Source organism: Plectropomus leopardus, chromosome 14 (assembly GCF_008729295.1).
Source record: "Plectropomus leopardus isolate mb chromosome 14, YSFRI_Pleo_2.0, whole genome shotgun sequence".
Lineage (NCBI taxonomy): Eukaryota > Metazoa > Chordata > Actinopteri > Perciformes > Serranidae > Plectropomus > Plectropomus leopardus.
The window spans coordinates 21,827,623-21,971,801 of NC_056476.1; the positions used below are offsets into that span (position 1 = coordinate 21,827,623).

Consider the following 144,179-nt stretch of genomic DNA (forward strand, 5'->3'; position numbering starts at 1 on the left):
AAATAATTATGTGATGACTAACAGGATGCCTAAGGTAAATGTTTTAAAGAAAACCTAACTGGAAATAAGTGAGGAAGATAAGCACAATAAAAGCCAAAAAAAGGAGCAAAGTTATATCTATAAAACACAGTGGGTCTCTTAGGTTTTACCATCAGAACATTAATTAAAACACACAGCTTTCTCAACTTTCTGGTGTGGAAAATATAACCGATAACAGTGTCTGATGATTAATGCCTTTTGAAGCACTTACTTTTAATCTCCTTCAAGACAAGATATGCAGTATGTTTGTGTACGTTGTTGCCAGGCATCACAAACATGTCTGACTTCAGCAAACGGGGGAGTCAGTTCTCATGGGAGTGGGCTGGATTGAAGGGGATCTGGGTAGTGTGGAATTAAGGGGAAGTCCTCCCTGATAGGATTAAGTGAATCAAGGGATTGTTGTGGAGATGAGGGAGGAGAGGATAGCGGTGGTGTTTGAGGGCCCAGGCTTTCAGGCCCGGAGAAAAACCTGAGCGCCAGATGCACATCTGTTAGAACAACATTCTCGTTGTTTTAGGTTCAAATTACAGAAAAAAGTTAACACTTCCTCAAATAAAAGGTCGCCTCAGATAATGACAATGGCCAAACAAAAGAGCAACTTCTTCATTCACAGATCCTAACAGTAAAACAAAACACTCACAAAGATAAGCAAACTCTGTATTCTGAATCAATGTTTATTTCAGCCTCAAAAGGATGTCCAGTTTTGGCTTTGTGTATTATTCTGGGATCTACATTGAGATTGGGCTAATAATGTCAAATAAACAAATGCAGGCACATGAAACATCAACACAGGAAGTTATCAACTTCACTATCTAAGATGAGGGGATATGAGAAGATTGTTGTTGTAATACAAATAAACCCACTTCCTGCCCCTGACAGGTTCGCTCTGAACAGATTTACTGTGCGAAAGGAAATGTCACATAAAGTATCTTGTCGCTAAAATACAAACTGTGTGTCTATTTCATGCACGTCGCCGTATATGTATTTTGGCAGCATCACGTGAGTGGCCATGTTGTATATATTTATCACACAACATCAAGGATCTGGATGTTATTTGTTATGACTATATGCATGGGTGTAGATTTAATTTCAGGAGTATGCTGGAGGACATTTTTGAACATCAAACACTGAATTTCTTGCATTTTATGCACCAATTTGTGCATTTTCTGCATCAACTTACGGTGCAAATATCTTTTTTGTACTCTGGTACTTTCATATTTTTTACTGGGAGAGACAAATGCACATGTTCTAAACATTAAAGAGGACATGTCCCCTGTGTTTCCCCCAGAAATTTACACCTATGATTATAACCAAGAGTTTTCAGGGCACAGCTGTCCTAAAAGCAATTCATAATGAAATTATCACCAATTTTGGACTTTTTTTGGGTCAAATTTGTCAAATAAATGGTGTCATAGCACTGCTGTGTCCCCTTTTCTTCGAGGCATCAGATCATAGACATTAGCACTGACACTAAGATGCCTCCTCACAGTGTAAAAGGGGGGTTAGGCTGGTATAAAGAGTGCAGTGTAGTAAGAAAACACACAGAAGATCCTGTGTACTGATCTTGTTGCTGGGGACTTGAAGGGAAGATGTAGCTTCCAAAAGCCAAGATATGTTCGAACATTAAAAAAAAAAAGTCCATGTGACCATATTGATGACATCAAGCTTCACTCAACAAATTCTATATGTAAAATGTTTTTTTCTGCAGCTGGAGCCCATATGATGTGCAGGGTTGAGTCTCAACCTCACATCTCAGTTATAAGCTCAAGGAATGCATATTGTTGCATTAAATACAGTGTAAACTTTCAGTCCATAAATAAGCGGCTGAAGATCTTTACTACGGTGAAACATCAAAAGAAAGAAACTTTTTTAGTTGTTGTTTTTTTTATGGGGCATTTTGTGGGTTTGAAGTGACAGCAGGGATGGCGGGTCTGGCATTGAGGTATTCCAGAACAAAAATCTGCAGGATCTTGTTGAGGTTCTGGATGGTGGAGCGATCCAAGTTCTGCTCGTTGTCGTCAAACGTGTGCCAAACGGACGGGAATGGGGAGGGGATAAGGTGGAGCACGCGCACACCTGACACAGAGGGGCAGGATGAGGATCAACCAACAAAACTGCACAATATGTGTAATTGTATTTGCTGTAGTTGTGTTAGTTGATGTATTTACCTCTGTTCAGGAATGGTAAATGATCATCTTGTATGTGGCCAATAGGGATGTTGGGCCAGAAATACTGCACGCTGTTAGGATGATCCACCAGCTGATTCATAGAGTGTAAACGCTTTTCTGAGGATATAGGATTTAAGACAGAGTAAAAAGTGCAGCTGTTAGTTCAGTTTAAAGAAAAAAAAACATCCTTATGACTTATAAATAAATCAAGAATTCAATAATGAGCTGATTTGCTTCATCAGTTCAGACTGACAGTTCTGGAAACACAAGTAAACACACCCTACAAGCGTCATCATATTCAAAAGTTAGTAAATCCTGATTGGTGCAAAGAAGGATGTGACATTATTGTATTCATGTGTGAATCAGCGGATAGTTTTTTTTGAGCATCAGAACCCCCATAAAATGACTTATTTCACTGTCATGATTTGATCTATTCAGTCCGATAGTATTTCGAAAGGCTAGAATAGCAGCAGCCTGCTCTGCATTTAATGCTGTGTCCAGTTCTCTTGATAATTACATGATATGTTCATGCTGCAGTTGTGTAAACTAAGAGTCGACAGATTATTGACCTAGTTGATTACCGGGCCAATATTTGGCATTTTGCCATTTATCTTTATTGGCATTTTATCGCAGATAAAATATAATTAATGAAAAAGTGTGTGTATTAATACATGTAAAGAATATGTCAGCATGAAGGAACTTTGACTTTTTTTTCTTTTTCTTTACCTCAGGGAGCTTTTTTTATTCATCCAGTTCTTTAAATTCAATTTTTATTGAACTTTATAAAAAAAAAAAGTTGCTGGAAACTTGCTGTATGTGACATTGAAAGGTTCCGTTTTTATTAAACATTTGCTAAAGGCATTTAAACAACAAGTTTTGCTTTGGAGTTTGTTATATTCCAAAGTCTAAATTTCAACAGAAATATTTTCATTATTGTAAATGCATATCGTTTCCAAATATTGGTTATCGGTTCCATTATTACTAATAATCGGTATCGGCCCTGAAAAAACAATATAGGTTGCCCCCTTGTGCGCATCCTCCACTGCTCCATCACCGCTAAGTCTTCACAAATTCATCGGCCTTTCATTCTCAGTAAAGTCATCAGCCACTGCCACCAGTGTCTGCACTCTATGCAGGGATTTATTTTGATGCTGCTCACAAGAAAAAAAATCTCCTTATAGAGTCTGAGCGTGTTTCTGCCGAATCTTAATCATCACGTATCATCCATTAATCTGTACATCTTTAATCTTTATGAAACAGTTATCTTCATTCACCTGTCTCTCCTGATTGAAACGACTCATAGTTTTAAGTGACAAAAGTTTGTGGCACACCTTCATTAAAGTAAACAGACCTACATGGTGTTTACCATCAGAGTAGTAAAACATTTACTTATTCACCAATGTTCTGCAGTCTGGACAGCCAGTGCATTGTGCTGGGGAACTGGTTGCCGAAGCGTGGACTGGGAGCCCCAATCAGGTCCAGCAACACAAACAGATCCTATTGGAGACGAAACAGACAGGGATGAGGGGGGAAAACGATGCTGGTGAGCTCTCATGAGAAACTCTCCACACATCCTGACGATAAGTTCCTGACAAGAAGCCAGTTCCCACAGTGATCACACCTCAGAGCTGCTGCAACACACTGACATCAATGCTCCATGTGCACGCTATCTCAGCACCACACACAAATCACACCCATCTGTCTTTTCTTGAAAGATACTGTCTGCTTTATCTCGGTGCATCCACACAGGGATGTCTACATTTGTTGATAAACACTTTCACTATCTCTCCGCAGCTGCGATACAGAAACTATATACCAATTACCTTGACATTGTGTTATCAGAGACTGTATAATAAATGATATTTATATTGAGACACCAAAGCCTCCTTGATGATTAAATGTCTGGCTGTGTGATTTGAGATTTCTTCAAAAATATAAAACTATTTAAGAAATGCACCTCCCTTGTTGGGGTGTGTGTGGGTGTGTATGTCAGGGATCAGGACTCAGCAGATCATTCTGAAATTGATGAGGACTAACAAAGGGATGATTTTGAGTGTGATTAAGTGACTGATAATCTCGGATGATTTGGGCAGAAAAGATTGAGTAAAGAACTGTGGCGTACCATGCCGTGCAGCTGGTTGGTGTCCGTGGATCCAGCAGGGTGCGGGGTGGCCTCCATCTTCTGGGCGAGGTGGCGAGAGCCATAAAGGGAGTCTGTGGGGGTCCACTGGAAAAGGGCCTCCTCTCCATCAAAGAAAATCAACTGCAGAGTGAGATCAGGACTGGAGCTCTGCATGAGAGGTAAAAAGTTAAGGACATCATCAGAGCTCTGCTGCCCTCCAGTGGTTTTAAATTGCACTGACACAAAAACAAAAACAAGGTTTTCATAGGTATTTTTAAGTGAAAAATCCCTAATAATGTTGTAACAGCCCCCAAAATACACTTCTGTTTACAATTTCTTCTATGTTATTCATCAACTACGCTATTGATGATGTGTCCACCTCCTCGTTACTCGTATTTGTATTCAACGTGATTCCTATTCCTGCAGTGACCTTTGTGACAGACAGCTGAGTCTGATAAACACGTCCCTTGGCTGACCTCTCCCTGTCACCGGCCCTGTCACTGTCCGCCCAGTAGACAGGGGTCTGAGCTCAACTGTGAAACAGGGAAAGGGCAGAGGAGCAAGCTGCATGAATACTAAGTGTTGTCAGTATGAATCACTTGTTTGTGGAGCAATTAAGCATTGTTGGTGTCAAATTTGTATCAGTCCGCATAAAACGGAGACGGCAGTTGCAGCTTCTGAGCTTGAAATGTCATTGCTGCTGACGATGTTGTGTTTGAGCAGAGGTATGTTTACACACAAAGGTCTATAAATTAGACCTAAGACAAAAAGTCAATTTAGATGTAAAAATTTTAGTGACAGTCTCAATGAAAATGCATAATGGATAAGGCTGGCAAAATTTAACATCTTTCTTATTGTGAACAAATTACAGGAAAAGGCCAACAATAAACTGATCCTAGGTCTGTCACAATAATTACATTATCGATTTATCAAAGTCATGCATATATATTGTATGATATTGTTTGTTGTGTTTACATGGCTGATTTTTTTACCTAAGAATGTCAGCATGGAGGAACTTTTTTTTCTTTTACTTTACATCAGGGAGCTATTTTTATTCATTCAGTTTTTTTTAATTCAATTTTTATTGAACTTTATAAAAAAGTTGCTGGGACCTTAGTGTATGTGAGATTGAAAAGTTCAGTTTTGATTAAACATTTTCTAAAGGCATTTAAATAAAGTTACAATAAATATAATATATAAAGTAATAAAGTACATAAGAATTTCACCAACATTTTAGCCAACATAGTGCCATAATGAACAGCAGGGCTTTCCGGAGAAAACAAGAAAAATAAGACTTGGACGCAGTGCCCAACTTTTCACAGTGCCTAAGCTTAATGACTAGAAAAAAACTATGCTGAGAGACATGGTGCTTCTGGCTGCGCTGTATATTTTAATATTTTGTTCGCATTTGAATTTCACATTCTGAAGAATCAAAAGTTCTTTGCTCTTTAAATGGGTGTACATGCCTTATTATGCTGATCAATATAATAGTGGCATTAAATGATCTTAAAATGACAATAATATCATTTATTTCAATTATTTTGGGGACAATATATTCTCCAACAAAAGCTGTTACTGTGGTAGCCCAAACTGATCCTACTAACAAGTGTTTTCCGTGGAGCTGAAGCCTGATTTGAAATATTTGTGTCACACTGAATTGAAGTTTTGTTTGTTGAGAACACATCAGGGAACCACCCATTAACTTGGGCACTTTAGTTCATTTTAAAGTAAACCGAGCAGGTATTAATCTGCTGCTGAAAATAGTCCCTAACAAAGTTCACTATTTTCCCCGGTTTTAGTTGCGTTTGCTTAAAACGACATTGCCCAGTTGTTAAAGGAAATTACACGTTTAAATAAAATGAAACTACAATATATTCATGAACAGTTTTTAAGGATTTACTCCTTCTCTGCGAGAGAAAGGTAGGAAAGCTGGAAAGTAGTGAAACTGACTAAAGCATGATTGTTTTCTGGTCTTTTCAACAACAGCCTTATCTTTAAAATAAGACTATTTTGCCTTGAAGCCTTTGAAATGTATTGTTAGTACCTATCTTTCCTTTTTCTCCACTCCAACATTAATTGTTTGTCATGTTTGACTGACATAATAGAAAAATATACAGTGATGTATATACCCAGTCAGGAAGTGTTATTTTTCCCTGCACTTACTGCAGTTGGTGTTGTTGTTGTTGTTGTTGTATGACTTGCCTGTGATTCACCACCACAACTCAAGTCAGGGCTGGCCACAACCACAAAACTAATACACACCCCCAAACAGCCCGAGTATCACTGAAAAGCCGATTTAACGCACACAGGAGGGATTTGTGGCGTCTACACAGACAGTCTCAAACAGACAGACAGACCAGTAATATATAGTATACCCTTTAACTTATTATATGTTGCAGCTTTAAGTCGCATGCTAGGACCACCACCTTTTGAGCTTTCAGATCCTCATCCAGGGCTCGTGCCAGCTCCAACATCATGGCGCAGGGAACGGCAGAATCAGTGGCGCCTTGGAACTCCCTCCCGTGCCATTGTGGTGGGTAGTACTTGGAGTCGTAATGACAGGCCAGGACCAGGCGGCGCTTAGCTGATGAGTTTAGGGTGGCAACAAGATTAGTGAAGGACAGGGGACCGTATGGGGTTTGTGACACAAACGTATCCTCCGTCACCTCCCAGCCTGCTCCGAGGGACGCGAGGGTAGTTTTGATATGCTGTGAACACACACAGAGGTTTCCTTTTTTAGTTATGAGTATTCAACCCGCACCTCAACTCATCAGCACCTTACTGATTAGCTGACCAAAGTCTGTGGCAAATAAACTTGTGAAAAACAAACATCTCTGATTAAGACCTGTTGGCTCTTATTTTTTCAGGAATAAAACATAATTATGATAACTTCCTGAACTGGTTGTACTGGTTGTATATTTATACATTTAGTCACCACGACGTTGCCAATAATATAATGTTCACCGACAACTATTGTAAAATGTGTGTATCATGAGGGGACTGCTAATTGTTTCAACTGCCCATTATTTTGAAACCCCAACAGCCAGAAAAATGTTCCATTGGATCAAAAGCCCATTTGTCCGACTGCCCTTTATCCATGGATGGACCATTGAGCGGGTCCGCTGGCACAGGCCCTGGGGCCAAAGTGTCAGGGGCCTCCTGGCCTTCACCTGCCAAATGTCGTCCAAAGAGCAGGGGTGGATAGTATCGTATTACAAGTAATGCACATGAGTAAAAAATGTGTTTATTCATTTTTTTTAATGAAAGAGTACTTATAATGTTACTTTAAAAAAAAAAACTGAAATTCTACTCTTTGCACATTTTTGAGCCAGTAATCTGCTTTTTACGTCACTATGTTTGCCATTTATAGAGCGATGTATGCGAGATAATTTAGGCTGTCAGTTTGAGTTGCACTGATTCATACATATGTCATACTTCATTCTCCATGAGCCATCGAAAAAACACACCCTCCCAATTTGGCAGCCTATTTAAGCAGTAAAAATTTCCCAGATATACCTCTGCCTTACCCGTATGCTTCTGCCCTACAGCCTGCTATTTCAGCGCTATTTCCACCACAAGGAGTAACTGTACTTTTACTTAAGTATAGATTTTCAGTTCTCTACCCACCACTGCAAAAGAGACAAGTACTGACCGCGAAAAGACTCAAAATTGTGGCAAAGACACATAAAACAACTATAGAAACAAAAAAAAACTGCAACAGGGGGCAAAGCAAGACAGAGACACAAAAAAAGTTGAGGGTATAGAAGCTTTGCCATCATGGTGAAAATAATAAATAAAAAAGCACCTGGATCTCTCTGGAGAGAGAGTGTATTTTTGGAGTATTGGGGATAATGTGCTGTTGGACAAGCAGGATTTCTGTCCAGTGGTGCATTTTGCATCTTACTAAGGCTTCAGAATAAGGGTCCCGTGACAATGACATGGCACAGTGCATGTTTCACAGTTTATAGTTGGAAATTACATGTTTTGTGTCCAAGCTTGTCTGTATCTGAAAGTGATCCAGCCATGATATGTTAGCCTGTAATTACACTCACCTCCTGCACAGCTTGGCTGCCTGCAGAGCCCGGATACCTGGTAACCAGCAGCGGCCTAAGGTCCCTCTGCCACATCTGCTCCAGATCAGTATGAGACAGGGCAGTACTGATCTCTTCTTGCGTTAGAGTGAGAGCTCTGTGATGGAGCTGAACAGAGGAAACAAACCAGATTAAAAAAAATGTGTAAAAAAAAGAGGTTCAACTGATATTTAGGATGCCGTTCCGTGTGATCAAAGAGATCAGATTGTTGTGACCTCTCTATTAATACAGTTTTGCTTAAGGATCATAGAATATTTTTTTTAAAAAAGCAGTCTTTACTTTAGTCTCACATCAACTTTTTCGCATAAAAATAGGGAAGTCTTTTATGATGCATTTCAGTTGAGCAATAATGTGGATGACAGACGTAAAGAATCAGATTTCAGTGTTTCACAACACTAGCATTGATGGAAACCACTCCCAAAGTGTGCCAACAGTCAATTTTTTTAAATTCCCGCATTTACATTGCGAATCGAAAGACAATTTTTTCAATACATATAACCGACCTAACAATCGGCTCATTTACATGGACACGAATAACCCGTTAATGATCGTGTTTTTTGGAGTATCCTGTTTGTCTTTGAGCATGTAAACACCATATTCTATTTATGAGAAACCCAAATATGCAGACTGTGAATAACCTGATTTCTCTGTGCTCATGTAAACATCATAAACCGAATATGATCATAACCTGGATAAGCCTCATAAAAAGATCATTCATGTGCATGTTACCTCACTCAGTGTCTGAAAGAGTCATACATGTTAACATAAAAAAAAACATAAAGAAGAAACAATTTGATCTGGAGGTCAGGTTGATCTAACTATTGTGTTTTACATGAGCTGTGAAGTTAACACCTCCTCAGAGAGACACACGTGAATAGCTTTTGATTGATGGGCTTTGAAATACACTCGAGGGCTAATTTCGAAAAGCAGAAAAGTGGACGGTGCTTGTTAAGGAACGCACAACATGGATTTAGAATCAGGTTTTAAGTTCAATGCCTTTTCAGTTCAATGCCTGCTTGACTACAGCCATAGGTTAAAAAAACATATTGATTCTTCAATCCTGTAGATTCGGTTTCATTTGGTCTCAAAGTTCACCTGCCGAGCACCGTGGTTGTCCTGGTAACAAACTGAACGGGGAGAAAAGGACAGAGAGCGGGAGGGAAAGAGCTGATGGTGAATGCTGGCGCACAGTCAAAGCCTGCTTGTGTAATTTACACTACTACACACTTGTTTTAATGGTCAGTTATTTAGTTGATTATCTTTTTTTGATTAATGGTTTAATCTTTAAACTGTCTTAAAATAGTGAAAAAATGTGCATCACATCAGCGTGACTGTCTAACCAACACGCCTAAACTCAGACATTTTCAACTCACGTTGTCATAAATCAGCAAATCATCTCATCTGAGAAGCTGGAAGCAGCACATTTTTGTCATTTTTTGTGTGATATGTAATAAAAGTTTTCAGACTTGTCTGGGAAATTAGAGTGGACATTTGTTTTTCCTCCTAACTTTGTCATCACACACAAGTAACAGAAGGCACAACATGTCCATTACAATCACAGCATAAACATTCACACAACAAAACCTGTTCAGGGTACGAGTTGGGCCCTAACTGACTGACTCTAATTACAGAGTGGCACACGCTGCAAAATATGTAATTATGTGGTCACAGAGAGTGAACATAGTGATTCACAGTGCTAGGACTCACTGAGTTCAGAGAAGGGTTAAAAGGGGGTCCACTTAAGGTCTATAAATACCAAGACCTGCAATTGGAGGATCAATGACGATGACTGTGCTGCCATAGCAACTCGGCGAAGAGGAGAGGAGAAGAAGAGCATAAATGAGGGGACATGAATGGCCATGCATACCCAGGTGCATCTCAGGAGAATTACACAACAGTGCTGAGAAACACTGCAGAGGCTTGTTAGAATATCATGAATAAATACATACCTGTATTATGTGTATCAAATGTGAATATGGGATTTTTTTTCCTCCTTTCTCACATTACATAGTCTTGGAGATAACCACTTCAAAATGAAACATGCACACACACACAAAGACAATATAAAAAAAAATTGAGTGTTTTTTAAATTCATGTAATTCAGACAAAGCAATTCAAAATATTGGGTTGAGATTTTTCAAAAGTTACAAAAAAGTAAAGATCTGGAGTTGATCAGTAATTGCAAACATGCATTTGAACCTCATAAAAAGTGGGCTAGATAATAATAAAATTGTAAAAAATACATGATATGGCAAGTTTTTTAAAACTGTTTCACTTCTTTGACTTTCTACATATACAGTTATGAAAGACTGTCAATGTGTTATGTTTCAAATATGTGAATAAATTACATTTACCTTTTCTTGTGTCCAAGGAATTCCATTGGTGCAGTGGATGAATGCCACCCAGATGACCACAGAGTGAAATAAACGCATTTTGGAGGCACTGTGCCTCTTCTCAGCCATCGTTGTTGTCGCTCCTCTCCACATTCCTGTCTCTCCTCTGTGAAAGCTTACAGATCATGTGAAAGGCAGGAGGGAGGACTCGAGGCTCCCTCAACCACAGCGCGTCACTGTACTGCTATGTGTGAATGTGTGTGCGCGCGCTTCATCCACGCCAGCAGCCGCACGGGTATGACACAGTGACCCCATATTTTCCTTTGATAGTTACTCATTTTGAACAACAGATCAACACATCTACACAGGTCTCAAGACAGAACCCAACTGGATCCTTTATGTCTTCTAATTAATGGTAAGCGTCTAAATATTTAGATTATAACAAATAAAACATATAGGAACTAGTACTTTACTCAGATGAATGTATATTAAAAATAATTTAAATTAGTACAAATTTTGTTATTTTTCTCCCCCCAAGAGTAAATCACAGCATTAAATATTTGCTTACTTGTTTAATTATTTCTGACAGACCCAAGCTTCCCACGTCACTTACCACATGGTTTTATGCTGCGTTCAATTGAAGTCGGAAGGTCGGATTTTCCGACTTCGTTGTGTTCAGATGCTTTGAGGTTGTAAAGTGGGAACATGGGAGCTACAAAGGAGCTACATGGATATTTTTTTTTACATATTTTATTTTCTATATACACATTTATTTTATATATTTATTTTTAAATTTAATCTCGTCACTGTACATGGACAGCAGTTAACATTAATACCACATTTTACTTTACATGTGATTTAAAAAAGGTAGTATTTACTAGGCGTACTTGAATTAAATTTTAAAAAGTTTCAAACCCTGACCAAACGCTGACTTTTGACCGCCATGTTTATGCATTTAAGACGTCAAGTTATAAAATAACGTTGTTATCAAGTATTTAAAAGGTTTAAAATTGATATGAACACTCCTGCGATTTCTGTAGACTTCAAGAAGAAACAATCCATCATGTATTTTATCAATGTACTTATAATAAAATATTTTTGGATTTATGTTGACCATTACATAAAGAGAACAGCGGGACAAAGTATTAATTTACCGGAAAAATACATTTTTATTTGTTTTGAGGGCAATGTGGAGGACCAGGACACTACTATCTTTGGCCCGCTGATTTTGATGATGGGAAAATTCCACATACATAAGAAAAAATAGACTCCGAATCGAATTTTAAACATTTCCTAAAATAAGTGTACCAATATGCTACAATAAAAAATAAAAAAAGCTGTTAAAACGAACCTCATTTTCAAAACGTTTCATATGAACTCAGATTAATGTGCTGTGTAATATTTGTTTTATATTTATACTGTGAACAATATATCCCTGGCATTAACGTTTAGTGTGTATTTTTCTGTTCTGTATAAAAAGTATTAGTACTATTAGTACGAGAACCACCTGGTTGGTCTTGATTTGTATTAGTACTACTCGCCTAACATGCTTTAGAGTTAAAAGTTTGCTTTGCTTGCTACAGCTAATAGAGGCATACTCTAAAACTTGCAACTACTAAAAGTAAATGATAGCTACTTGGAACAAAGCAATAAAATATATCTTTTTACCGTAAATTGTTAACACTGTTTTCATGCTTTCCGCCATTTCTGCTGCCCTGCAACGTCACGCAAACGCAACAACTTGTAGGTACGCTCGGGTATCATCGAAATTTCTCGATTTCTTCTTCTTTTATGATGGCGACTTTCAACCAGGTGGATCATTATCACCACCTACTGTTGTGTGACGGTGTTCTTACGATTTGTCCAGTATGTTTTAGATAATTTCCCAATTCCCACTTATAGTTACGACTTTTGAGCGTCGTTGATGTGTTTGTAACTCGTAAATACACAGCTTCCGATGAGCACATGAAGGCAGCATTGCAGTCACGTGTTAAACCCGGAAATTTATGCACTATGTTTCATGCTTATACCGAATGTATTGCACTCACGGTTTGATTTCATGTTAACATGTCCCTGTCACACACTTAGCAAGCTAAACCAGAATAGTAGCGCTGATATTTGTAAGTGTACGTGTTGTGTTTGTGCCTGCAGCCATGGCCGCAGAGGTGCGCTGCCTGAAGGCGCAGCTGGAGGAGAAAGAGAAAGAGATCACTGCTCTGAAGAACAAGCTGGCACTACTGGAGAAGGTAGGAAAGTCTTACTGAAAGCTAAAGTTTATTACAACAGGCAAACAATCTGTTGGTCTTATAGAAATGTGTTTTTATATTCTCCAGGCATCGTTTGTTATCGAGCAGCATTTATGCTATAAACTAGCTATAACCGCAGTATAGCCTGTATAATATAATATTAGCAAACACCGATAATAACCTTTCACGGGACAAAACAACACACTCGTATCTTAAAAATTCACCTGGGCACTTGTATAGCAAACTAGCTTTTAAAATAGCCAGTGACCGACCTAAATGTCCCAAAGATGATGTGTAGCTTCAGGATATGGAATATAAAATGAATCAGAGCTTCATGACAGGACACCAGAAAAACACAGAATATATAAAGTACAGTACGTTTACTCAAAATGTTTTTTTTAAATTCTCAAATAGAATTACTTCCTGAATTGTATCTTTTCTCCTAGAATTTCTTCTCAAATCACTCTGTTTAAAGAAACAAAATATGTCAACCTTTTTGGAAAATTATGCACTTTCTTTCCTAAATTCCCCTTAGTTTCTTTTTCCCCCTTTGTATGCTTGTACCCCCATTTAGCCTTTTTTTTGTCTATTATTCATTTTTATGTAATTGTCTTGAATTACTGTTATTTATACTCTTCACATATACTTATGTCATACCTATTTGATTTTATTTTTACGTTATGTTATAAATTGCCTGATGTTTTGTTTTGTCAGTAATACACACATAATAATGCACATTTACAGGTGCTGCAGGGTAAAAAATTATCAGCACTGGGTAATTGAATAATTGGGCATATTGTGCTCAGATGTATATAATCACTTACTGAGTGTGATCACAAAATACCCACATAATATCATGCGAACATTGCATTCAAAGTACAAGATTACAGCGTGTAGTATATGTAATCCTAGATTGCAGTGCTACATATTCCTAAATTCAGATGCTTTTGATTGAACAAATAAGCAAATTCCAAATGTGCATAAATGCATAAAGGCCTCCTTATCACAAAAAATGTAAAGTTTTTAAAAAGTCCCAAAAATTTCAAGAGACTGAGCACACTTACCTCATTTAATCTCCAATGCCAAATAGAATATAAATAAGCACACTATAAGCCGTATAAATCCCTCCCGATGAAGAGCTTTTCCCAAATAGCTCCTTATGTCAGACATATGGGCTGTAAAGAGAGACATAAATGTAGCTCATTATATTGTAGAGACAGGCTGTTGAGGACTGTGATGCCACATGGCTTAAAGCTCCTGTTTAAACTTGTTATAATTCCTCCCTGGTGTGATTCCAGAGCCATACGTCAGCACTGGAGCTGTATGAAAAAGTGACACCCCTAACCCCCCTGACAGCCAAACCAGCGCTCAGCAACGAGGACATCATGCGGTACAGCCGACAGCTCCTTCTGCCTGAGCTGGGCGTACAAGGTATGGCCGGCTACAGACAGCGTTGTTGTGATTTACAGTACAGTAAGCATGAGTGAACACAGCAGAGTAAATCTTGATTGTCCGCAGGTCAGCTAAACTTAGCCAAGACCTCAGTGCTGATTGTGGGCTGTGGAGGACTGGGCTGCCCTGTGGCACAGTATCTTGCGGCTGCAGGCGTCGGTAGGTAATCTAGTCGACTGATGATCAGCATGACCTTGTGCCAAATAAATTAACCTTGAAATAAATGTGCTATATAGGTGTGAGTGATTGTGGAGCTATCAGTGGTTTGACTTTTCTTTTAGGCAACGTTTCAAATTAGCAACCTGTCTCACCTTCCAGTGGTGGTACACTAAATAAATGTACCTGCGGAGCCGTAATTATTCATTTCCAAAAGGAAAAATATAATGAAAGCGCTGTTTCATGATTAAAATCAGGAGCACTGGGAACATTTAGGTAAAGAGACAAGACTATATTCACAGCTTATAATTTAAGACTTACTATTAATATGATTATGCTTGTCTTTTGGGGTCAAAATTATGCTACCTGTTGCCTCAGGTGAAGTTTCAACCACACTTTGGCTGTATCTAACTTGGGAAAACCAGAAAAAATGAAGGAAAGCAGATGCAGAATTTGAGAAAAGGCAACAAACACTAACGAAAGTTAAATAAGGCACACTTTGTTCAATTCTTACTTTAGTTATCGAGTTTAATCTTCATGATTTGCCACTGTCATCCAAGTTTGACGTTATTCCTCACGCCTTTCTCACTGCCTTGTTGGTCTTTGTGTCTCTGCAGGACGCCTGGGCCTGCTGGACTACGACACGGTGGAGCTCAGTAACCTGCACAGGCAGGTGCTCCATGGAGAGGAGAACCAGGACCGAGCCAAGGCTCTATCGGCTGCCAGCGCAGTTAAAAGGTATCCATTCAGAGATCTATTCCTGCAAACTTGTGCCAAAACTGCGCAAACAGAACTGCAACAGACAAATTAGTATGTTCTGATTTTATTAGTAAATGTTCTCTTACCATGATCGTTGGTGTGTTTCTATGTGTTTTGTGACCGTTTGGTTGCAGCGTAAGGCGTGCTGGCGCTCTCCAGTCTCGCCACAGGTTATATTTGGTTGTGTATTTCTCCCCAGTCTGCAAATATTGTGTAAACATGTTATTTTAGAGACAGCTGTTTTTGGTGCCCTTCTCCCTCACAGTGGGCCTACTGTGGTTAGCGCACACACTTTACAGCAACGACCACATGAGGGCGCCATTTCTTTGACTAGTAGATATTGTGGATAGTGTTCTTGGTGCTGTGGTATACATACACCCTCTTAATTTGATTGTATATTATTAATAACTTACTGTTTGCATCTTATAATACAAAAGTCTTGAGTGTTAATGTGTGTCTTTAAGATAACGTGTTTGTTTTTGCACCCTTTTTTGAGAGCTGAGACAGAGATTATCAGGGAGAAAGAAGAACGGGGGCGGACATGTGACCAAGGTCCCATGTCAGATTTAAAACTCACATGTTGCTGTTAGTTGTTTCTTTCTTGGTTTAATTGAATCACCATTGTGGTTCTTATATGATTGATTGAATATATGGTTGATTGAAATACTGATCTGTTTGAATTAAAGCTGCTAATTATGGAGAACCCAATTTGAACTCTTAGATAGATAGATAGTTAGTTAGTAGTGTGTATATTCTGTATATACACATAATACAATAATTAAAAACAAAACAAACAGTATGAACAAAATCAACACAAAAACCATTCTTTTGAAAATCAAAATTGAAATACATGTTTTTTTTTTCATTTAGATTAGCACTGTTCTAAAATGTAACACCAGCAATAGAAATACATTTATTTTCTTCTCTATTTTTTTGAGTAAACTTACAATTATCTCTCAAATTGCATTTGCTCTCCGGTACACATTCTGGGAGTGACTTTTAGAAAATGAATTAATTTTTTCAAATATGACTTTCTGTCTTCAGGTTGAACTCAACAGTTGAGTGTGTTCCCTACCACCTGCAACTCACATCGGAGAACGCCTTGCAACTCATTCAGCAGTATCCTGCAGCAAAAACCTTCCACCTACATCTGCTACACAGACCTGCTGATTCTTTGTCATGAAACTATCCTGCAGCTGCCATGCACTCATTCAGGCTTATGATTGCTTGAACAGTATTTTAGATAATCTTTTGGGAAATGTGTACATGTGACTAACCAGTAATATGAACTCTGGATAACACCTTGACTTCACTGATCTCATGTATGACATTGTGGCTGATTGTTCAGACAACGTCCCCACTCGTTATCTGGTGAACGACGCCTGCGTGCTCAGTGGCAAGCCTCTGGTGTCAGCAAGTGCTCTGAGAATGGAGGGACAGGTAAAGTAGAGTCCATCAGCCCCAGTACATTTGTTATGTCACTTCACCAGCAAAAAATGTCACTTCACCAGCAAAATGTGTGTGTGTGTGTGTGTGTGTGTGTGTGTGTGTGTGTAGCTGACAGTATATAATTACTGTGGAGGCCCCTGCTACAGATGTCTGTACCCAGTACCCCCACCCCCAGAGACAGTGACCAATTGTTCTGATGGAGGGGTGTTAGGAGTGGGTAAGTCTTGTCCACTTACTTGCCCAGGAGCCATTAACTTCATACAGAGTGCAGTCTGTGTAAATGATAGCTGTTAGTAAAACTTTCCACTTTTCTTTAAGTTCCAGGGATAATGGGCTGCTTCCAAGCTTTGGAAGTCCTTAAGATTGCCTCTGGACAAGGCTGTATCCTTTGATTTTCCAGTCTGAACTCCCACATTACATACAGTACCTTCCTTGGGCAGTTTGTTGCTTTATATCACAGTTCTGGATAGTCATCTGCATAAATCAGCTGCTGAAAGGGCTTTTATTGTAGCAAAGTAAGGGGTAGGAAGGGTGTTTTTGTGCCTGTCTGATAAAATATAGCAAAAACAGGCTGCTGACTTTGCATTTGCCATTCCTATGAGAAATCTCTGTGGTTAAAGTGCTAATATTTGAGAGTCACATCAGAGAATGCCCTATCGTGCCCTCTGTCTTGCATTGTGATGCTCATGCTAACACCTGGACCTTATGCGTCAGCCAGGGAAGTACTGCACTGTTTTCCTACTCGGAACGGCTGAATGTTGTTATGATTCTCATACACAAAAGCGGAGATGTGCCAGCTGATTTTCTGAATCAAGCAGCGCGCTGATATTTTTCACAAAGTAACTTTTTCCTTCACCTGGCATGCCAGCTTCCTGTGGACAGCAGCTGGTGATGTTTGACGCTCAAGACGCCAGATTCAGGTCCATCAAGTTACGGCCCAAACAGGCCGGCTGTGCAGTGTGCGGGGAGAACCCCAGTGTTACCCAACTGGTGGACTATGAGGCTTTCTGTGGGTCTGCTGCCACTGATAAGGTTGGTCATAAGTGGCACATTGTAAGAGGAATGTTTGTTTTTGAAGTTATATGAAACAGTGTTTCTTACATCAACTGCATGTTGCCGTGTGTATTACATACAGTAGATGTCAGATGGCACGCCCTCAGTTTGGAGAAGCAGGCTGGAGTTCGACACAGAAGTTAAACAATGCACTTTTAGTCATTGGGGCCAGCAACAAAATATATTTACGCAACCTTAAAAAAAAAGTCCCACCTAAAAAAAAGTTAACCACTTCAGTTCCCCATCTATGCTCTCTTCAAAGCCACCAGACTACATTCAGAAAAACTGTTATTTTAGCTTGCTGAACAGGGGAGCTGCTGGTCTGCTGTTGCCTCAATAAGATGGTTAGTTTGTGTTATTGTTTGACTTTGATTAATCCGAACTAACTATTTTAAACACCAAAATCAGACAACAACACACACTAAAAAACTGTTAGAGAAAGTGGTGAACTATCAGCTCTTGTGCTCAGCCATGTTAAGTTACTGTTTTTCATAATAGAGTGTGGCTCTGAAGAAAGCGATACTATGGCTTAATCTTCTGATTGAAAATCACTCTCTGACATTAAGGTGAAGCAGTGAAAATACTCTCAGAATAGCATACACTAGATTTTTTTAAAAAACTTTTTTTAGATGGCTAAAAAACATTTGTTGCTGGCCCCCATCTACAGCAGTACATTGCTTAGCTTCCGTGTCAGACTACAGCCTGCTTCTCCAAAATTGGAGTGTGCTGACTGACCTCTAATGTTTTTAATATACTATCTATGGGTACGACCCCACTTAAAAAAATCTGAACTGTCTCTTTAATAAGACACAGTACAAGTCATTATTCTTGAGTCACTGGAAAAATCTTTCATTGCCCGATTTTCCATGTGTTTCAGTGCCGCAGACTCAACCTCCTTTCCAGAGATCAGCGGATCACAGTACAGGTAGTGAATATATAGTCCAGAACAGTTGGCCGTTGCGTGACTCCCTGTATTTAGTGCTGTTTATTGTATGATTACTCACAATTTTCTCAGTTTTCATGCACATTCATAAACTGATTACATCTCAGCGCTGACCCAGCCCCAAATGGGAAATGACTTAAAATGTGCCAGTAGATTTTCTATGGGAAAGAATAACATGTTCTATTTGGCAGCGAGAGCAGTGGTGGTGGATTGCATCTGTTTCTGGAGAGCTGGTGCTTTCAAAACCCGCTGAGTCATTAGGCGCAGAGATTGGGATCATGATTGATTGGGCTGTAATCCAGATTGTGCAGGGGGGCTCCAGTTATAAAGCAGTTTTGTTTCCTGTGATTTAAGGAAAAGCAGTTAAAATGTTCACGTTACTCCACAAATACAAATCCAAGAAACATTTGCTGTGAATAATATTGTTTTCCCTGTTTAGCTTTTGATGTAAATCAATGTTTTTCCCCAACAGATACAGCCACACCTCTCCTTAATTATAAAGTTTTTGTGCATTAATGACTGTTTTAATGTCATTCTAGGATTATAAATCAATAATAGACAAGGCAGAGCCCCATCTCTTGCTGGATGTGCGCCCTCTTGTGGAGGTCGATATATGCCACCTACCTTTCTCTCTCAGTATCCTTTTCGAGATGGAGACACAAAATCAATCTCCTATTCCCACTGCTGTGTGATTATTGACCTTATATTGGTACCAGACATTCCCCTCTCAAGTTTAGAGGAGAGGAAGAGTGAACATATCCAATTACTTCAGGAGAGAATCAGCCAATTGAAGCAGCAGATGGAGGGCGATCGCCAGCCTCCAGGTAACGTGTCAAAACACCGTTCAGGGTCCGTATGTGTTGTTTGAAATGAACAGGCACGTAGAGCCACTTGTGCATATTCACCCTCACTGTGTGGTCTCGTACTGCAGGGCCGCAGGCTTATTTTGGACGGCTAGTAACAGGTTGTAATGGGGTTGCTAGGTGACCCCTTTTCCAAAACATGTACAGTCAGCCTGAGCAGCTGGCCTGCTTTAGAGAAATTAATATTCAGAATGTTATTTTGGTGACGTTCTGGATATTCACTGTTGTGGAGCTCTCTTATCAATGAACTAAATTTAGCCTTTATACAGTCTTGGTTTTTTATGATTTGCACACCTCTGTTCATTTAATGTTATATTTGTAATATGTGTGCAGCCTTTTGTCCCTTGCAGTGTTTCTCTTTTTTTATCATACAGAGAAGTAAAGGTTGATTGTACTGAAGATAATCAATACTGTGAATCTGATGCATATTAAGTCTTTAAAGGTATACTGTGCAGAATTATCGGTTTCTGTTTGTCAACATGCTTGCAAGCAAAACTGAAAGATGAAGCCAACCCTAGATTCACTCTGGTTCAGCGTTTCACCTCGATGATATTGTGTTATTTCGTCACTTGGTCACTACCTTTTTGTAAAGCTCTGACCTCACTTGAGCACTGCGGGGGTACATGCCCATAAGCACAAAAAAACAACTAAATACAGGCAGAGGGCAGAGTCTCTGCAGAAAAATACACTGCCACACACTTCTGATGGCTCATAAGTGATGATTGACATGAATAACTTCTATATGAGTTTTTCTTTTTTTTAAAGAAAAATCCTGCATAGTATTCTTTTACAATCCAGTAACCAAACTAACCGCAGTGTTTTCTCTCCGCTCTTTCCTCCAGTGTTTGTGATCTGTAAGCTGGGTAACGACTCTCAGAAGGCGGTGCAGGTTATTGAGAAGATGAGCGGATCAGAACTGGACAGTATCACAGTGAAAGACATCAGCGGAGGCCTCATGGCTTGGGCAAAGAGAATAGACCCATCATTTCCACAGTATTGATTTGTTTTTGAATGATTTTTTTGTTGTCAATAAACTGCATTATGTTTGCTATCATTGCTGATTTTTTTATGTTTAGATTAGTTTATTCTGGTCATTGTCTTACTTACACAATTCAAATACAAGAAAAAAAAAATATAATAAGAATAACATGACTTTTGAAACAGAGACAAACTAAAGCATGTTAATGTTGACAGAGAAGGCTGAATTAGGGACTGTACTCAGACCGTATCAGAGTAGGGAGGTGGCAGGTGTGTGACTTTATTTGTTTATTTATTTTTATATCATGACTCTCCCTGGAGATACATTTTCCCTTGAGGCTCCCTGTGTGACTGGGGGAAAATGCATGGCCCTCCATCCACCATAAATAATATATTTTACAGTTTCCGGCTGTGATTAATGATACGATTTGGTGATTTTTAAAGAAAAAATGCCTGTAAAACTTACTTGCAGGTTTTGGGGTTCAGATGATATTCCAAATAAATACAAAAAAAAGAAATTAACCATTTAAAGTTGTATCACCCTCTGCTAAATCATGAAACATAACTCCCTCCCCAGTGCTAACAAAAATTATTTGAAGTGCCTACCTTGTTTTGCAACCCCCCAGAACAGTCACCTGACCTTTTTACATTAACTTTTTTTTACTGTTCTCCTCATATATTATGAAAATTAAAGAAACAAGAAAAACACAGTGTATGTATATTCTATATATCCCAAAGTCTCAGACAAGTATTCATATGCGCACTCTGGCATTCATAGCTCTGTTTTATATTTGTCAGTTTCATTATTAATTTCCATAAATTAACTCCCTTGACTGTTACACATCTTTATTTTTTGTAAACATACAAGTTTCTCTGAGTTCACACTGACTCTGAATTGAACAATGTTTGGATACAGTCTGAAAGCATCATATATTTTTACTTTATAGATTAATTGTGCAAGTCCATCAAATCTAAATTTGAGAGCATGTAAGCAGTGGCATTGTTAGGCTTTGACATTTTTTTTTTTTTAGGTTTCAGTCCCAAACGTTTCTTAAAAAGCCCTGAATCAAAATATGTTGACAGAAATAAGAATAGGCCTAATAATAATAAAACACCCCGGGTTTAATAATCTATCATTCCATTCATACTTTCTTAGTTTCATTCCACCACTGTTAACATAAATTGATAGATTTAACGATTTTTCCAACTCTAGTTAAAACATTTTAATTAGAGCAATCATAAAGTATACTGTTTTTACTCAATGCTAATATATACTGAGATTTTTAACAGCAAAATTTGTAACTATTTTGGAAATAAAGGGGAGTATTAAGTGTAAAAAAGGGGCCAGAGTGCATTAAAAAAATCATGTTAAAAGAAAAACTTGTTCAACAGAATTTCTTGTGGGATCCCTCTGGACCCCCCTACTGAGGTCCTGGCTATGCCCCTAATGTCCTCCACTCCTAGAAATGCTCCTGCGTGTGAGTTCATAAATACTCATAATACATATTTCACTGAGTTTCAGGTAGCATGTCTTTACTGAATAGCAGAATCTCACATATCAAGTGTAACAATGGACCAGTTCCTAAAATGTGTTGTGTAACCTACTGTGTTGATCAGTTCATCAACATGAGCTGGCAGTTAGATAACACGTAAGCATCCTTGCAAAATCCAAGTCTCCCTTCCTGTTTTTTCTTTCAATTTCAAACAGATAGCTTCCTCATAAGTATGAAATCAAACCTACACTTTCCATTTCAGGGTCTTTCAACATACAAAATGGGCCACAACATACAATATTTCCATTTAAACTTCTTAAGAATTTTGAGACAGCACACAAATTCTATTTTTTTTTGTGTTTATTAAGGTTAAGTGAGATCAATCCACTCCTCATCTTGCTGGGGGCATAGGGGCACCCCTTTATGGGCCCCTGAGGACCCCACTTTGGAAACCAGTGTATTTCAAACCGATCCGGGTCGTGTAGAACAGAGTTTTTTTTCTCTTGGCATGGCCAAGTTGAAATAACGGAAAAGAAAAGCACATGCGCATTGACTCGGGCTCCATCGGAGGCGCCATTGCTTCACTGGGACTGTAGTTCAACTTTTCCTTCCCACACATGGAAAGTCAGTTATGCGGAGATGATAAAAAGACTCCAAGCCCCAACGGCGGTCGCTGCTCTTTTTCCTCGTCAAGCAGGGGGAGTAGACACACAGCTGGAAGGATAATAAGATACGCATGAATTTACAATCTGGAATAAAAGATAAGAGAAAATAAATGGACGGCTCGGTCAGTCTCAGCGCGCCTGTATGTGAAACTTATGTAGGTATTATTTACGCGTAAGTTGCGACGCTGCGCTTTTGTGTGTGAAGTGCAGACTTTGAAACTTCAGGCTCCGCTTTCCTCAGTTGATGGAGTTACAAAGTTTCTTCAGCAAACTCACAATGGAAAGAAAAGCGCCCTTCGCTGACTGTGAAGGTAAAGTATCATTTCGGAACTATTCGAGGCGACGTTTGGCCTTAAACTGGGCTTTATGTGAAGAGATCAGTTTCCACAAAGTCCCGTGAATGTGTAAATTCAAGTCTTGTATAACTTGTTTTGCTGGCATTCTCCACTCGGGTTTAGTTCTGCCAGCAAGCCAATCGAAAGTGGGAGGGGTGCAGATGTTAAGAAGCCTTGGCTCCAGATGTTTGTAGAGTTTGAATTCTTGTAAACACAGAAATGATACGCTTTATCAACTTTTACACGTCTCCAGGGCTATTATTTAATTGTTTTGCGCACGGGCATAAAGGCGTGTTGTTGTAATAGTTTTGTTGAGTTTACCAAAGTCAACAAAGGTCGACAGTAGCTCAGAGTTAAAACAAATGAAATGCAACATGAACAAATTAAACGCAATAGCCTGTACAGTATGTTATCTTAAAGCAAACCCTGGTAAGCATCATTTGGGAGATAATCTAGGAGAAAAAACTTTTAATGAAACAATTCTAGCAGAGGCAAATGAGAATTTTGTTATCTTTAAAAAAGGTTAACCTGGAAAATCACAATTAATGAAAAAAAAATCTAAGTGATAACTTAGGACTTAATATTGGAGAAAGTTTAAGAAACAATATTGTTTATTGTTTATTCAAGGATCACACTAGAAGCATATGAATGGGCCCCCAGTCTTCCTGGAGTGCTGCAATTCTAGTAAAAGCAAATGAAATTTTTGTTGTATTTAAAAAAAATGCTGAGCCTGTATGACTCTGTAATACAAGCTTTTTGAAATCCATTTCCCAAATGTATTAATCAAGAAGGCAGACTGGCTGCAACATGTTTTTTCAACATGAATTCAACTAAAATGTGTCTACAAAGGGAAGAAAAGTAGCAGTTTCATTCATACGGTGGTGCAGATTTGCCCCACAGCACAACAGAATGAGAGGCTCTAATGTGCACCCATCCTTTACTGTCTCCACTGTAGTCAAATAGGTGAATACTTTTTTTCATCATAAAAATAGCACAATGTGTGTTTGTCTGTGTATGTGTATGTTTGTGGTGACAGGCTTCCTGTGGTCAGAGTGGATTACTGACTTCAGTAAGGAGAAGGAGCACCACTCCAGGATATGAAGCTTGCTGCAGTGATTTTACTGCGGGTTGTTCACAGACTTTTTCCCCATCACCTGCCCAGCTAGATTGTGTGTTGTGCAGGTGGGCGGACCGCCTATTACCCTCTTAATTTATGAAAAAACAATGTCACTCTGATGAAAACACAGTCACAGTGCTGACTCACCACCACTGATGAGGACCAAAGATTCCCCCTACCAAGAGTCAACTGTGCTTTTCCTTGCCAGCCTTCACTAAAACCTCCACTATTCAGCGTTCCACGTTGCCATTGGAAGAAACCCAATGTCTGCCTCCTCTCCCCCATCCTTACCTCGAGCCTTCCTCCACTCTCTCCATCCGCACCACCCATCCTCGTCGTCCTCCCCGTCGCCGAGCCCACCCGGGCCGCTCTACACGCGGCTGTCCAACGGTGGTCACAGCGTCCCCAGCCCCACCAACTCCCGCAGCTCTTTCCATGGGGTGTCCTTCCTGCTGCAGATAGGGCTGACCAGAGAGACGGTGAACCTGGAGGCTAGTGACCTGTCGCTGTCTGCTGTTAAGGACCTGGTGTGCTCCATAGTGGACCAGAAGGTAAGCATTTAAGTGCCCTTTCCTGTGATTTAAACTCAGCTTTCAGTTCTCGTCAAACATGTTTTCTCTAATGTACTCTGAAGTAAATGGTTTTCCACAAACACATGCAAATCTTCAACAATTAGCTTGTTGTCAAACTTAAGCAGCAGCACCAAAGGCAGTGGAGGACTAACATGATGCGCCGACATGTGTTTTGCCATCTTCTACCATATTCATCTGTTTAGGTTTTGTTTTCCAAAGCAGACATCTGGGCCTCGTGCCCCAAAATGAGTCAATCACCGCAGAAGCATGCACACAACAGCACCACGGATGCTCCTCCAGTTACAGGACACAGTGTAGTAGCGCCAGTTATTTACATTGTGGTATTATGTTACTGGACTTACATGGTGCAAGTGCACACATATATACAGAGCCAGTCGGTGGTTTTGCTCCGTCTGTGTGATGTTGGACCTGTTTTATTTTCCACGACAATGGTAATGTGTTGTAATGACACTGGAGTGGAGCCTCAGCAGAAGAAGTGGCTTTAAATACAAGTATGGGCTTCATCAGTTGCCATCACATATTTGGTTGTGCGAAAATGATCCAAAGTGCAAATCAGCGGCGCCAGCTTTAATTTAGCCTGTTCTTGTTCATTTGGGCTTAAAGTGGTCAGGCCGGTCCTGATCATGGTTTGTGTCTGCCTGTTTATAACGTGCAAAGTAAGAATGAGGTTAAAACAGTTTAATTTTTGCTTCTAATTTGAAGTGGCTCGACATAATAATAAGCATTGTAAAACTGCGACACCACAGATGTTGTGCCTTTTATATGAAGTGGTTTTGTCTGTCAGGAAAAAAATATATAATCATTGCTCTACAAACACCAAATAAAATCAAAAAAGTATTTCACATAACCCAGTACATTAAAGGAAAACTTCACCCAAAAAGTGATCATTTGTCTATCAATAACTTACTCTCTGTTACCTTGAATTCGAGAAGAAAAATTTATTTTTCTTGCATCCACTACCATGACTAAACAAGCAAAACATCCGTTTGCATACCGTCACAGTAAAGTATAGTATAATCCAAATCTTATTTATGTATATTCACAGAAATATACTTTGTATTGGAGTTTGGCTTCAAAGAAAGCACAGATAAGTTTCACTTTCAGTTCAGTTTTTAACAGTAGGGATGCATAGATTCATTGGCTAGACATCAAACAGGACGATATTCACCTTGTTTACTGCCATCGGCCTATCAGCAAATAAGATGACATTCACCACTGTGGTTGATATTTTTCTGTTGCATCATATCAGTTTTGTGCTGCTTAAAAAAGCAGGGCTTGAGAACAACAGCATCATGTCATCTAGGGACAATAAAAACATGTTTGGGACAAACAGAGATCTTCCCAGGGACACCTTTAGGATGAAAGGACACAATAAACTCACTATCAACACATCGGGGGATGCACTATATTTTCTTTTGATAATGTTATGTTTTGAATAATGAAGTTGTGTTGAAATTAGCAGGAGGAGCTCTGGTTAATGTTAGCTGTTAGCAGTCAATAGCTGTATCTAACAGTTCACTGGGGTTAGATTGAGTTACATTGTGATGCGTTCAAGTTCTGTTCAGTAAAAATGTCTGTTGAGTGAAAGTGAATCACAATGTTATTATGATGTGTTCAAATGCATTCTTGTAAAATGTAGCGAGAAACTTGAATAAATAGAGTTTTTCGAAGGGGAAATTTGTCGGTGTTTTCCCAGCAATATAATAAAGTAACAGAGAGGGACACAAAATGAATATGTGAATGAATAAATGATGAATAAATTCCAACTAAAACAATAGCCTATAGCCTATGGGTTTGCCATGGGCCGTATTGTTGTTTTTAGCATTGGTAGCAGTATTAGCCAAGAATTTCACAATCAGTGCATCAACCACTGAGGTTTTAGCAAAATTGTATGTGCATACAACATAGTTTTGCTATTTTTAAATGTGGTCCCCAATCAATCAATAAACCAATGTGTTTTCTGTTTTCCGAGGACGCATGCGAGAAAAAAAAAGTTTTCTTCAAGAAATTCACAGCATGACTAATTGATATAGAAATTGTTATTTTGTTCGTGTAGTATTCTTATTAAGCTAGCAGTACGTATGGTATTATTATAATTAATTATTGCAAATTAAAACTGAACGCTGATAAGATTGGTTATTATTGGTGCAGCTTTTCTAAGCATATGTGCAGTAGGTGCTCTAAACCTCTTATCAGTCTTTGTCTTCTCTGGGCCAGTGCTTCACAGTTGTGTGGGATTAAAGGTGTGCAAAGCCTTTTGGAATAATGAAATGGCTCCTGTGTGCATCCACACGTTGCTGTTTTTCTAACCTCTTGTGTAGCCTAGAACAATGATTACTCCCTTTGTGTTCGTAATTATCACCGACTGAATAAAAAGAGGGTGATTAAGCAAAGCACTTTCATCAGCCACCAGGATCTGAACATTTAGGCCGGTCCGAGCTATATTTGTGTTTGAGATGATGATAATGGAAATAATGGGGAGTGAAAAAAAAGAATGAGGAACAGACTTGTGTTTAACAACAAGTGGAGGATAGTGAAGGAGCTATCTGTGTTGAGCCTGTGTGTCCTTTGGTTCCATGTTGTCCAAGTTGACATTCCAGAGGAGCAGGGTAATGTTGTTGTTCTTTACGAGGTCTGCTGATTCTCACTAGCTAGTTATGAACAGTTCTGGTCCGCAGAGCAGAAAATCTCATCACTGCGCATATTTACATGGATCCTGTAACATATTGGCGTCGCTGCAAGAATCTGTAACAGGAAAAGGATGGGAAATATGATGCTTTGCCAAGACAACCTGCATAAGAAAATCAGTGCAGTGCATTTGTGGCGAATGGGTGCTGATAATCTGCCAACATGAGATCAGGATCATCTTTTGCTCATGTGCAGTTTTATATCACTTCGTATCACATGCGTTTGTTTAAAGATGCCATGCACTCTTGTAAAAACATGGCAGGAAATGATCCAAATTATAGCCGACAGTCATGGGAACTTCGAAAAGGCCATATATGCAGTTAACATCTGAACATACTGTACATAATTTTCATCATAATATACTGTACATCATCACAGCAGAACATATCCAGCCCGTTCATCCACATTTCTTCTATTAAACACTGCCAAATGCAGTGTACTGCCTCAACTATTTCATGAAATCCAGCCACATGGCTTTGATATCAATGGAAAATATGACTGTAGGCCTTCTTGCGCTCTCCAGTCCATCCCTGCCTGACTTCGTGTTCTAAAATATGCATGACAATGGTGAGCCTTTGACAAAGTCTGCTCATCCTGGCCAACTTTTCCAGCTGAGGATCTCTGACCCTGGCTTTGCCGCTGACAGTCGTCCCAGGATGTCTCCAGTCAGCAGAAACCTCAGGTGTCTGTCAGCGGAGGCAAGACAGGAAAAAGCTTTAGACTTCACGCGGTAATATCTGCATGGAGATAGAGTCTGGATGGAAGCATGTTCCCCCCTCCGTGCCGCTGTTTCCTCCGCTGAGAGCTGGCCTGCTTCACAAAGTGACTCACCACTCAGCCATGCAACAAACAGCAATGCTTATCCAGACTTAAATCTGTCCATTCAGTGTCAGGTTTTCTGCTGTGTCAGCTGTTGTGAACTTTCAGGGTGAGATGTAGTCAGATGTAAACCATGATCTTAACCATATCTTGGTAGCTTTCAATGTTGTAGCTGAGCATTTTTTTCATCTACCGGGTCACTGTGCCAGCAGGTCAGACTTTCTCAGTAGCTCTTTTTATGGCATTCCAGTGTGCAAATTCAGTCATACTGGAAGGTGTAACCCAGTTCCTCCACTGTGTCCTGTCTCTGCAGCATCTGGGTTTTTCCTAAAATGCAGCTACCTTAACTCCTCATTGACATGTTGTAAATCTTGATTTATAGGAAACTCAAGAGGTCAATTGGTGTCCCTCTGTAGATTCCTACAATGTAGGTTTTGATTTACAGTCCAGCTTCTGTTGATCTCACAACTACATCGTTAGATGTGATGTGTCATGATCATGCCACATTGTGCTAGCCTGACATTGTCACACCAATTACAACTGCAAATACCTTGCAATAGAATTTTGATTTCCAATGGGTGCTATTAACAGCCATAGACCAAAATACCTCTGGACACAATATGGATAGACCTACAAGCAATCAAAAATATGTGATGTGGTGCTGAGCTTTGGACGAATGTCAACAAACTACAGCATGCAGAGATGAACTTTGATAGCATATAGCATCAATATGTGAACGAATGTTGCTTTTTTTTGCCATCAGACTTTGAAAAAAGTACTTCAACAGAAAGTTTCACATCAACTGTAGCCATCTTGGTTATTTTCAGAAATGCCTTAATGGTGCTCAGTTTTACTAAGCTAAGTTTGTGCTCACAGTAGTCTCCATGGATGTGTAAAGAGAACTGGATACAATGCTGGAGGCTGGATCCCATTCATTCCTATGAAAGCCCCCAAAATGTTCAACTCGACTTTGTTAGTGTGTCTCGAATGAAGGAGCACAAGCCAAAAACTCAAAACTCAAAAAAGTCATTACTTATTTTCCGTAAAGTGTGAAGGCTCTGCAGGTTAACAATCATCGTCTAAAACTCCCCTGTACAGTAACTTTGCATGCTTTCACTTTGTGATGCACTCACACTTGGCTACACTCATACTTCCATAGAAGTGGAGTTGCATCATTTGTTATGTTATTTAGCCCCGTCTCATTACTGAAGAAGGACCCAGATACCATGTAATCAATGAGTCAGAGTCTTTTTTCCCTCTTCCTGTTGTTGTCTTCACTCTCAACAATCTCCAACAGCATCAGAAATTTAGAAGAAAAGCAGCTCAAGCTGATCAGTCACAGTGCTTAAAGTCCCAATGTGGTCTGTTTGTCACTGACTTAACCTTGATGTGTAGTGAGACTTTTCAGGAGGCAGAAGTCAGTGATGATGTAACCTTGTAGCATACAAACACAGCCACTGTAGGTATGCTGTAACCACTTAATGCATTAGAATAAATCCAACATTCATACCTTTCTCTTTTTTTAAACTTACACTGACAATGACCAACAAATAGCATTGACATACCAAAATAAAATTAATCATGGTTTATATGCTATACATTGACCTCACACAGACATATTCATTTCATTGCATTTAATTGTTATCACTTTATAAGCCATCTTAATGTTATTTCTGTCTTTGCTGCTGTTCATAATATCTATAAGATACGCATCCTTTTCCTACTATGAGCTACATTTGGTTTTAACCTAAGAACTGCTATCAGAGGGTCCCTTATCAATTTCAAAACTTTACATTAATTTTAGACAATGGGTTCAGCCATTCTACACAGAATCATCATTAAGAGGCCAAGTCCACCAAAGTGTAATTTCCCAGATGAAAGCGCCAGGCGCTCCTTTGGAAACTTTCGTCTAGGAGCGTTTGAGAGCAGGTTCACGAGAGGAAACATAATGCATATACAGTATATTAACACATTTCTCCTCCATTGTTGTTGTTGTTCAGCACTTAAAATATGTGCATATAACATGTAACTCCTCGTCTTCGCAGCAGGCTGTTTATCCCTTCTCCACTGTGATTCAGCAGCTGAAGTGACAGTGACAAACAGCATTTCTACCCAAAGTTGAACATTTTCCAATTCTGGGCGCTCAGAAAAAAAACAAACAAACAAAACATCCAACCAGCAGCACTCAGTGCAAAATCCACACCCAGCGTGTCATGGACACAGCCCTTAAGGCTGCTTGTATCTGCCATCTCATTCTTTTTCTATGGTCTCAAAGCTTGTGACTATAGCTTTAGGACAGAGAGTCAAAGCGAGTGCTTTACTTTGTTGTACTCTTGCCGTTGTTAGCAGTTTTTTTTAGTGTTCTTTGCAGTGTTCCTCTTTGGGGCCTGTCCCTTCACCAGCTTAACAAACTATATCAAATGGAGGTCTTTTGGTGTACTAGACAGCAACATCATGACAAGCTACAGTAACTTATGTCCAATTTTCAATGAGCCTTTGTATAAAAGATGCTTGCAGAGAATTCACTCTACAAACAAGGCTGTATGCTATAGCAGATGCACTCAGCTGGACAGCTGTAAAATGTCCAGATGTTTGCATGCACGCTCTCTAACTGTATATATTGTGTCATGGCTTCAAGGTTGACATTTCATATCTTTCCTGAACCCTTTAGTTTTGAATCGGTCTCATTGTGTGACAGGGAGTCATGCAGCCTGTTATAATAGCTGTGTATTGTATAGATTACGATGGCTCATGCCTCTTCCTGCTAAAGACTCAACCACATGACTTGGCCAGCGTCCACAGAGCAGATTTGCTTCTCTTTACTCTCTATGCTGATCTGAGATTGGTTTTGATAGTAGTGGTTTTGGATCACATTCACCGACTTCAGTGGTTAAGGTCTGCCTCAGTCCGGGGCAACCTGATCTTGATAGGTTCAGTTTCTTATAGCAGCTTTTGCGGTTACAGCTCCTGCAATCTACTGAATACTTTCTAATATGACTGTTGTAGTGTCACCACATGGCACAAGGGTATCAACTCAAAGCCAGGCTCCTTGAGGACTGTGAGAAAGGATGAAAGGAGCCAGCTAGTGGGTGGCGGAGACCCTCCCAGTCGGATACCTATCTAATGGCGTATTGACAGCCCCCCAGTGGCTGCATGCAACTCCATGTCTGGACAGCCTTGATTTTCTTGTTGGGGTCCTGACTTCTCTGTCTGGTTTTTGGGGCTTGATGAATGGCGCGAGATAAACATCCATAGCTTCCACTTGTTGAGCGCTTCCTGTTTGGTGTCGCCCAAGTCCTCTCGTGCAGCCAGCAAGGGAGCAGTGGCGGGACAAAAGTTCATGACTCCCTGAGAATGACTCCCAGTTAGCCAGCTGGTCAGCCCAGACAGCCAGCCAGTGACAGAACATTCCTCTTCACCCAGGCATTTTTGGAGGATGATGTGATGTTGCTCGGGATGGGTAGGATTAGACTGCTAGGAAACTGAAATATTTGTAGCTAAATACTTGCTCTGGTAGTGCTGAACATCTGACACATTTGGACGGATGCTGAAATGGTGATTGTCCGATTGACCCAGTTTAGTTCTCAGTCTTTATGGGTCTGTGTTTAATACCCTACAAATTTGAATTTTCAATGGAGATGCTTTCTGGTGAATGTTGGCAGCAAACAGGCTTTATATAAATTTACAGTGAAGCTTGGCGTCAGTTAAAAGCTTCCCTTGCTATCAAAGGGGATGATAGAGCTCAGCAGGATGAAGGAAGTTTTTTTGGCATAGGTAATGGAAAAAAACATTAAACCTCTGCCTCAAATGTTACTTTTACGAATACTTTAATTTTAGCGCTTGTCCTTAGGATGTTGCTGCGTTTTCACTCCAGCTGGAAACGCTGTGGAAGGCAGCTGCCTCAGCCACAGGTTTCCCTACTGGTTTTGTCAGCGCTGTAACTCCCAGTCTCTGGTTGAGGGCTGTACAGCTGCCTCTGTAATTAGCGAGACAAAGGGCCTTTTTGAGTCAGGAACAGGCTATGTTGGACAACGTACAGTAAAATAGCAGAGTTTTATAAAAACTGAAGGATTTGGATTGTTCTAAAGCTTTGAGCAACATCACTGGGATGATGCAAGGTAACACTTGGCGGAGAAAACAAGATTGGCTAAACATTCCTTTTTCAAGATTAATTAGAATGAGTTGCACCAGTAGAGATGGCTTTCCTTGGTTTGCATTTACACTATTGAGTCCAATAGTTATCAGAAGCTAAATAATATAGAATGTCTGCAATGTCACTCTTGAGGTCTGTCATAAAGAGAGACCTGATCTGGGAAACAGCATGTAGAGAAAGAAACAGGAGAAGACAAAAAATGGTCATAATGAGAAGAAAATGAGAAGAGAAAATAGCAAGAAAGAAGCTTGCAGATGGAAAATGGAGAGACTGCAGTTCACATCGACCAAAACTAACTGAAACACACGGGAAATAAATCACCGCCATCTCCCTCCCTCCCTCTCTCCCTCCCTCCGACAGTATAAGCCCACATCTGCATGTTCCTATGGAGCTGGCAGCTATATTTCACCCCAGAGGACGTCCCAACAGCACAGGGCTTTATGTGTGATATACATGAGGCCAGACGTTTCCTGGAAAGCACATTCAGCTCCTTCTCAAGAAAAAACAGGTTGCAGTTGAGTCAAAATATTCACTGTTGGTGTTGGTTCTCGGTTATGGCCCCAGCCTTTTTCCAACTTAAGACGGTTTTCAGTGTTCATTTGCAGGATGTACTCCAAAGCCGTGGAGTCGATTGAATCGATATCACAATTGGGATTGCTGGAAAAAAAAAACCTTCCATGTACAACTCAAAAAGGCCCACTTGCACAAGGAATCTATCAATTTCCCCAGTCTTGGAGTAATTTGTGGAAAAGGGAGAGAGAGAAGAAAAAGGGGGAAAAAAATATCTCTGAAGTTAAGTGAGCTAAGTAATTTCTACCATCTGTAGTGCACATTTCTGCCGCCTCGCTCCCCTCTAAATGTAAAGTGGCCAGGCAGAACACAGGGCCCGGCCACAAGAGTTAGAGAGAATGACAGAGTGGAGAAGAGTGGTCCTCTCTGGGGACGGGGGGGACAGCCCTGCTGGCAGGACTTATGTGGGGCACAGAGGGGGTTGCGGCCACCGTACGGCTGATGTCCTGCCGTGCAGTCGGTGCCATAACCATCAAAAAACTCCTGCCACCAAGTGTGGCTTGCTTTGGATTTTTTGCCCAAACGCCCTTCACCATACTTGACTTTTGCCAGTAGTGGGAGATAATCTTGCATCACTCCAATCTCTGTTAATGCCAGCTGAATGGGCTTGGATTGTGATTATATTGAAGTGGTAGGCAGCGCTAATGTTTAGCCATTTAATATGCAGAGGAATCCTGGTGACTTTGTCCTTGTGAAGCCAACCACGTGTGGCGATTTAGAAGCACTTCCTGAGACACTCCACTAGTTTCCATTCATAAATTTGTAACCGTAGCATAACGCACTTCGCTGAAAAAGGATGTCTCATATCCCCTATTAATTTACTCATTAACATCTTCAGTTTCTCCCGGAGTCCTTCGCTACACTTGCTGTCAACCTCAGCACACTCAGAGGACCTCAACCATGACAAAAGCTGAAGAAAAGGGCTTGAATAACATGCTCGCTTCAAGATATTAACCTGCGCTTATTTGACCTGGTTAATTGCTAATGTCACTTTTTTGACTTCTTGACTCAAAAGGCTGGAGCAAACAGATGTTATAATCATGATCTCAGCAGATGTGTTAACAAAAATGTTTCCAGCATCCTGCAATGAGGACCACATGTTGTAGCTGCATATCAGCGTTGCATTATTGATCCCCGCAGTCAGAGCAGGTTGCAGAATGTCTTTTTCTGTGTTGTTTTCTCAGCACTGTTTGCCTTTCCTGTCTTTCAGCAGAGTGGGTGATCTGTCAAACTGATAGGAAGGTGGCGAGGGGAAGTGCAATTACATGTTGATACAACAAGAAAGCTACTGTGTTATTATGAAGAGAAAGGGTCTTATGAAAAGCCCCACAGGCCAAAAAAAGTGCTTCAATTCCACTTTTGTTTGATTGGCTTGTTTGAGCGTTTTTGAAACCCTAAGGGAAACAGTCAGCACGGCTCCTTTTGTCGCTGTGTCTCTTTCCCCAGCCGCACTCGCCGTTGGGTTAGTTCCCCTCAGAGCCGCTCCCTGTTTCCATATTCTCTCTGCCTCCTCGCTCTCCAATCTGCTGTGGTCGGCGGAGCAGCACAGCCTGTTCAGTCTGCGTTCAAATGGCTTTTCTCCACACTGCACTTGCCATTATTCTTGTCTGTGTGTTTAAATGTTCGGAGAAATTGCCTTTTGGCGTCTGTGTTTTGAAGAAGGGGACAGCTCGAGTGTTGGAATTTGGCTCCGCTGAGTGTTTGGTTTAGTTTTGTTAAGTGTGGTTCTTTCGCATAGGTGCAATCCTGCAAAACTTGCTAATTCAACAAAAGGACATCTGTAAAAGTGAGTCCTCATTATTAATCATGAAGAAAGAGAAAACCTCAAGCAGTTAGATCCTGCCCGCTTTCTGGAACACACAACCCACAGCAATTAATAATGTTTCTGTTGAGCAACAGCAGCGTGTTCCTACATCCTGCTATTACCGCTCACCTTATGACCCCCCTGCTCTGCCAGAACAAGAGAAAGTGCAGTCGCCATCAATCTCACATAAGCTCCCTCCCAGCTTCACCTGTTTATTTGCCCCGTGCGGAGGTGAATCTGGCGGCTGTCCCCTGTTACTCCAGTACAGGGAGGGTGAGATGGAGTGTGTGTTGCAGTATATCTGTGAGGCGGAGGCGCTGGTGGAGAATCGCAGTGGGGCTATAACTCATCAGCAGTGTGCGGGGGCCTGGCCAAGCATGTCTTAGATCACACTGCTCTCTTCCTGAGAGGCCTTAGATCCTGTGACTCAGCCTTCCTCTTCTCTGCTAGGCCCCTGGACACTGTTAAAGGGATACTTCGCCAATTTTCAAACAACTTTGTATCAAGGCAATGTGGGTAATATGTGTAGATTAACAGTGGTAGACTTTCCTGCATCTAACCATTCCCTAGATATCCTTCCTCAACCCCCGTAAATGATTTATATTACATCATTTGGAGGCGTTTCATTGGCTCTTGGGGCTGTTGCTCCAACTACAGGCTGTACTTCAGCAGTTTCTTATTGTCAGCGGTTCTTGTTTCTTATTGCCATTGTTTCACATGGACCAGTCCACGTTACGTCACCCACCAGAGGGAGTGTCTGCATGATGCCTTCTGGTAGTTGTAGGTTTTCTAGCTCTAGAGATAAAATGTTCTTTTCCTGTGTTTTCTTTGGTCATGTGGAACCAATTTCAAAAGTATTTGCATCTTTGTAATGCAGAGTTTTATCACAATGTGCAATTATGTCCATGTGCAATTGGTGTTTTAACTGCAGAGTTTGGCATCTTGTTTTTTTTTTTTACCATTTATCTTGTACACACCTCGCTGCTGTAACAATGCAAATTTCGGCAAGTTTGGTGACTGCAATAGAAATAAACCTACAAATGTTTTTCATCGCCTTGCTTCTTGAAATATTATCATGAGAGGAGGAGTCACATAACATCACTCAGTGAAAACGCAGTCATCCTGCAATTATGTTTTATCGTCATTTGGAAAATAAATCGCTTAAGTTTTGCACAAATCTGTAATGGAAACCCTTTACAGTGAGGACCATGTGTGAATATTTCTTATATGTATGCAACACACACACACACAAACACACACACACACACACACACACACACACACACACACACACACAGACAATGCATATGCACCCATGCATGTGCATTGTCATCAAAGAGAGATGTCATGTATGTAAAAAAAAAAAAAAAAAACAACCAATGCTGCTATTCGGCCAAAAGCCACCTGGCTCTCATTGGGGATACAGTGGCGAGCAACCAAACACTGACCTCATCACCATTATCTCCACTCCACTCCACTCCATTTTTTTTTTTACCTCAGGCCAAATGACCACAGAGGAGTATTGTTTCTCTGGATTCAGCTCATCAAAAGCTTGGTGAAATAATTGCGGGATTTTCTTTGGAAAGGAACGTTTTGTAAAACCAGGAAAAGATTTGGCTGGAAACCATCAGCCACTGTGGTTGATGTAAATTGGGTAAGCGGTATAGCTTTGTTAGCGTCTCTTGATGATTGAGAGAGGTCTAGGATGACAGGTGGAGAGTCTCCTACTATACGCTGTGGTCTGGACAAGGCCCTGGACCTGAGCTCGGCGGTTAAGAGTTGTGATTCCACCTTGTCTGCACCAGAAATGGAGATACACACACAATCACACACATATGCAGCTCTCAGCTTTCAGTAAGAAGGAAACCAGAAGTGAATTAATTGTATATGAACACTTGGCACTTTTTCAAACCCATGTGTCTCTCATCTTATGAGTCAGCTATACCTCAGCCAGGCTGCAGTGTTCACACTATTCTGAAACACGCAGGACAAAGACAAAATGGTGAGATTTTGCTCAAACAATAAGTTGTAAATTAAGCTGCTGCATCTTGTCTGCAAAGCAGCTGCATGAAGTTGAGTGATGGTGTCAATTTTCAGCTTGTGTGGTGTGTCACAGTTTTGAAAGTGCATTGCTACGGTGAGATGCACATTGAAATTGACTGTAGCGCCAGATGTATTTCAAGTAAAGCCTTTATTGCACGCTCGGCTTAAACTTTAAGAAGATGTCATTCGGTCTGGATCTGATGTTTTGAAGACACACACCACCGCGTTCCACGATGACACAGCCTCATGCAGTAAAAACCCATGAATGAACCATGAGCCATGCTCTGCCACATGGAAGGAAACAAGTTAGTCAGCCCGTAGAGTGAGAAAGTCACAGCTTTTCTTGCCGCTCTCCCACCAAATGAGTTTCCTTTCCGCTGCATGTGGCGGCTTCAGTCGGTTGCACTGAGCAGAGTCTTCCTTTTGCAGTGGAAAAGACGCTGACTTGACTTCGGAGAGTGATGGGATGAGTTTGCATGATCCTGGAAGTGTACAAAGATGCCTGCTGGAATATAAACCATATGAGGGTAATGCTTTGTCAGTGAGCTACACAAAGCCCCCCCTCCTGCTCTTTCTTTCTGCCTCCAGCTGTAGTCTGTTTTTCTTGGCCTGCTCCTGCAAACGGAGGAGCAAATAGTTTTATATAATGTACCATTGAAATGAAGCATGCATCTTGGCCTTTCTTTTCATGCCCTGGCTGCAGAGCAGAAGGGAAGACGATATGCAGTTGCTTGACTCATCATGGATAGTGGTCAGTAGATCTGCAGTATATTGTAACACGCTGCAAAATCATTTAAAATACCTAAGTGAATAGAGCAGTGTATGGTGTGGTAGATGCTGTCCGTTTGCATCACAAAGCTCTCTAATTTTTTTTAAAGTTTCACCTGTAGGAAGTAAAGCTCTCATGTTTTCCAAGGATAAGTTCATTAAAATCAGAACTGGACCAATGATTTAGAGGCATTGGCTTATATATTGGCTGACAAAAAGAAGTTGAAGTACATACGTTGCAAAGGATTGTTTGACATACGTTAGAAATTTAGTGTTTCCATTACAGAGCTTTTCCCCTAGAAAGAGGTAACAAGTATTATTCAAATAAAAAATGCCCCATTTAGTACACAACATAGTAACAACCCCATATTCACCTTAACTCAAGGGATCCTTATTGTTGTTTGTTTTTGGTTATATGTTCATGTAAAAATAAAATAAGCATTGTCATTTATTCATGCTGCTAAACAGAGTGGTTGCTGCCCACCAAATATCATTATGTTTCAATATGCAATGACAATAAAGTATCAGTCTATCTAAATTTGTTTTCTTTCCAAGTCAGTCAGTTTCTGTTACTGTGTGTTTTTTGTTTCTGAAACCAATTTTATTGCCATCTTTCCTCAAGTCATAGAGCCCGTTTACACCTGGTATTAACATGCGCTTTGGGTGATTGCATCAAGGGTGGACAGCGCAAAACGCAAGTACCACAATGTTGCGCTGTGGTCCGATTGCTCAAACCCCTTTCTGAGGTGCTCTGGGACAAATAAACCACATATCTAATACCTCCTGATGCATCCTCAACAAGCACGTTAACAGGAAAATACGTCACCAGTGCAGGATGTGGTGATTGTTTTGGTGGCAGCGTGCTAACGCTCTAGAACATGCCCATTTTAGGAGGCAAAAGTGATGCATGGCTGTCTCACATTTTGCGATATCTCCAGCTGTGCCTACATAACCACTAACATGATGAACAAGCATGCTAGTGAAGCAAGTAGTGAGAGTGTGGATGTAATATGTGGACGCAGGTGTGAATTGCAGTTTGTCTTAGCTGTCCGCTTGCGTTTGGATCACGAAAATGCACATTAATACCAGACGTAAACAGGCGTAAAATGTGTGTTGCATCCCAAAATGTTTCTCTTGTATGTTTTAATTCAAACAGCACCGTTATTCCTTGCTTCATATGAGGTTATAGAAGCTTTAATTTAGGGTTGCAACTAACTTCTTTTCTTTGTAGATTTTTTTCTGTTGAATATTTTCTAGATTAATCGATTAGCTGTGTGTTCCGAGAAGGTTGAAAAATGTTGATCAGTGTTTCCCAGATCCCAAGATGGCATCCTGAAATGTCTTGTTTTCTCCACAAGTTATTTTTTCATAGAGTAATAAAGAAACCTGAAAATATCTGTATCTAAGAGGCTGCAATCAGAGAATTTGGACTATTTTTTTGGAAAAGTTATTAAATAATGAATTGATTATCAAGTTACTTAATTTAAAAGTTGAAAACTAATCGATAAGTCAGTCAGTTGTTGCAGCTCTACTTTTATTTTCTTATTAGCAATCATTTTTTGTCTCTAAAGGTCACAGCAGGTTAAATAGTAATCTGGTCTTTGTGTGCTCTTGTGGTTGTTGTAGCACCGTGTAAGATTTTCTGTTTACTGCTGATTCCAGTCAGGTCATTCGGTTTGGAGCATTGACCCTCCTGGTAGAGTAGATGTTTACATTGAATTTACTTCATACATACATTACAACAAAGACATCTGTGCCATCAAAGTAAATTATTTATAAATCATGGAGCCAAATTGTATGGAAACTGTTAATGGAGGACCAAAAACACTTAACGCTGAGCAAGAGAATGGAAAAGCAGTGTTTCCAGTGTGCCCTTCTTTTGATGCCTCACTCCAAGTGACAAATGAATTACGTTTTTGCCCACTTCTAGTCATTGTGTAATTTGCTGTGCATGTGTCTCTTGTACCATGCTGGGTGGAAAACTTAGTTTGGTATTACATTAATAATATGTCATGAAAACAAACACAGTTCCACTGTTGACTTTAATAAATTAACACAGTTTTCCACACCGTGTTTGATGTGACTCGAACAAAGTAATTACACAGTTTCCCCCTCGAAGGTCCGTGTGAGCACGTAATTGGATTTTCCAATGCATTCATTTGACGACTTCTTGAAGTATATTTTCCTCTATTGTGGGCATTTACATACACCTCAAAGTCAAACAATGGTTTCCCCATTGTTTTGACATAAAAAAGTGTTTTCCTATTTGTGAAGGCCTCGCTATGGCTGAGTGGAACTTATGGTTTCATGACTTACTGTGGAGCATTCACCACATGTTGTCTATTAAATGTGCTGTACATCTAAACTCATCAAGTCAGGCTTGCAGTTATTTACCAAGTTTGAATGTATATGTAATTAAAGCCAACTTTCCTCTTATTTGTCTTGTTTTAAGGAGTTTGGAAGGGCTCTCCTCCAACAGAAACAAAGAGAAATTAGCATTTTGTCTCTTCGGTGGAGTGTGATCTATGTCATGGCACCATTAAAAAGTTGCAGGATTATCAGTCAATGGACTTATTTATCTAGTGAGAAAAAGCACCTTTTATCCTGCTGACCTTGTGACGGTCTTTATCTCGCCACCTCAAGCTAAAGGAACAACGGCCCCATGCCTCCTGACTCTGGTTCAGTGTTTCACGAGAACTTGTCACCTTGATGAAAATCTTGAATGTTTGCCATTTGCAGAGAGGTTAGATAATCCTCTGCTCTGCACTCTTAACACTGTAAAAGTACATTTTTACAGGCACCTCAGAATCAGGTGCTGAGTGAGAGACTTATTGACTTCAACACAGTTTCTCAGCTGAACTTTTGGATTCAAGGGTGAAAACTTGCCTTATGGTTTCCGTAACATTTTGTAGGTTTATTTCTCCCGGTGCACTGGAGAAATAAACGCCAAAGCAATAGATAAGTGCAAAACATTTACTATACCGGGTAAAAAAAGAGCTGTATGTTCAGTAATGTCTCATAGCATGACACCTAGATCATAAGTGTTTGGGAAAAATCAGGTCAACAAACTGAAATAGTGAAAACCTTTGGTTGGTGTTTTTAATGTAAATTCAAATTGACAGCTTACTATGTTTTCCCTTTTCTAAACTAATAGTTGTGCTGATTTGCTCTCTTAAGGTTTATACACTGTGCATCTGGCTGTGTTACATTAGTTTCTCACTGGGTAAAAATGAAGAATGGCATACTTCAGGCCAGTGAATCAGGATTATCAAAAACAAATCACATAACACTGTGATGCCAGAGATCACATGACAATCACACGGAATTACAAAACTGGCGTTTTCAAGTGCGTTCGCTTTGAAGAGTGTTTATGAAACGATCCATTGTTGGCACCCTAAAACGCTGTGTTGCTGTGGGTGAAAGGCTAACTTTGAAAACTGAGAAGAAAAAGACGCCGTTTAAATTCATCAGTGCAGAGTTGAAAGGAATAGTGGATTAATCAAATAAAATCCACAGAAAACAAGTATTTTGATAATCTATTTATTGTTTAAGTTGTTTTGTATAGGGCTGTCCCGAACAAGGGTGTCAGTTTTGTCAAATGACATGACAAATAGAGACTTTGTCAGCATCCAGGTTGCAATAACATTAGATTGATTTTCCAAGGAACTTGGCCTGTCACCAAGTTTATTTGTCCTTGTCCTTTATTTGTCCAGAATGACTAATAATTAATGTTGATGCATAATGAATTCTGTTGGATTTCTGTTTCTTTATTTATGGTTATTTGGGATTTTTGGAGTAATGGAAAAATAGAGCATTGGAATATTGATTTGGACATTGATTACCATGGCAACAATTGAAGCTTAGAAGTACTGAAGCTTTTGGCTTGTAAGGGCTGACCTGAACGCTTCAAACAACATTTTCCAGTTCCAGCCTCTCAAATGTGAAATTTCTGCTTTTCCTCGTTATGAAATGATGTACTGAATTTCTTTTTGGATTGTTGGTTGAAAAACAAAGCAAGCTACGTCATTTTGAGCTTTATGAAACCGTTGCAGCATTTGTTTATTACTTTCAGAAGAATTTCGATTCCATTTTTTCCCTTCCAAATACCAATTCCAGTACCTGAATGTGCGAGTGCCATACCGAGTACTGATCTGAAAGCATTGCATTAAAAAAAAACCAAAATCAACAGCTGTATACTACTAACCCTGAAAGGACTTAAAGTGATTGCTATCATTGTTGTGTGGCTTTTGACTTGATTTGATTCAGCTTTATTGAAAAAAAATCTGATACTTGTGTTGCGTCCCAGGACGTCATCTGTTTCACATAAATACACATAAATACAAAAATACAAAACAACATGGCATACAGATAATGAAAGCACAACTTGCTTTGTAGAATACAGTTTTAGGGTGGCAAAGAATAATTGATTTACAGGAGAGCAGACGTTTTATTCCGGTATGAAGTAATAAATAATGTGGTATTAGATTGGTGCATTGACTTGTGTACTTGCCAATACTGATGCAGCATCTTTGGCAGTATCGGAGACATTCCCATTACTGGTATGGGAATTGGAGCAACACTACTTTTTTCTGATATTTTATAGACCCAAGTGATGAAAAGATTAATCCGCATATGTGTACATGACCCTAAAAAGCATTTTCACTTCTTTTCTAATAAGAAAGATATCAAAGCAAAAAAAATCAAAACAAGTTTTTTCAGGTTTCAAATGGTTAAACAGCTTGTGAAAGGCATCTAAATGCAGCACAAGAAAACTGGGGTCAGTTCAGGTTTCAAAGGGTTAACGAATATCATTGTTTACTTAACTGCACATGCATGTACAACCTTTAGCTCTTGCAGACTGATGTGGAGCAGGAAGATTTACTGTTACTGTCCTCCACATCTGTCTGGCCTGTTGCCAGACTAATAAAGGTGTGAGGCAGCCTGAGGTCAGGCAGCATACTTTTCCTTACAGTAATCACATGGCCATCTGTCAGAGCCTTTGCACCGCTCTCAACACTGCTTCCCTTTTGCCACCCACCTCAGCTACACATCACACATGCACAGAAACACAAATGTCTAACCGCAGGATCATGTGAGCGCTGTTCTGTTCCGACAAAAGCCTTTTATTGTCCCCCGTGTCTGAGTGCCTTCACACGTTGGTTTTGTGTTATTTTCCTGAAGAAATTCAGCAGAACATTCAGAACAAGACACAGCTTTTTTTCACTTGGTTTTAATGTCACATTGTCACATTTCCCTAATTTATCATTTTGAGCCTCACAATGCAGCCGATAGGACGAGCTATACAAGAGAAAGCATCAATATTTTTCAATGCCAAATGGCACACTCTGTTATTCAAACTAGACCATTTTTTCGTGGCTGTCTTAAGGTAATTTGTTTTTGGCTCCCAATGAAATAGGACCATATTTCAGATCTGTCCTTCTTACTGGCCCTCTCTCCCCCCGCATCACGTCCCCTCTTTCCTCTTCTCTCCTGCCTCTCACTCTCTTCCTTATAACAGGATTTAGCATATCAATGACGGATTAGTTCGTTTAACAAAAGCTTACTACTGCAAAGCCCCTTTCCACTCGTCTTTCCAGCCTGACTTGTGGACCTCACACACAGCTCCTCAGCGCTGGGGTCTTTGGTGTGCGTGTGTGGTCGCGGCTGCTCGGCTGAATGGATTTGCGTTTGAAGATGACAAAAGACATGCTTAGTCACTATGGGCTTCTGAGATGTATGCAGTAGCATGTGTGGCTGATGGTGTGTGAGGGTGCATATGTGCAAAGGAACATATGTGGAGGTTTGTTTTTACATGTGTGCATGCTGGGAGCTTGTGCGAAAAGGCTTTAAGCGCGCATGCACCCACAGGTTAGCCATCAATTATCACTTTATCAGTGTGATCTGAACAACATACTGTTTAAATGTGTCCTAAACCAGCCAAACTATTGTTCTTGTACCTCTGGCTTCCTCTTGCTTTACTGGGGCATGGAAAAAAGTAGTGTCCTCTGCCCTCGCAGCCATTACGTGCGGGCCTGCAGATGCTCCTGCTCTGGAATGGGACCCATTCTGTACAGTGGAAAGTGTTGCAGAAGGGTGCCAAGAGGAGTTGACTCCAGCTGGCTCGATATGGGCATCGACCCATGTGCGTGCAGGGTTCGAGAGCAGACAAGTGGAGGAAAACCTCACTGTGACACTGCAGCCGGCTCAGGAAGGATGCCCCCCCCCAGCGTGGTGTTGGTTTGAGCCATATAATATTAATCACCTTAGAGGGTGATAGGGTCTAGGAAATAGGTATGTCAGGCGGAGGGGGTGAGTTGGAAATGTTCCACTTTACAGGCACGTGCCATGTGTTGCAATCAGAGCAAATATTTCTGCTGTTAGCTTCTCATGTTTGGGTTTGCTATAGTTCTGATGCAGCGGAGATCATCTCCACACAGATTGATTGATGGTAGACTCCTATTTAACACATGGAAGGATGAGGGTGTCTCTATACGATGAGTTGTTGTCACAAAATATCCTCATTTGGCAAAAACACATGAACACTCAAACACACCACAGGCCCACAGTGTTTGCGAAGGCTTACTTCGAGTCTGCATCACAGCATTATCAACTCATCAGCATCATGGTGGTGAGGCATCTGTGTGACTGAGAGTATGCAGTGGCGCTACCAGAAATTTATCATGGGGTGGCCAGATGAGGCCACTGTAGATCTCGGGGTGGCACACTTAAACCAAAAGCCATAACTGAATTATTACTATGTCAATGTTAGAGTTAAGTAATTGCATACTGATATTACATGTTTTCTTATTTTACAATTAATTACTTATTATCTGATGTGTATAGACTAATACGTAAATTGTAAATTGGGTTAAACATTCATGCTCAAAGTTAAGTATTGAATAAATGCAGAATTCATAATAAGATGGCAGAACTATATCTATATCTATTAACCTTATGTAATAAAAGAGAAAAATATATAAACTTAAACAAAATAATAAATTTCTACGTACACACATGCACCCATACATTTATACTCAGTGCACACCATACACCATACGCTTGCATACAGCCGTGCATACATTTAAAATGGCATTAAAACAACATTATATGACACTAAAACATAAAGGAAGGAACAAACAAGAACCAAAACTTTTACTGAGAACAAGGCATCAAGTTTAGGGGAGACTATAGTTGCTACCCATAAAACACATTTTCATTCAGATATCGTGAAGTGAGTTAAGTTGTTCCTCAACAAAATTTCGCCTAACTTTGGAGAATTATTTAGCTCCCTTCCCGCCGACATGGTTAGTACCAGCAGATACCTTTAAGGCCAGATCAAAGGCCTAGTGTGTAGGATTTCATGACCTCTAGCTGTAATGTTTTAACGTCACGTCACGACCAAATGAAACTTATCCCCTGTGCCAAGCAAGTAGATATTAGATATAGATTGGTGGCCCATGACCAACCCCCCGATATCACACCCCATATTCATTGAGTGTATGTCAGTACATTGTGCAGCTATTGTCGAAAGCTTTCCAATGAATTGGACCTTGAATGGGCCTTTAAAAAAACAAATAATCCAATTATATTAAAAAAACAACAACAACAAAACAAAACATATGGTCCATAATTTTACATAATATATACAAGCTTTAACCTCACACAACCTCAGTGCTCCCTTTTGGCATTGGTCACTCAAGCATTTATTGGGGTAATTTGGAGATGGAAATAATGCAGTAATTCAGCACTCTCATTCCCTTAAAATTGAATTGCCATATTTATTCAGAGGGTCCACCCAAATTACATTAGAACACATTATTTTTCCTAATTATCCCTAGTAGAAATGAGCAATGCAAATAATTTGGGTTTTAAGATATCTGCCAGTGAGTAATCTACCTTCAGCCCATTATACTGGAGGTGAATTGGATATTTAATATCACATCTGGAACACTCAACAGCAGTGAGTCTTTCCAGAAACAAAATCCTGGTTACTGATTGGTCCAGCATGCTTTACATTACAGCCTCTGCAATGCAACTGTTGCATAATATGTGCACAGAGGAATATTGATGCTTCAGCAGCGTGTTCTTTTTTCTTAGAGTGAACCTATAGACAGTTCATGCTATTCTAAGCAGGATTGTTCATGGGAAAAACCCACAAGAAGCCATGTTATGTGTTATGATGTACTTTATTGATCCCTGAAGGGAACTTGCTCTCCTCCATTGGGAGATAAGAGTGTAACTTGGGAAAAAGGGAGACCTGGTCCTGTGTTGGAGTGTCTCTCTTTCCAACCAGTGGCTCAATCTGCTGCCTAAAAGACCAGATCAGGCTGCAGCAATCATCAGTTTCTGTGCAGAATTAAATTTTTGCCCTCTGACGCCTCATTCTTCTGGCTTTGTTGACATGAGTCATCTGATACACCCGTGTTTTCCTGAGCCATCAATCTGTCTTTTCTGTCTCTGTATCTGTGTTTCTTGGCAGTCGAGGGGCTCCAGGTGTCTTGTGCGTCCCGTGCCCAGACGCTTTGCCAGCCCCAGGTGCTCCTGGGTCGTGATGGCATTGTTCTATGTGGCCCATTGTGCGTGACCCTGGTTCAGGGGGAAGCAGCTGGTGGATCCTCCAGTACCAGTCCGCTTGGCACTGAGACTGGTCTCAAACCACAGTGTAAAATTACTGCGCCCCGTTTCGCACTTTGATACAAACCATGCAGGACAGCTCGGAACATCCATCTACTGTTGATCTGCTATTTCCGTACTGTCAGGTTTGCAAAGTGATGCTGTGCAGAACAGGAGAGCTGGTCTTCAAAACAGAAGTCTTCCATGTGCAAGCTTCAATTTTAAGTGTACAACAGATATTTGCATATATACTCTGTTGTTTTAATTTTGCCCTTTCCTCGTGTCAAGAACATCGCTCTCTAAGAGGCGATGTGCTGCCCTCAGAACAGGAAGTGACTCAGTATTGACTGGCGCTGCACTTCCTGCACGCTGATTCTCCTCTACTCCTCTCAGGATGTTTACCTCCTCCTCCTCCTCCTGCTTCCCCATCACCCACCCTCCTCTCCGCCCCCTTCCTCGATCACATGACTTTACGTAGGTGCACTCAGCTCCAGGTCAGTCCCGGCTTGTCTCGATTTAGTTTGGCTTGGCAGTGACGTTGACTGCTGAGTTGGGGGTCTTGGCCCTGCTGGATCCAGTTGACTTTTTCATTGTGTACACTTATTAAACAATAAAACTAATGCATTACTTCCTTCTTCTTCACTGAAGGGTCCTTTTAGTGTTATTTCCTCCTGCTTTATAGTGTGAGGGGAGGAAAGGACGTCTGAGCAGGACCTCTCTTCCTGAGCCACTAGGTTCAAAATACTCCCCATACTGATGGCAAAGTAAGCCACTGGAAATGACGTAATATAACTGTATGTGTGTGCCTGTGTGTATTTACTGGAGGTTTACTATGAAACAGATCATTCTTTGTCTCTTATTTGCTGTATCAGATTTGGACACACCACAGTGCATTAACATTACAGTTTCTGCTCACACATCACATCTGTCATTATTTATCATGCTTAGAACTTCGCTAATATCTTCCCTCATGTATCTCTTCTTCTCTGCAGTTCCCAGAGTGCGGCTTCTTTGGCATGTACGACAAGATCTTGCTGTTCCGCCACGACTTAAATGACGAAAACATCCTGCAGAGGCTGACCTCGGCAGAGGACATCCATGAAGGAGACCTCATTGAGGTGGTGCTCTCTGGTATGTAGACTGCAATGGAACTATACATGGATGCATACTGTCTCACCTTGTGTTACATGGCTGTTGCACACTGTTTTTCTCCAGCATGCCAGTTTAACTAGAACGTGAACATTTAAATTTGTTAGGTCTGAATTGCCATAAACATTTAATATGTTTTTATTTATCCACCTATTAATTTATAGTCAAAGTCAAAGTGAGTCAGCCTCTTCTGCATGAAACTCCACATTTCTGATGTTAAACCTACTTCTGAACCTAATTCTTTCTTTCTATCTGTTTGCAAAATGTAGATTAACTCATTCTAAAATCTATTTTTCTACATAAAGCCTACCTCTGCACAGGGCCACATTGGCACATACTATCTAACTGAACTTGACCTGCAATGCTTGAATAAGTAAATTATGATTTGTCCAAAATTCTTAAATTTGGTCAAAAATGATCTTGAAAAGCATGAAAAAGCATTAAATTTAAGCGTCTAATACATGTAGACACCCTGGTGAACAAAGTAGTACTAGAATGAATCACTACTTAGCATTTTTGTGAAAGAAAAAAAAAACATTGACTCAACAGACCTTTGTGGACTATTGCTCTTGGCAAATTCAAAAGTACAAAATGAACAAGAGGTTTAAATCACACAGTCTCAAGAGTTTAAACCTCTTAATATGAAAATCTAAGATATTCAGAGGAGATAGCCAAAGTTATTTGGATATCTTCATGAAGGGCGTAGGGTCAGGGGGGTATTGGGACATATTTATTAGCTGTTGAAAGCAGTAGCTTCATATCAGCTGCTTACATGAAAAATGCTTATTTTGAATTACGGGACAGAAACACAGCAGAAGATTTGTGACATATCTGACCTGTGTATTTACAGTGGTTGGGTACTGATGGCGTTGCGGTTTTATAGTGCTTAGCAGTATTGCCGAACAGGCTTGGGCCCTTTTGTGTGGAGTTTCTCCTCATGTCAGCGTTGGTTTTCCTACAGTTCTCTGGATTCGTGTCACAGTCCGAAGACATGCAGGTTAATTGGTGACTCTAAATTGGCCGTAGGTGTGAATGTGAACATGAATGGTTGTCTATCCCTATGTTTCTGCCTTGTGATAGTCTGGCGACCTGTCCAGAGTGTGCCCTGCCTCTAGCTCAAGGTCAGCTTGGATAAGCTCCAGCCCCCCCGCAACCCTCAACAGCATAAATGGTTATAGATACTGATCAAATGAATGGGCTCAGAACACGATTCTTTTAAGGGTTTGAATAATGTTAGTATTACCAAATACTGATTCACTTTAAGTCCATTTATGCCAGATGCCAATACCTGCATCTTGGTGAGAACGCTCGGTTTGGTTAAGAGGTGGAAGGGCAGCAAAGTGCCTCGCAGCTTACAAGCCAACCATGAAGCTTCGAGGCCGGCTGCAGAGCTTTTCTGAGCCGTCTGATATGACATCAAACAGGAGGCACAAGTACCTGACTGCTGCAGCGCCGATCTGCCACAATAGTCCTGGCGTCTGGTCGATTCCCTTTTCTATATTATTTTAGTTACAGTCTCGTATCACTGCTATAGAAGCGGACACACATGCACATGCACACATACAGACAGACGGACAGAGACAAAAGATTAGCTCTGTAAGTGATAAATGAGAGGAGCAGAATTGCTTTTTAGTCTATGTCACCACTGCAGCTTTTTCAAAAATTTAATTTTTGGTACTACAGGGACAGAAAAGGACTGAAAAAAGATACTGTTGGGTAGAGGTACTGGCATTGGTTCAAATGTGAACAGTACCAAACCCTAATATGTAGAAAAGTGGAAAAAAAAGTGTTGTAATTGGTCACTCTGGACAGTTTCTTGTTTATCCTCTTATGCTCATGTCAGTTAAATCACTAGCAAAGATTGTCCAATGAACCTTGGACTTAAGGTTTTGCTTCTTTAGACTTCCAAAACAGGAGGAAAATGGACATAAAACTCTACCAAGCAGGACAAAACCAAGTGTGTTAAAGTCCAAACAATGGTCTAAGACTAATAAACTGGAGGAAGCTGCATGTGTTCCATTTTCTGCGTCTAGTCATAGTTGACACACCTTCCAGTAAACACAGCCTGTGGCGTCTTCTTCAAGGGCACTTCAGTGGGTCAGAGTCCTTCGCTGCTGAAATGAAATGTTTTTCTTGGATAATTTGTTGTTGTTGTTGTTGTTGTTGTTGAATGACTGTAACTGAATCACCAAAACTCCACTCACTTATTTTTTATATTGTGATAAATTAGTTTTCTCTTCCCTCATCAAAGTTTCCATCAAAGTGTCCACCTTTTCTAGTGTGTTTGGTTTTTCTCTGTCATTTCCTGCGATGAATGATTCATCTTCCTGTGCACTGCAGAGACCAACAAACGGCTTAGAGTATCTGTTCGGCTCTAATCTGTTCTCCTGCTCCATCTGTCTCCACTGGGAAGCACCTGACACCACCTGTGCCGAATATCTCCCCCTCTCTCCTGGGCTGAGAGTATTGTTTGCGGGGATTTAGACTGGGGATGATTGTATAGGTTCAGGATCTGAGGATACTGCAGGCATCAGGGCTGAGGAATGTAGACTAAAGACTGGAGAACTTCCTTCTTTTTGTTTCTGACTGTCTGTGTTTGTCTTGCGCTCCCTTTTGTGTCAGTCTTTGTCGCTCTCGTTACCGCCTTGCTTTCCCTCTTTCTAATCCCTCCTACCTCAACAAATCCATCCGCAGGTGTAAGCTCCAGCAGTGGGGCTTGACAGTTTATAGCCTCAGATATACCTGATAAAAACCGCCATAGAAGATCTCAGATTTGCTACACATGCAACACACATGCTGTTTTTTTTAATTTCAACTAACACTCAATAAACTTGGCTTTCTCCACGAGAGGGGCTTTGCGTGTCAGACACTTGATCTTTGTTTGAGAAACACGAGCTGAGAGATCCGCGTTCCCAAGCCCTTCATTTGGTTCAGAGAAAATATGAGCTTTTTTTTTTTTTTTTTTACCGCCCCGCAATTTGTCTCCTGTCATCTTCCGTTCAGTTTTCCTTAACCAACCTGTTGTTGGATTCTGCGGCTGTGGGAGAGGGACGGTCTGAATATCTCTCTTGCTGAGAGAGGGAGGCAGAAGTGGCTTTTTCTTGGCTGTGGGCTCAAAGAAGAGGGTTTGTTTTCCCTGCAGTAAGTGATTGTAGTAGACCCGCCGAGTGTAAACATGCTCTGATGTGCGGGGCGCCCCGGACACGGTGGACACTGCGCAGGCCATCTCGGCCCATGAGGTTTGAGGCTTGGCCTGACCGATTGTCCCTTTGTTCTCCTTTTCACTCCCTTAAAAATTCCCACCCACAAGCTCCTCATTCACCACTGCTGGCAGTGTGAAATTGATATTTTACAATATCTTCTGTTTGTCATAATGGCAAACTTGTTTTTTATCAGATGGAAACTTGTGGCCTCCAAATAGAAACTCTGCCGCCTCAAAGCAAACAGATAGCGCATTCATGTTAGCCTCTCCGCTCGTGAGAAGTGCTGCGAAAAACAACGCGTTGAGTTTATGTTTGGTGTTGTTTGATGCTAATTTGCACGACGAGCATTACATAACGCCGCGGCTGCTGAGAAGCAGCCAGTTGTTTTGAAAGCCGTGTGTGAAAAGGCCCATGAATGCCGCCTTTCATGCGTTTGTGCCAGGGAGCTATGTTCGCCCCATAACATGTGACCTGCTTGAGCTCTTTCTTCTCTTTCAAATGAAACCCAATCTGCAAAAATCACCCCAAAAGCCATCCTATTTCTCTGGAACGGAAAAAAATGTGGCTTGGGTATTAATGTTGTTGTATAAATATGAATACCTCAGATGATTTAATAGCAGCGATTCCAAGAAGTGAGTTAACCCCTTTGAGTGTTCTGTGCTGCGTTCAGATGCCTTTCAATAATTTAAAGCTTTGACACACAAGCAAACTGGTTTGATGTCTTTTGAAAACATGACTAAAACAGCAATGAGCAACTTGACAAGAGGTGTCCTAAAAATGACGAATTAGGAAAAGGTGACCTGAAAATGAGCTTTAACAGAGAAAAAGATTGTTAGAAGGTAAAAATGATAATAATAATAATAATAATAATAATAATAATAATAATAATAATAAATTATAAAACAAGGAAAATTGTCGTGACAAATATACATTTACAATATTATTTTTCTAATTATTCTTGACTATTTGATCTATATATTTAGAATTCTTTTGTTTGTTTGTTTGTTTTTACCCTTTTTTTTGTTTTTGCACTCTTTTTAACCTTTTTTTGTTCTTTAGGGTTAGGGTTAGGTTTTTTTTTTCTTTCCTTATTTTGGTAAATTTCACAAATTTTTCTTGTTATTTGTAACATCTTCCTGTGTTTTTGAAAGAAATCAAGCCAATTTGCTCAGGTTTTAAATTATGAACATTTTTACTTTATTTTTTTGGTTTGGGTGAGGGTTAGAGTTAGGGTTGACCCTAAAATTGGGCCTCTCCCCACCCTGCTTTGGAAATGTTGCATCGTTGTGTCAAATGAACAGATCACATTGATTTAGTGTGACTTACTTTTATTGCCCGTGAGGATTTCTGTGACATCTTAAGTGGTTTCTTTTGCTCCAAATCTTAAATTGATTTCTTGCTCAAAGGATGTTCTCTCTGTTCTTTATACAGAGCAGATTCTGAGCAAAGGAAGTATTATGTTTTTTTTTTTTTCCTTCTGGCCACATGTCATATTTGTTGTTCAAGTCTGCAGCTGAGAATGTCCTCAGTTATCCAAATGTGTTTGGTTGAATCACCTCAAAGGGAAATGAACTAACACACATACACACACTATGACATCACCATCACCACTGCACAGGTTTTGCTGCTTAACCCCCAGTGTAAAGATTAACCCTCGTTGGTCACTGTGGCCCAATAAATGATTGCACAGCTCTGAAGCTTCAGTTGCACACACAGGTTTTGGCAGCAGTCACCTTCATGTCTTACTCATCTTCACATCTTTGATGATTCACAGCCGTGATTAACCAACACTGGCTTCCAACAATGAGCTCAGTGTGTGTGTTTGACACACAGCAGTGGAGACATGAAGGAAAAAGAAGAGAGAACAGGAAGAGGGAGGCGTCCACAGCTCTGTTGGTTTTCATGTTATGTTGTTAATAACAAAGATGAGCTGATATAACAGGATCATTCAGCATTTTTCTGCTGTCTCGTGGGTGTGCCCTATCACTTTATTTTATACATGGGATGATGAAATTGGAATAGTGTGTTTGCAGATGTGGCGCCCTCTACTGCAGCAGTTCAGACACAGCATTTACATTATATCAGACATTTATTTGTTTGTATCAGTGCACTTGCAGAGAGAATCTCAGCTCTCGTAAATATTTTTTTGTCTTTCCAGACACATATTGTGTGAAACTGTATATTGTCTTCAGTATTGTTTTAATATTAGAAAAACTGTGTGAAATAGTTGCCAAATATATGTGATAAATAGCTTCTCTCTTCTCCCATTTTTTCTTTCAGTTCTTCAGTTGTTATTTTCAGACTGTTTTCCAGATTCATTTTGCTTTTGCCGGCTTTTGGTTGTGACACTTGTGTATTGTTTCTAGCTCAAGCCACAGTTGAAGACTTCCAGATCCGACCCCATGCCCTTTATGTCCACTCCTACAAGGCCCCCACCTTCTGCGATTACTGCGGAGAGATGCTATGGGGTCTTGTCCGGCAGGGGCTCAAATGTGAAGGTCAGACACACACACACACACACACACACACACACAAAAACATCTTGAATACTAGAAAACCTGTGTGTCAATGCCTATGAATTAAACAAATCCCAGACAGTTCAGAGTGTCTCAGGGACAGGATCTCTGTTATTCCCCCTACAGCCCTTCCTCCTCTCACTCCTCTCTCTTCTCAGTTTAATTTAATTCAGTTCAAAAGGGCTTCATTACCATGGGAAACATAAGTTCGCCAAGCAAGTGTGAAAAAAAAACAAAAGAATGTACGTACGATAAGTAAAGATCTATTGGAATGTGGAAATGTTCTCGTTTTTCTTGCATTTTGAATGTATAACAATCTTTTGAACATGTCCACTACTGAAAAATGTGCTACTAACCATGAAAAAAGGTCGTCGTTGTCATGTTATATTTGTGATCCTTGGCGAGGTCCTATGAAACAGCTTTTGCATAAGCCTGCACTGGACACCCCCCCCCCCCCCCCAAGTATCAAAAATAGTGTAGAATGTTGATATTTTTCAATATATTATTTTAAAAGTTAGACATATCAGTATCCTGACAACACTATTTCCAATTGCCACATACATACAAGAAAACAAGAAATATTTGGCACTGCACCCAGTCAAATGCTTGACATTCAGTTTGAAATCACAGCACATTGGTCCTCGTTTGATCAGATCTGACTTGCACTCTTTAATTTTCTTGTCATTTGGACTGCATTTGAAGTCCCCTCTGGCTGTAAATTAAATTTAAGTCATTGATTTATTAACCACTGAAACATTCATAGTCATAAATTCTCCTTTCCAGGCCTGCTTATCATCACGTGGCTGATTTATGGAATGAAATGATGATCCCATTTTCACCTCACAGGCTGATGTATTGTGTTGGATTTTTTTCTGCCTTTTTGTTTGTGACTGTTGTCTTTTTCATGTCTTCAGGATGTGGGCTAAACTACCACAAACGCTGCGCTTTTAAGATCCCAAATAACTGCTCTGGTGTCAGGAAGAGACGATTGTCCAATGTCTCACTGCCTGGACCCTCCCTCTCTGTTCCCCGACCGGCACCTGCTGAAAATGCCGTGGTCGTCCTGGATGAGGTGAGTTCTGATTGGTGGACATTTTAATTGCTTATGTGGATAGAAATTAGGAAAGCCTCTGAAGAGGACTGTGAAAAGTTGGAAAGACATCACTGTGTGCTTATCCTCTGAATGAACGGGTAATGATTTTTATCCACACGAATAAAACGAGCTGGCTAGAGTTTAGACGTCATCCTAAATCAGACACGGAGCCAGGTGACGTGGCCAAGAATGTGAGGCAGTCAATCCGCATGCTGCTCACAAGCTTTTGTCTCGACTGTTAAACGTGTCTAAACTTATCAAATTTGGCTCTTATTCCGCGGGTGAATCTCCTGGGCCCTGTTGTAGAATACCACTGATGCAGAAAATTGAATTGAGCTGCACGGAGCTCTGCGGAGTGATCCTTGGCGAGGTCTTATGAAACAGCTTTTGCATAAGCCTGCACTGGAATATTCCCCTCTTGTCTGTGTCCCCACGAAAGGTCATCAGGAAATGTAATTATGCTAATGACATTAAAAGACCAAGTTTATGTATCGACTCACTTATGAAGATGAAGAAAGCTTCCTCCCCCATTTCTGACAGTAGCTTCCAGGCTGCTTGATTTATTCATATAGAATCAGAACTAAGCGCTCATATGTGGTAAAACATGACAAACCTAATAAATGTCTTTCCACCACTGGGATTGTGTTAACTATGCAAAGTCATGCTAACTCAGTATGACAGATTTCTTTTTCCTTTTCCTGCAATTTCTTTCTCTTCTTCTACTGCCATGTCATCATTCACTCTGTCTTTCCCTATCACTCAAATACTCCCTTTGAGGCTGTTGTTCTTTTATTTCTTCCTTCATTTCCTTCCTGCATATGGTTTTTAATTCTTCCCAACGTCCCTCTGTCTTCTTTTTTTTATTTCCATCTCTCCAACCTCCGCAGCAGAGGTCCCATCAGGAGGCAGGGAAGCGGATCCTGTCCTGGAGCGGCAGGCCCATCTGGATGGAGAAGATGGTGCTGGGACGGGTTAAGGTGCCGCACACCTTCGCCATTCACACCTACACCCGTCCCACTATCTGTCAGTACTGCAAGCGTCTGCTCAAGGGTCTCTTTCGCCAGGGCATGCAGTGCAAAGGTAGGACTACACACAAATTGTGTTTCAAAGACATTGTGGTCGTTCTTAGAAGATTAGTATTTGTGTTTACTTGTTTGATTTTTATGTCTCTGTGGCATCTCTGGCCAAAGGAATTATGTTCGTGGGTTGTTCCACAGGGAAATTGCCAGAAATTGGACACAAACATCTACTTGGACTCAACAATGAACAGATTAGATTTTGGTGATCAAAGGTTAAAGGTCAACGCCACTGTGATCTTGTCCTTCTTGTCATTCTTGTGCACACGATATTTCAACAACACCTTGACAAACTTTTTTCAAATTAGGCACTAACATCCACTTGCGATTTTGGCGTTCAAAGGTTAAGGTCACTGATATTGTGTCAATCCCATTCTTGTGAATGTGATATCTAAAGAAAACGTGTAGGGAATCTCCCAAAATTTGGCAAACGTTCCCTTGGCCTGATTAGAATTTGGTGGTCAAAGGTCATTGTGATCTCACAAACATGTTGTTGACCATAACTCAAACATTCATATGCTAATTCTGACAACAGTTTACACTAACGTCTAATCAAATAAAATGATGAAGTGATGGCATTTTCGGTCAAATGTCAACTTTACTGTGACATCATAATGTTCTGTAAAAACACTTTTCTGGATATAATTCAACGCCATAACTCAGCAACAGAAGGGGAGACATTTGGTCGGATACTGAATTGTTGACACTAATCTTCGGTATGCACTCCGAAACTGTGCTGATTGAATCTTCTCTGCTGCCTGGTTAAAGATGTCTTTGAAGCAACCACATTTTTGAATATGTAGCTTCTTTGCAGTAACGTCAATACTTTTTTCAGCTGTCATGGTTACATATTAGTGTGGACAGAAATGGATGTAAACTGTAACTGCAGCTTGACTAGTTTGTGGAGGTCTACAACCGCAAGGCAATAATTCTAGTTTTTATTTCATCTGTCAGATTGCAGATTCAACTGCCATAAACGATGTGCTTCAAAGGTACCTAGAGACTGTTTGGGGGAGGTGGACTTCAATGGAGGTAGGTTCTGCATCCAAGTTCACACTCCTAGTAGAATATGTCTCATAATTTCGTAATATTTGCTTATTTTATGTACGTGTGTAGAGCCAGCCAGCCCTGGTCCAGACTCAGACACTACCATGGATACTATGGAGGTGGACAGTGGTGATATGGACGTTGGCAGAGGACTGGATGACCCAGAGGAACCCTCCACCCCAGATGAGAGGATGTTTGACATGGATTCTCCCTTACTGGATAGAGAGAAGGACGAAGAGCCCATCAAGACTATTAGGTATGAAGATGTTGATTTAAAGTGGGTAACTTTTGTTAAAAACAAAAACTTAAACAGTTATTTATTTATTTATTTTTTTATAAAAGTTACCAACTCCTGCTTTACATATCCACATTTTCATCACTAGTACACCATTCAGAGACAAATATTTTGGCTGGTAATGTGCCATTGTGGGTTTTCTGTTGATGAAAAGTAGGTGGCACTGTTTACTTTGTTGGCTAACACTGCTTATGCCAGCTACCCAATTCTGTGGCCATTTTATTAGGTACCGTCTAGTACAATATTTTCAACTGTTCTGCCATAAAGTTTACTTTAATGATGCCTATAATGTTCAGTTTATTTGACACTGTCTTAGAGGTAGCAATTTAATTACATGTTAAGCATTGAGGTCATAGTTAGTGGTGGTGTCTGGGCAATATTATATTACGAGGTGTTTCTAATATTACCTCCCTCAAAAATGCAACTGGACAGAGAATCTCAACTTTATTTTTACACATACTTCCCAAATAATGGGTTTAGGTTTTAAATATTATAGCAATAAAATGTTATTAAACCAAAAATAACAGTTCTGTTTTCATTTGAGGGTCATTGTAAATGATACTAATGATAACTCTGTAATGCTGTGATAATAATAGTTTGTGAGACTGTTATTGTACCATTAATATCTCATGCTGTTGCAACCCCATAGAAAGGGCAAAAAATTAGAAACACCTCTCAAGATATTCCAGTAGTCCAGTACAACATAACTACTGCAAACTAAAACCTCAATAATAAACATGTAATTAAATGTACACATTCTTGACAATTTCAACAGAAGTTAAATATTTTAAACCTCATCAAAGTAGAATTACATTAGAATGTACAAGTGCACCTAAGAAAGTCACTACATATGACATTTTATTGTGAAGTTGTGAAGAGTGATAGGAAATGAGAGAAGGGGAAGACATGCAGCAAAGGTCACCAGCCTGATGCAAACCAGGGACTTTGCAGTATGTTTTAAACCACCAGGTCTAACTGCCCAATTCTTATGTTTATTCTACAGCGGCAGTGTGCGTTTTATGTTTCCAGTAGTGTTACCACTGCTGCAAACATAAAATGCATCACTTCCTGTACAGGATTTCTGTCAGGAAAGACCTACCAGACACTGGGTGGTTAAAAAAACAAATATAGAAAATTTCATGAGCTGCCTACAAGTCAATTAAAATGTAACCTGTTACGGTTTTATACTATTTAGCCCTGAAGAGTGAGTAATTGCCATATTTATTCATTAATTTTGTGTGTGTGTGTGTGTCTAGCCCTTCCACCAGCAGCAACATCCCTCTGATGCGGGTGGTCCAGTCCATCAAACACACCAAGAGGCGGAGCTCCACTGTGGTGAAGGAGGGCTGGATGGTTCATTATACGAGCAGGGACAACCTGGTAAGACTGATAACCCCAAAAAGCCCAACAAAGGAGCCCAGTCTGAAATGGGCCGTGCTTAGCCTGTATGCTGGGGAAAACTCCTTCTCCAAAGCTGTTCACATGTGTTGAATTCAGCACAGAAGGTATTTTCCTCATGAAACTTTAAAGTGGTGTTAACATCGGTAGGTGATGTGTGTTTTGTCGTTTGGACTCACTCAGTGCTCGTTTTCTTTTCTTGAACAGCGGAAGAGACATTACTGGAGGCTGGACAGCAAGAGTTTGAGTCTCTTCCAGAATGACACCGGAGCCAAGTTCTACAAAGTAAGCATAAAACTATCATCTCTGCCTTGTTCTTGGAAAACCATGTCTCGTCCCCCCACATCAAAACACAAAGAAACATTTATTAAACTGTCAGAGAGCGGAGCAGCTTAATGCTAATTGATTTAATGTTGAAGTTCACAGTGAATAATATCTTTGAAGCCCCCACTTTAGCACCATAATATTGTAAATTACACTACTTTCTCATGATTCAGACGTGATGATGTTGAAGGCGTATATCATATTCATGTTTGAATATTGTCTGCCACACTTATGAAGTATGTTAATACAATCTAACCAGTAGCAGCTGCGTGACTCAGCTTCGGGGCGCTTGCGTTGCAACTGTAAACTACCCTGAGGTCAGTTTTGCCCACTGAAATTTCCCCTGTGGTTTTACACTTTGCAGACGTGTCTGTTCCCTGTGTGAAGTGAAAGGATCAAATGATGAACAGTCGCTATCATTAGAATTGTGTATTGGATTATGAGAAAAGTTTACAGGAGAATTTTGATGCACTATTATTCTATGAAAAGTCTGAATTCTTAAAGGTCCCACATTGTAAATAGTGAGACTCCCATATCTTTTTTAATCCTTTGAAACCTGGAGGGAGGTCATTTTCTTTGTGCTGCTCTCAGACACTTTTCACAGTATTTAAAATTTTAAACACTGAGAAAATTGAAATTTCTTTCAGAAACATCGGGAAAAAGGCAATGAGCAACTTATTTAAAATGTCTTGGTAAAAAAAAAGAAGAAAGCTAGGAGAAAACTACATTTATAAGATAATACTTTTTAAAATTATGTTACACAGTATGACTTTTAAGCCCTTTGACAATTTGCTCAAGTTTCAGCGGGTTAATATAAAGCAGGTATAGGTGGTATAAAAATACTGTGAAAGTTTCCCAATGTTTATTCCACAGAAAAATTAAAAATGAACACAGTCCATATTCAGAAGGTGTGCCTTTAAATGAGCCGTCCGAACTTCCGAGAAGTTGTGATGTCACAAATATATTATATAGACCATTTAAAACTTGAAGCTTAAACACTTGTTTCCTGGTTACATTTTTGACAGTGTATGTGAATGAGATCAGCTGACAGGAAGTAGACATGGATCCAAGCTGTTGCCTTGCAATGCAACTCCAGTGAAACAGTCTAAAAAAATAGAAAATGCCGCTACCATGCTGTTACAGTCATTGCCTGGCTGTAATGATGGTGTAGAGATGCCAAGGGCGTGGATGTGGGAAACACTGACCAATCAGAGCAGACTTGGCATTATCAGGAAGGAGGCTTAAAGAGACAGGCGCTAAAATGGAGCGTTTCAGATAGAGTGAATACAGGGATATTCAGAGAGACAGTATGAGAAAACCTTAGTGTTTTTTTAACAAAGTATCTAGTAGATACCTAAAATGCATCACTTAAGCTATAAATAAGCATAACATGAGACCTATAAAGTGAAATTTTAGTCATTTTTTAAAAACCCATTCCAAAGTAAGTGGTGGCTGTGACTGAAACACTGTAATTCAGATATGTAAAATCAGTTGTGGAAAGTGCGTGACACTTCTCTGCTCAGTGCCAGCACCGTAGTCAGTCATTACACTGCCGCAGGGGCTTAATAGCACAGTAATTACACACTGGGGGACGGAGGAAGGGAACTACAGCGTGCAAGGTAAAGACTTCCACATGTGTGTTAGTGGTGTCGGGTGGGGGGTGAGGGGCGTAATCATTTTATTGTTTGTGCCGCTTTGTGTGTTTTGAGACTTTGACACTTTCTTGAGCTGTGGTCAGACTTGTGTCGCGGTGTGATAGTGTGTAGGATGCAGCAGAGTTTCCAGCATGCTCACTTTGTATCAAACAGGTGGTTTTATGCACAGCTGTGTCTTTCTTACTAGCTCATTCTTATGCTGGCTGTGAAACAAAAAAACTTCATCTTTCTCTCTAAATTGTTCTGTCACACCCTGCGTCCCCTGCCACTAAAGCCTCAGAGAGGAAACCTCAGCGGGAGCGACTCCTCAGGGTGTGTTCACTGGCAGCTTTATGTGGTTCTTTATTATCAACTTGGCACTCAGCTACGTTTAAGACCTTCAGGAGGCTAATTGAAGGCTAACTGTAAATGCCTTCTTCTCATGCTTCAAAGTTTTGTCTTTGTTTCATGCCTGCTGCTTCAGAGTAGCACATTTTTATCCAGTGATAGATAATCAGTGGTGGAAAAAGTATTCAAATCCTTTACTGAAGAAAAAGTATTAATATCAAATAGTGAAAATACTCTTTTAGAAGTAGAAAAGTCCTGCATTGAAAATGTGACTTGAGTAAAAGTACGTAAGTATTATCAGGAATATACTTAAAGTAATGAAAATATCAAATGCAGAAAAATCTGCAAAAGCAAACAAAACAGGTTAAAACCCTTAATAATTATTAGACTAAAAAAGAACTGAAAAATACAACCCAAAAGGCCTTTAAAAAAGGAAACAGACAAATTGTTTTTATAAATGATCAAAAAAGATTTTTTTAATTATTAAAAGAAATAGAAAATAATTCCTCACAATTATGAAGAAAAAACAAACTTAAATTATCAGAAAAACAAAAGCCACCCCCAAACCCTCAAAATTATAAGAAAAATGACCCCACCTCCAAAAAATGAAATATTAAAAATAGAAAAAACACCCTCTTAAATATCAAAATGAGAATAAACAAAACAATTTGAAAAAAAAATCAAACTCAAAATTATTTTTAAAAAAAAGAGCAAAAGAAACTTAAATGTTTATCAAAACTGTTGGCAGTGAATCCTCTGTCAATCGACTGATTAATCAAGTAGTTGTAACTGATTGGTAATTTGATTTATAACAAAACATCACATTTTGTGTTTTTTACAAATAATATTTTATATTTTTAAAGTAACTAAAGCATTCAGATAAATGTATTGAAGTGAAAAGTACAATATTTCCCTCTGAAATGTACTGGAATAAAAGTATAAAATGACATAGGAAGAAAACACTTCAGTAAAGTACTACTAAGTATTTCAACTGTGTACTTAAGTACTTGAGTAAATGTACTTTGATACATTCCACCACAACATGAGATGTTTTCCTGTGCTGGCAGTGTTCTTTCAGGGGTTTCTTCTGCGAAACCACAGATTCTCCATATGCTCAGCGTGCATCCGGGGAGCCGTCTGTCCTGGGCATTTTCCTCTCATTTCTCAGAAGTTTCTAGCCTGCTGCTCATCAGTGTGTGGCCACTGTCCTCCCCCCCGCTCCTCTTTTCATTATACCTCCAATCTGATTAGTGGTGGTCGCGTGGTGGCTTGCTTGCCAGGCATGGCAGCCATTTTCACCATTTGGAAGCCATAACAGCTCCTCGTTTGAAGATGAGACCCCTGTACTTGTGGCTTTCTCTGAAGAACCCTTTATGGGGCAGGGGGGCTTCTCTCTGTCTCTGCCAGATTGAGTCCTGTCACACTCAAAATGCTACACCCACACCCACCCACTCACACACTGCCCTTGCTGAGGAACGGTAGTTGCTGTGTCTTTCGTCTCGGTGGCTGGCGGTAGCGCCAGCGGCTCGTGCTCAGATGGGGCCTCTGGCTGGCCCTGCCTTGTAATCAGGGAACCAGAGCACTTGAGCCGCCTCAGGGCCTGCTCACGTGACCTGGCCCCGCTAACCACAAGCACTTCATCTGATACTCTGTGGTGAGCCACGCGGAGGGGACAGCATGCGCCTCTGTGAGCCCCCATTGGCTGGAACTTCTGTGTGTTTTTTCATTTTTGACCCTCCCTCGTCTCTTTGATTTGACAGTGAAGTTGAAGGGGAAGGGGGAATTTTTAAAGTGCAGTCTGACTGTCCTTTCTGTATGTGCTCATACGAGAGAGAGAAGAGTGAAGGAGAAAGTTAGAGCTGGGACTTTATAATCAACACCGTGATTACGAGAGTGGAGACTTTTGGACTGTGTGAGTGTTACTACCTGTATTATTGTTATTGTCATGTTGTTGTCTAGGTGGTGCATTATATTATTTCACACTTTTCCAGCTTTAATAAGATTTTTTTTTAAAAGTAGATAATCACCTTTAAAAAACTTTGTCTACTTTGTTTAAGTAATAAGTAAATTAAATTGTTTTTAGTAATTCTCCTCTCTTGGTGATGTGACTTATGTAATGCATGTTGGTACTTATGTACTAATGTAGTCTGGCATCTGCTGTTGGACTCCTCTACACAGAGTGTTGTCTTTTATGCCAATGTATTGTTTATGCCTCAGGTGTATCGGTTGTCTATACGGGCAACACTCAGTGAAATAAAGAAAGGAAGAAAGAAAATTGAGCTCTCATTTTGTCAAAATGTTCTGGATCTTATTTATTTGAGAAACCCAGAACGTGATATATATTTTTTGGCTGTCTCACCCTTTCCAACAGGAAATCCCTCTGTCCGAGATCCTCCAGGTGGAACAGTCCAGAGACTACACTAATCTGGCGCAGGGCAGTAACCCACACTGCTTTGAGATCATCACAGCCACCATGGTCTACTATGTAGGGGAGAACAACTGCAGTCACTACCACAGCCCCGCGCTGGCAGCCTCAGGAGTCGGCATGGATGTGGCTCAGGGCTGGGAGAAGGCCATCAGACAGGCCCTGATGCCCGTCACCCCTCAGCCCAGCGTGGCCAGTGCTGCTGGACAGGGCAAAGATCACAGTGAGTACAAGATAACAGCTTTCCTGTACTAAAAACATTGTTTTTTGTGGGAAAAAATGGGCAAACAACTTGAAATAGAACTGGCGTATAGCATTTTTTTCCCTGAAAGGTGATTTTTTAGAATTCAGACAACCAGTCGTAACACTGGAATGTCATGTGCCAAAATTTAATCAAAGGTGCAAAGCATTTGAAAAAACAAAATACAAAAGTGTACTATGATGTTTCATTGAACATTTTCATTAGATATAGTCCTGCATATGATGGTTAAGATAAGGGCTGGGCAATATGTCCATTTTATATCAGCACAGTGATGTGAGTCTAGATATTGCCTGATATTCTGGATATCGTAATATTATAAATGTCGTCTTTGCCTCATTTTAAAGGTCCAGTGTGTTAGATTTAGGTGCATCTGTCAGCAGAAATGGCATATAATAGTCAGAACTATGTTTTCATTAGGTCATGGTTAGCTGAAAATAAAAGAGTTGTTTTTGTTTTTGTTACCTCAGAAAGGGTTATTTATAAATAAATATGGGATGGGTCCTCTCCCATGGATTCTGCCATGTTGTTCTACAGTAGCCCAGAATGGACAATTCAAATGCTGGCTCAAGAGAAGGGCAGTCGGGTTTTTGTATCAGCCATCGTAGTTCTCCTACATGCTTGGCACACTGAAGAGGTTACGCAACTTCACTGCCAGATGCCACTTAATCCTTCACACTGGACATTTAAAGCTGCATTACAGTAAAGTGATGTAATTTTCTGAAATTACCAGACTTATATAGCTGTTCTATTATTTGTCTTTACCCACTTAGTTATAATATCCACATTACTGATGATTATTTACTAAAAATCTTGCTGTGTGCATAGTCTGTTAAACAGTCGGTCCACCAAGAGACCCATGCCTAAACTTTTGGCTTGCAAAACTAAATTCTGAAATTACTGTAGTAAAACATGCAATGCACATCAGTGAAGAGTTTGTGACTGCGTGGCTGCCTTGTTGTACCAGACACGAGTTCCTCTCTCAGTGATGACTTGTGATATTACAGAGTTTTTGGTGACTCAACCAGAGAGTAAGTCAGTAACTTCTTGGGCCACAACAAATGAAAAGTCTAGCTTTCCTTGATTATGTATGTTAAAAAAGTTTGAGGTTTGCTCAAATAGAAAGATATCACTTTGGCTAAAGTGTTAGGTAGCCAGCCTCAGTTTGTGATTGGTAGAAAAACCCTGTGTTAGGGTTAGTGTTTCTAAGTTAAAGGAAGTGAGGCTGTGAAGTCTCTTGCAGTAGTGACAAATGACCTGACATGACTGTGCAGCGACTGAGCTCCCCCTCACAGTAGTCAGATGACGGTGTTGGTCTTTAAAAACAAAGACAGGTCCTCATTAGTGTATCTGGATTCATTTATTCATGCAGTGTTTGTTGGTGAGCTGGTAAATTTAAAAAAAAGGGGATAGGATTTGATAAGTATTCACTTCCTCATACTTCTTTTTGGACATGAAACACTTTTTTACACTTTAACACACACTTTTTACTTATTTATATTTCATTTTTACTCTCTCATGTTCGAAATAAAGATATAGACAACCAAAATTATAATTATGTTTTTTCTTCAAGTGTTGGTGTCCTTTAGGTAGTCACTTCTCATTCCAAGCTAGATCTTGTTTTCCAAGACTGAAATAAAAGTTCTGTGTGTAGAATCAGCTAAATGATCACAACATCATTTTACTTGCTTTTATCTCTGGCTTTTGTGTTCATCGGCTGGTATGCAGAATTAGCCCCTGCGGCTGTTTAAATTCCATGTTATGAAATGCATTGCATGCTTGCACCATTCAGTCACACATAGCTTCCCAGATCAATTTTATAGCCAATTTATTGTGTAATAAAATGCTTCATTATGTGGGGCTGTGACTTATTGCACGCAGCTGCGATAAGCTTGAAGGCTGAGAAAAAAGTATTTAAGCAATGCATCCCTGACTACAATTAAACATTCATACGTATTCTTTGGTAAAGTTGTTGAATGTTAAAACATGATGTGCTTTCTTCTCCAGAAGAGCTGTCCATCAGCATATCGGTGTCCAACTGCCAGGTACAGGAGAATGTGGTGAGTGGGGCTTCTTTTCTTCCTCAGAGATGCTGTTGCACTATTTCCTTGCACAGCCTTCACATGCATGCATCCATGTGCTATTAAAGCATCTGTTTGGGTAAAATGAGAAATCGTATCCTACTGTGTCTTTACCAAAACCTCCAGTGGAAGCGTTCATGCTGCACAAAATGGGGAAGCTGCTGACCCATATTTCTGGTCAAGGGAGTTTCGTCTTAGTTCCACTTCTGCATTGAGTGAAAGTTAAATATTTGGCAATACCAGAAAACATTTTGGAAGAGAAACATTTTTTTTCCCCGGACTTTTAATGATGTAACCTTTATGGATTGCAAATGTCAGCATAAAAAAATTTGAAACAAAAACAAAACAGTAACAATGAAAATGATCTCTGTAGGACATTTCCTCAGTGTACCAAATATTCTCCGATGAGGTGTTGGGATCTGGCCAGTTTGGCATTGTGTATGGAGGTATGTTTCGCTTACAATTTATATCATCTTTTTCTCCATTTTGGCTTATATTTACCTTGCAGGCTAATAAAATCTGTTCACTTTCCCTCCCCCATTATATTTTAGGCAAACACAGAAAGAGCGGCAGAGATGTGGCCATTAAGGTTATTGACAAGATGAGGTTTCCTACCAAGCAGGAGAGCCAGCTAAGAAATGAGGTGGCCATATTACAGGTAATGACCAGAATCCATCAGTGATAACTCAAAATGAAATCAAAGTCTAGCATGTACTTTAAGTATGAGAGGCCTTTTTCAGGAGCCTTATGATATACAGTACACGCTATAGATTGGCGTTCCTTGAAAATCTCAAAATAATTGGTAACATCTGGTTTTTAAAAATAATTTAATGTTAATGTATTGCATTAATGTCATGCAGATCAGGATAGCAGAATCAGCAATGCTCATAATTTGACTGATACTCAAAGAAAGAGGAACCACTGTGTGCTAGCTGGCTGTCACTGTATGTTGGACGACACGTGGAAGTGCAAAGTCAACAAAAATTGATTATTTAAGATTTAGTGACGTGGCTGAAACCAGTACGAGGAAATGCATTGGAGTCTTGGTGTATTTTATGCAGAATGCTTTTCAAACTTGGCACAATGTAAGAAACACAAAATCTCCAAGAAAACCTGCCAAAAAGCACCAGGCATTTCCTAGTTCTGTTCTACACTCGTCTACACCATGAGACAAAAATGTCATGTTTATAATTTATTTACAATAAACAGTTGGACGATATTGTCCCTAAGTCTACTGATGTTGCTTTATGTTTTTTTTTCTCCTTTTTTTTGATTATTATTATAAAATTGGTCTTAAATTTCATTTCAAGTGGCATTTAAGAGTCTTAAATCTTTTTTGCCCTAAGCCATGGGAGCTCTGGTAGATGTACTGTGTCTTGTGCTTTTCTTCAGAATCTGCATCACCCAGGTATTGTCAACTTGGAGTGTATGTTTGAGACGCCGGAGCGGGTGTTTGTTGTCATGGAGAAGCTGCACGGCGACATGCTGGAGATGATTTTGTCCAGCGAGAAGAGCAAACTGCCTGAACGGATCACCAAGTTCCTCGTCACACAGGTCTGTTTTTGCAAAGGAGCACTCCATCTCTTTCTGTCTTTTTTCACATCAAGTTTTCAGCTTGAAAATTTCAGGGTTCAGACTCAAATACTTTGTCACCTAATGTTGCTATATTCTCTCTGTAAGTAGCTGATTACGGATAAACCCATATGTGACATTGCCTTTATGAATCTTATACTTCAAAATGACAGCTTCCTTCACTTCTTGCTGACATTCTTTGTGTTTTATTTTGTGTCATAGATTTCTTTCCCTCTCTCGCTGTCCTCCCTTCTGTTTTTGGGGTGTTTAAGCCCACTGAGCCTCTGCTGCAGCTCCAGCGCGTGTTTATTCTTGTGGTTAGCTGATTTGGGGGGGATTGTTTACAGGATCGGTCTGCATGGCATCACGGCCTCCTCCCTGGCCCGTGGATTACAGCCTGCAGTGTGCTAGTGGCTTTGTGGCCTGATTAGAAGCGCAGCAGGCCCCGGGGCCTCAGTGGATCCCGGGTCCCAAACAGGAGCGGGGCCATTAACAACAGCCCCATTAGCTGCGGCGAGCCTGGCTCTGATGTGGCCCGGGAGGACTTCTGTCAAAGTCGGGGTCAGGATAGGAGAGCCAGGCGCGCTGCGGTTTTGGTACGGGGCCACAGGCAGACATGCGTGCAGCGCTAGCTTACGCCAGGCCTCGTGAATATAGATGTGATGATGAGATGAGATCATGTGTCTTTTTGTGAAGGTACCGGTCAGGATGGAAGTATTTAAGGGCCTTTGTGTGCTTATACTACTGTTATTTTTCCATATGGCAGCGTCATAGATTCGAGTGCTTGGATTATACAAACATCACTGTGTTTATATCACACGCTTCATGCATTAAAACATTGAGATGCTGGAGTTTATATTGTTGTCATCTGGATTTTTTTAAGCTTAATCTGTACATTTGCTTGCAACAGATCCTGGTGGCCCTGAGACATCTGCACTTCAAAAACATTGTTCACTGTGACTTGAAGCCTGAGAATGTACTACTGGCCTCTGCGGAGCCTTTTCCTCAGGTACAAAATAGATATTTGTGGATTGTGGTCAGTTAGTTTTTTGGTCTTTAAATTCCCTCTCAGAGGCAGAAGTGAAAATTTCATTAAAAATCCAAAAGTGAAAAAATAAAAAACAAGCCATGTTTTCGTTTTTGGGGTCAGACATTGAATGCACAAAATAAAAATGCCACTTACACTTTCTCCCATGCATAAAATAAAATAAAATCTTCCATTTTTGGTGCAGAATCTCCAGACACACCATGCAAAAAAACCTCTGACAGAGATTTTTGTAGATGATAGACCTTGTTCTGATAAGAGTAAAATGATGTCAATGAATGTGTTTTTGTTTTTCAAAGGACAACTATTGGTTTCAGGAAATAAAAAAAAAAGACTGTTTTTTTCACCTTTTTTTCTCTTGATTTTGATAGCAGAAAAGGAAATCGTCTTACCCATAAGACTAGAAATAGCTTGTTTTACCTTTATGGATTTTAAAATGAAAATCAAATAATTAATTTTGTTCTCACTTCTATTTCTGATAAGGAAATTTGAAATACCAAAAATTTAAGTGTGTGTTTTTGTTCTGTCTGTATGCAGGTACCAGTACGTTAACTGTGTTTTTCTGTCTTCTCGCAGGTAAAACTGTGTGACTTTGGCTTTGCCCGTATCATTGGCGAAAAGTCATTCCGACGGTCTGTAGTGGGCACTCCAGCTTACCTGGCTCCAGAGGTGCTGCGCAGTAAAGGCTACAACCGCTCCTTAGACATGTGGTCAGTGGGGGTCATTGTGTACGTCAGCTTGAGCGGGACATTCCCTTTTAATGAGGACGAGGATATTAACGACCAGATCCAGAATGCTGCCTTCATGTACCCTCCTACGCCCTGGAAGGACATTTCTGCAGAGGGTAAGAAGGCGTAAAACACATTTTCACAAATGCTTGATCTAATCTGGCGGTTAGATGTTCACTCTTGTACGTGCTTGGCAGCCTGGCTGCACCTGTAGTTTAATGTCAAAGTGATACTCAGGCATGTAGCCTCAGAGTTGTCCTCCCCACCTACATGTCTGCGTTGTCTGAACTTTGATCTGACTTTTCTTTGTCTTGAGTTGCGATGAATCACTTTCAAACCTCCCCAGCTGCCCAGGCTGAAGCTCCTCTCACATACAGTGTAAAAGGTATCACATGCTGAAACAAGGGGTGAAAGTGTTGATGCTTATCTTGAGCAAGCCAATGACACTAACTACTGTTCTTGTAGATCTTCATTTTTTTCTGTGAAGAGCTTAGAGAGTCTTGCCCTTTTTGAAAGTCACATCCTTTAGTATATTGCTAAGATGATGTATCTTTTAAATTCACTTTATTCATAGAAACTGCACATTGTCAATTTCCCTCACAGCCACAGATCTGATCAACAATCTTCTCCAAGTCAAGATGAGGAAGAGGTACAGCGTGGACAAGTGTCTCAGCCATCCCTGGTTACAGGTGACATATTACCTTATTTTCTTTGGCACATTCACCCAAGTCACACTCTTTCTTTTCAGTCATACAACATGAACAAACAGAGATGAAATTTACTGATATACTCAGTTTAACTTCATTTTCCTAGGATACTGTCTCATAATTATCTCGTTTGGAAATTTTCTTGGGTACCAACAGTCCACTGATAGTTGGCTATGATTAAAGTGAGAACAGGAACAGTTAATAGTTCAAGGGGACCTATCACACTTTTTGGGTTTTTCCCTTTTCTTTATTGTTTTGTGTGATGTTTTTGTGCTTGTAAAAGGTCTCCTAAGTAATAAAGCCCAAAGTTCAAGCCAAAGTGAGCTCTCACTCCTCAGAAGGCACTGTTCCTAAGCTGCCTTAAATAGCTTGTTTGAGTTTTAGTGTTTTTAACTTCAGAATCTTGATAATATCACAATGTAAGAAGTAACAGTTGAATGTGCATAGAGAGAGCCAGCTGACCAATCACAGCAGACTGGGTATTTCAGGAGGCGGGACATGAGCGCAGACAGATGTGCTGCAGCAAAGGGCAGTATAAGACAAATATTTTTTGATCATTAATGCATGTAAACCTATTCTAGTTGACCCCCAAAATACAAATAAGATCCAGAAAGTGAGTGTAATAGGGCCTCTTTAATTCTGCATGATTTTTCACGATGTACATTTGCCAAAATGTTGACAAATGTAGGCATAAAAAAAACAACTGTGGTCCCTGGTTTCACCCACTCTACTGCAACTGCTTCGACCAAGGCTGCTCTAAAGAGGCTGGGACAAGCTCTTTGACCCCGTGGAAGCTTAGGCTGTGACACATACGCAGTGCAGCCGGAGATGTGATTTTGGAGGGTTATAGCAGACAGCACTAAAAAGAAAGGGACAGTCTCCACTGAGGTGCTCTTTGGGTGCACTATTTCTAGCCTCCTTAAGTGCGTTCGGCCTGACAGAACTTTGATGTCCACTCACATTGATGTGGCTGATATACAATAGAACATTTTCTTATAGAAGGTATTTGTTTATGGTCTTTTATTATGGACTTCTAAGATAGTGTGCCAGCTATTGAGCCTTTTGGCAACTGCAGATCAGGTTTCACTGTGCATGTGTTGTACCCCAGTTGTGTGACTTGATTTAAAACTGTGACTTTCCTCTTTTCCAACCCCTTCAGAATAATGGGAACTGTAGTTCAGCAATTTATAAAATGATTATCACAAGTAGAAGTCAGAAAAAAAGAATAGGACTTTAAAAATCCCATAGGTTTTAGGTTTTCATAAGCTGTATCAATACATTTTTTATTTTGCCAAGAGCAGGTATCCAGCACAGTTCTTAAATCCTTGGATTTAACATAGCCATATGTGTCCCATCATAATTCTACCCATTATAATTCTGCATGAAGAAAAAAAAATGTTCTGGGTTGTTTGTATTTTCTTTTTCAAACCAATCACAGTTGTCTTGGGCAGCGCTAAGCCCAGGATGCAGCATAAGTGTCTTTGCAAAATAGTGTCTGGAGGGAACTCATTCTAGTGGAACATTTGCATGTGGGGAGGGAAGCCCTGTGATCAAAATGGCCAAATCCCCACAAAAGAAAATGCCACATAAAACAGACATTTTAGATGCACGTAATGCAGAGCACATGGTCCCAAATGTTGGAGATGGCAGGCAACAGGGACTCAAACGATCACGCTTCAGTTCAAGAACACAGACACTGAACATCACACAAACAAGTCAAGAATCAAACAGAGACTGAGCTGCAAAACAGGACCTAAATACAAGCTAGACTGACGAGGAGATGAAGTGCAGGTGGAGAAAATGGGCAGAGAAGCTCAGGTGAGGGGAATAAGCTGATGAGGCAGAAGAACAGGCAGCGAGCTGATTGGCTGAGAGAAACCGAGGCGCAGGAAGGACTAACGAGGCTGATGCAGGACAGGTGTGTGGATGGCAAATGAGGAAAAGGCAACACAGAAACACAGGAGGGAAAAACAGAAAACCAGTAAACTGAAACCCAGAATCCAAGAAAACATAATCCTCTAAATTATAAAGTGACCAAGTGAAAACAAAGACAGATTAATGATAAAGGCAACCTCAGTGAGTCTTAAACTGACACTTAGTCCAGTTTTCCCAAAAGTCTGAAAGAATCAGGACACCGACTGTGACATTGGAGACATTTTTCTGTGTATGTTGTAAGCTTTGGGTTGTTGTTGTTTCACAAGCAGTGCTAAAATAGTGTAGAGATATGTCCCGCTATGTGAGACTACTTTCATGTAACGGCAGGTTTTTTTGGTCTGAAATAGGCCAGTAAACAGGTTTATACTCACAGTCTACATCCTGTGAGCCAGACTTGTGGAACATATACACCTTCAGCCATCCATTCTTTAACACATGTTGTAGAAAACCTGTGAACATGCAGTCAAACCATTTTTTAATGGTATGAAATGTTTTATTTATTTTATTTATTTTAATGAAAACTGTCCTAGGACACAAGCAATACAACTTGTATTGACATTTCTGATTCACCCAACTTGAAAATAACTGTGTAACATGGGAGGAAGGCAATGAGCACCCTAGAAATTACCCCAAATTAGCAAGGAATTAGTAAAAAGTTACAGTTTAAAACAAAACAAAACAAATAAAAAAGGCTATGGCTTGAGAAAGTGCATGTAAATGTAAATCTAATTCACTTTAAATATATAATTCTAATTATATTTTCTAATAATTTTTTTCCAATTTTTTTTTTTTACTTGCCTTTGTTTCTCTCCTTTTTAAACTAATCTTAAATTAATGTTTTCATCCGGTTTTCCTAATTTCTCGCAATTTTTAAGACACGGCTTGCCAAGTCGCTTGTTTCCTTTTTTTTACCCCAAAAGAAATCAAACCAATTTGCTTAGGGTTTAAGGTTTAAACACTTGTGAAAAGCCACCAAATGTAACACAAGAAACTGATGTCGATCTGGGTTTTAAAGGGTTAAATAACTTAATGTCAGAAACACTTCCTCACAAGGAAAACAATGTACTGAATGCATATAAAAGCGCCTGTGTTTCATCCTCAGGACTATCAGACATGGCTGGACCTCAGGGAGTTTGAGACGCGGCGAGGAGAGCGCTACATCACCCACGAGAGCGACGACGCACGTTGGGAGGAGTACGCAGACGAGCACAGTCTCCTCTACCCCAAACACTTCATCATGGCTCCCAACCTGGACGACATGGAAGAGGACCCCTAGTGGCACAGGGGTCTTGTGACACCACATGTATTAAAGGACAAGGATTGTCACAGGGGACTTTTTGATGAAGCTTTGGGAGCTGCGGATTTTCCCTCCAGGACTGTTTGTTGTGGAAACAAGAGAGAAGCCGATCAGGAGGAGAATCACTCACCAGAGGCTTTAAACTGGGAAAAACCCAACAGAATTTGTAGCAGGATGCTCTGCTACAAGCAGTACGCAGGTGGGGATGTGTGCCACAGAAACGCATTAAGAAACTGTGAGGAGAGGAGAGTGTTTGCACGATATCAAAACATTCCACGGATTTACTCAAGTTTGGTTCATTTTTAAGAACAACCACAAACCAAAACAAGGTGAACTTAATAGCTTAGTTATTGTACACACAATTTTGGATAACCTTGAGTAATAATATGACTGTTCTTTATGTGAGAGAAGAGATCGGAGAGCTTACCCCAGGAGTAAAGGGCACTTTTCACAAGGGATTTAAAGTGTGAGAATTGAAAACGCACAAGTTTTGTTCTCATTTCCCAACTGTTTGTGAGACTGTCCTTTGGCATGAAACTGGAACCATCACATATATTTGTATGTTTTTTTAATGTATTTCATAATTGTGGTAGATTTTTGCACTATATTACCATTGAACTTAGCAACTGAATAGAAGCACTATTCGCTGCTACAGAGAGCAAACTGTTCGAGGGTCCAGTGTCAGTGCAAAGTTTTAACCAGAGATGATCAGCAGAAAGGTTGATGCAACTCACACAGTATTGGCAAGCTCTACTAACCTTCCCCTGGAGACAGTGACCAACAGACCCTGGCCAAATATATTCTTTCATTTCAGTGTTTCCAAACTTTTTTCAAAATTTACATGAATTTCTTAAGTCACTGAATTGTCAGTAAATGCAATAGTGGAGCCATTTTTCTGTTCAGTATGAGGCTGAAACAGCATATGTTAGAGCATCATGTTTCTGTGTATCTTTTTTCTGTACTTTAAGAGATAATTCAGAGTTTTTTAGGAGTTGTATAGGGTACTTATCCGTGGTCAATGTATTACATACAGTAGATGTCATTCAGCACGTGCCCTGTTTGGAAAAGCAGGCTGGATTCCGACATGGAAGCTAAGTTATGTACTGCTTTGGTCAACAGCAAAATGTATTTGAGCCACCTAAAAAAAAGCATCAGTTTAAGTGTTATATTGAGAGTATTTCTACTGCTTTACCTATGTTTTAGACTGCCTGTTTCCACACAAAAGCAGCTTATAACATATAGTGTAAAGCTTATAAAAGCTTTAGTTCCCCATCTATGCTCTTGTCAAAGCCGCTAGACTCCGTTAAGAACAACAGTCATTTTAGTTGCTGAACATAAGAGATGCAGGTCTATCACTGCCTCGATCAGTTGGTTTGTTTTTGCTATTGGGTGACTTTGGTGAAACCGCACTAACCTTTTAATTGCCGAAGATGCTCAATAACACAAGCAAAATAACTGACCGAGGCAATGGTAGACTAGCGGCTCCTGTGTTTGAAGGCAGCAATATAACAGCTTCATTTAACAGTTGGAAATCACTGTCTGACATTAAGGTTAGCAGTAAAAATACTCCCAGTATAGCATACACTTAAAGTTATATTGATTTTTGTTGGTGGCTAAAATACGTGTTTTTGCTCCAGAAGTACATTGCTTAGCTTCCATGTTGGATTCCAGCTTGCTTCTCCAAACTGCAGACTGACACCTATCATTTGTAATATACTTTCTATGGATAAGTACTCCACACAACCCCACTTCAGAAAATCTGAACTATCCCTTTAAGCAGTATTCTTGAATGTGACTTAAAGCACTCCAATTCTGGAATATGTGTTTCTGATGCTCTTTAGGTATCTGAAGTGTTGCATCGCCAGAGGTGGCCAACCAAGGTTTTTACAAAGAACAAAATTTTGGTGTCCTTGTTTGTTTTGTTGTCTGGACCGTTTCAACAGCCCTTTCGTCTAGACAGTGGACATGGTAGAAACTAGGTATACTTGCAATTTGGTTCACATGGGAGTTTAATGTACTACAGTTTTGTGGGTGGTGTGTTTTGGGAGTACGTTCATGTTTCCTGTTGTCTTCTTCCTGTCTTTGTTGCCGCTGGATTGGCAGGTGTCAGTGTTTTGTATATTTCAGTACATACCGATGGAATAAAAACCCAACTTTTCAACTGAGAATGAAGTTTTTCTGTTCCTGCTCCTGCCGTAAAGAATGGATTTTGTATTCCAGTGCCTGCATGCATAAGCAGCCCTGGCTTGTAGTTTTGTGTATACTGTATGTTGCATCATGATGTGTGGAGTGGGCGAGTGTGTGTAGTGGTTTCACATGTCAGATCCCATTCTCAGCAGCTGGATGTGATTGTTGCACCACACCGAGCAGTCTGCCGAGCCAGTCGCTCACCACAAGGGAGTAATGACATAGTTAAAGAGTGTGGTGGTGAAGTGGGGGTTTGTGGAAGACTTTGAAATTGCTATCATGGATTCCAGTATCAAACGTGTGCTCGGCTCTAGCCGTATGAATAAAGTGCCTCATTCCTGGGCTGCTCTTCGGAATGGGACTGTTGTTTGAAGGTACAGTTCACCGTAAACTACAGAGAATCAACAGCTGTTATTGATTTAACAAAATCTTTGAAGTGTGCCCTCCTTCACCAATCTTTACTGCGTTTACTGTAGATACTGGCTGACCACTGCTAGCAATCATGGCTAGCATTATTGCATTGCTATTATGTAACAGCCTCTGATGAGAGGTTGAAGATACTCTTTTTGTTTTTTGTCTAAATGATACTCAATACCGCTCTCCTGCATCTGTTGGGCTGAATGTTTTCAAGATGTGGATCGTCTTTGCAGGCCAGATGACCCCGTTAACCTCTGTGGGGGAGACTTTTAAAGACTGAGCAGGCAGAAATACAACAGCACTGTTAGAGTTCACCGAGTTGGTCCTCACACATTAAGCAGAGAGCAAAGAAATTACCCCTCGTAACATACCAGATATTTTAGTGTAGCTTGTAGTCAAATTAAAGGATTCATGGTGGAAAGCACTTTAGCTTTAGTGATTTTGGAGGAAGTTCAGAGCAAAACTGCTGAGGGAATAAAGTGCAATGTCTCCCTCCTCTGGCTAGACTGGGGTGTAAAACTTAGAAACCATTCCCCATAGAGTGCAATTCAGTACACCACCACCTTTAAACATAGACTACGCAGGATTTTCTTTAACAAATGCACAAACAAACAAAAAAACCAACATGAGTAAAGATACATGGGTAAAAGCAGTGTTTGAAAAAATATACAAATCTATTACTTGAGTCAAAGTATAGATACTCCTGGTTAGATATTACTCCGATACAAGTGAGAGTTGCTGACTCAAATTATGACTTCAATTAAAGTATTGGAGTACCTGCTTTTAAAAATACTCAAAGTATTCAAAGTACTTAAAAAGTACCGTAAAAAACTCAAAGCATTGTTGTATATTGACACAATACATTTACAGATCCTAATGGCTCCAAAACAACCCACTGAACCCCACTGAATGCATTGACTCACTTGTCAAACCTGTCAGATGACAAGCTTGTTGAATATGCAGTAAAGCCTTTAGAAATGCCCATGAAAACATTAATGTTAAAAAGACGACTATTGCTATTTTTTTTAAATTTAACTGCAATTATCTCCATTTCAACTAACTGCTAATGCAAAACAAAAGTTTTCTCATCCTTTGGACAATGCTTTGTCACACAAACAGTTCCGTCAAAAAAATATAAATAAATTGAAATAAAAACAATAAATAAACAACCTACCTTACCATCGCAGTTACACACTTGTAGCTTGTTCAACAGCAAGTTGGCTAGAAAGTTGAAATTGCTAAACTAAAAAATGTATGAATTCCCAACAAAAATAACCTTCAGACCATGTTTAATTTTGGCATAACATCTACCCAATTTATAAGTCCAAAAGTGGTGAGGACATCTGTCAACCAGAGACTGACTGCTGCTCTGTGCATGGGACACACCTGACCCAGGTGTGTCCGACGACACTGATTGCAGTGAGTCAATCAAGTCTGCTGTCCTGAAATGACAAAGCAAAACACCTGCAGAGGAAATGTGAAAGGAAAAGTAATCTTACTCATTTATCTCTGATGACCCACTGCCTATTGTTACTTTTGACCTTAAGTTTGCAGAAAGATGTACTGTACATGCGGATGCTAGTTTTCACATCCATCTCAAGTAAAGGTGAAAACGCTCTCTGTGCTCACCTTAAATCTTTGGTTTAATGGTCGAGTGTGTAGAATTTTGTGGCATCTACTCGTGAGGTTGCAGACTGCAGCTAACTGAAACTTCAATCATGTGCCAAGCATGTTGGAGAAATATGGTGGTTGACTTGAAAATTTGAAAACTCAAATGGCCCCATTAAGAGCCAGTGTTAGATTTGTCCGTTTTGGGCTCCTGTAGAAACAAAGCAACCTCTGTAGCAGAGGACCTGCTAGATATAAATGGTTCTAAGGTAACAAAAACACAACAATTCTTATTTTCAGGTCATTATACATTAGGTATGAATATTATATTCCATTCCTGCCCATAAATCCTTGTAAATCCTACATTCTTGACCTGTAAGATGTGAATAATTTTGCGACATCACAACTGGTTTAGAAGCCAATGATGGTCCACTATGTAACTTATACAGGTGTGATGTGGAAAATTGAAGCCTCCAGTGCACATACACTGAATATGGACGTATGAGACATTTTGTGTCTTTTTAAAATGAGAAATAATTGCATATTCATAGATTCTGAATTGAAATAATGAGTAGGAGTTGATTTATTTTAATAGTAGTCATTTTTATTGATTTTTAACAAGGTATTTGAACATTTTTTGTGAAATCCCAAATTACTATCTCAACAAGAGCATCATGTATAGTCCTACAAACATGTCTACAGAAGATCTTTAAAATATAGTGAATATAATGACAAGGGAAATATTCAGGCTGTGCAATAGGTGAATGTATCATTAATATATATGGTTTACATTATTAGAAAACAGGGAAATGAGTGATATAGGAGCTCTTGTTTGTTGTATATATGTATATAATGTTACATGGAGACAATGCATTTCACTGTCCTTGCTCTGTCGCTACCTCAAAATCAGTTCTCTGTGTTGCCAGAAGGTGTCACTCTCTGTAGGCAAATCCGGTGGAATTGTGACAGAAGAGTCAGTCTTTGTGGGAGATCTCTGAAGCTGTGTGTGTGTGTGGTGTAGCATCTTAAGATATATATGAATTTTTTACCTATAGAGCATCAACCATGTGCACTGTTGTCATTGAAATATAGAAATGACCTGTGCAAGTAGCTTTACACATGAGTTTTCAGCCCATTACAAGTGGATGCAGCCAAAGAAATCTCCTTTAGAGTGAACTATGAGGCATGTTTGAAAGGTGCTTATAGAATTTACATGACTCAAGACTGTGCTGTCAGATACGTGTCAGAAATAACATCTGTTGAAGGATCAGAGACAGCGATCTGTCCTTGTTGCCCTGATCCTGAGGTCTGTGTATATTTGTCGAGTAGCTTTGCCTGGTAGCTTCTCGGCAGGTCTCTCGTCACCTCAAGGGGAGGTCTGTGTGTCATGCATCCTTGTCCCCCCCACCTCTCCCTACCCCTCTTCTATGTCCTCCATTCCTCCGCTTCTCCTCTCTACTCCATGCTGAGTATCCATGAGCTCCAGACCAAACAAACAAACAAACAAACAGAACAACAGAAAAACCCATCACCCAGACAAGGTTGGTCTGGGCTTGGGGGGTGGAGGGGAGATGGGGAGAGATTTTGTTTGCTTTCTGGGCCAGTTCCATTTCACTATGATGGTAGCGCAGGCCTCCCAGGACACGGCTACCCACACTTCTGTTTGACTTCCAGGGGGGATCAAGGTGGTCCTCAGCACAGACACATCATCTTTCGACCCAATACACAGCCGGCTGCATGGGCCCGTAGCCTTTACCTAAGCTGGCCCTGTACTCTTTATCTGAAAGGAACTTGTTGGTGTGACATTCAGCTGGTGGCCTTTAATCCTCACAATGCTGTCTCTCAGTCATCATCAGTAAATATAGTAATTGATTTGACGACTGTCATCCCATATATACAGCATATTATTACGTTACACTGTCTATAAATTGTGACCAAAATACGGAAAGGAATTAATTGCTAAATTGTTTCTCAAGATTACAGCAAGCGTCCAAACCTTATGTTACAAACACATTTACAGATTGCATACTTTAGATCTTGGGTCTTCAACATTGGGTTGGCAACCCCTGGGGCAGTGGGTTGTGGGCCAAAAGTGGGAGTCCATTCTGAACAGATGCAAGTAACTCACAAATGTGTCAAGGTTAAAAACAACCTTAAGTTTGAAGTACAGTGAATATCCAGCACAGAGCTTTTATTTTGAAGTGCCATTTCTCGCTATAGAGTGAGTGAATAACAGACAGCTACTTAACAGAGACAGCAAACTAGCTTGACAATGTGGCCAAACACAAGTATGATGCCGAACATGTTCAACTGTGTGGACCTTGAATTAATGACTGAGGAGAATCTGGACCCCATGCCTGGACATCTTGGGAATTGCTGCCTAAGGGTGTCCTCTTAGAGTTACTGGCCCATCAGTGTGTGGTACTTATCTAAAACAACGAGGTGAACTGAATAGCTTACGATTATGTAACAACTACGTGACTGTGCATCATAGACTCTCATGCAGTTGTTCAGATTTTCTTCATTTTTTGGCTGGTTTTGCAGATTTCAAGGTTAACATTGTGCCTGGAGCATGAAGCTCCCCGACCGTCCACCAGCAGAGGCCCTGACACTGATGGCCTAACACTGTTTTTCTGTACACACTGCATACACACACTCTTCTGTCCTGACTGTTAGTCAATGTGGTAGTTCAAATTTACACTGTGATCTGTAGCCTATAGTTACGCTTGTACTGACTCAGCAGCGAAAAGGTTAAAAAAGACAAAGATAGGTAGACACTAAACATCATGCATATATCTTTCAAACACGTATTGTAGACCTGTCTGTCTCTCTTATATTACTTTTTTGTTTCTCCAAAATGTGATCAAATTTCGCCAAGGAGCATAGTTAGTGACAATAGGGGCTCAATGCTAGCTCAGACAGACCATCACAAAGGGCCAACTTGATGAATTAGAATTGCATGTACTTAAGATACTGTCTTGATCCACAGTGAACTGTTTTGGAACTTTCTGAGCAGAAGCTGAATCCTGGAAATTATGTGTTTCCATTTGCAGGTAAATTAAGGTTATGCTGATGCAGAGACATTAAAGGATATTATACCAGATATTAGATATCTGTATGAGTTTTAGACTGTGTATTGCAGGAAAAAAAGGTCAAGCTGTGTGTGAGGTGACTGGTGGGGACATTAGGACGTTCTTTTGTTGTAAAGAGAGGAAATGAAAGCTGGGAAATGGTGTCCTAGTCTGGGAAAATGCAGATGAGCCATATAGGTATGTTTGATTTGCTGACTCCAGCTGTGCGTGGAGAATTCCCCTGACCCATCCTATGGACCTGGTTGCTGTGTGAGGCCACATGTGCCCCTGTTGCAAAGCAGGCAGGCCCAATACGCAACCCCCCACCTCACTCTCAGTGAAAGGGCTGGCCATTGAACTCTCAGGCAAGTGGCAATATTTGCTCACCTGAAATACACACATCTTGCCAATTGGGGTCGGGGTGGGCTTGGGGACCAGGGAAGAACCCCTTGATGCAGCTGTGGCCCCCGGAGAAAGACCAGACCAGGAAGTTTTGTGGCTGGAGGAGGGTGGGGGCTCTTTTGGCGGGTGGCTGTTTAGCAGTGGCGGCCCTATTGTGTCTTAAAGGAGGCAGGGAGCGTATTTGTTCGAAGCTGCAGGAGGCTGATGAGGTGCTAATCTGTTGAGTGGCCGTGTCATTGGGCCACTGTTCCCAATAGCCTGTTAGCTGTCAGGGCCTGTAAAAAAAAGGCACAATTTACGGGCCCCAGGCCAGGACTCAGCCATCGGTGTCCACGGGTAAGCAAACACAGATTGAACACTTATGTTGTCGCTCTGGTAGGGCAGGCTTTACCACCAGGCTCCTGGGGTGACACGTAGGCAGCCTCTTTTCAGCCCTCTTCATGAGTTGTCGGCCCCCCTCTCTGCTCCTCTGTAAACACTACAAATTAGCCATCTGCATATGGATGGGCACTCAGTCCATACAGGAAGGAGACTGGTAGAATGGAGAAGATACAGGCTCTTCTCGAACCAGATATACATTCTCCACTATCAGCTTAATTTCTATGCTCATGCATATGAAACACACACCCAGGCACGTTTCAGATTCCTGCTCAAGAGAGTGTGAGATTTTGTTGTATGGTGCTCTGAGGCATGAGGATAATGAAAAGCGCGAGGGCCGACCAGTCGTCTGAGATGGGTTTGGGTCAGCAGTCAGAGGTAATCCCAAACTTGAATTTCCCCATCAGCCTGGAATACAGATAAGACAGCAGCAGATATGACCCTCGCTCGCTGACTGACTGACTGATGGAAAAAGGAAATGGACCAAAAGCCTCTCTCAGATGTAGAGCTGAGATGTGTGTGTTTTCTCAAGAGGTCTGTCAGAGATGGTTTCAGCCCAGCAGATTTGTAGAAATTGAGCATCGTTGTGACCAAAGGAAGATCTGTGTTTACCTTTGTTTTAAAACATATAAATTCAAAACTAGATTTAAAAAATCAATCGATTCATCTAACCATCAAGGGAAAGTGTGTAAGCAGGTTATGCCCGTGTCTCTTGAGTCAGTTAGGATTAGAAAGACCATTACTGATACACAACTTTTTAATCATCGGCCCAGGTTTGCCCTCTTGTCCATGCTGACGTGGATTTGACAGCATGACGGCCGAGTGTGAACGGCAATAGCTCATCATGGATTATGGAGAGGGGCTCGATTGTAGTGATATTTAGACACAGAGCTTCCCATGGGAGCCTGGCACTTTAATTAACATAGCACTAGTGGCCCCCCTCCTGTTTTAATTGCCTTCAGTCTGTGATTAAATGTGTATTGACTCTGCAGTTGGTCCACTAATGAATAACAATGTGCTGATTTGGTGATATTAAATCTTTTGGCTCTAATACACATCCCGTCCACGTCGCTCAGAAAGTTCAGACATCACAAGGAGCCATGGCATCTGAGTACAATTCAGAAAATATATCAGACAACGCACATTCCCACTTTGTGTTAAAGGTCCAGTGTTTAGGATTTAAAGGGATATACTGGAAGAAATGGAATGTAATGTAGTTAGTCTGACTTCTTTAGTGTTTAATTACCTGGAAATAAGAATTGCTGTGTTTTCGGTACCTTAGAATGAACTGTTTATATCTACATAAGGAGCAGGCCTTTATCCATGGAGTCCACCATGTTTCTATAGTGGCTGACAGTGGATCCAAACACTGGCTCTAGATAGGGCTATTCGCATTTTGTATGTTCACATCAGCCACTATAGTTAGCAGGCATCAGCATCGGAATAACACTGACTTTTGAGCACACATTGGCAGGATTTGGGCTAGCCCAATCTGTAATGTACAGCATAGGAGAAACACTGATTTGTAAGGTCAAACAGCTTCATGCTGTGTTTTTGCTGGTTTTAATCACCTGCTCCATTTGTTTAAGAACAGGAAGAGACCTCTAAGGATAATTTGGCTCCTGGTATAAATCTCCTGATCAGCGAACACTTATAGAATTCTAACCAAGAGAGGTTTAATCGAGTTCCAATCTGCAATCCTCACCATTAGATGCCACTAAATCCCCTTAAATCTTACACGCCGCTCCATTAATTCATTCAATCAGTCATCTTTTGTAGTTTGCTTTTGTGTGAAGTATTAAAACTGGCAGATAGGCACTATTAATTACGCCATTTCACCTTGAAATGTCATTAATAATGCATAAAAGTGGGCTCCACTTTCTAATAAGGCTCCCTTTATAAAAATCCTTCGGCCTAAATGATTCATTGGTGGTTAATAAATGATTAGAAATCATTCTAAGTCATTAAAAATAACACATTTTACCTTGTCAGGTTGTGAAAACACAATCTGGCAGGGGTTTATCCTTTCTTTTGGCAATAGTGTACTTATAAAAGTTGGTAATAAATGTTAATGGGGGTCTCACTTCCAATTCGCCGTCACATTTTGCAGTTACATTTTTTAATAAGAAAATTTGGGTACATATTGTCATATGGCAGCCCTTTCTAAAATTATGTGGTCTCTATTCAAAGAGTCTAATTTATACTTAAAACTGATCTATGAAGACTTAACAAATTATTTATTAGTCATTAATTAAGTGATTTGTTACAACACAACCCCCCCTATAAAGGGTGTCTTATCAGAAAGTGTTGCTTAAATTAAACTTTTAACTCTACAACAATCTGAGCTCCTAAAGACTCTAATTTGGTGCACATACATTCTTTGGTGTCATCTGGTCTTTGCATCTCTTGGGATCCCACCGCTCTCGCTCTACTCCTGTGGTCTAATAGATAAACTGTCACCTTGTTTGATAAATGAAGGGCAGCGGTCAACATAGGGTCCTTTACCATGACAAGAGTATTGAATCTGCAGTGCCCTGGATACAGTCAACATAAAACATATCGAATGGCATTCCTCTCCACATTCCTCTCAATATCAAAAGGTGCGTATTTGAGGATATCCTTAGTGCGTTTACGCCTGTGTTTGCGCCCTGACCCACTGGGGCCAGTGCAATAACTTTGGACTCCCTCCCACACTGCATCTCGTTGCAATGGCCACTCTGGGTTTTTATTTAGCTGGATTGTGTGCCTTCCCAGTCCAGCCGCTTTTCAGATTCATTTCCAGGTAAACACAGTGTGGCCAGCCACAAACCTGCGGCCAACAGGCGTTGTCACAGCTGTGGCAGATAATGGCAAGTCCAAACTCCAGCCCGGGCTCTGGAATGTTTACTGTCACCACAGGCAAGTTGGCAGCAAACATTTTTTTTCTCCAGCACTTTTCTAAAGAGGAAGACTCTCTCGTTATTAATTTTATTTTGATGAATTACATGCTTAACCCTTTGCCCTCTGTGTTGTCTTGTGTGACTCGGTGCACTCAGACGGATACAAAGCCCCAAAAGGGACATTCTTAAGTGAATCTAAAAAAAAAAAAAAAAAAAACAATCCTCACTTTGAAAGTTGAAACTTAAAGTTAACACATTCCTGCCAACAACTCCTGGGTGTTTGAAGGAATGCTCAAAAAGTTCCACCTTCCTCTCACAGGCCAGGGAGCACCCAGTTTCCATCCCCCTGCCCTGCACCCAAGAAAAAAACCCAGCATCTGTACCAGAAAAACTACATCATGGTGTCATTTTAGGGACTTACTCATGCAGGTGTTTGTGCTTCTTTAACTAACTCATTAAACTTTCATCATTTAGTCATGTTTGCCCTTGTCATAAGCAGTAAAGGAATGACACCTGAATGTGTGAAATGTGACACTGATCATCATGGAGGCTAATTGATCGACAAAGTGGAAAAACTAGCTGAGAAAGAGGAGACATGCAGGGCTCACTGCTGGTCTGGGTGCTGGGAATGTGTACTCATTTGGAACAACAACTTAACAAGAACACAGTATGATACTGCAGGTTTTTTGACTCATCCTTGAGAGAGAAAGTAAATGCAATTCTCATTTCCATTGTATGCTCAGGGTTGTGAAAGCATGAGCTGGGAACAGAATGATCAACAATACATTCAGCAGCGAGAGCATTTAGAAACACAATGCTCCATTTAACGTGCTGAACTATGAAAATAAATCATTTTAAGCTTACAGACATCATTGCAGGTGACAAAGACAAGTGTCTGCATTTGACTTTTGGAAGTCTATTCTAAAATGACCATGGAATAGTCATAACAGATATGATATCTGTATCTGATATGTAGATATGTAGATGTCTTGCTCAATATTTAAAACATGTGTTTTATCCCCTCCAATAAAAACGTCAAGAAGCAGAGGACTTTTGATGAAATTATAGACATCTCCACCACAAGTTGATACAGGAAAATTCATCACAGGCAAGAAAATAAGTGTATGATAGTCAAAATTTGTCATATGTGTCCCCCCAATTTTAAAACAAAACTCAACCTATTTCCTTCATGTTAAAAATAATTTTGATAATAATTTTTTTTTTTTGCCAAAATCATGTTGCTGTCCTTTTAACACACACTCACATTTCATTTCTGTCGGTTTGTAGCAATTTTGAGAATTCCAACCTTAATATTTATATATGGGTCTGATGCATTGAAACTTGTAATATTTCAGTCATTATTTGACTTCAAACCACAAAAGGCTCAGTGAATAAAAGGTACTTTGACGTTAATTACGCCACCCTTTGTTGCAGCTTAAGAAAACGTGATGCTGTTCGGTGATTTCATAATGAGTAAAGTGCACTATATGGTCATGTTGTAAATTTCAATCCAAGGTAAATAAAAAGATGAAATATTATCTGTTTTACAAACTTCTGGTAGTCTACACTTCTGATATATATATATATTTTAATTTAATTTCATTTATTTCACATAAAAGCTTTGGTAAACAAACTCTCAGTGATGTTCCTCTTTTGCTTTGTAGAGATGTCATATATGTTGCCCAACTTACTTGTGCCCTATTTTTTTTTTTTTAAAGTTATCAGGGCAATTATTTTGAGTGACTTCCCTTTGCTACAGAAACACTCAGCGTATCAGCACACACACTACAGAAGAGCAGAAATGAGGAATACATGCAAAATGAGGTGACAGAACAGCACAAGACCTTGCTGAAGTTTTTGTTTTTTGACCAAAACCAAAATGTGACCTTCACCCATGTGAGAGGACTGTGGCAGGTTGATGATTAACTGTGGAATTAGCAACATGTCTCATTCAGGAACATAATGTCATGCAGGTCAAGGACCATTTTAGAATACTGGTGATTTGGTGTCTGTAATTTTGGAATAACTGCACCAAATGTTTCAAAGCCTTACGGGGCTTAAGTAAATATCTGCCAGGAGATTTTTTGTTTTTATACACTTGAGTAAAAATTTGTCCTTATTTTTTTTTGACATGGAAAAACACCACACAGGCTTGTGTAACAATAACTAATAACCACTATCTTTTTGTCTTAAAAGCACACACAAGTTTGGATTTAGACTTGTTTTTGTGCAACAGAAATGGAGGATTTATTTAAATATTTTGCATTTTCAAATATGAACTTGCTGCATTATTTATCAATATCTGTTTGAAGATGTTTTATACAAGGACCAATTCGGTTCCATTACATATATAAAACACAATTGTATTTTAAACACCTAGAAAAACGTTTCCATAAATAATATATAAATAATATCCATAGATAAAAATAATAATATAAATAAACCTTAGATTGTTATTTGTGTTAATCGTTTAATTATTATGGAATTACTCTTTCTTATAATTATTAAATAAAAGGTAATAGCCTAAAAAACAGTGTATTGCCTGAGTCAAGCCGAGAGCGCGCACATTTGACCACCTCCAGCTCTCTCCGGTGAAATCCCCAATCCTCAAACACACACAGCTTTTTCTCATGATCTCATTTCCAAGTTAAGCAGACTCTGTTAGTCCCTCGTCAACACGACAGGTTTACTCGCCTTTACTAATGGCTCTCTATACTGATAGTTATGCTCTTGCGTAAATATGCAGTCAAATAGATGTACCACTACTGACACGTGGCTGGCACCGGACTGCAGGCCTCACCTTGATGTTTGTGTCATACAAATACTGTACAGGCTGCGAGAATTAAAGGGCCTCGACAGCCCGGGGCGAGTGCGCGTGTGGCTGTGACGGTGGATATAAACATTAAAGGTAAACTTCCATTATGAAACGCGTGCAACAAAAGGTGATACAAACAAAACATCAACGTAATGTATACTTTGAATTGGCGTAATTACAATTTGTGTGAACTGTAAATTCAATTCAGTAAATTTTTAAAAAAGGAGGCTAAATAAACTGTTGGTTTCACGGCACCCTTATTTATTGTGGCTTACATTATTTTTGCATCAATTAATTGTCAAAAAATGTAAAACAAAACCAATTTACGCAAATTCTCTGGATTTTAAAATGTTGCACAGATTTTTAAAGAATGATGCTGCTTTACGTGCCACAAACAGCACAGCCAGTTGGAGGCAATAACCGAGAGAGGGCGCTCTGAAGCTTTGCCTGGCATATTCAGCACTAATTAAAACATTTGGAAACAGTTATTCAGTCATCCAGGTTAGTAAAGCAGAATAAAACCTCTCTCTTTTTTTGCAAATATTAGTAAAATAATTTAGAAATAAACCCCACTTCATTAGTGGCAAAGATGTGGAAACAAAGTGATTTGCATTTGAAAATAATTGTGAAACAGCTGTGTTGAAGTGATGAAATGGCTTTTACGTTTATAAACCGTTTTATTAAAAGAGCTTACATTATTTCGATGTTGCAGGTGCACATGCTTGCATTCATGGAGGCCAATATTAACCACGGGATCATTATTCTTTGCAGGTTAAAAATAGGTAAAAACACGTTATTCTTTGCATAACCCACGAACAGACTATATCACACAACAGTACAGTCCTGACAATATACTGTAATATTACCAAACATTTTTCTTTACCTTAATACATTCATGTAAGCGCATAGATGGATCAACTTTTATTTTATTAATACATGTTTTGATGTTTTAGTACTGTTGGTGTAAAATGATCCACAGTCACAACTTGAGGTTATAAATTCCTTGAACGCAACACAATTAAAAAATGATTTCAGCTCTGTTGAGGTGGAATAAACGCGTTGGAGGATGTGCGAAATAAAAAGCCCACCAAAAGAAGAGCGCCAAACATTCCTTTTATAGCTCCCTTTTTTGTGCCTCGGCCAAAATACAATAAGATTAGTTTATAATGAAGCTTTTCATAAGAAACTGTTCTTTTCAGTGAGTGCAGGTGTACTACAATTGGGGTGGAGAGGGGGGAGCTTGAGGAGTCTCACGCCTAGGTGCGAGGAGATTATTCAAATAGGGCCCAAGGCGTAGAAGTAGGGATTGGAGGCTTGCCTAGCGCACAGAGCTATATCACAGCGTTAACAGGCAGCACGGAGCGTCATTTGAACTCCAGTCACTGACAGACGCATTTCACGGCTGGCTCCATAAGACACACATCAACGCCAGCCCTTGACGAAGGGACACACCGACGACCCAAATACACCCAGTGGTCCCCAGTCACCTGCTATTAGAGAGACTTTTGGCTTTTCCCCTGCTGGGAGACGCTTTGTAAAAGTCCTCCATGATGCTCGGAGCAGTTAAAATGGAAGGACACGAACACACCGACTGGAGCACCTACTACGGAGAGCCCGAGGTGGGTACCTTAAATATATATTTTTTCCCGTCTAAAGCCAATCCCATTTTATACAACTCAATATTAGCCCTGAGATAATATTAACTTTGTGATCAAATATTGACTTGAGGCGCCTCCAAATCCTCCCCCATCTCCACGCAGCGCACTATCCTAACAAAGTTGCTTGACATGTAGGGGGGAGAAACTTTTCACTCGGATTATAATTTCATAAATCTTTTCGTATCTTTACTGAATCAGATTATTATTTTTCGCTCCTGTTTCCACTCGACAAACATCGGAGCTGTTTGGTTATGGGGAGATTGAGTCAAATATTTGCGCTGCGTTCGTATATATTACGCGGAAGCAAAAGAACGTCCAGGCTTTACGAACCAGTGCGCATTTAAAATAATCTTAATTTAAATAAATGCTCATATTCTGATTTTACATCAGAAAAAATGACCTCTGTGTTTAGTAATTGCTGCTTTTATGAACTATAACGCCTGCGCCAGATGAAACTGATGATTGCCTCTTTCCCTCACTGACAGTGTTACACCTCGGTTGGCAACATGAACACGGGCCTGGGAATGAACTCTATGAATACCTACATGAGCATGTCCGGCATGAGCACCACTGCCAACATGACGGCCAACTCCATGAACATGTCATACGTCAACACGGGCATGAGCCCCTCCATGACCGGCATGTCACCGGGCACCGGAGCCATGAACAGCATGGGCGCAGGCATGACGGCCATGAGCGCAGCCCTGAGCCCCAGTATGAGCCCCATGACCGCGCAGCCCGCATCCATGAACGCGCTGACATCCTACACCAACATGAACGCCATGAGCCCCATCTACGGACAGTCTAACATCAACAGGTCCAGAGACCCTAAGACCTACCGCAGGAGCTACACGCACGCCAAACCGCCGTATTCCTACATTTCTCTTATCACCATGGCCATCCAGCAGTCTCCCAGTAAGATGCTGACACTGGCCGAGATCTACCAGTGGATAATGGACCTGTTCCCCTTTTACCGACAGAACCAGCAGCGCTGGCAGAACTCCATCCGCCACTCTTTGTCATTCAATGACTGTTTCCTCAAAGTGCCCAGGTCGCCGGATAAACCTGGGAAAGGCTCCTTTTGGACTCTGCACCCGGACTCCGGGAACATGTTTGAGAACGGCTGCTACCTGAGGAGACAGAAGCGCTTCAAGTGCGACAAGAAGACGAACATGAAGGACAGCGGCCGTAAAGGGGGAGACGGCGGCTCCTCCAACAGCAGTTCGGAGAGCTGCAATGGCAACGAGTCCCCGCACTCCAACTCCTCCTCCAGCGATCACAAAAGGTCCCTGTCGGACATGAAGACGAGCCAGGCCCTGAGCCCGGAGCACGCCGCCGCCTCCCCGGTGTCGCAGGGGCAGCACCTCATGTCTCAGCATCACTCGGTCCTTGCGCACGAGGCGCACCTGAAGCCGGAGCACCACTACTCCTTCAACCACCCCTTCTCCATAAATAACCTCATGTCCTCGGAGCAGCAGCATCACAAAATGGACCTAAAGACTTATGAGCAGGTGATGCATTACTCTGGGTACGGCTCCCCCATGGCCGGGGCTCTTTCCATGGGCTCCATGGCGGGGAAAGCCGGTCTGGATTCTTCATCCATACCTGACACAACTTACTACCAAGGCGTGTATTCCAGGCCGATCATGAACTCTTCATAAACTTTTCCCCCCTCCTCCATCCGATGTGGACTTTCCCCACCCCCCTTCAATTTGTACATTTGTAAAAAAAATTATAGAGTTTGTGTACAATATGTATTTCAGATATTTTTGACGTTTCCCACCGTTTTAGTTGTCGAGTTTGTTCGTAGCCTAATTATTTTGAGAGAGGATGTTGATAATAATAATAATGATAATAATAATAATTAAAAGTAATGATAATGTGACGAGATCTGTTCAGAAGTCGGCTTCAGGAATGGACCCCAAAGACAAACAACAACTTGCTGTAAAATAGAGCTCCATCTGCATCCAAGGATTCCTACATGAATTTAAATGCCTCGCAGGATTTCTTCAATCATTTGTGTAATTCCTATTTATGGCTTGTATATGTGTATTCTTGTAGTGACAAGAACAGAATCTATATTAAAGTGTTATTGGTTTTGTTTTCTGAATATGATGGTGTTTGACCGTTATTATAATTATTATTATATAATGCCAGAACAGGCAACAATCGTCTCCACAATTAAATGCAACCAGTACAGAAATTATGTTCCTACCGAGGGTTGGACTATGTAAAAATATTAAAACTGAATATAATAGAACATTAAATAACTGTAGGCAAACAATTTTGCATGACATAAAAACATTATTTTTTACGAAAAATTCATATTGAATATAAAAACGAAAATTTGTTAAGGGGAAAATGCAATTAAAAATGCATTTCTTTTTCTTTATTTTTGTTTAGCTTTTTCTAATATGCATAAAAGCACGAACGAATTCCATATAGGTGCATACAATGAGTTTCACGATTTCTTTTAAATAAATAAATAAAAATCTTATCCATTTGCTTTCATCATAAAGCGCATCATAAAGCGCATATTTTCAGCAAGGATTAATAGCTTTGCTGAACAACAACGAGAACAATGCGCCCAATCTGTCGTTAAGAAAATGTAAACAAAACAGGCACACGTTTATTAATCCCAAATGCAAAGTGAGATATTTATGGAGGAAAAGTTTGTCCAGTCAGCCAATGTGTATCTTTTTGCATTGAAATTATATAAAAAAGGACATCCCTGCACAAATGAAATTCAGGAAGCAAAAAACAGAAAATAAACCACAATTTGCTCCAAATGGAAATGTGTGCTTTCTGCACAAAATTTTAATCATGCAACGAACCATAAATAATCGCCAGCATGCGCAAAGTGTGCAAATGAATCTCCTTAAAAAAAAATCAGTTGCTGCAGGGAGGAGTGTGTGTCGGCCAAATAATGATATACACGTATTAAATCAGCCATTTAAATTCCCACACATACAGTGAGACACATTATGATTCAAACCTTTTATCTCGCACTGTCACTCAAACACTGTGCCCTGCCTGCCACTCACCCAGGTTGATCCCCATCACACACACACACACAGACACACACACACACACACACACACACACACACACACACACACACACACTGCAAAGTTTAGATCAGTGAATAAGATTAAGTGTCATTGTCACATAAAACAGCCTCCCCGCGGAGCAGGAGAATAGTTGCTGGAAAAGGGGGCTGATTTGGGAACAGAGCCGCCTGAATGTGATGCTCTAACTTCTCTCCCAACAATCTGGGGCTCCATTGTCTACTCCCTATTTTTAAAGTAGTTGGACCCTCCCCTCTTGTTAGATAAGATAGGCTAGTTGTCGTCCAAATGAATCAACTCCCCCCTTCTCTCTCTCTCTCGCCTCCCCGCTGAGCTCAAATCCAAGGCCATGCAGGGAGTTAGGGGGGAAATTTCTGCTTCCCTTATAACCAAATGACACCCCTTCGCCTTCTGAACACGTAGGGGCCTAAAGTGTGCGTTTATTCTCCAGACCCTCTTTACAGATCGTACTTTAAACAGCGTGATCTGCGAATAAACAAAGCCAGTAAACAATAGAGTGGAGGCTATGCCCACATATAGGAAGAGTACACACACAAACCAAATTGCACAAGTGTAAACTTTGAATAGGACGTCGCGGCTCTGTAAATTTACACAGACATTAAATTTCGTTCTATTCATTTTAGACATATAATGCTAAGCTGATTTTTTTTATAGCACACTGATCGATATCTCTGTAAAATAATCATTTTTTTTAACTAGCGGGGCAGTGAAATCTTTGCTTTGTGCTAAAGTCAACAGTGACAGAGTTTGAGCTCAAATAAATGCCGTGATGTCTGGAGCCCTTTGCAGAAGGCAGAAGGCGAGCTTCTACAATGGGCTCCTGTGTGGCTTGCCAACAACAAGCACCGGCTTATTTTTGCACAGGTATGAAGCTTTTTTAAATTTTCTTTTACCGTCTCTTTTTAAAATTTTATTCTAAAGAGAGGGGAGACGAGGTTTGGTGGCTGTTCCCGGACATGCATGAGGGGGGGTGGGGGGTGGTGGGGAAGGGGTGGTGGTTGGTGGCAGAAGCTGATATCCTAAATTCATGAGAAAGGAGACGTATTGGATTTCACGACAGGGTGGTGCAAAGCTGAGGGGATCTGCAGGTTGTGTGATGGAGGCTGCTTCAAGTTTCTGTGATGGAGAGAGATCGTGCTGCACTGCAAAAACTAAACTGTCACTAACAGGTGATTTATTATAAATAGATTTAAAATGGAACTTATAAAGCGAAAAAAAAAAAACAGAGGACGAGGTTACTTCACCACCTTTAGTGCTGGTGATTATTTAGAAGAAATCCACCCAGAGACCTTTATGTATATAACTGTGTCCTAATTATTTTTAAAAAATCAGGTCGATTGTACGCCGGAAACAGGTAAAAATAACGGATCTCTGAAATAATGCGAGACTATTTGTTGTCTAATTGAATTTGATATTTTTTGCAGTGTATGGCTGACAGATATTGTTGCTGCATTGATGTCATGAAAGCGAGTTCTGCTGCAGCACTGACCCTGATTCTGCTTTGTTATATCAGCAGATCTACACAAATCGTTTTATTTTTTTCAGGTTATATTTTAATATTTTATTTTCAAAATTTTCAAAACAGCTCGTAATTGTGATTGCATTGTTTTTGTAATGAAGGTAATATATAGAGCCTATATTTTCTTGTTCAGCAATAGAAACTTATTTTTTTTAGCGTATTGTATGTGTGAAAATAGCTCCACCGATGCTCATTGGTAATTTATCATTCATTTACTGAACCAAATAAATCGCACAACAACAACAATAATAATGATAATAATAATGATACTACTACTACTACTACTACTACTACTACTAATAATAATAATAATAATACTAACAACGATAATAATGATAATATAATAATCTTTTTAAAAATAATAATCCAGAAATAAGGGTCCCCTACTATTTCTGTAACGGCAAACTAATGTCGCCGTATTTGGATAATGTGTCCTTCTAAATCTTAAGTAAATGGAAAACCCTCTAAAAATATCCATTAACCAATATTAAACATTTGTATCCGGACGCGGCTCCCCTCCGATCCTTTGAAGGCGGGATAACCCCAGCCGAGCCCTCTCTCGCGCGCACTGAGATGGGAATGGCCTTTTGGAGCTTTGCCGGTTCAAAGGTAACCAACCTCAATCTGTACTGGCGGACAAAAGTGCGCCGAGGCCACATCGCTGCACCTTCCCCTTCTCCCTAACTTTGTCTCCATCATGGAGGATAAACCTCTGCAGCACGCAGCTCCTCCACCATCACCACCATAGACGAGCACATCTGTTGTTATAGCAACTGAATAAAAGGATGGTCCAGCAGCCTGTTGATCCTTTTTACTCCGCTAACCTGATTTCTCTGCATTTCTTGGCGTGGTATTTGCATATTTGTTGATTAAGGCCTGAAAGTTAGACCTTTCTCACATAGACACAAAGCGATTAGACGCATTTTTTTGGATGCAGACTGTGGCTGCTGTTGAAGAAATTTGCACTTGTAAATAAATGAAATATAAATATGATGGAGTTCTGTTAAAGCAGAGCAGGCATAAAAGCAAGAAATAATATGAAATGCATATAAAAAATGTCTGATATTCAGAGTTTAGTTTCTTTAAAAAAAAAAAAAAATACACCTGAATTGTAGGCTGAAAATAGGCAGTGCATAATGTTTTTCCCTGTGATGTCTTTAAATCGCATGAATTGTGCCAGCCCTCCTAAGTGAAACATTTCCCTTACAGTGATGCCATTTTAATGCCGAGACGAGTTTGGGCCTCTATTTTTACTGAATGACTCAATACACTATAAGCCATATGCGCATCCACCCATGGGCGTCAGCTAAATATAGCAGGGTAAGGGCACTGGCATTCCTAAGCACTTTTATGCATGAAAGAGGGAAAATTGTACATCTAAAAATGTCAGAAATATTATACGGAAATTCTCATCAGGAATGCAGCAGCTGGAGCAGTCAGATCTGTGCAGGATAGTTTGGAAATCAATCCTCCAATAAAACTTTTCAATAATCAATAATAACTTGTCTCATCAGTAATCTGATGTAGAGTTATTTTATAGAGTAAGATTGTGTTATATAGGCCTACAGCAGGGCGTCTGCCGCACCTATAGGCTCCACGCTGCAGCTCGCGCGGACTGGAACACCCAAGTAGATCTGTCTCCATGGCGACGGCGGGACACCGGTCCAACAAGCTGTAATTCTGTCTCAGCCTTTTGCAGGGGAGGGACCGTCCACACTAGCCCGACTTAACTCCTCTTTCACCAGAAATACTCCTAATCCCATATCTTAGCAAGGCAAACTGCCGTCCCTCAGTATATTAAAGGGACCACAAAGTCAAAACTCAAAGCCACCCATGGTTTCTCAGCAGGCGGCCCCGTCCCGGTGTGACGCTCCGGCAGCACCGGCAGTCCAGCGGCCGTATGTGCCTCCAATTTTCTCCGCACTAATCCGCTGCCGATGAATAAATACGGTAATTAATAGGCTATTAGATTTTTTTTTTTTTTAAAGAAGTGTGTGGGGAAAAAGGCAAATGGCTACATTATTTTCAAATTTATACTGATTATAAGGAAAACTATTTAAGCCAAGGATGAAAATATTTTAAAATTAATAATATATTTAAATGACCCGAATTAATAATTATTTTGAACTACTGTTCAGCCAATTACTGTTTATTGTGCTGCTGCTATTTTTTGCTATTATTATTTATCATAGATAACTGGCCTCTATATATATACATATACATATATATATATATATATATATATATATATATTATATATATATATATATATATATATATATATATATATATATATTTATATATATATTTATATATTTGGGATCCAAACGTGAACATGAAGTTAATAAAATTTTAATTGTAAAGGGAGCTGTGTTGCTAATTTTTAACTCAAAAAAAGAAGAAGAAAAAAAAACATTTTCAAGTCTTTTGTCATATTACACACTAAAACAGGCCTACATTTGGTTATGATGATGATTAGATAATACATCTGCATACATTTATGTAGTCATGGTAATAAAAAAAGATTAAATTCAGTTGAGACTAAATTAAAATGGCACATGGGATTTAAACTTACTTTATTTTTTCCATACATAGTTTTGTGGAATTTTTGGATTTCAGCAGGCCTCCAATGCACTGCCTGAGCTTAGTTAATTAAATTAGTGATATTGTAGTTTTAATGAGGCAGTTAAATGGTTTAAGTGTCAAAACAACATAGCCTTGTCTCTGAGTAAATTAAACTGGGCTCTTGGCAGATTTGAAGTTTGAAATCAACTGTCTGACTGCCATGGCCTTTACATCCAATTATGTTTTAAAAATGTGATATTTTAAACTAAATGTAAAATTGCCAGCATTTGCAAGTTGTACATTTATAACTCGTTGCTTACCATATCTCTAATATCTACATAGCTGGTTGATGTTTGTTGTGCAGCGAGGATGTTTTGCACTGTCTTCAACAAAGTGTAGAAAAGACAATATATCAGATTTTATGTTGAAGTTTGTTTTTCCTCCTTCTTGAGTTTAATCAGGGATTTACAGATGTGTACCAAAGCCATACACACTCTTCAGTTGTTCTTTTTGTTCATACAAAACTGTGACTCATTCCGCCTTTCTGCTTGTGCCTTTGTCTTAAACAAGAAGTGACGGCTATTGTTCATTTCTTATCATTTTTGAGGAATTGCACATTCAATTCTAACTGACAGTTGTCGCTTTTATTTTGTAAATCTGAATGCACAAAGGTCAGTTTGGGGTTCTGTTTTGATGGAAAAAAGAGGTGTGTGTGTGTGTGCTTAAGAGAGATGGCAGGATGGACGGGGTGAGAATGCGGCCGCTGACTGTGATGTGTCTGCACTCTTCTGACACCACTATGTGACATTCCAGTGTAGGACTCCTTCATGTCCTGAGACAGAGAGAGAGAGAGGGAGTGAGGGAGAGAGAGAGGTCCACCAACAATGCCCATTGAGTAGTGCGAGGCAGCAGCTGGTGGGACGTGCAGTGACCTAAAGGCGATCCATTCAGGCCAGGACGGGGTGCCTCTCACTCCCCTACTGCTTTTATATGCCTGGAAGTGGATGGATGGTCTGTGTTTATCCTTGTAAAGTATTGCTCTGTCATCAAGCAAATGGAGGAGAAGTCAGTCCCCACCTTACCAAAACCAATCAAGGTTTCTTTGACAAATCAAGGGTGATGGAGAACATTTTAATGTCCAAAGGAAGAACTTTCCATCTTCTGTCGACGTGATGGAGATAAAAATGGAGATGACAGGCCTGGCCTTTGTTTCTCGGGAGTGCTGAAGTGAGGCTCAGCCGCACACTGGAGGAGGGGATTAGCTTCTCAAGGAGAATCATAAAGCGTACAGAAACACCCCTCCATGCAAGATAATAGATGTGTGATCAACCAGGCAGAAAGATACTATATTGGATGGAGATTAAAGATGCTCAAAATATGAAGTTAGGTGCTGCTGGACGCATTTGTGTGCATGCACGCACTCATGCTTCCAGCTTCTCTTTGGTAATTCCACAGGCATTTCCCAGTGGGTCTCATGCCTGTCTTTGAGATCAGACCTTGTTGGCAAAGCGACCATAAAACGATATGTCAGTCAGCTGTGGTAAAGGGATGCCTGCTTGGCTGTGATTGATCTGCCAAGGTTTTCTTTATTCCCCTCGAGACTCGATACCTCCAGGTTTTAGATTCAGCCATTGCCAGTGCTGATGGATATCTGGGGCTTCTGCTTTGGAATAGTACCACATTACATCCCCTCTTCTGACCCATTTCCATCCAGTGTGGCCCATTCAGCAGCACATGGCCCATAACATGGAAGCCAACATGCTGCAATATCTTCCTCACTTCCCCCTCAGCTCCAGTTCCAGGAAGTGAAGGCAGAGCTTTGCCAGCCAATCACAGCGAAGGACACCCAACTCATTAAAAGTTAATGAAACCTATAAACGTGGTGCGCCAGCGATTCATTTAAACCCCCAATCCAATCTCCTCTCCCAGCAAAGGCAAACAAGCCCGTGTGCCCCCGGTGCCGTCCTCGGAATAACAAACTACGGAATATTTTGTCCTGCATATGTTCTCCTATGCAGACATGTGCACTGTGATAGGCTATCTTACAATGGGACTTGTCCAATTTAGAGAATGCCAGGTTGGTGTTCTGCAGGGGTGAATTCTGTAATCTGCGTCCGAGTTGAATTTAATGCCTTCGCTTTACACCGCACAACTTGTCAGGAATGGCGGCGATAGATATGCCATTTCAACATTCATGAGAATCACTGACATTCAAATAATTTGCTCATTATAATACCATATGAGTGGGAGCAAAATCTGTGTGAAAAAGCTGTATTTACTCCCTTGTGGTCATGTGAGTGTCAAGAACCATTCTCGGTCCACACAGACCAGATCTGAGCCCTCTTTCCCTTCAGATATCCTCCCAGCATAGTCTGTCTACTCTCACCTAATAGCATTGCTGCTCTCAATTTGATCACAACCCCTCAACAGCAATAAAGCGCCACCTTACAAGTGTCCAAATCTAAAGTGCGGAACAATATACCCCCTTGTTTCTAAGACCTCCATTTCAACACGGCCCCAGTGCCCCTTAGTGCTTCCCTTGGGGGATTCAAATTAAATTCCCCCCATGTATAGTGCCACTGTCAGCCCGTTAATGAATTCCCATACCCTGACTTGAATCAAATTAATCCCCAATTTAATCCCATATAAATGGCTGTGTTATTTATAATGGAAAGGCGGATGCTCGGCTGAAGGATTGAGGGAAAGCTGGGAGGTGTCTATAGGGCTGTTGAGCAGATTATGGTGAAAGATGAGGCCTGTATGTTTTCCCCACTGCAGAGTACTCCCCTGATACACACTATTTAACCCTCGTCTGCTTGACGCTGACAGAAACATCGCAGCGTTTGTCACTTAATATCCTTTCAGATTAAGGAGTCAACTGGCAGATTTATTGGTCAGAGCTGGGATACCCTTATCTTGAAGTGCCCGACAGGAAGATAACGTTTGGGTGAGAGGGGCATCTCCTATATATCATGCGAGGGCCTTGGTTACAGATAAATTAGCTGTGGGCAGTGGTGGAAGAAGTATTCAGATCCTTTACATGAGTAGAAGTACTAATACCACCTTGTGAAAATACTCCATTACAAGGTACCATAATGGTACTTAAATTCAAAGTTAGTATAATCAAGAAAATGTGCTTAAAATGTGCCCAGTGCAGAAAAACATTTAATAAAAACACATCAGAACAACTCAAAATTATTTAAAAAAAACACTCTTCAAAACTCAAAAATATTAAAAAAAGAAAAAAAAACCCACCCCAACGCTCAAAAGAAAAAAACCCCACCCCAACACTTAAAAGAAAAAAACCCAAAACAACCAAAGAAACTCAAAATTATAAAAAATAGAAAGAATACCCCCAAAGCTAAAAAAAAATATGTTTAAAAATAATTAATTGAGCAATTCATTTTCTTTGAATGGAGTAATTGGTTAATCAACTAATTGTTGCCGTATATAAACATTTGGTAATTTAATTTATGACAAAACATCATATTTAATAATTTTAAGAATATTCTTCTCATGTTTTTATGCAACAAGTAAAATGTACAATATTTCCCTTTGAAATGTAGCAGAGTAAAAGTGTAAAAGTAGCATTTAAAGGAAATACTCAAGTAATGTGCGACCATACCTCAAATTCATACTTAAGTACAGTACTTGAGTAAATATACTTTGATTACAATGCACTACTGGTTGTGGGTGCACACTTTGCTACATTATTGTCATGACAGTTGTGTTTATGTATTTATGCAACTGTCACATGCACATCTTTTCATATGCAAACCTTTCATGTGAAAAGTATGTTTTTATATTGTGGGACCACCTCCTTGATGTTTGCATTCATCAGTTGGAGAATGACAGGTAGTTTGTCAAAGGGCTTATTTATCCAAATAGCGCGGCATCACGCGGCACAGTGAAATATTGCTAATGCTTTTTAGATGCAAATATAATGGCGCACTACACCGTCAGATGCATTTGTGTGAAGAAAAGCAAAGTCCAGATGGTGGCTCCAGGTTCAGTTATTATTGGTGTGTGGCTCTGAAGACTGGAACTGTTGGACCGCCCGCTCCTGTGTTGGTTTTGGCCCGTCCGTGTGGGAGCCAACAGAGAATGAAAACATTCAGATATGGCAACATAGTGATGTTTATAAAAACTGCAGCAATTTTCTTTCTTAAAAAAAGAAAAAAACAAACAACTCTGCATAGGATAAATGGGATATTTGGGATTGATGCACTGGATTGGAAAGTGTGTTGGGCGCCAAAAACGTATCAAGTGTATCAACTGTTCACTATTAATAATACAGATAATAATGCATTCACTGCATGGCAGTTAAGAGCAAAGTTTGTCTTAAGAGTGGTTGTTTAAGGTGATAAAGTAGTCACTTTATGGAGTTAGGTTGGATGTATGGTTTGCACGTATATATGGGAGTTCTGCACATCCAAATGTATGATATACTGTGTAAAGTTATTAAGTAAGCAGTAGCATGGGACAGATACGACGATGACAGACGGTTCTGAAATCAGTTTGGCAGTTCAGAGGACAGTTTGGAGCCTTTAAAGCTCGGTCCACCAAATGTCTGAACAGCTATGGTTTATTGAGGCATCTGTAAGCTTAGTCACTTTATTGCCAAGCTTGGCTCGTGTACCCACCGTCATGGAGAGAGTGAGGGGGAAAAACACACACACACACACAAACACACACACATACACACACACAAAAGTTTGCTGTTTGCCTTCATTCCACCAAATCCTTGACAGCCGTGCTATAGCCCATCACTATTCACACCATTGTGCTGTCACAACAACTAAACACATCATTTGTGTTGCAGAAAGTCATCCTGTATGTATCCAATACCAAATGTTTGGCGACCGAGAGGGGCGATGGTGGCGGCGGTGGTGGTGGTGTGGGGGGTGCTGCATAATTTGCTAGGAAACATTTTACCGAACATTTGGTGATAAAAACGCCGGCGTCGGCCCCGAGGCTTAAAGCAATTAATTCAGGATCCTGACATAAACTCTCCAATCCTTTGACAGCTTGGAGCTGAAATAAAAATGCTAGTTCTCCTGGGAACGGCAGGAGATAGCTGGCTCTTTTCTGGACTGTTTGCTCACTGGCCCTGAGAGCAATCTTCCCCAGTCAGAATGAAATGCAAGGACACAAACAATGTACCGGCGAGAGAATGGGAGATGGGGAATGAACAGTTTGGACTATTTGCTCAGCAGAAGGGCAGCCACAATGGCCGGCCCATGGCTTTCCCATGCATCAAGCCTCTTAGTCTTAGGCCTCCCTTTGTTGCCTGGTTTCTTCTTCCCCAGCCAGATAAGAGCCCAGCTGCCCTATACTTTTAATTCCCATTGTACGCCATACTGTATGGTCATTTATCTGTGCACATTCTGCCTGCCATGACGCTGTTGTTTAGTTGGACGGGTTATCGTTCGTGTATCTCTCGTCACCTTAGCATGTGTACTCGTTTAGGGGTTGAATCACTCTCACTTTGCCATAAAAGGCAGGGTGGCGGCCTGGGGAGGGGGGCGGTGGGGGTAATGGCTGACCCCTCTTCTCTTCTTAGAGGAGGCAGCACAAGTCAAGCACACAGCGCGATAACGATGCCCAAGTGGCTTTTGCACAAGATTGAATTATCATTTTAGAGCAGTTTGAATCATTAACAACGGGGATAAAATGATAAAGAGTTTTGGGATGCAAGAAAAATCAAAGCGAGGAGTCCCCGACAATGATGCGCTTTTGCAGCCAAAGGCAGAAAGCTTTCCGAGGGCTCTTGAGGGAGAAATGAGATGCGGTCATTATATGACCTAATGGCAACTCCAGCCAGAAGAGAGGGCAAACAGAGCAAGTGTAGTGGCTCTGGCTGAGAGAGGGATCCATATTGTGTGCTCTTTTGTTTTGGTTTGTTGGTTTGTGTTTGCATTTACATTGACCAGTTCTCCCGCTGAATGCGTATTCACACTCAATACATGTAATGTTGTCTGCGTTGCAGGAAATGGAAAGTAAGCGTGCTTCACCGGTTGAAGTCTGCAGGGGAATAAAATAACAATAGTAACTGAAACAAACAAACAAACGCACACAAAAAGTAGTGGGATGTCACTGTAGGATCAATACACATAAGATGAAGGAGCATATTCATGCATGTGAGCAGACACTTGCCTAAACACAAACACAAACACACATGCACACACACACACACACACACACACACACACACACACACACACACACACACACACACACACACACACACACCCATCCCCCTCTGTAAAGGTTGTAGTGTCAGGGACCCCCTGGGTGGTCAGACTGGGGATGATTTCTACACAATATGATGCTGAGAAGGAAAACCTTTGAGAAGAGAGATTCACTGGCTGCGTCACATTTATATAACCACACAGAAATACCTGTATTATATAAAGTTTTTCTTTTTAATGCATTTGAAGAGTGACATCTTACAAGTGCTCTTTTATACTTAACACGCAGATACACTGCAGGAGGACCAGAGTGAAAACCCATGATGTATCCACAATGGTTTATTCTAATGGCTAAGCTCTTAATCTATCAGATCAGATTTCAAAGTGCCAGTAGCTGTGCCAAGACAGGTCCCAGGAAGGAGCACCCTTTTGTTTGGGGCAGAAAATCTTACATTTAAGACCAGACTTTACTCGCAAGGGCCCAAATCACAATAAAAAAAAAAAGAAAAAAGATATGACCTGTTACGGAAGCAATACCACAAAGAGCAACATCATTAAGAAACAGTAAGTGCTTGTTTTCACATCCAGCGCCAGCATTTTGCCAGCATTGTCAGACCTCAGGTATGGCAAGATAAATAGCTGTCTTATTTTGTGCCTGTGAGAGCCCAGCTCCTTGTGGGGTGGTGCTCTCAGCTTCACGCTCCACCAACGCTGAAATAAAGCTCTGTGCGAGGCATTTCAACACTGCTTAAGGTTGTCGGTGGCCGTGTAATTTATGAGTCGAGAGGACTTCGTTTTTAAGTTCACTATGACCTACAATCTTCCAGCATTCATGGGTGGAGAAAAAAGCAGCGTGAGTCATGCTGGAGGAAACTTACAACACCCCTCCAATTACCTTAAACAATAGCGGTCTGAGTGATACCTGTAGCGTTCTGGTGCTAAATGTGATGTGATGTGACCTAAAGTAATTGGACGTAGAGGCACTTTAACAGGTTAGGTGTCTTGTCACCTGGAGGTCAGTGTGAAGCTGGTTCGAGCTGTTCACTTCATGCATCATTCTCAGTGGGTGGTCATAAGGACAGACAGACTGACATGCTGACTTTGGCTTGCTGGCATTGGTTGACTCTTTGGCAACTGCAGGATAAGAGATAGCCTCCGCCGTGAATGACTGTGATTAAGTTTTTGGCATTTGTATTTGAGAGATAGATTTAAAAAAAATTAGCCTGTATTTCTATTTCTATGTTTCTATTTTTAGGGTTTAGATATTTCAAACAAATGTGCCCTGAGCTACGCATATTTTCAAAATTAAAAAAAGAAATTCAATTATGAGTAATTTTCTTTTTCTGTTTATGAAAAATCACAATATTCCAATATTGTCTTCAAAATATCCTGTTGAAGGCCTCTTTCACATTTTTGATGGACACATTTAAAGTCTTGATTTATATGTTAAAAAAACAATACTTACATGATAATACTACATGATTAAAAATCACATTTACTCAGCATACATGTCAAACACTTGTTTTTAAAAACATAAACTATATATTTTTTTAATTGGAAGTGTGATTTATAGCTACACTGTTTTGAACTATTAAACATTTATATTTACATATCTTGTGTTTGCCTTTTGTTACGAGTGGATATATGACTTGATAATTGTGTTTTATTGCTAAGCTATCACATAAAGGGAAATTAAACTGCACATTATCAGTTTAGTTTTGTCAGTGGCTCCACATGTTATTCCACATCATGAAATTTACAGTCAGAGTAATTAAACTTTGTTTACCTTTTAACCACAAAAACAAAAATGTATAAACTGCAAAAAAAGGTTAGTTATTATGAAAAAGCACAATGTTATAGGAAAAAAATGTAGACAAATGTGATTTATTGTCTTTTTACATTTGTTTCAAATTGTATAAGTGGAAAACCCGCGTTGTTGCTTTTGAAAAATACATTTGATCTTTGTTGTTGATATGGATTAACAATGGATGGATTATCAACTGTTATTTAGTTATGCTAATTTAAGACAATACAAATTGTCTTAGGCTGCATTATATTTCACAAGTAAAATAATTAAATGTTATAAGAATATGCAAAACAGACATATGAAACAAAAAAATTAATTATCATTTAAATTTAATTTAGAAAAATAAATGCATCTAAGTATGTTAATCCTCTTATTTTACGATCATTATATATTTGATGCAATGATGTAATAATTTATTGCTAAAATATTAAACACAAAGCAACTGTAGCAATAATAGCAAAAATATTAAAACATTTAAATGTGCTCTTTATTATGCATGATTCACAGTTTACAATTACATTCATTTTTCTAGCAGTATAAAGGAGATGTTTGTTTTAAAGCATTTTAGCTAAAACTGCTGCTTCAATAAAAATACATATTTTTGTTTGGGTTAAATAAAAAATTAATTACAGAAGTCGATTGCAGAAGTGTTTTCAATATCTTTATTTATATGCCACCGTTCATGCTGAAACATTTTGCCTGCAAATCCACGTTTCATATTAGTTTTGCTTTCAGGGCCTGCAGCACAGCCAGACATGGCTACACCATTCACATTACCTCTCTGCCAATGTGTGAATGTCAACACCCTGTAAACACCTTTGACACACATGCTTGAATGCGACGGGCGAGTTAACTAAACATTCCTGGGTGTTCCCCATAAAGGTCTACCACTCATCCAGCAGACTGCACTGACCCGTCTCCCACGCTCCAAACTGCAGTCAACTTGGACACATTTTTTCCTTCATATAGCCAGAATTTTTCCTGTTTATCCTTTACATATAATATATAAAATACAAATAAAATAGAAATTGCAACAATTCACCAGTTAATATCTGGCAGTTTTATCCGTGTGTGTGTGTGTGTGTGTGTGTGTGTGTGTGTGTGTTTTAAAACGCTTTGGAACAATGCTCTATAAGGATTTGGGAATTTGGGAGTATAATTCCAGCCCCGTGCTTATCGCCACACCCAGACTATTTGAGTGTTTTCAGATGCGGGCTCCCTGAGGACGGATCGAAGGCGTCCTAGTAGAACTGCACATCAAATAAATAGGAGGATGGGATTTATATGGAGGCTGTGTCTCTGTCAAACAGGGCTCTGCTGACTGAAGTGATCCCTACGGCCTGAGTGGAAGAGAGGAGGGAGAGGAAGTCTCAAAGGGAAGAAGGATAGCTGCTGAAGAGCTGACACACACACACACACACTCACACACACACACACACACACACACACACACACACACACACACGCACACACACACACTCAAACACTCACACAATGTCCCTCTCAGTCCTGGGTTGTGACCGGCCCATGGCATTGGCCAGGTATGTCAACTATGTTTGCCAAGCCATCCATCACCCATGCACCTTCCCTCCCGAAACAGGAACTTTTGTTTGAAGCATACACTTGTTAAGCCCATCCTTTGACTCGGCTCAACCTAATTTATTTCCCTATAGCTGAGAAAGAGGATTTATTAGCACCTATGTTTTGTTCTTTTTTCCCTCTTATTGTAGGGCTGCACAGTGCAAACGTGTTGGTAGAAACATGAGGTGTGTTGTCACTGAGAGAGATTGCAAGCTATACGGTTTGGGGACACCAGTGGCCCTTATCGTCGGTGACCAGGGTTAGCAAATAAACACACTGTAGTGGAGTCAAGCTGCATGTAAGGAAACAAAAGATTTATGGCTGTGTGACGCTCACACATGACGAAGAGGATATGAAATGTTTTTATGTTGTGGTCGAGTCTCTGCGTTAGGCTTCAGCAGAATGAAAATATACATTTTAATATATGATGCTTAAAATGGGTCTGCTAATTAAATGTGGGTTACTTTTGTAAGGCTGTAAACTTTTAATTAAGATTTTACTTTTTAAAAAAATCTAGGGGACCAACTGCCTTGAAAAATGTAAGTAAATATAACTATAAGTCTAAATTTATGTTTATTTTGAATCTAACTGTTAAGTTTACATAAAATTTAGTAATATGTACTTAATCTCTGAAGTTGTTGTAACTTAAAAATAACAAGTTGTATTAAATCAATCTTTCTTAGTGTTGTCAACTTCAGCAAACCAAGTATACTACACTATTTGTATTCTGCTGGTTGCATACAAGTGAATCCTATTATTTTTCAATTCTTTGATTATATTGTATTTCGTCTCTATTTTCTTAAACATGTTAACAAAACAACTCACAGATCTCCTAAATTCATCACTGGCAAAATCCTCTTTGTGATGGTAGTAGTAGTAGTAGTAGTAGTCGTAGTAGTAGTATTTTATTCAGTCATCATACATAATAAAATAAACACAAACAGTACCGTCAGTATAAATAAAAACAACAGTCTGTGTATGATGTAGTGACTGAACAGGCTTAGGCAGATGCAAAATGCTTATATATGCCTCATCAATTTAAGCTTCCCTTTCAAAATGTGACAAAAACAACAAAAAACGTATTCACGATTAAGTTAAGTCATACTAACTTGGTTTAATGCAGCTATAACACTTGGAAAGAAAAAGGTTATTAAGTTGTAAGGAAACTTATCAATGAGATGTGAGCACAAGTGAACATAAATTAATAGTTTACTTTCTTTTTCAAGGCAATCCGTTTCTTAGATTATTTTAAGTAAGAGTAACTCGTCAGATTTTACACAGCATATATTATATATATTATATAATAGATTATATAATATATATATTATAGTATTATAGATATTATATAAAAAAAACATTACTTTATTATTAAAAGAACACAGAAGTATAAAACAAATATGAGAAACTGGTATATTTAATGTCCGAAAGGTTGAGAAGAGGTTTCAGGAAGTGCTTTATTGACGCAAACCTGACTCATTTCACTATTGTTCTCCAGCTTGTGAACACATTGTCTGAGTGAGACTCAGACATGAGAAATTGGGCCACAAAACATCTCAAAAGAAACTACGTGTGGGCTGGTATGTTTGCTAAAGCACCTAAGTTGGAGCCTTACTCCATTCCCCGAAACACAACCTTCATTTATCTTTTGACTTCTACTCAGAGCAGATATCACTAAAAGTGCCACGTTAATGATTGACTCTCGGGTGCACCAAGCATCCTGCGTTGAGTGGCCACTCTGCCTCCTCTTGTGCTGCATTTTCAGCCGTAAATGTTTGTGATCCCACTATCCTCTCCAACTCCCATACAGTATTATTAGCACTGGAAGGGGGTTAGGGCGGGGTCAGGACTAAGTTTCAATAAAGAACCATTGGCATGCTGAAGGTAAATGGGAGATAAGAGTTTGTCTCTGACCCTTTTAGTGCTTTATAAGAATGTGGCTGTGTAAACTTAATCTCCTCCTCGAGATAAATTCGGTCCTGCTTTTGTGAAAACAAGTTTGCACATTTTTTTTTTCCTGTTCTAAAGCTCACTTTGACAGGCGTGAAATGAGTCCTGGACTTTTCATTGACAGTTCAAGATGGAGAGCAAACCGAGATTAGGGCATGTTAATTAATTGTAGGGTTGGTAAAGTGGCCTCCCGTCTCGTGAAAGACTTGTTCCGTTTATTACCATCCTGCCAAACAGTGACAATAGTGTAATCACGAGTTTGTCGTTCTTATTCTAACATTTCCCCCCCTTTGGTAGAATGGGACTTTCAGTTAATAAGCACACTTATTAAACTTTTATATACCACCTTCATGTATTAAACTCACCTCTACCAGTTTATATCACCATTACAATTATTATATTGCAAAGGCATAGGTTTTGGGTGCATTTTGGGTCCTCTGCCAGAGAATGTTAGCATCAAACACTTAATTTCTTTCATTATTGTGTTTTTTTTGCACAAATGTGTATCTGTTCTGCATCAGTGTACGGTGTAAATGTGTTTAATTTTGCCAAAATAAAAGTCCTGTGTCACTTTCATGTTTTTATTGGGAAAACAAATGCACAGGGCTTTGATAGTTGGGGGTAAGCAGGGCTGATTACCCAGGGCCCTAATGGAAGCAGAAGCCTCAAAAGGCCTAGATTTTTCATTTTTTTGTGTGTGCATATATATATATATATATATATATATATATATATATATATTGTGCATATATATATATATATATATATATATATAATAATAATTTGTGCCTTATATTAATTCAAATTGCCTGAATAAACCACTTGAAAGATCGAATTTTGGCTCTCTGAGGCCCTTCTCATCCCTTAAAGGCACAAAATTTTTAAGTTTCCCCTTCTGTGAGGATTTGTCTCTTAAATTAACCAGAGCTGAGTGAGTCTTTCCAGAGGAAAATTAAATTTGGGTTCCAAAAAAAAAAAAAAAAAAAGAAAGGGAGAGAAAGCTCACTGACTTAAAAAAATATCAAAAGTGGAAGTGGAAAGTCAAAAGTGGAAGTGTGGGGGTCCCACAGAGACTGAGAATGGAGCAAAGAATTTGGTGCTACATCCTTGAATGCATATGTTCCAAACATTTAGGGGGACATATTCCCAGCTGCCCCCTGAAATTTACACCTCTGTTTTATTGTAAAATAACATAAATTAAAATATTTTTATAAAAGATTGACCTGTGTGTTCTCTCTACAGATGGCATTCTTTGAGGACGCTTTTCCATTGCTGCTTTCTGTCTACTTTCATCGCCGTGCATCAAGCGACCTGAAAGCACTTCCCTGTTGATGTACTTGGCTATATCTACGTCTGACCTGTCTGCCATATGTAATATCAAAGCCTCTGTCAGTGTGGAGCTGAATGGGAACAAAAGAGAGGCCTCCATTAATGATTAACTGTTCTAAAAGCCCCGGCTTTTGTATTCCCATGGTGCCCGGGCTATCTGGCCACCATGTGACATGCTCACAGCATTTTTCGAGCAGATTGGGGGAAAGCTAGTGAGCAAACACAGGTGCTTTGGAGCAGCGTTGCCGACGCTGTCAGGGACAACCACAAACAAGAGCAGCTATGCCTGGCTAAATGAATCCCCACCCCTCCCAACACCATCACCACCTCCGCCACCCCCCTCCCCGCTCTCAGTCGCTAGCTAACTTGTTTGCTAGCTCCATATAGCTTTCTCCTTGCAAAGCCTTCCTTCTGGAGAGTCCCCACGTCCCCCCTTACAAGTCCAATGTCCGCTACAGCTCCACGACTTCTCACACCCTCCAGAGAAACAAACAAATAAAAGTGAGGACAGCCGACCACTTCTTTGAGGTGATGGCATTTGCTGTGGTCATGACTAGTGGGAGAGCAAACAAATTAATGGTGTTCCAGTTTTCACTTTCCAAACCAAACTAAATGTCTTTTAGTTCAAGTGGGGCAATTCTACTGACCCCGGTGTCAAACGCTGTATAAGGGTTGCACACTCTTGCACTTGAAACGCAGAGAGGAGGCCGTAAGAAATTAAACAAGGCTTGGCCTACATGAACCTGGTGTGTTAAGTAGCAAATAAATCTTGAATAAATTGTCCTCTTAATAAACACTTGTGGTTTATTTTTTCTGCTTGTTTATGTGTTTGGACCACAAACTTGAACAAGAGGTGTGTTGACCACTTAACCTTTTCATCCGGGCTGACTGATTGTTCAGAGTGACTGGGGGTGCTGTGTCGCTCAACTTTGATAAGACAATCAGATGATAGGATGGCGTTATCTTAACATGGCTTTCCGGCTGGGGGACAAATGAACAGTGTGTGATAACAGGAACAAAAGCTTGGCTCTTATTGGCTGGATCCTCCAAAGAAAGGGAAAAATTATCAGGATGGAAAACTCACAATAGGCGCAGTTTATTTCATTTTCAATTTTCTACTGAGACCAGGTCACAGGAACAGCTTTTTTTCTTCTAATCACTCAAATATTTATATTGTCTCTTGTTGGCATTTTGGTCTCACAGACAGTCTGCAATTACCTGTGCCTGTAAAGCCATTATTATCATTGGAAAGATGATAAAAAAATGTTTTAAAACAAACAGTTTAAATCAACTGGGGAGGAAATTAACTTGTAAAAGGGAGAGAGATGGATGCAGAAAAACAGAGGCAGGAATATATACTGTAGACATAAGTGAGAAATTGAAGAATAAAAAATGATGTGTGTGTGAAACAGAGAAAGAAGGAAGAACAGGGTCAAGAGTTGTTTCTTCAGAGACCGGCTACTGATCAGTAAAACGCCACTTCTGTCTGTGTTTTCTGACTTTTGCAGCCCAATTCTCCGAGTCTGAGAGGGGTGTGTATACTCAAGGATTCACTCAAGGCTCTGTTTGCTCTATTGCCAAAAAAATGATTGGAAAAAATATTGGTGCCCTGGCATGAACTTCCTTGGAACTAAAGAAAATACCCTCGCAACTGTGTAGAAAATGCATGAATAAAATATCTCTTTTTAAAAGAAAGGCGTCATGTGTAAAATTTTCTCTTAAAAGATCTGAATGTACGGTCCCAGATGTTATTAAAATGGGCATATTCTAAAATTGAATTGACTTTAAACCTTTCTTTCAGGCAGTGGCAGACAGGGTTTAAAGGTGCAGAGATGTATTCAGAGAAGCTCATCTCATCCCCTGCTCTGCCGCTGCTTCTCTGCGGGGATTTAGCCTCTGCTGGTCGTGAGCGGAGTCTGATCAGAGGAGTTACAAATCCTCACTTTTAGGGGTCTTACTGTAATTCACAGGCCTGTTTGGCCCGCAGTAAAGCGTGGGGGCCCAACATCTCGAGAGGGATTTGAGACAACATCTTTGTTGCCTCCTCATTGTGTTCCGGTGAAAGTCGTCCAGCCCCATTGTCTGACCAAACTCCGCTCAGACCTCGGCTCAATCAAAGAAAAGTTTTCCAGTAATGAGGGGAGACATGAAAGCTCATTGAACACAGCGACATGTTGAAAGGGCCCTTTTTGATCTCGCCAGGCACAATGGCAAAATTTGAAAAGAGCAAAGTGTGCTTTGAGCAGCAATGCACTGCATTAACCTTGTCTTTTGACAGGCCCACACCTAGAAAGAACTAATATTCTGCCTGATGGAAAATGTAATTTATGAGTAATGGCCTTGTTGAGTGGACGGGACCTTTGTGCTAATTCTACCTGCTTCTTTTAGAAATTGTCTAATCTCGAAACATATAGGTCTGTGTGTAAAGCTATACCACAGTAACCCCTCCTCTTGTACCCTTTTTCCACCAATATCAACTTGTGCACAGTGTTTTTTTTTAAACATGGAAAACCTGCAAAAAATAGGTGATAGACTCCTTTGCCATTGCTAGTAGACCAGAGTCATGTACACAGCTCTGCAGTAGACAAGTCTTTCTGTTTTTATTTTTTAGTGTTACATTCAGTGTTGGGCTTGCTACTAAAAAAAAGTAATACATTAACTTGTTACTCTTTTTGAAATCATTACTCCTTTTTCATTGCACACCACAAAATTGGTAATTACATCCTTTGTCCTTGAAATTCATACTTCAGACTGTGTGCACCTCTGTGTGAATTAAGGATCTGTCTAAAAGATGGGGAGTCAGTCATGGAGATAGGCAACATTTTATCCACCACATATCCAACCACAAGCTTCATTCATTCTTTATAGTTTGTAGCCTACAGCTGTCCAACATTAAAATCCAGTTTTGTTTGTTTATTGAGTGAGGGCTACAGTCATTCTCCATGGCCGCAGAGGGCTCACCTTTGGTAAGGTATATTTCCTAGCGCTTCACGTTATTGTGCTGTAGTAGTTGATATTTCAGACTGGAGGTTTGAGGACGTGTTTTGCACGGTAGAAAGTGTCTTAGTACCACAATCTGCTACAGTCTTCTTGTCATCTTTCTTCCTAACAAAATAAAAGTAACTGAAATAGTTCCAGCCGCTTAAGGTAACCCGACTTTTGACACGCAGGCACAATGTGACAGTTATGAAAATAAACCCATGGAGGGGATTAATTGTTGTATTTCAATCAGGTGGGCTGATAGGCAAAATCGCGTTGTAATGAGATATTTGATTTGGGGGCAACTAAAATATTGTTTCTTAAATTTTATTAGTAATTTGTTATGCTACTGGAAAAACTAATATTGTTACAGTAATGCATAACATATTATTGCCCAACACTGGTCATGTTTGACAACTGAGATGGGCCGGAAAACAGGTAAGTTAACAGTAAAAAGCACAAAAAAAGTGTCCCATCAAGTGATGTGAGATCACAGATTCAGGAGAATGGTGCTTCAAAGTCGCCCTTCTTGTTTTATGAAGAGTGAATAAAAACTTAATGGCAGTTTGCTGGAGCTGACAGATTACCCAGCAGCCGGCTATGTCGGTCATGGGTCAGCGCAGGGACGACTCTGTCCCCAGACTCTGTTAACTAAGTGGGCCGGCACTATCTCTGCCCCATCAGCCAGCCAGTCTGCCAACTCCCTGGAGGACACTAATAAAATATACCTGTCTCCTGTTTTGAGTGGCTGGTTTATTGTAGAGAGCAGGCATCTATCAACTTCTGTAAAAAGTTTAAATGAATAATAAAATGATCTCCAAGTTTAGAGACTTTTAAAGCTGGCTTTCGGTGACTTTAAGCCATTTGCAGACAGTATTAAAAAAGCTCATGAAACAACATTATCTTCCTATGATACGATCAGACTAAAGAAACCAGACAGCAGGTGTTGCTTGCCTTTAAAAAGCTGCGTATATTCCGAAACCTTCAACAATGTTCTCAACCTTCACCACCCAAAAAAAAACCACACACGCAAACACACGCTCCCTCTGACGCCCGCTGTATTCATTTTCCACATGGAGCTATAAGACAAAAGGTGGTCTACTCAGGTAATGGAGCGACTCGGAACACAATCTGCTCAGGTGGAAGACCTCTGTGCTGCCATCTTCACGCCTGAACTGCAGTCAATGACAGACATACAGCGTCTCTCAGAGCACAAACTGCCAGAAGCTCCTCGCTGCTGTTCCAATAACCCTCTATTCACCGAATTGTCTCTCTGCCTCTTTCATGAATACAGCCCGTCTCCCTCGTGTTCAATTACCTGAGTCAATATGGATGTATTGAACCCCAACATATGAGTCAAATCATAAAGTGTATATAGGCTACAAGAAGAGGGATATTATGGTCATCTCAAAGGAGGCGGTGAAAATTACACTGGTGATTTGCAGCCCAGGAAGTAAACAGAGTTGTAATATATAGGAGTAATAACACACAAATATGACTCCGGTGTGGACGGCATCTGTGCAGTGTTGCTGCTTTGCACCGGTTTGTCAAGAAGATGCACTTCAGATCAGAGCATCTTGTAAACAGGTTTAAAATTATGCGATAAAATAAAAGTCTATGTGCCAGAATAATGCCTGTGTGTGAATGGGTTCATGTGAGACCATGTGTGCATTGCGTGCATGAGACAGCTGCTGTTTTTTGGCACTCACATGCACACACACACACACACACACACACACACACACACACACAGACACTCACACATACAGCATGCACTCAGGTAGCAGCTGGGCAGGCTCACCTGTCATATTAATAAAACCAGACAATCCCTTCCATCAGCAGCAGCAGAGGCCAGAGCAGACAGAGACAGAACAAAAGAGCAGAGCAGCAGAGAGATGTGAGGGAGAAAACGGACAGAATCAGAGGAGGACTTGGTAACACTTTCTGTGAAGCCCATATCCTCAGTTTACTATAGATTCCACCTTTTAGACATGCTGTAACCCCTCATAATGCATTACCAGTTCTAATAATAAGAATCCTAAAGTTAAGCTTTCACAAGGGTTGTCATAAGACCATAAAGCGATTTATACAAAACGGTATTTTGATATTTATAATCAGAATAGTACATTATAATTATACCAATATTGTAGTCATCAGTTATTTCAGAAACTCCTACAATGCATTTCTATGTTATAGTTATTTATGTAGACAAAACATAAGACACTGATGCATTATACATATGTATATATATGTATACACAAACAAACATGGGCTTTATAGAAAATGTTTATTTTAAATATTACAATAAAGTAAAAAAGGATATTGATTTATTGATTAGTTTATTAAATGTGGTGCACAACCCCCCACCACCACCACCTGTAAAAAAAAGTATTATCCTTCAAATTTATTGAATTTATTACAAACAAGAACCTAATGATGTATCAAAGCAAACAACTAAGCTGATAAACAACAATAATATTAATTACCAAGCAATTAAAGATACAGTATGTGCAAATTTACAAATTGTGACTTTTTCTTTTCTTTTTTTGTACTGCGCTACACATGGCTCTCATTTTCTCTTACTCTAATGCTCTCCTCAGACATTTCTCTCCACTCTCCCATATGCATCAATGCTAAAACCTGTATTATCAAAAAAAGCCATTTTTTGCCAAGAAGTCAAAAACAGAACATTTCTATAAGTTAAATTTACATGACAGAATTGACAAATTATGATGAATACAGTATTGTGTCTTGGCCAACTCATTTTTTTTCCCAAACAGCGGACACCTCATGTCACTGTGCAGCCAAACACCATGTACAAGTTCTTCAACGATCACACTCTCTCTCTGTAAATTAAATGTTTTACATTTGTCTGTGTGGTAATCTATGATTTGAATGTCATCTCTAAGCTTTGGCTTATTCCAAATCTCTAAATTCTACTTGTAGGTATAAATTGTACCTTTTTTTGGGAGTCACTGGGCAATCAGACAAGAGGATTGTCTGTGGATGATAGAGTGATGACAATACTGATAAGATAAGAAAGCCCCTTTCGAGACTTTCTGAGTGTGTGTGTGTGTGTTCTGTGCATGCGTCTCGGTCTGCTCCCGTGTCTGTCTGTATGAGTCGGTGTGAGGGTGCATGTTGCTGCTTGCTCGTTTGTGTGTTCTCTTGGCATCAGTAAAGGCCTTGGACAGAGTGAAGAGAGGGCCCAGGGGAGAGGGAAAAAGAGAGAGAGAGAGAGGCGGCAGAACAATGAGGGGTGGTGGAAAATGACAAGCCTGGTAAAGGAGGGCTTCCTGAGAGCACCACATCTAACAGGGGAGGCTGTGCCGCACAGACAAGACCGTCCTCCTCCTCTTCCATTAACCCCTGGAGCGCCTGCTTGCCCAGGTAGAGGCTGATTCATTGAAGGCACTGACAGCTGCTCCATGGGTGGGATCCTGTGTTTACTTTTACCTGTAGACTCAGAAGACTCATTCTAAAGCCAATGAAAGCGCTAATGTGTCATAACTGACAGCGAAATGAAAACAATGTCATGGACCCACAAGATCATCTGACAACATGATGAGATTGAACTTGATTAATCTAAATCTATTGCTGTCAGCACAAATAAAAATACACTGATTGATTTCATTCAGATGAATGAAATTAATGGAGGCTGCATTGTGGTGGAATCATTGGCAGTGTCATTAGACTGATTACCTACATTTATACTAGGTTAATGTATGATATCCTTATTAAATGTTGTTTACTGTGTCTTTACATTATTGGATTATTCCTCATGAATATATTCCTTATGATAGTACAATTACTTTGTTTTATAAGTATTAGCTAAACCAAGTTAGTCTGACTAAACTTGATCATCACAAAGAGGATTTTGCCAATGATAAAGTTAGAGATCTGCTAGTTTTGTTTTCTTAACATGTTTAAGAAAATACAAATATGATTTACTAGTTTGCAACCAGCAGAATACAGATATATAGCACAGTAAACTTGGTAACAAAAAAAAAGCAATTCCACTTGTCATTTTTAAGTTCCTGCAACTTTACAAAATTAAGTTATACGGCTAAATTTTGAGTAAACTTAACAAGGAGATATACATACAGTAAACATAAATTAAGATTTATAGTTATATTCATTTTTTCGAGGCCATTGGTTTTCAAGATTATTTTAAGTAAGATCAACTTATCAGATTTTTGTATATTATTCCTTATGAATATATTCCTTATGATATGTTATTTACTGTATCTTTACATTAATTGTATCTTTTTATTCTAATAAATTTATATTTATATAGAAATTCACTTTACATAGTAACATTACAGTTGATATGACTTTAAATGTTGAAACATTCTTTTGCTGTCAGCACAAATAAAAATGCATTGATTTTTTTCAGCCCCTTCATTTAGATGAATTAAATTAGTGGATGCCACATGGTGGCTAAATCATTGGTATCCTGGCAGAGTGATTAGGCCTATTACCTACATGGGTGAATTGACAAAACGTGTCAGAGGGAAGAAGTAGGAAATGCTTCATAAAGAATCTTTTCAGGCAGACTGACAGGGCCCAGTGAGTGAGCGGCAATTTATGGACGGAGGCACAAAAAGGAAAAGTTTCCCAGTGTTCATCGGAGGCCAGTGAATCCAAAATGAACTCTTTTTATGAGGCTGACTTTGCCTCCGTGATGGCGCTCGCACAAAGCAGCCAACAAAGGGTGGCAGTAAAGGGGGAGTTGTGACAAGATAGCGGCACAAAGAGAGAATCAACTTTCACGTGGCTGAATGCAGGCAGGAGCCCGGCCCAGCTGTTTTTAATGGCGATGCATTGACAGGAGGGCAGGCTATTTTTAATCGCGTGCACACACACAAAACTCCCCCCTGCTTTCACCGAGCTTTGTCAGTAACCTGCGGTGACCTGCATTCAGCGTCTGCGTCAGGGTCCCCTGCACAAAAGAAGCTGGACGAGAAGGGTACAGGGACGTCTGCAGCTGGATGTCCAGTCCAGAGAATCCCCCATTGCAGACCTCCAGGATGGACAATACTTAGAAAAGAAAACAGTGTCATAAAACTGTTGGAATAATTGACATAAGAATGTGTGCAGAGGCATGTAAAGCCATAGTACGCTTGCTACATTTCAAACTAAATAAATGTCTATAATGTCTCTGCAAACACACACATACACACCCGTACACAGGCACAAAGAATGTACAAACAAGTCTGAAAACAAAGGGCTCTTGTAACAGGGCTTGGGATCTTGATGAAAAATTCAAACAATATTAAATGGGGAGTGTCAACAGCAGACACACTTCTGCTGAGGGCCCTTCAAACAGACGGAGTAACTCGGTACACACATTACGCCGCCACAGTTCAACCCCTTAGCGTAATGATGATGGCAGCTTTAACTGGGGCACAGCTTTTAAAACCCCCCCCCCCGCCAAACACTCCCTCCCTATGGGGGGGGGGGGGGGGGGGTAAAAGCTGAGGATTCTGGCTTTAAAAAAAAAAAAAAAAAAAGAAGGTGCAAGGAGTTGCTGTGTCCAGGCATGTCTTTTACTTCAGATTTACCTGCCCGCTGAACGTCACAGGTCACCTGGATTCCCTGCGACCCCTCCCCTACCCTCCTTTAGTGACCACTTCATCAGGAGTTGCGCTCCTGAAAGATGCAGATTAAGATATCAGTGCTGAAGGATTCCAACTGTCCTCCTGCACAACACGGAGCAGTAATGCCTCCTGACAGGCGAGCTTTAGAGCCAGGTCTCAGATTCTCACATCCATCAGTGATGCCTCATCTTGGGGGTCGGAAAAAGAAACAACTCACATAAATATGTGGACTTCATTGAGCACATGAGGAAAGAGTGCACGGGGGAAGGATAAAGGACCACTTTCCTAAAATGTGACGCACGTGGGTCTGGGTGTTTGAAAATATTTGGAGTGGAGCAAGTGTGTGCTTGATGAGAGCTATTTCAGTGCACATTTAGAAGTAAGCAGAAGGGCCTTAAATAAAGCAAATGAAAAATTGAGCTTTGAACTGAACTTGCCCATTTTATTTTTGTAACATTTTTTTTATATTCACACTTTCCATACTGCAAGACTAAAACAACACTCAACACACTGTGTAAATTGTATTCTTTAAAAAAAAATTTTTTGGTTTTATTTAAATGTTGTTCTACCTTTTTACATTTATGTATTTCTTCATTTTTACCATTTCTACATGTAGTTGTTGTGCGCAGAATAAATCCTAAACAAAGTTGATTTTGGTCCCAAAAACCTTGCAAACATTTGAGTGTAAACCAACATTATTAATGTTTTCAGTGTCATCTAGAATATAAAAGAAAATTTAGCAGCAATGATCTGAAAAATTTATCTTTTCTGTTTGTTTTTCTTTCAGTGTGCTGCTAATTTGAATTTGAATCCAGAGGATGTAATTTTATAATTTATAAATGTCACAACTGTTTATGGTGTTTTAAGTCCATGGACGTAGGTTTCATTTCAAAATTTGGGAGGACACAAATGAAACAAGGTCTGGTTGTCTGCTGACAGAAAAATTTGAGCGTTACACAATGAATTTCCTGCATTCTGGTGGATTTTTAATGCACTAATTTGTGCCTTTTCTGCATCTCATTGTGTCTTGTATTGTTCAGGTGACAGACTGCTGTTTAATTCACAGAGATGTAAAGCAAACAGAAATAGACTGGCTAGAGTTTATCTATGGCCAATGGCTCAATCTGAGGGCAGTAACAACAAATAATTCCCAACTCTTATGGACAAAAGAGGGAGACACGTGTAAAATTAACCAATAAAATGGCTAAAAGTAACTAACAGTGATCAAAATAAGCCAAACAAACTGCACAAATAGGTAGGAGAAATCTACAGTCAGTAGCGAAGGGAATGGATGAGTGAGAATGTGCTGTAAGGGAGTTTAAACAAAAGCAAAGGAAGCAAAGAAGTGATGAGGAGGTCTGCCAGCCACACACTGGCTGCTGCTCCTGCTTTTATGTGCACGGGGCACACCGGGCCCAGGTGTGTCCAATGGCACTGATCAGGCTCATCAAGTCTGCTGCAATCAGGAAACAATCAGCAGCAGAGAAACCTAAAAGAGGAACCTTACCTAGCAGAGGAGCCGTCACAATATTCTGACATTATTGAAAATGTTTTAGATCAGCTGGAAATTGTAAATACCATATCTTGTTTAGATATTTGTGTACCGTGTAAGTGTTAGTCACAGTTAAGGGGTCAAAATCAAAGCATCAGAGGCAGAGACATCCTGACTTTCAGTTACTGGTAGAGGTAATGCTAGATCCTACATTTCCTATTATGCCAATATATATGCTTTTGAATTTGAAATAATAGGAGGTGATTTGTTTTAAACTTTGGTGAGCTCCCTCCAGAGCAAGACTGAACTGTACACCCTGTGACAAGTAAACTGAACGTAATGTTTAAAAATTGGTGAATGGCCCCCTTTAAGCCAATATTTGGAATATCCTCCTTATTCTTGGATAAGAGGACTATACGCAGCTAATCCAATATAAAAACAGTCATTATGAGAGCTATTTGCCATAAGTGTGTGCATCTGGCAGCGCTGCAGGGTCAGCAACTCCACCTCCACCTGTAGGCAGACAAGAGCGCTGACTGGGGAGGAGCTCAGCGGGCTGTGGTCAGACACAGGAAGCGGAGACAGCAGGTGCACTGTTATCACCTCCATAGAAAGGTAATGAAGCCACATCACAATCAGCAGGAAATGAAGGAGCACAGCTGAGCCTGATAGCCGACTCTACATCATCCAACAACATTTTTAACAACTATATGCGAGTGTATACAGAGCAGCTGACTCTTGGTAAATCTTTGAAGATATCAGTGCACTTAGTGCCCTTGATAAGGGAAAATTTCCCGAACTTCTGTGCCTCGCAGTTGTATCCCTTTTGTTTATGAGCGCTCCATGTAGACTCAAAGTGGTGTGACATTTACGGGTGCCTGCTTTGAAGAGGAGCCAACTGCTCTCTGAGCAGTAAAAGAGCCACCTGCCTTGCCTCACCTGCCCTTCTGTGAGGGCTTAGTGAATAAAAACTCCCAAAGTTTCAGTGTTGGCTAGACCCTGCCCAGTAGCTACTGTACAGTGCAGCACACCTTCAAAATCCCCCCCAATTTTGGCTCTTGCAACAGACAGAAAAGAGGATATAAAGAAGGAGAGCTGTTTTCTTTTCAGTGTCTCCCCTCGGCTAAGTCTGGGGTAAGCCCGCTAATCCCGCTTGGTGTGATGACTCACAACGGGTGTGGCCAATGTGTTCCCAAAGATATCTTTTCCACAGTCTGAATATCAATAGGAATGTTTATGTTGGCTTTGTGAATCATGTTGTGTGGCATTTAATAGTTTCTAATGGCGGCTGAACACCTCTTCTTATGTTTATATCTATATAGAGAACAACAAAATCTGAAAATGTCATTTCTCACATTTGTATGTAATGTTGTATGAGTGTGTGTGTGTGTGTGTGTGTGTGTGTGTGTGTGTGTGTTTCTGACATATGTGTGTGTTTGTGTGAGAGGGAGAGAATTGGGCCAGTGTCCCACCTAATTGTTATTGCGTCTGTGTTTGGCCTGGAGACAGTCGATAGGAATCAGCAGTGAGCGCGCTGGTGGTGCTAGGGGGGTTATGGGGGGCTGTGTCTCCCACTTCCCAGTGTCTTAGTTGTAATGCATCCCTCCACTAACAGGGATCAAGGTATTAGGGATTCAGGTTATTTGTATTGATTTTATGTGCTGTCATGCCGGGCTCGAGGACGCCCTCATATTTGTGGAAATTGCAAATTCCACCTCGGAAATGTCACCAGCGTTTAATCTCTTCCTGAGTGGTCAATACGGGACCCTCGCTCCGGTTCGTCCACGTTTATTAAACAGAGACCAAGCGTTCCCTTGGTTGCCATGGCTCTGCTCAGCTCAGAGTGGGATTGGTCCAGGCTGGATGGTAACCTGGGAGTGAGGAAGTCAAACTTCAATATTAATAACTTTTATAAAATCTGTGTCAGTGGTTATGAGATTGTCCATGGATGAGGGGAGTTAACTCTGGATTAGGTGCAGCATGGGGACGTATTCATAGTTTGGTTTTGAAGGGCTTCAAACTTGATGTGAGTCACAATATTGCAAACTCAAAAATCTTTAGAACATGTAAAAGAAAGCTTTAATTTCCTGACATCACTGTGAGCTGACTGCAGTAGTACTAGAGCGTACAAACTAAGGTCAGTGTCATTATTCTACGAGGACTCTTCAAGGTCCGTAAAAGCAAACTGCTTTGTTGCATCTGCCAACATTTGCATGCTATTATCATCTTTGCTTTATCCGTGTCATAGCAAATGTTTCTCTTTCTCCAGTGTTTACAGGAATGGCCGAGCCACCCCTCCTCTCTCCATTCACCACAATCAAATTTACTCTGGCTTGAGTACACGTTTAGTGGGGACCATTTGTTTGAGGCAAACACTTAGGGCCCTCGTATGTCATTGACCAGTGTCCACAAATATAATCCTATCAAGTTCAATCTTAGGATGTCCTGCGCCATTGTTTTCCTAATGCAATAAATGAAAATAATCCCATCTGTCTTGTTTTAGTATAGAGCCATCTCCTTTTTTTTAACTGCATTATGAACTTCAAGTCCCTCCATCTTTTATTTGTTCAAGTGGACAAACTCCTTGATGATATTGTGATGTTTTCACTGAAATCCTACTGTTGACATCCGTGACAGTATTTACAGTACAACTGGGGGAATGGCACAGCTAACAAACATGAACCTGCCGGGGTGGACGGCGCGCGTGAACGCACCCTTTCTTGCTTGTTGATTAAACCCCATGCTTCTTCCAAAAGCCCTCAGTTGACATGTACCTACAGAGAAAGCCTTAGCAAAACAAGCAGGACCCTTGTAAATATGCAGTGCCCAACAGTGGCACACGCAGTGTTGGCTTACACACTGCTAGTGGTGTTTTTCTTTTTACCTCCAAATTTGCTCGGAAAACTAATCATGGTCTGATAAAGCCCATGGTAAATATGGGAGAGATTGACACCCACATGTCAAAGTTTACATAGCCGGACCAAGTGTACATATAGGGCAAGGGAACTGTGGGGCCGAGCAGGGTTGGACTGGCCTGACCTCGGTGAGTCTGCGCCAGTGAAATAGACACTTTGTGAGAGAAGCCACAGAGGAAGAAGATTACTCAGAGACCTGGTCCAAGAAGGAAGATTGTTTTAAGGTAAACTTTCCGTTAGCACTTTGTGGAATAACAGAAAAAAATGCACAACATTGCTATTAATATATCTTTTTTGTGTAATAATGAATGTGGTTGTAATGTTGCTGCTGTTTTCCTTCCACCTCTCCTTTAAAGGCATTAAAATGATGATAGCCTCCTTCTTGCCAGTCGCTGTCAGCCTTCCAATTGCTTGATAATCCACAGCAAAGACAGTGCAGCTAACAGAAAAGGTTAACCCCTGACTGATGTGTCTGATGTTAATCTATAGATCAATTAGGGAGAGGCACACTGGGTCAAGCTACAGATATTGCGGTGGCTATTAGTTCCTCCTATCTGCCATTATTACACAGTCACATGCTCAAACATTGCGCTGGGTTGGTATGCTAGGCACAGATGCCTAGGGTAAACAGACAGGCCTACAAGGCTTGCACAAAATATTGATCTGACAGCAGATGGGAACCTTGATATCAGCCATTCAGTTTTCCCTGCCTCTGTGTATTCTTTATGTGTGTGCATGTGTTGGAACATTTGTGGCAAATGTGTTTGGGAAAATATTTTAAAAGCACATATTGCATGTTTGTTTTGGTAATCCCGAATATTTCACTTCCAAATTCAGTTTTAGCATATGGTGGTATACTCTGTTGTTCGATTAGTTATATAGATAGATGCATATGGGCTGACTGCAGCATTTTGTTTAGAGTGATAAGTATTTATAATATATACATGCAAAGTGCTTTGGTAAAATAAGTATTTTGTATAGTTCACATTGAATATGGGATAATATTTAATTTAGTTTTTCACCTGTTTTAAAAATAGAAAACAGTTATAACTTCACAAGCAGTATTTCCCCAGTCCCTGAGATGGTCCCCACTGTGTCCCCCCAACACTTTAAATAACATTTTATTGTAATGTTTTGTACAACTAAAATCATAATTAATATGCTACTGTTTGGCCAGTCAGATCCTGGCAGAGAATATGAACTGAGCTATACTCCGGTGGAGAATCCCCCAAACACCTGTTTTATTGTCCTCCCCCTAAAATTAAATCACAGAAGTTGCAAAATCGATGTTGCAATGCACCCTTTGTGCACTCTTTGATACAAGATAATATATAAACAGCTATGACACATAAGTTAGATACAAGTCAGAAGTAGCGGTTTTGAGATTTACATTTTACATGACGTTCTTTGACTTGGTTTCAAATTGAACTTTTGCTCTCCCTCATAATAATCCAAACCTAGAGGCGTTTTTTCTCTCTCGAAAATACCAAACAAAGCATGGAACACATCAGCCTCTTTTGTTGCATTAAGCTGCTGCGTCTAAAAGAGGGAAGGGTTGTCAGTGAGAAAAGATGGATTGAAATTTTCCATTACTTCATTCAAAGCTTCCCTTTCAGTTTCTGCGAATTAGCGGCACGATGGTAGAATAACTAAAGGATGAAATGATGCCTCGTCTATCAGCAGAATGACGGTATGAAGCTTCGCAAATCCTCTTTCTTGGGAGTCTGAACTGATATTATGGGTGATCAAAATGGCGCATGCTGGGAAAAATGTCAACAGGAATGACCCATATCTTAACAAGGGATGGTTCTTTCTTTTCTAAAGCTGGCATTAACATTGAAGCGTCATGTTTTAATGGAGACATGCAAGTGCTCTCAGCTGTTATGAATTGACAATCTCTATATATGAAATTTGGATTTCTACAGAGGGTTAGGCAGGGTCACATACTTCTTCGGACTATCCCTGCACACCACAATGCAGCCAAGATGTCCAAATAGCGCTGATGGGTAATCCAACATTCCTCAATCCTAAAATCTCAGGATCATCACAGCAGGGGCATGGAGGCATATTCATGACTAATTATGTTTCTATATCTTCCTGCTCCGCCTTCCTGTGTTCAGAGCTCCATGGTGTGTTGTGGCCCCTAGGGATCAATCACTCTGAGCTGCCTGGCCAAACACCATTGACAAGGTGGAAGCAATGCAAAGCTGGTCCAGGGCGTCCATGGCATGCCACCATTCAATTAGTCTTGGTCAGCGGGAGGCATGATTATTCAGAAATTAGTGATTATTTCCCTGGGTAAACAGGCCAGATTGGGGTGTGTCATCCCTTTTGCGCCTCGCTGTTCACTGGGCCTCCACAAAGGGAGGCTGGGGCCTGGAAGAGAGGCCAGGGTACAGAAGACTGCTTCCCCTGAAAGAGCAGCCTGCGCCCCCCTTCTCCTGGCCGGACCCCGCGGCTCGACACAGCCCTCCCTGATAAAGTGGTATTTCCCGCATACAAAGGCGGCATCAGACTTAATCCTCAGCCAACCCACACCCCCTTCTTTCTTCCCAGCGAGAGAGCACAATGAGCATAGACCTCGTCTTAATCCAAAGGTGGGCTATCACAGTAATCTGATAATACATGCTGATCAAAGTCTATTCAATGCTAATCAGGACAACAGATCAGCATTATGATCTAATTAGGGTCACCCTATGTGCCGCTGGAGTGAAATGCCAGAGCATTGTAAATAGTAGAGGATGCCATTGAAATGCAAGAGAAGAACAAAAGGCGAAATGCAACTCTTTGAAATGATCTGAACTCAAAGCTGTACTGTCAAAATAACTTGATAGAAACGAGCTAAATGCATTTTGGGATCTTGGTTTAAGATTTGAATCATTCAAGATTATATATCATGTTCAAATGTCAAAGAAAGACCTTACTGATTGTGTTTTCTTTTTCTTCCAAAAGGTTGTTCATCCTTTTTTTTTGCAATTCCATGGCAGCAAGAGGCCACTCCTGACATAAAGGAAAATGAAAAGGTTGGAGGTCACCCATGCTACTGCACTGTCTCACTACATGTCATATGCTCCAGAAAAAGACCAATGCTTTCTTTATCAGTTGGAAAGGAGGATAATCATCAAGGCCTCTTGATAGTTTTTGACTTGTGTGGACACATTCTGTACTTCTGTTTGATTTCGACACTTCATGCTATGCCCAATTAGCCACAAGCTATTAACAAAGCACCAAATCAATTACCCACTTTGCCATTCGGAAGTTGTTGTTCTCCTCTGGGAGGCGCATCAGTCACGCCTTGCCTGCAGAGTCATCCCCTTGCAACTCCACAAAATCTGGGTGGCCGCGGCTCTTTCACAACAGCACAATACAGCTCCTACATTTGGATAAACTAAGTCTACTATAACAAGGCTCCTAGCAATGGCTTAATCCCATCAAAATGGACTCCTTTTTAGAAAAACAATAAAAGCAAGTGCCCACTAACGTCAGTGATATGTTCGGCGTGGAATTTCAGGGGAGGCAGAAATCAGAATGCGATGAAAAATTCCTCAAACGGCGAACGACATCCCTTCCACCTGGGCCTAAAACAACAAAGCAGTTTTTTTGGATTGAGCACTGTTTAGATACTCCTTAGCTACGAAAATAAAGGCCAGATGTGCAGGCAGGAGTCTCATGTGGCTACATGTAGGCTACTTGTGTGTGACGACGGAAGGCAGCCGTGTCGACAGCCATTGCTTTGCAAACTGACTTTCTCTTTCAGAAAGTGTACAAAGAAAGGTTTAACCCTTTAGTCCGAACTAAATGTACAAACATTACTGACAGTGTGAGAGTTGAACTTGGCAGAACTTCAATTAGATGCTTTGTTTGTATGTGTGATAATATACAATATCTATTACATTTTTCAAACTATAAAGTTGGAGTCTTCGGAGATGGCATGTCTAGACAACAAGGTAGATTAACCGGATTAGTCATCATACGAGTGTGATGACTTTAAATGAGTCAAAAAGAAAATGTGTTAGACAGATTAAAAGACAGCCCAACAGTTCAGTTTAACCCCTCAGAGTTGCTTGAAGTTTAGATGTTGTCCTGTGTGGGTCAGCTCAAGGCACGGCCCCCACCCCCATCCTTAGTCCTGACTCCCACACACAGGCAGGAACAAAAAGACCCACCTCAGTGTGGCCCTATCAATGTCACCGCTTTGTATAGCAGTCTTTCAGGGTACATGAAGTGTCTTTAGCCACACTGAGATCAATAGCGCGGGCAACTGTGCAGCAGCTAGCGGCAGCAGCACAGAGCTTCAAGACAGAGAAGATAAAGCTGATCAGACCCAACACATTGTCAGATCTGTATCTTTGATCTACTTGTGGTGCCTTGCTTTTATATAGAACTTTTCAATCTGGCTGCATCTTTTAGCAGGAAATGGAATACAGCCGGTGAGGTGCAATATTGATGTGCCATATCTTCATTTAGCTGGAAATGTCCCCGAGGACCTTTCAAAGTTTTCTGTGTACTCTGCTGAGCCAGATCTTTCCTGACAGTGACCTCAGTCAGCCTATAGGTACACTGGATTGGACAGGTCAGTTCCATTGATTTCCCATTCCCTCTTGGCACAATAAAGACTGTCAACGAACCACTGAGATGTGTCCTTGACCAAAGTGTAACCCATGCTGTTCTATCATGTCTACTTTGAAGCTTTTAACTCAGTAAACGGCTTCTTCATGGTGCAGTGATCCATCGAATAAAATGCAGATTTAACTGTCCATTACTGCCACTTTGATCGTTCCCCTCTTGTAATCGTGTAAACTGCAGGTGAATATATCATTATGAATAAACGGAGACCACCAAGTTAGACTTTAGAGGTTTCTCTTCTTTTTCCCAACAGAAAAAGCCCGAGCCTAATTTGCCATCATCAGCTTCTTTTGTTCAAACAGGGGCTGGTATTTGAGAATAATCCTCCTTCCATAGATGAAATAGTGTCTCGACAGGCAGCGGCAAGACTCTGTCAAAACCTTTTCCAGAGGCGAATCTTTGGGAGATCTGCAATGTTCTAGGCTGAAAAATGTCTTGTTAATGACAAAACAAGTGATGTAAACTTGCCACCTGGCTTTGGATACAGGAAATGTGCAATTAAAGCCCAGGCATGCAGTGAGATGTTTGCTTTGTTTGCCGAATGCTTTCCCCTACTCTGGAAATTTATTTTGTTCTAATTATGCATTTCATTTCTATTTTTTAGAAACACAAGTTGACCCAACATGAGAGTTAAATAGACACCTTTACTTTATATTCAGCACCTAGTTATCCATCCAAAATGCCATGTGTAATGTCATGCAATATCTGACAAAATGACCTTAATTTAAAGGGCTGCCATTGATGTCAACACCAGGTAAATACCAAGTTGCAAATGTGCATTGATTGTTTAGATGCTCCAGGTGACACCCTGCCAGTAGAGAGAACTTTTGTTTACCTCTCAAATTTCACAGTGTTGAAGTGGCACTAAAAAATTATTGATGTATTGCTAAAGTGTCTGAGTGAAAAGACGGATTGCAGGATAAAGATTAAGCATCAAGTTAAAAGTTCTCCTAAAAATGTTCATGTGAAGACTCATTCTAACATATTATCATTGCAAATAATTCTTAAATTGTGAAGAAATGCAGCGTATAAACATACGCTCGCCTGAAAAGTGTCCTTTTCCAAGCATGTGTCCATCATTAGTAACCAATCCTGCATTTAAATGGGTATATATAAAGAAATACATAGTATCCAGGCATCTTTGCTATTCCTTGGCTCACCAACAACCAAAATGGCCAGTGTGTACGGTGCAATTCAATAAGGAAATGAGATGCAAATGACTCCATACATCTACAGCATATTTAAGGAACGTTATTCAGTGTTTTGATCTGGACTCTCCTTTTGTTAGTTAAAATGTACAAACTATTCAAAAGATTTCTTTTGTCCTTAACCTTTGTGAGAAAGTGGAGAAAATATTTGGAATGCATTAAGTTCTGAAAACCGCCTGTCATGGCTGACAATAAAGGGTAGCCTAATAGATGTTAGCATTGATGGTAAAGAGGACAAAAAGAAGCGGCTCTCTGTTGTGCACAAACTGCCTGGCGCAACTAAAAATGAATCCATTTACTTCAGACTGTTTACTTTGTACTTTTGGCTGTGAAGGCAAAGAAAATAAAAAAAAGAAAAAAACCCAATTCACGAGGTGCAGGAGCCAAGGCCTCAACTCCTCTTTCACAGGCCACGTTTTTTCAGCTTTTTAAAAACTCACACGCCAAGCGCCCTGGCAGCCAGCACTGACAACATGCAGGGGAGAGAGAAAAGACGGAGTGAGGAGACAAAACCAAACACAAAAACAGTAACATCTGCAGCCGCTTCCAGCCAGACAGTTTGATGTGAATAACTCAGCACTTTGTGCCCTGACCTTGGCGAACAAAGAGGGTGGGGGGGGAGATGCCTCAGGAGCGGAGCGAGACGCCCCGGGAGGCGAGCGCCCAGAGAGCACCCCTGCTCGTTTCGCTGAGTTGGAGTTATTGTCCCCCGTCAGGGCGGAGAGGTGCCACCAGGGCACCCGGCGCTGCATGCCACTTCGACTGTCATAGTATCAGCACAAAGATGGCCGCTTGACAAATGAAGCAGAGCGGTGCGAGAATAAAAATGTCATTTTCAGTGTAGTGCATTGTTGGGATCCCCATGCCATATGAATGCAGATCAGGGTCAGGCAAATAGCTAGAGGAGTGCCTTTTAAAGAGACTGGTAAATGTAGAGATAAATCAGCGCACTAGATGAATATTTATCAATCCTGCCCGAGGATGCTAATATATATACAGATTTATTTCACCTCAGTCCAAAGTTAGAAAAAGGCAAATTCCTCCCCATCAAATCAAAGGGAGTCACAACAAAGCAACTGTGTACTTCAAGACTTAAATCTTACAAGTTCCTAATCCTTCTGAAGTCCACACGGGACCTTTGGTCTCCATGGCAACGGCAGGGCATTCAACCAAGTGATTGCCTCCAATGAATTTCAGATAAGACAAAATGGAAGTGAATTGATGTGATTTTAATGCAGAAGTGAGCGGCGGAGGGGAGGTCCACTCGGTTCATATTTGAATAAAGCAAACAGAGCAGACAAAAGGCTGACAGCCGTAAATGACATTGTCAGTACAAAAATTATCAGCCAGTTTACAATCTGTTTGCTCATGTAGAACAAACAGAATGTGTGTGGCATCCCCGGGCTTTGTGAACGGCAGGGCCGGCAGCCGGCGGCGAGAGAAAAGCAGATATCAGCTCCCCCTGCAGCCCTGCAACAATTAGATAGCAATTTGACAGGCACACTCAAAATGTGAGTTTGTTGTTCTCTTCCAAGGGCACCACATCACTCTCTCGCTTTTTTTTTTCCATCAAAAAGGAAATACATAATTGAGGTGTTGGGAACAAAGACAAATTGTGTGACCTATGGCCACAGGACTCGCAGGGTGGGATATCACAGGCGTAGTGAGACACATTCCAAACATAAGACCCTCAGTTACCTAGCAAGGACTCGAATCAAGGTCCCCTTTTCTGCCCTGTCCTCCTTTGGTGGTAGGGGGACCAACAGGGAGATCCTCCTTAAAGACAGCCCCGTTAGGCCCCGTTCACTCCCCGCTGCCCTTTGTTGCATTTTGTCACTTGTTTTGTTTAGAGCTTGTTAACTTCTCTATAGCCGCACGGACAAGCAGCAGCTGGTGAGCTTGCGGTGGGCTGCGAGGCATCAATTTTATCCAGCGACAAGGAGGGAAAACAGGCCAGACTTGCTTTTGACAACACCTTGAACCTTCTCACTGTAACGCTGTCTGTCCATGTTGCCAAGCAGCCATGAGTCCGGCACAAATTAGTGACCAGAAAGTTGTATAAAGATGCTGAAGTACCTTATTTGTAAGGCTGCACATTGAATTCAGTGGGAAAATGCTCTTCTTAAAATGTATTAATACAATTTGCATGCATTTTTTTATAGGGTATGAGTTGCAAAAAGAAAAACTACTTCACTGACAATGCGTACAACGGTTCACTGAAAGTTCTGTTTAAGTTGTGTTTGGAAAATGCAAAAGAAAGGCAAATGTATTTAAAAGACGTCAGCAGTCCTTGCAGCAAAGGTGTGAATTCAGCTGCAGCAAACAAAGCAGCTCTGGAAGCTGTCCAGCTGTAAAAGTCAAGTCCAGCTAAGTTGCCTCTTTTCCTGCTGACGAGCAGCAAGTCACCCGACGTGTAGAGGCTGTGGCCTCGTGAATCACTGCTCGCCCTGACAGATCTGAAGGCAGCAAACAAAGTCAGCTGAATCTTCTTGATACTGTGTCAAACTTCTCATCACAGGCGAAAACAGCGTGTCAGAGTGTTAATTGATATTCATCCCAAGATTCTCCTCCCTGTGCCGTGAAGCCCTGCTCTGTTCTCTGGCTGTGGAGATGCCGTTTAGTCTTATTAAAAAGTTGTTTGATTAGCCGGCCCTGGAATGGAGGCTGTGGAAAGGTCTGGCAGCAGCAGATAAAAGGGGAATGATAAATAGGCGAAAAGCCAGCCGATTGCCAGTCAGCCACTAGAGCATCAAAACACATCCATTTCTCTGCAAAGTTGATCCAATTATTGTCAGCCACTCACAGATAGCTACTATGCTTTACTCCTTTCATTCCAGGCTAAATTGCTCTTCCCCTTTTTTGCCGATACGGCAATCGGTCATAAAGGGCCAGCCATCATTAGTGCTGTTTGAATTGGAGCCCTGTAGTGTTTGGTTAAGAGGGTAAATGCAAATTTGATGAAAGAATAAGGCTGCATTTACATATCAGCCTCAGCTCACATGGGGAGGGTAAACATTCTGTTTATCTCAAGTGTCATTTTATGATTTCAGTCGAATATAAAACCGACCTTGGCCCAGCCGGAGCAAAAGACCAAGGAAATTTACTGTTGGTTAAACACAATTTATTCAAGTAGAACTTGTCAACAAATCTTCTAGAACTTGGCAAATAAAATAAGAAAATCAGGATGTTGTTTTTTTTCTTCTTTTAACAGAAATTAATCAGTGAATCCCCATTTTAAAGTCACCCCCTAATTGCCCCTTTATTTGATAATATCCTGTACTAAATTAGCCAAAATTAGTTATAATTGCACAGTAATACATTTATTTATAAAATGATGTCTTCAGGAAAATTTGTCAGTGCCATGTTAAGGGAACATTTTTAATCAATGACATAAATGATATAATTTTTAGAAAAAACAAAATAATATAAAATATTATAACATAGACATTTGACACATTGTTAATTCATAGTTACATCTGCCATAAAAGGCATTTAAGGAGAATAATTTATAGCCACATAATGACCCACATAATTACAGTACCCCCCCCCCCCCCCCCAAAAAAAAAATGTCCAAGTAAAAATTGGGAAAATGCTGCAAGTAAAATGTATGACTGGATGTCAGATGTAAAATTTAATACTGTAAAGAGGTACACGGTATATAAGGTAGTCTTATTCATGTACCATGTGAAAATCACTATTTTACATAATATGTATATAATTAAGTGTTTTATTAATTCAGTAAATCTACCATGAGCATTTAAGAGAAGACCTGACAAATCTGTACATTAAAACATTTTAATATAGGTTTCAACCAGAGAGGATATTCCACATAAACCTTTTTTTTATTTTCTGCACAGCCACAGAGCTGAGTGGGCTGTTAAAAATAAGGCAAAACACTGCCATCTATGGCTATGTTCCTAGGACTGCTGAGGTCCTGTGCACCCAGCACAAAGGCAACCATCAATTCTTGGAAAAAAAAAATTGTATGGCTTGATTTTTGTAAATAAGATTAATAAAATATAATTGTAATCATAAAATTGCAAACACATGCCTGACAATTCTCAATCTAGTAAAAGTAAAAAAGTGTTTTGGAACAGTGTTCACCACCAAAGTTTCTTGCATTGCTCACGAAGCTGACACGTTTTTGGCTTCCGAAATTGACAGATTAGACTGAAACCTAGATTTTCATCCAAATGGGCATCTGGTGGCCATATCCTTTAAGCAACACAATTCTGCACAAATCAGGGGTTCTGTCAGAGCTTTTCGTACCACCTGCTGTGTATCTTCCCCTCAAAATGATTGAGCCTGCCTTTATTGTTTCATCATAATTTTATCTTTACAGTTTGTTGGCCAAAACGCAACACACATTGCACATTTTGTACTTAAATGGGCAATATAATGATTCTGAAGGCTGCATATACTGTATGATGGTATAACGTACTGTATATCTTATGGCAGATACTTCATATCAAATAAATTTATATTGGCAATAAAAACACATATCAGGACTAAATTTTGACTGTGATTCAAGAGCGCATTAAGGCGCAATAATGAAGTGCATATAGCTGCCAGACTGGGGTAGCAGGTTGGCGGTGAAGCATAGAAGAAAGCCAGATGTCAGGGCTTCTATAGCTTAGGCCTTGACCAGGCCTTCGTCTGCGGCGGCCCTTTATGTAGCTCTCTGTGTGATGCACTGGTCCCCTATGGGAGCCCCGAGGCTTTACTGGTGATGAGACGCGATCTGTCCCGTCTGTCACCTCTCTCCAAGTTATTCATACACCATCCATACAGTCAGTCCTCCAAGGCCTCTAATCCCCGTCTCCCGAGGTGGAGTACAGACAGGGAAGCAGACAGGCGGGCGGGTTGCAAGTCTGTTCATAAGATGTTTAACACGCTGAGCATGACAGAGCATTTCACATTTACAAAATTTCAGCAATGGTATCAGCATGAGGCTGCGGAACAGTGGGTTATTTCTGCAAGTGGAGATCCTGATTCATACAATAATGTGCAAATGCATGAGTTCAAAGATGCAGAGAGGGACATACACTGGGTTTCATGTGCAACTTTGCGGATGCTGTAAAACTGGTTTTAGTGCTAGGACTGGGGCTGTGCTTTAAATTCTGACTAAATGTAATTTGTTTTTTATGGAAAGGTGGGAAAAAAATAATTTCACATATACATTTCAAATTTTTTTCAGAAAAGTTATTTTTCTTATTAATTTTTATAAAGCTGATCCATAATGTTTACAAACTCATCTTCAATTTTTGAAAAATGCAGTTTAATTTAAATCTACACATGGCAATATGCATTAAAGTCCCTAGCTGTTAAGTGGCATTATGAATCGGAGCTACTCGAGCACCCCCGTGACCACACATGAGAGTAAATTTGCTCAGCACGTCATCTCCTGATGTTTACAAACAAATACAGAAAGAGTTTATGTAATGCATTTATTTAAACAAGACCTAAGAAATGAGCAAATAGATCATTCTTAGGGATTCTTTGCTTTGCAAACACGCCTATTATGGATTAAAGTTTGACAGTATGCCAAAGTTATCAAGGTAAACTCGGGCTGTGACTGACAACTGAAAGTGGTTTCTCTTTGTTCCAGTGTGTGTGTGTGTGTGTGTGTGTGCGTGTGTGTGCGTAAGGGAGAGCGAGTCAGTTAGCGAGCATAAAGAGGTTCAACATGTCTCTCTATGTGGCACTTGTTTTACCTCCCTCCTTCCTGGAAGCACCATCAATTTAGCAAGGGGGGACAACTTGACCACTCCCTTCAAGGATCAACACAAAAAGACTGACCTGGGACAGACACACTGGGTTCACCTCAGAGCCCATTAATCAAGTGTCATGGTTGTGTGTGTGGATGAGGTCAGATTCTGGCATGTTGTGTTGCAACCGCTAGGTCACACACAGGGCACTGGATTAAAGCCACAATATCTTAATAATGAAAAAAAGGAAAAAAAAAAGGGTGTGATTTTTGTTGCTGTTTTCCTGTTGCGTATTGATTCACTATGTGTGATCAGGAATGTTTGTCAAACTCAAATAGTATTGTTTTTCCTGCAGAGATTAACCTGTTCAACGCAGAGAGCAATCACCCATTGAGGTTGCACTGTGGTGTGTGTTGTCGATGTGTGTGTTTGCATGGATGGGTGTATGTGTGTGTGTGAGAGAGAGAGAGAGACAAAGACCACCTGTGCAGTGGAGGGAGCCAGTGAATTTGGAGCCAGAGTGCGCTCTGTCAATTGGCATTTGATTTGTCACTCAGCAGACTCCGGCTGACTCACTTAGCGAGGCCACACCCGCCTCTCTCACTCCATCTCTCTCTCTCTCTCTCTCTCTGCCTTTCCCTTTCCCTTCTCCCTCCTCACAAGGTGCATCCAAAGGTTCACCTACAGGCCAGCACTGTTGACACACATACTTTATCACGCATGGCTCACACCCATGTCTTTCAGTGACTTGTGTTAAGCTTCAGCAAGTAGAAAAATCATCATAGAATGTAAACTTTTCACTATCAAGAGTCGTTCTTGGAAAGAGCAAGAATATTACTGACACAAGCTCTGGGAAAATGACCTCTTTATTTTCCCACACACATTTACAAGACCACAGTTTTGTGTATTCTTCAGCCACATTTAGCTACAATGTGACCATCTGCACTTTGAATTGCGGCGAGACTGAAATATTCATATTGTCCCAAAGTCATGAGAGACTGCAGGGCTTTTATTTCACGCACACCTACTGATGTAAGGCATGTCTGAGTCTGAAATGAGACGACCATAGTGCAGGTATTAGGAAAAGCCACATCTGAGCGGCACTGCAGGGATGCAGGTGCCAGTGACAGTAGCACACTCGGAAAGAGCTGAATGGATACCGCAGCCAAAAAAAAAGATCACAGATGCACACAGAAGCCTGTTTATTGTACACATTGTGCCTTTGAGAGACTGCAGTGACCAAATAATGTGGAGCAGTGATAAAAAAAAGTGCTCTGTGTCATTTGAAATGCTATTAGATCGAGGTAAAAACGTGTTGATTAAATGCTAAAACCTTAAAAACACCATCATTATTCATCAAAAGCATTCCAGCAGCACAAAACATGTGCGCTTATTCATATTTTCAGCACACAACCCGAAATAGCAGCGCAAATATATCACAGGGAAAACAAAACAAAAGTCTGGAAATTCCTGATTGAAGTTACATTCTGAAGTTGCTACAACGGGTTCATTCATGAAGGCGTCGAGGGCGTGGGGCACAAAGAGAGGCCAACCACATCAAACGCTTGATTAATTGATGATGTGATGCCAAAGAGGGGGGTGCAACATGGACTGTTACTGTGAAACTCTGTGACTTTATGTCTTCTGAATTATACCTGAAACTTTGTCCCACGCAGTGTAGTACCAATTGCAGTTCAGTGTTGAGTGCAACACTAACAAACAGCCCACCACTCCCTTTAGTAACAAAGCACATCTATCTGTACCACAGCTGAGGGACAAAAGGGACATATCACGTCTGCACTGCACTGATAGCAGACAGAGGAGATCTCTGAATGAGCTGAAACTTCCCAGGTCAGGTGAAAGTAAGTTTCCCATGACAGAGATGTCTGTGAAAACATGTTTTGAGCCTGAAGACAAATGTGTGAGATTATTAAGACAGTTTAATATTTCTTTAAAGCTACAACTTTTACAAAAGCAACTTTTTTTTTAATATTTGCAGAAACTCTCACTACATCCACACAATATAACACAAAACACAAACATATTCTCATACAATAGTTTGCATGATTTCCTACAAACTAGCACGCTTGCATAATGTTACCATAGTGTAAAGTTACATATTTAATACAAAGTTACCAAGGTAAGATTTAGTCATGTAAAATTATTATTAAATTATTATTGAATTAAGATTAGGTTTAGGAAAAGAAATATGGTGATAACGTAGGGTAAAATAATTCTAAGTCATGGTCTCCTGGTAAAAGTTCTATGTTTTATGACCCAGCCATCAGCCCAACCTGCCACCTGAATTGGCCACTTCCATCTTTACTCCTGTCAGTTCATTGGTCAAGTGATCCCTGCCCTCCTATATACACAGATTGTTCACAAAAAAAACGTTTCTACTCCTCCGTAGTATTTCTAATGGCATTTTAATAGTAGCGCACCGAAAACAAGTTGAAGAGTGTCAAACACAGCTGTCAATCATTGCTCATGAGCTGCAGTCAGACTGTAAAATTAGGCAGCACCGATAATACGAAACAACATTCTGTCACTGCATTGATTTTTTTTACCCTCAGATGTTTTCAGAAATATATTTTACTGTACCTTTTAGCTGTAAAATGAGAATGTTTGATAAGTGACAAGTGATTGACATGAGCTGCGTTAGAGACTCTCTAATTGGTTGTTTTCATGATCGTTGCAAATTCCTATAAGGAGCACCATGATGAGCATGTTATTTTTTTTACAGATTATTTGCCTCATGTACTATGTTCTCATGCACTTTTAATATGTTTTTCTATGAAAAGTAATGCTAAAAAATGTGTATATATCGCTCCTAATCATGAGCCAGTTATACGTGTATTACCCATGTATTTTGAAAGGCTGTGATTATATGACCAATACACTGAAGGAGGTAAAGAAGGAAGTGGTCCTGCTTGGTCTGATAAGGAGGCAAGTTGGAGTGGTGAATGGGTAAAAAAATACAGTACTTTCTCTTCGGGAATTTCTCTCAGGTGACCAGTGTTCAGACTTATGAACTTTGAGTCACTTTAAGGATCGTCCTTACCATGTTTATTTTCCTAAACCTAACCACAGAAACTTTATGTGAATTAAGTAACTTTACGTTAAGGACATAATGTCAGTTATGGGGCTCTAATTAATAGGATACTATACGAACCATAGTGTGAGTATATGTTGACTACTACCACAACTTTTAGTAACTCAGAGGAAACAAGCAAAGAGAAAAACAACAACCCACACAAGCCACATTACTGCACCTCTGCTCAGATATCTGTTGTTTTAAGGACTAATTCTAAAAATAAGGGTCCTTTTTTTCCCCATGGAAAAGCTGAGACAAGCACTAGGGAAGGTGTCCATTGCAGTAAGCAGCTAATTGATAGGGTGGCCCAGACAATAGGCGGGTGCCACCCGGTCACATTCCCCACATGCCAGTCAGTCTGTCACTGACCCTGAAACGGAGCCCACTTTCCCAATTAGGGTCATTAGTGTGAGCCAGTAAGTGCCCCAGTCACACATGGCTGCAAACCAGGCCCACTTTGGCACTGTGGAAAGACCCCAAGCAAAACAGCACAAAAAAAGGCCGTCTCAGTGTTTTCACCAAGATGTCCATCAAGGCATTCAGGGGTGATTCAGTGAAGACGTAAGTGAGATTTGTTTCCCCATTTTGTGGACCTGAAGGAGACGTAAACAATTTTGAGCAACTGAACATTTTGTTAAAGAAGAAAATGAGCTGCATTAATGATTCCGTGCAGGCCGTCCAGCTCGTACGAATGTGAATGAGATGCTTGCTGGCAGTTAGAAAGCTGCTCACGGCTGAATTAAAGGCACCAGACTTGACAGTTGTGGCAGTTGCTTCATTTCTCAGTGTTGTAGAAAACAGCAGACCACAAGATTCGCCATAGCACAGTGTGTTTTCATGTGAACACCCCAGTAAAACACCTCCTAACCGTCGTTTCTTGTCATACCATCTGTATGAGCTTGTGGGCCTATTATCATTCTTATCCCATATGGAAATAGATATTGATTCCGTGAATGATATTTTCCTATTCCTCACAATAGTCATCTGACTGATGGAGCCATTTTTAAATCCGGGAATTGAAAAAAAGAAAAGGAGGCATTTACATCTGCGGTCTCATCGTTTTTTTGTATTGTCTCGGGTTAATATTGTGACGTTAACGTATAGCAGATGTTGTTGCTCATTTGACTGCTAATTTGGATAAGCACTTCAAATATAACTCTGAAACATCCATTTATGGATATGAGGACGATGATGCTGTGTGGGACCATGCATCATCAGATTGCGTGTGATGTGATTAGCTGTTGTAAGACAGCAGGGATGCTTTCTATTTTGGCCTTCTGACATGTATTAGTGCTCACTAGTCTGTGGCACTTAAAGCTACAGCTGGCAACTAACCCTTTTATGAAACTAAAATATTCATATTTTTCTAAGACTGTCACTGAATTCTGAAAGAAATACATAGTACAGTGAAAAAACAAATCCTGTCCCTTCTCCTCTTCCTACTGCTTCTAATGGCATTTGCTAGAATCTACCACAGTGGACTGGAAAAACCAATGAGTCTCTAATGCAGCTGTCGTTCCTGTCCATTACAGCTTGTAAACTGCGTTCAAACTGCTACACTAGGCAGCGCTGATCAAATATAAATCAAGATTCTGCTGCTGCATTGCCTATTTCTCACCTCAAATGATTTTAGAAAAATTTTAGTGTACTGTTTAGCTGTAAAATGAGACATTTTGTGACCTGGACCTTATATTTAAGACAGTGGACCAAAGTAGCACCCACCAGCCGGACTAACTCTCTCATTTTTTTTATCATGTTTCTGAAAACATCTGAGGTGAGAAATATGCAATTTAGTAACAGAATCTCATAGATGATCATCACTAACTGGTTTTACCTTTTATCTCAGTTTCTTCAGCCTCGGTTTTTCACAATACAGGAAACAGCACCCACTTACTTTTCACCAATTCTCGTATTACAGCCAAACAGTGCACTAAAATGTTTCTAAGAAGGTTTTTTTGTTGAAAAATAGGCCATAGGTAACAAAATCTTGATCAATATTTTATCAATGCTGCCTAAATTGTTTTCAGCCTCCATTTTCGTAATACAGTATACATTATGGCATGTACTTTAAAAAAAGGCAATACAGTAACAGTATCTAGGTTTATATTTGATAAACTGCCTGGTTTGACAGTTGGACCAAAGTTCAGCAGTGATTGACAGCTGCATTAAAAACTCCTTGTCTCACATTGGTTGGTTTATTCACATGTGGTAAGGCAATAAGATGCAATGCAAGTTATAGAGTAAACAGAGGAATATGATTTTTTTTTCTTTAAATTAATTGTTTTATTTAGTGCTGTTGGACTATAGTGACAGTTTCAGCAAATATCCAGTTATTTTTTATAGACTTTACCAACTACAGCTTTATAAAAGTGCTTTTGATGATAGCGCTGCAGCATCATCACACTTACAGTAAACTGAACTCTGACACTGCCACTTCAGCTCTGAATTCTTTTGTGATAGTTGTCAGAGAATATGACAGGCTACATATTGACTGCTTAGACTAATTTAGATCAAAGTAGCATCCAGTCTTAATGTTAAGCTTGTTTTGCTTGTCTTAGACAGCATTTGCAGCACATTTCTTTAAAGTATATACAGTGTGCTTTAGATTTATATCTCTGTGGTTGTAAGGATTTAGTAAACACGCTTTATTTCTCCCTGCCACGATTTGCAATGAACACTATGTGCACCTGCATTCACTTCAACCATTAACAGGCACTGTGTTTTTATCTCGAGATAAGGCACGTCGAGAGATTTGGAAGGTGGCAGAACACTAAAATAATCAGTCATCAACTTTCACATTCAAGAAACAATAAAAAGGAGTGACTGAAGGAGAAATCAGCAGAGAGGGAGAGAGATTAGTACTAAAGCTGTTGCCAGGTTCGTTGGTGAAAAAAAGCCGCTCTACCTTGCAGCTGGGAGTTGTTGCAGATTCATCAGGTGAGATTCAGATAGCGAGCTCAGCCAGCTAGCAAGGTGCTGAAAGGTGCTAAAGCCCATGTGGAAAAGATGGCACCTCCCTATGTGCTGAATAAACACCAAATGTTTCTTAATAATACAAGAGTCAAGAAAGGAATAAAGTCTGGCTTATGATCTTCTTTCTCATCAAGATTGGGAGGAAGGTTGGAAAAACACAGAATGCATATTCACACAGATGTGGAATATAGACGTGTTATAGCAAATATTAAAACATTTGTTTATTAAAGGTAGTAATGCACACCATAATTCATAAAAACTGACTACAACAACACTGTAGTGATTGATAGCAAGCTGTAATATTGTACTAATGTCAATAACTGCTCTAATAACACAAATCAGATGGTACAGAGTGAGTGTACTCAGTGCCTTTAGTGTGTTTGTTTGATGAGTTGTCTGGCTTGTAGTGTCTGAAGCCACTCACCTCACTCTCTGTCATAAAGAGGCTGTTTGCACAGAGATCCTCAGACTTACTGCACACCATGCTGAAAAAGCAGAGCACTCAAAAAAGCTAGCTGTTGATCTGTTGATCTCAGTGGCATGTTGGTAAATCAAAGCGAAAAAATAATCAGCCGGGCCCTGTTTGTATAACTGCTAAGCCGACCAAGCGTTTGCAAGTGAGCTGGGAGTTGTGTGTGCGACTCCAGCGGTGATGGTGTGAAGATAAACTAGCAAAATGGACAACAGCGGGCCATATTTGCTTCTTGCAGTCTGTGTTCATGTGCTGAAAAAAGTCTTTAATTCTCATCCTCTCTGAAATCAATTTAGAATTTATGAGTTCTTAAAATTCAAATATCTAAAAAACACCTCCACAAATCATTTAAAACATTGAAACTAATAAATTCTAAAGATACACATTAAAATACAAAAAAGGGGGTTCATGTTGTAATGAGCAACACTGTCCTCCAGTGGACATCTTGGACCATAGCACATGTGTTGCTACAATTGTAATAAAAAAAAAATCCAAATATATCTTTCTGTAAATATATAAAAACATACTAAAGTAAATGCACACACACAACTGGACTAATCCAACATAGCCATCCAAACACACTTTATTATTATTACTGCAGCCATATCCAGTGCTTGCCAGGCTATCACCACACGCAATCCGTCTTATTGTCTTATCTTTGTTCCGACAGGTGGTCTTACCTGGCTGTGACTGGGAAGCAGGCAGATATGAAGGGGATGTGTAGGGCAATAAAGCCATAACTGGCTGGCTGTATGGAGGGGACGTTACATACAGAGCACCACCTGCTAGATGTGAGGGCTCTTTATCACCAGCTGGCTGCTGTTTTATAGCACTTGTTTTACAGTGGCTGTGACTGGCAGGAAAGGTCAGGAGGAAAATAGAGAACCTGTCATCATGTGGATACAGAGTGTGTATCTGTTGAAACACTCTTATGTCAATCAAGTATGTGTGTGACAACAATACTGAGCTAATTCTGTCTCTGGTTATAAGTACTTCCTCCAGTGAGGGAGTGAAACAGGACTCATCACACCTTATTCTGTGGCACCACCATGTGTTTGATATGGTGTATTGCGATGGTTCCTTTTTGAATAACCCTGTTGGACCTGAAACATCTTCATTATTGTGTGTTTTACAAAGACATACAAAGAGTCCTATGATAGTCTGTTTCAGGTGTATTTATGCACCTTTTCAAACTTTTGGAGTAATAAGTACTTGTACAAGTTTGATCTTAGTTTATTAAAGAGTTTAATTGATTTACAGTAAAGATACCCATGTCCGTAAAAACTTTTCAGATGGTGTTGGAAGAACCCATAGAACCTTCTGCTACAACTGCAGCATTTGGAGTAGCTCCACAAGATCTACATCTTTGATGCCAGGCAAAATATATAATCGCCTCTGCATATCTTTTTGCTGGATGACTTATAATGCTTAAATGGAAAGAACAAATTTCCTCAAACTTCTAAGCTATGTATTAAAGACTTTATACATTATTTAACTTTGGAGAAAATTCACTTCTACAAGAGAGTGTGCTCAGAAATGTTTGTTAAAATTAAAATCAGCTTGTAAAGCACCTCTTTGTTTTTATACTGAGCACACATGCTGATGACATTTAATGTGAGTAGCATATACATAACATGTTATTTGAAGTTTAACTGAAAAACAAAAAAATGCATCAAGAGGTATCTTCTAAAATCCTCCTTTGCCTGAGCTCTGGCTCTTCACACAGGTGTTTTCAATGAATCAGGTTGATTAGACCTCACCTCAGGCTGTGCTACCAAAGCCCAACAGAATTACAGCTTTTAATGTGTTTCACCCTAGCAAGATAAAGTTTTAAATACAAATGATCTGACAGTGGCTTAAAACAGTTTTTGTTCTCCACATTTAATTCTAAAACATATCTGACGTCAAGGCCTGAGAAACAATGATTAGGGTTGCTTATTTTATCAAGAAAATACATGTAAGAAAGAGCTTTTTTTTATGTCTGAATGCCCACATATAATTTATATAGTGACACAATGCTATTCTAAATTCGGTACAACTCATATTTTTTTAACAATGCATTTATAGCAAGGTTTCTCTCATTCGACAAGGAGCATGATTTTCACTTATGATACATGCACAAAAAAAAAAAACTGTTATCAGGGCTCAGATAAAAAGAATAATTCGCCCACCAAATGACCATTTACCATGTGTCATGCTGACTTTGTAAAGGAAACTTTGACTCGCATGTTTTCACAGTGAGCGAGGAATCTAAAAGGGAGAAAAATCAAATTTCTGTGTCCACGCTACTTTGAAAAAACTTAGATGTGTGTCACATGAGATAAAGAAAAAAAAGGCCACATTTGCCTTTGATGTGATCATGGCCTAAAAGACCTTTTTTCACTGAAGACATTGACACATCAGAGTAGGAAAAGCATAAATTAATCACGGCTAAATTCCATTTAGCTGGTTTGGTGTCAGGGTCCTGATCAGGACTCACACTGACTTACTGCAACACTTGTATAGAACAGAGCCATTGATAATATTAATAATAACACCTGTGCCTTTCCCACCATATCATGTAAAAAGACCTGATGTACATCTGAATGAGTGCTTAACAGATATACTTACTCACAATTACAGCTTCTGATTTAATCACAGAGATGATTGATGTACATTTTGTGTCATTAAAATATCACCAGCTGGACCTCAGTAGCTTCCAACAGGTAATGTCTCAATATGCAAAGAAACTGGGCAGCACAAACACGTATCGTTTTTCCCCTTGGATGAAACAGAGTATTGTGTAGATTTAATGATAAAAATGACAAACAAAGGATTATAACTGCATGTACACATTTTTGTGCATTAGAATGAGTTTAGAGAAACTTACAGTCCAGCAAAATGTGTTTAGATGCAAAATACATGCATGTGATTTATTTATTTAATCAATAGGACAGGTCCATTTGGATTTATGATTTATGCATTCAAGTTTCAAGTAAATAAAGGGCACTATCCTTCCCCGAAAAAAGACCCAATAAGATTTTACAAGCAGCTTATTACTACCCATTTGTGTTTATGGTTAGGTGGTGACCACAAGTGACTGTATGAAATATAATGGGAGCAAAGAAGAAAGTCAGGTGATGTAGTATAAAGAGTGACAAATTCTGCATAAGGAGAAGGTTGGGTTAGATGAATGGATGATTTGAGTTATTTACATCAGGTACGCAACTTGTATTGTTACTTATGTCATATACAATATGTAGCGCACTTAACCAGCACCACATACGTAATGTCAGTCATACATGTCAGTCATACAAGCACTTATTTTAATTCAAGCCATGATCTTTTCCTGAACCTAACCAATTAGTTTTGTTGCTGGAAACTAACCACACCTTTGTCACAACATTAACCATGCATTTAAAACTGACTTTATAGCCCATATCTTGTATTTGTGTTTATCTCCTGCCACCAGTAGAGAGGCTAATTTAGGAAATGCTACTGTGGGTCATAATAGAGGGTAAGAACAAATGACCTATGTGGTAGTATTGGTTGAATGACTTAAAGTAATTGCAAAGGAGTCTGTTTTCAGCCCTGACAATACACAGCAAAACATTACTTAAACAGAAACAGTGGTGTGTTAAACACCTTGTTGTGTCATGTAAATGCATTACCTTTAAATAAGGCAGTTTAACTCAATCCAGTTCAAACCAGTGGGGTTTTATTGGCATGTTAAATAAATGTTTACATTGCCAAAGCGCGTAGAAACAAAAATTGTATGTTCATTAGTAAATATCTACTAGGATTTGGTTTATATAAATGTTGCTGCTGATTGTGCAACACCTCTGACACACCCAACAGTGCGCACTGTTTTCAGATTTAACATGCCCTTGATTGTTTCATGACTTAAACTGAACTCATAGCTGGTTGTGGCAGAGACTGACTAGTCATCATTCTTTTTTCTTCCTATTGTGCAACGTTTCCATCGTCCTGCTGGCAGGCAGTTCCTCTAAATCTTGCTTCCATCTTCTCATGAACCATATGGTGTTGGGTAAACGTGTGTAATCTTATGTATCAGCCCACAAACATACTGTGAAATTTTCACAAGAGAAGGAATTAGCTGATCACTGTCAGATTCAAATAGCATTTCCTCCCTTGCTTTTTATACAGTGTGGCAGCTCTGGATGATAGCTCACTTCAGCGATTTGCCTTTTATATTACACTACAGTGTCAACGACAAAGACTTTTGTGACCGACAATAACAGTAATGTATATGTACCCAGGGAAACTTAATTCAGTGTCATACTAAAACTAAATATTCATCAAAAAACTGCCGATCATGTGTGCAGGGAAGTCTGGCTGTTTTGATTCAGATTTTTCAGATCTGCTCACCTATAAACTGGATATTTTGTCTTGCCCAGGTGTTTCATTTAAGTATTGTAGGTCATTTCATTTTTTTTGTAAAATGAGGTTATAATGTTTTTTTTCTCTTCAGTAACTTACATTTACAATGGTTATATTCTTAATAGATTAAAGAGCACTCACGCTCTTAAACAACAGTGAGTTCCTTAAAGTCTCTGAACAGCCACACAGGTGTTTTCAGTTATTCTGGCTGATTGGAGCTCTGCTCAGGAGATGTAGATCGAGCAGTGTCTGAATATGCCCACTGAGTCCTGATAAGAGGTCTAATCAGGCAATTAAAAACACCTGTGTGTAGTGGACTGTAGGTGTGTAGGGCCCAAGAAGAGTTTGATGAATGTTTAAGATTACTTTATTTAGGCTGCCCCTTCCTTTTGATTCACTCTGTGCTCATACATTCAGATTGTCCCCTCCCTCCCTCTATTATGCTTAAAATGCCTCCTGGTTCACTTAATTCAGGTTTCAACAGTTTTCTTTTAAGGGGTTTATGTTGTTGATTGAATAGTAATACACACATACATGAAACAGAACAGTAGGGATGTCACACAGAACTAAGGAACATTCTAATTCTAGCATTCCCTAACAAGCTTATATATGAACCTTAGAGCCTAACACCTATCAGTCACACACACGGATCTCTTTGAGAGAAGTACTAACAGTTTCCACTCGTGAACAATTTACTGTAGTTGCGTTTTTTACTTGCGAACAAATTCTCTGCAGTTGTCTTTTGTACTTGTACACAATTCACTGCAGTTTTGGGTTTTTTTTGGACGCTATGGCGAACCAAGGAAAATCAAACATCTTCCACCACTTTCAGATGTGGAGCCAG

The 144,179-nt window shown here is 40.2% G+C and overlaps 5 protein-coding genes and 1 long non-coding RNA gene across 7 annotated transcripts in view; 5 read left to right on the forward strand and 1 right to left on the reverse strand.

Moving 5' to 3' along the window:
* Nucleotides 1-693: 693 nt before the first annotated feature.
* LOC121953832 (glutaminyl-peptide cyclotransferase) lies at nucleotides 694-10,942 on the reverse strand. The gene is made up of 7 exons (XM_042501073.1): nucleotides 10,775-10,942; nucleotides 8,382-8,528; nucleotides 6,756-7,037; nucleotides 4,330-4,497; nucleotides 3,605-3,704; nucleotides 2,208-2,324; nucleotides 694-2,115 (listed from the first exon to the last, which is right to left on the reverse strand). The coding sequence occupies exons 1-7, from the start codon at nucleotides 10,904-10,906 to the stop codon at nucleotides 1,925-1,927; spliced, it is 1,137 nt and encodes a 378-aa protein (XP_042357007.1). The 5' UTR covers nucleotides 10,907-10,942; the 3' UTR covers nucleotides 694-1,924.
* Nucleotides 10,943-12,753: 1,811 nt separating this feature from the next.
* mocs3 (molybdenum cofactor synthesis 3) lies at nucleotides 12,754-20,723 on the forward strand. Its single transcript, XM_042500903.1, has 13 exons — nucleotides 12,754-12,999; nucleotides 14,298-14,430; nucleotides 14,518-14,610; nucleotides 15,225-15,345; nucleotides 16,411-16,485; nucleotides 16,689-16,806; nucleotides 16,924-17,032; nucleotides 17,134-17,196; nucleotides 17,684-17,847; nucleotides 18,746-18,793; nucleotides 19,351-19,447; nucleotides 19,528-19,635; nucleotides 20,517-20,723. The coding sequence occupies exons 1-13, from the start codon at nucleotides 12,907-12,909 to the stop codon at nucleotides 20,672-20,674; spliced, it is 1,380 nt and encodes a 459-aa protein (XP_042356837.1). The 5' UTR covers nucleotides 12,754-12,906; the 3' UTR covers nucleotides 20,675-20,723.
* A 2,047-nt stretch (nucleotides 20,724-22,770) lies between these two features.
* Nucleotides 22,771-74,021, forward strand: prkd3 (protein kinase D3). Of its 2 annotated transcripts, none has more exons than XM_042500651.1 (19): nucleotides 22,771-23,121; nucleotides 24,182-24,813; nucleotides 47,306-47,444; nucleotides 53,032-53,163; nucleotides 54,096-54,253; nucleotides 55,162-55,354; nucleotides 56,305-56,382; nucleotides 56,467-56,653; nucleotides 57,949-58,072; nucleotides 58,298-58,375; nucleotides 62,768-63,044; nucleotides 65,088-65,140; nucleotides 65,535-65,607; nucleotides 65,713-65,819; nucleotides 66,554-66,715; nucleotides 67,644-67,742; nucleotides 68,355-68,622; nucleotides 69,110-69,195; nucleotides 72,251-74,021. In XM_042500651.1, the coding sequence occupies exons 2-19, from the start codon at nucleotides 24,526-24,528 to the stop codon at nucleotides 72,422-72,424; spliced, it is 2,676 nt and encodes an 891-aa protein (XP_042356585.1). In that variant the 5' UTR covers nucleotides 22,771-23,121; nucleotides 24,182-24,525; the 3' UTR covers nucleotides 72,425-74,021. The 2 variants fall into 2 exon arrangements, with proteins under 2 accessions (XP_042356585.1, XP_042356586.1); XM_042500652.1 differs by having other exon boundaries at nucleotides 55,165-55,354.
* Nucleotides 74,022-87,740: 13,719 nt separating this feature from the next.
* Nucleotides 87,741-89,923, forward strand: foxa2 (forkhead box A2). Its single transcript, XM_042501108.1, has 2 exons — nucleotides 87,741-87,821; nucleotides 88,346-89,923. The coding sequence occupies exons 1-2, from the start codon at nucleotides 87,750-87,752 to the stop codon at nucleotides 89,519-89,521; spliced, it is 1,248 nt and encodes a 415-aa protein (XP_042357042.1). The 5' UTR covers nucleotides 87,741-87,749; the 3' UTR covers nucleotides 89,522-89,923.
* Nucleotides 89,924-91,742: 1,819 nt separating this feature from the next.
* Nucleotides 91,743-108,592, forward strand: LOC121953200. Its single transcript, XR_006106490.1, has 3 exons — nucleotides 91,743-91,813; nucleotides 104,342-104,572; nucleotides 107,802-108,592. It is a non-coding gene; the product is annotated as an uncharacterized LOC121953200 (long non-coding RNA).
* Nucleotides 108,593-143,767: 35,175 nt separating this feature from the next.
* Nucleotides 143,768-144,179, forward strand: part of LOC121953613 (crescerin-like protein che-12) — a 3,270-nt gene continuing 2,858 nt past the window's right edge. Inside the window, exon 1 of the mRNA XM_042500796.1 lies at nucleotides 143,768-144,179. This exon is cut by the window's right edge and continues 21 nt beyond it. Coding sequence (XP_042356730.1) covers nucleotides 144,126-144,179 — 54 coding nt within the window. The 5' untranslated portion in view covers nucleotides 143,768-144,125.

Excerpts from the sequence above, each read along its gene's own strand:
- LOC121953832 (XM_042501073.1), bottom strand. The coding sequence starts at position 10,906 with ATGTGGAGAGGAGCGACAACAACGATGGCTGAGAAGAGGCACAGTGCC. Across the intron at positions 8,529-10,774 it reads TTCCTTGGACACAAGAAAAG|CTCCATCACAGAGCTCTCAC; the intron begins GTAAATGTAATT and ends TCCTCTGTTCAG. Across the intron at positions 7,038-8,381 it reads GCAGCCAAGCTGTGCAGGAG|CATATCAAAACTACCCTCGC; the intron begins GTGAGTGTAATT and ends GTGTGTTCACAG.
- mocs3 (XM_042500903.1), top strand. The coding sequence starts at position 12,907 with ATGGCCGCAGAGGTGCGCTGCCTGAAGGCGCAGCTGGAGGAGAAAGAG. Across the intron at positions 14,611-15,224 it reads TCTTGCGGCTGCAGGCGTCG|GACGCCTGGGCCTGCTGGAC; the intron begins GTAGGTAATCTA and ends GTGTCTCTGCAG. Across the intron at positions 19,448-19,527 it reads CCACCTACCTTTCTCTCTCA|ACATTCCCCTCTCAAGTTTA; the intron begins GTATCCTTTTCG and ends TATTGGTACCAG.
- prkd3 (XM_042500651.1), top strand. The coding sequence starts at position 24,526 with ATGTCTGCCTCCTCTCCCCCATCCTTACCTCGAGCCTTCCTCCACTCT. Across the intron at positions 24,814-47,305 it reads GCTCCATAGTGGACCAGAAG|TTCCCAGAGTGCGGCTTCTT; the intron begins GTAAGCATTTAA and ends TCTTCTCTGCAG. Across the intron at positions 58,376-62,767 it reads CCGGAGCCAAGTTCTACAAA|GAAATCCCTCTGTCCGAGAT; the intron begins GTAAGCATAAAA and ends CCTTTCCAACAG.
- foxa2 (XM_042501108.1), top strand. The coding sequence starts at position 87,750 with ATGATGCTCGGAGCAGTTAAAATGGAAGGACACGAACACACCGACTGG. Across the intron at positions 87,822-88,345 it reads CCTACTACGGAGAGCCCGAG|TGTTACACCTCGGTTGGCAA; the intron begins GTGGGTACCTTA and ends CCTCACTGACAG.